The sequence below is a fragment of the Paralichthys olivaceus genome, chromosome 15 (genome assembly GCF_024713975.1).
Source record: "Paralichthys olivaceus isolate ysfri-2021 chromosome 15, ASM2471397v2, whole genome shotgun sequence".
NCBI lineage: Eukaryota > Metazoa > Chordata > Actinopteri > Pleuronectiformes > Paralichthyidae > Paralichthys > Paralichthys olivaceus.
The window spans coordinates 16,290,598-16,434,776 of NC_091107.1; the positions used below are offsets into that span (position 1 = coordinate 16,290,598).

Below are 144,179 nucleotides of genomic sequence, written 5' to 3' on the forward strand. Positions count from 1 at the left end.
GAGGTACGACTATAATTTTCATAACTACTCTCACAGAACCATGAGAGACTTTTTGTTACAACAGAGGATGCAGACAGATTAGATGCAACCAGCTCTGCCTCCTCTATTCCTTCACTGCCTCCCCTCCGGCTACTTACCCAACATGCCAGTGCGAGAGAATGGGGAAGGGACCATTATACCTTCAGCCCCCTGACAGAGTCACATGGACTTAGAGTAGAAGATTTCATTATGAAGCTACAAACATCATTCTACTTCAAACTACAGGTGAAAAATATGAAACTACTGTATACAAATCAGTGATGTTAGTTATTTCCCTGTACAGTGTCTTTAATCAGATTAAATGCATTCATGGTATTTATTATCGATGGGTGCAGGTTAGTCATATCGCCTATAATTATACTCTTGTAATGTTAAATAAAGCAGTGGGAGCTGCAGGAGTAGGTGTTACTTTTCCCATTTAAATTGAGCATTTCTTTTATTTCTGTTCTCTTGTTTTATATTGAGCAGTTATTTGGCATCAATATATGTTCTTCAACATTTTAGCGGATATTTTTGTACAATTCAGAGCTGGTCTTTTTTTAAGAGGGCGGCTATTCACTCCCGATGTGAATCTCATTTTGGCAGAGAGGCAGCACAGCTTTGCATGATTGGCTGTTTCACCGTCCTCTCACACTCCCACAGACATGCATTTGATTCACCATCAGTGTCCAAAGTCTCATTTAAACACCGCTAAGGATCTCTGAGTAAATGTTCCCCATTGGCAAACTTAAGCACCGACAGAGAACTAAAATTCTGCAAAAAAGGACTTTCTAAGTACGTTTTATTCTGTTTATTTATTTTTATTTGAGAGGGGGAGACTAGAATGCACCACAAAAATAAAGAGGATAAATGATGTGGGATGACGCGCCTCATAAAAACCATGCAGCCCATTGTGCATTATTACCATATGATTCGAGGACTGTGGGAAGCCCTCATTCAATACTTCCACGTGAGGGAAGAATGAAGGAAAACAGGCAAAACTTAAGTAATTGGCTTCAGGAGTTGTAGCTTTCTTGTCCTTCCTTTCCAGGCTGAGGAGGAGAAACCTGCCATGCTTGTCAAATCTTCCTGACTGTTACTTTGATGGCCTAAGAGGGCGAAAATGTCAGAGCAGTAGGGGGAAATACAGGTTTAGTCAAGTGTGAAAGAACATCTCATTATGAAAGTGAAATATCTTATATTGGCAGCTTCCAAATGGTGAACTCTCTCAATCACTAATTATCCGAGAGGACCTGGGCACTGGAACGTACATTTGTGCATACATTTTTTCAAACTCTCCATCACGTATATTGGCCTTCTAAGTAATGAGAGATTTAACTCAATGTACTAAAGACCCACTGTTGCACATTTCACATAGGAGGTGATGGTAACACTTTATGTTAAGGGTACATTGATTTGTGATGAATACATGCAGTGAGAAAATTAGCATTTGATATAAAAAGATTCCTCTGGCAACGCATCATGTGGCGTGCACACTACGAGATCTGATTTATGCGCCGGCGGCTGCAGAATTAGTGAACATACCAGTTGGAGATAAGACCATAAAGGAGTATGATCTGTGCAGATAAATCACCTGCAGTGGGCCACATTAGTTATTTTTTCTTTTTTACTCTTGAAATTATTTAAATTGGAAAATAATGAGAAGCAATGAGAGAAATATCCTACACAAAAATATAAAAATGTATTCCCTGAGGTGGAAAGTGAGATTAGCTTTTTAAGTGATACTGCAGAGGTGCATTGCAAAAATGCCACCATTACCAAGAATCATTTGTTTTCAATAAATAAATAAAACTAGTGCAGCGGCCATTCTACACCTGCATGTTGTCCTTTGTTAACAGTCGGTACCTACTTCAGTATTATTCCATGTCATTAGTAAATCCTTCTCAAACAGTTCAACTATATACTGTCACTTTTCTATTGTCTGTGAGCTGGATGTTGGATGTTGTTTCTAATTCAGAGGTCCCACTCTTCAGACCCAAGTTCACAACTTTTCAAATAAAAGCTTGGTAATTCTTCTCAATAAAATGTGATTTTACTTTGAAGACAAGTTGCCGAACAGGAATTGATTCTATGATTGTTGTTGCCTTGATGGAAATACATGGGACATTTGTGAATGGCTTTGTCATTCCAATACAGTGAAGTAAAAATAATAAAATCATCAATATGACTGGGCAGTGATTCTGACCTCGGTTCAACCCAGTTGTCGACGGAGCACATGGTGCCAGTTCGACTTTTATTGATATTAAACATATCACGTGTCCAAATCTCACTAAACTCAACACTCCACTTCCCTGGGCCAATTTACAATATACATGCCAAGTGTAACGCTGATCAGATGGACAGTTTGTGATATATGCCTTTCACCTAGACAGACAGAGACGTGGTGTGTGAAGTTACTTTCTAAAAGGGCTGTAATGTGTTCTGGCATGCTCAATATAATATCCACTGAAATACATCCAAACACTGCTGCCAATAAAGAGGCCTGCGAGAAATATGTATGAAAAATACAAAAAATAATAATAATAAAATACAATTTCCAGTGTTTACCTGTGTCTGTATTGCATTAACTTTAAAACCAATGTCTAAATGCAGCACCTCCACATTATTTATCTCAGTGTGGAGAAATATATTTTCTCTCATTTGTGCACAGAGCATGTGTTTGCATTTGATAGAAAATAAACAAAAACATTTTGCTCAGTTCACAAACTTTCAGGCTGGATAAGGAGACAAGTGATTCCAAAAAACTGGTTGTAATCCTGGTAAACAACACCAGGTATTTGGTCCATAATGCTGTGTAATGAGTTATCATCACTTGCCGCACAGTTGCCAAAGACAGACACACACACAGTTTCAAAATTATGGTCTGCATTCCTAGAGATATATCTGTCATCACCAGAGTCCTGATTTTCACTAAACTGATTAGCTGCTGCCATTCAGCATTTGGCAAACAGTGTCCCCCAACTGTTCAAATTTCAAAGCTGTATTTCAAATCACTTTTTTATGTGACTATGTCTTCAGACAATCCATAAATGTTAAATGGTCTGTATTTATGTTGCACTTCTCCAGTCTTGATGGCCACTCAAAGTGCTTTAAAGTACAGTTTTTCCATTCACCCATTCAAACACACATTCATTCAATGCATCTATGTGCAACACTTTCTTTGTGAGAAGGGGCAATTTTGGGGTTCGGTATTTTGCCCAAGGATACATTCATGTGGTATGGGGAAAACTACAGCCGCCCACTGTGCCTCCAACTGTTTTTATACAAACGTTCCATTACACCTGGTTATCCTTGGTGAAATAGGGAGCACAAATACACACTAAGCAGCAACTTAACTTGGGCTCATTAGGCAGCGCAGAATAAAGACGTCCTCAAGGTTTCATAAATCCTGTGGGAGGTAAAGTAAAGTAAAAATAAAATTGCAATGCTGCCAGTTGGACTACATCACCTCTCAGAGACGCTTCTGGCTCAGTAGGAGATAAACAGCCGTGCTAGAGAATGTGAGCAGGTGCTTAACCTTACATCCTCCATCCACTATAGCCACAGCCACCCACTAATATGCCCTCTATGCGTGCACAACATGAAGAACAAACCTCAAGGGATTGATGTCATCTCTCAAATAAACAAGTAAAAGTACAAGACCACTTATGCCCCACCTGCAATAATGTCCTTCCGTCGTTTCCCAGGAGATTTAGCCACATGTTGACGCTCCAAAATGTGACTCCAAAAAGTCAGTAACGAAGTAAGTGACATCAAGGGCCTTGAGGACGACAACCAGGAGGTTAAATACCAGACAGTGTCCTCACCAGACAGTCTGAACAGTAGAGACCTTATCAATTGTCAAATATGAACCAAATATTAAGTCTCTTATAACCTTGGACGAGGAGCATTGCAACAGGGTTGGCAGGGCAGGCAAGTAACAGGGGTTCCAAGGTGAGCTGGGGCGCCCAAGAACGGCTGATTATAATAATCCACAGCAGCAAAACTAGCCCCACACTAGCCTTCTGCCAAAAGCTTCATAACAGCAGGGACTTGATTTCCTGGGATGGTGGTTTGCACATTAAATTTACTGAGTTACTATCATTTTAAATATTTGCACAGTATTAATATTATTGATCATTTTAATAATAAAACCAATATTTGAAGATGGTGATGATGACGTTTATTGTCATATGTTGGTTAGATATAGGGCCCCCCCAGATCACTTCTGCCTGGGCCCCCAAAGGCCCTTGAGACGCCTCTGCCTTGTACTATACATTATGGGTACAATTTCAGAAGGAAGACAACAAGAAAGTGTCGCCTGCAATTGTTCGACAATCGTGTTGCAGTGATAGTAGCACCTAATCTTTGAATATGCAATTCACATATAATGGCAATTTATTGACATTAATAGTTGATACTTATATGGTATTTTCTTATATTTGGCAGCCATGTCTCTTAAATAAGGTTTCTATGCAACTAAACTGCAACACCAAACATTAATATGATTAGATTACATTTATTAATATAAGGATAAGGTGTTCATTAACATATTTGGCAAGTCATAGAATACCTAATGCAATAAAATGTTCGCAGACAACGACTTATGTTCTGCTAAATGATGTGATTTTGCAGTAAGTAGCATAATTATTTTGTTTAGGATGACTACTTTAATATTTTAGTTCCAGGAACACTAAAGGAACTCTCAGTGGTGTGTCAGTTAGGACAGATGGGAATGGACTTTCCCAGTTTCTAATCCATATTGGACATCCAAATAAAAATGGTGGTTAAGTCTGGAGGTAACAAATAGCTTTTCAGCATCCCTTTGAGGAAGAATACCGCCAATGTTCGTGATATTTCCTAATAACTATGGAGACAATATGATGTGATACTTAAGCTTCCCTCACCAGGCAGATTTGTGTCCCATATGTCTCAACCAACTAAAGAGAGGGCTCTTGAGAGGCAACCAGAGCCATCTCCAGCAACAAGGCGACGTTATAGACGAGATGTTGAGATCTTAAACATCTGAAGGAATATATTCTCGATTCCAAATAAGCTCTTCAGAGTCGCAGGAAGGAAGGAAGCAAACAAGTGAGAGAGCCCTATTAGCTGGGAACTGAGGTGAAAGGTGTGCTGCAGGAGCAGAAAGAGCACTGAAAGCCCAGGCACGGAGACAGTGATATTCAATTACTGATTTTCTAATTCAGTAAAGACATGAATGCGGATGGAGAGAAGAGGAGGTGAGTTTATTTAGTTGGGAGCAGATGGAAAAGGGAGAGAGTGAGACCTTTATTTGACGAGTACCAGACACATGAGGTGAGGGGAAGAATGAGAGACTTTAATTAGACAAGATCGACAGTGAGAGGGTGGGAAGTCTAATTAGGTATGTTTGGAAAAAAAGAAGCGGTTTTGAAAGTGAGATCACTCAACTGGATGAGAGACTTCATTAGAGCTGAAAAGAAGCAGAGACAGTGAGAGAGGGATGGTGTGTATATATTATATTTTTGAATCGCTGTGGGCAACATTTTAGATTACAAATGATAAGCTCTTTTGTCTGTTTCATTAGCGAATAAATTTCCTGTCAATCTGACTTCCATGATACTGAGCGCCCTAATTTGGTACCAAAGCAGATCAAGCTCAGTGACCTTGTAAAGTGACAAGTCTCTTTGGACACAAGCAGGTATATTTCCTGCCTGCGCCCTTTTGGTATAATTCCATGGCCTGCTGTGACATTAGCAGTAACAAAATATGCGGGGGAGCACATTAAAAGGAAGTGTCAATACAAATTGGGCAATTTGGCTTTGCACCCCGACGTCTCGGCACAATGGCTTCCATTTTGTGCCGCTTCTTCAGCTGAAGCTGGGGACAGCATAGCATAACACAGTGATGTGGAAATCGACTTTTCAGCCATTTCTGTACAAATTCTCCAAATAGCTGCCATATTCACTCAAACGTCAAATATGCTTTACACTGTTATAATAATGTTATGTTCACCCATCCATCCTTTCATTATCCCTCTAGGGTTGCCGGGGAGCTGGAGCCAATCCCAGGTGATATTTGGCGAGAGGTAGGGTACACCCTGGACAGGTTGCTGGAGTACTGCAGGGCTGACATATAGAGACAAACATCCATTCAGGCATTTAGAGTCTCTTAGTCTCCTGCTTGTATTTTGACTGTGTGAGGAAGTCAGGCTGCGCAGAGAAAACCCATGCAGACACATAAACAACATGGAAACTCCACATAGGAAGCTTGCAGTGGACAGGGTGATAATATTATGTAATCCCCTAAATGGTTAATAATAAAGTTATCCCAACAGATGTGGGCCACTTCATGCAATGATGCAGCACTTCTGGCCTTCTTGTGGCCCAGACAAAAATAAATGTGAGCCTAAAGTTGCCCACTTGTACAATAGCAAATATGGCCCAAATATTCCAAAACAAACATTGGACACTTTTGGCCAACATGTGGCGCTCTGGGGAAGGTGTAATCTGGATGTGAACCTGAGCGTCCACGGGGTAAAAAGTGAAAATGGTCCAAAAAGCACCAATGAAATTTGTGCCACCAAAAAAATTAAGTGGTCTAGTGCTGCATCAGACCCTTTATCATTTTATATTAGCAGTTAACCAACTATTGCCATTTCGTGATTGTTCATGCATTTTATACAAAGTAATGTCATTTATCACTGGTTTATATTTAATGTACATTTTGACATATGTAACATTAATAGGACCCAAAACACAGCTGTCCATGGGAGAGAGGTTTTACAGCATGGACAAGGTCTGCAAAAAGGAATATCACAACAACAGCAAGGACACCATCCTTCTCTCAGATGGTTATAATGGGCTTATATTAAAAAAAAATATACAAAAAAAAGAATTTGTTTTTATTTGCTAAATCATATAATATTTCAAAAATATTAATATTATGTTTTAGTCTCAAAATCAAATAAATACATATTCATACATTTAAGGAAGAAAATAAAACCATATGATAAAAAAACAACACCTTGCAAGAAAGGTTTCTGCAAAAAGTGGAACAAGAAACATCATTTCTTAGAATGGATGTTACCAGCTAAGGGGCATGACTCATCCAAGGCCATGCTATGCACTTGGGTTTATATAGAAGATTGAAACAGGCTGCAACTGATGTTTTAGGCCACTTTGAGGCAGCTGACACAATTTGTGAACTGAAAATCCACATACAGACTGTTCTTTGAATTGACTTTGAAGTGATTTATTTCCCTGCTTAGCAGAAGATTGGGAACAACATTACCTTTTATTTTGAGTAATTTATCTACCTGATGTAATATTGAGCCTCTTTTTTTGCTCTGTTTTGGTCCCTACCAGCTCTCAAGGGAACAACCTGGGTCTTAAGCTGCTAAATGCTCCCATGTGTTCACTAGCTAGTTGGTCTGTCTCCAATTTGGTGTTTTGCACATTGTGTACAATGTTTTTTTAAAGATCGTTCACTGAATCAAGAGAATGAACCAGCAACAGTAAGTTGATCAAAAAATGAAACCAATAAGCTGAGAGACTGTAAAAGAAGCTCCAGAGAGCTGGGGGAAACTGCTGCTGGTGATAATTCCCTGTGGTTCCATAACCACGAGGGACCCCTTTGACATTACAATGGCTTTTGATCTATTGTTATTGATTATAACCACGTTAAACTCACATCCAGCTGATCATAATGACACTCTGACCTGTGCTGTCTCATGTGGAGGTAAAGCATTGACAGGATGGATTTCCTCACACAGACACTGTGTATGGATATTTTTCACCTATACTGTCCTCGCAAATCTTGAATTCAAGCCCACACCAGCGAACAGAGATTCCACCAGAGTGCCCTCCTCACTTTGGATCCTCTCTGAAATTGAGTCTAAATAGTTTTGAAGGAGTCTAACAGAAGTGGCTAATGATTTCAAAGTGACTGAGAGCAGTCTTTATCTCCCTTGAAACCATTTTGGAATTCTTATAAGTTGAAGCAATTATTATCTGTAATTGAAACAGTAAAATCTTTCCCCCGTAGGGATTCTAAAGCAATTTGTTAAATAAAATTGGTCCAAAAAAAAAGAGTAATATCAAGCTGATCAATATATTTTTTTTTTTTTCTCACACCGGAGCAACATTTACCCAATTTCAAAATAAGGAAATTTCAAATAAGGAAATCTGGAGATACGGCCATTGTAGATTAACCAGCATTTTGTATTCTTGACAGACTTTCTCCAAGGGCGTCAAGGTATTGCTTCCATATAGATCTCATATGTTTTCCACCAGAGACGTCAACCCTATCTCCAATCAATATGTAAGCAACTGTTTACTTCTCTCTCTGCATTTACAGAGCTGACTCATCCTGCTATGATCCCACTCCACTCCCATGGCTCCATTCAATAATTGCTAAGGGTGTCCTACTCAACCTCATTTTACAACCACAGCTCACTCTCTGCAGCAGAACTTCTCTCTACTTTTCTATTTACATTTCACAGGCTCAACCGAAGGCACTTGAAGGGCCTCACACATTTATGGGACGACACAGACACAGTTTCTGGCATGAGATGACACACAGATGTTCATTTACACACTAGGATGACGCCCAAATATTTAGCACAAACACTGTTTTGCGCTCTGTTTGGTATTTATGACCAAGACTGGATGTTCCCCTCGCAATAAAAGAGCCCAAAGCCAATTAATAAAATCGGGCAGAAAATGGCTGCGGTGCCGCAAATCCACCACAGTGTCCTTGAAACCAGTCGTAAACCACTGACTGCAGCACCAGAAAAACATTTCTGATCACAGGACCAGAAGTAAACAGCTGACTACACGGCTCGAAACAAACAGGCAGCAATGAGACCAGAAATAAATGACCGACCCACGGAGGTGGAACTAAACTGGTGATCACAGGAGAGTAGATGAATGACCAATTATCAAGCGGTGAGCACGCAAAGCTCTGAGGGGTTTGACATCCGTGTCTCTGTGTGCATGCGCCTCCCCCACCCTGCAAAAGCCAGTGCCCTTTCAGCTGCCTCTTAAAAGACTTGGTCGCCATGAATTTGCTGTCTGCATCGACTGTCCCCGAGGAGACGGGTCGGTTCCTGCTAAAGGTTACGCTCTGTCACTTCAGGGAAGAGGGTCAGACGTTCACAAGGACTACAACCAGCTAGTGATTACCGTATAGTATATGTGTGTGTGTGTGTGTGTGTGTACGTGTGTGTGTGTGTGTCTGTGTAGAGAGAGAGAAAGTGAAATGGGCAAATAAAAAGTTTGCACTGGGAACTTTGTAAGAGTGGAAATACTTCAAATATATGCAACAGAGTAATATGCTGATGCAGGATAGAAACAGCATCAATGTTTTTCTTTAGGGTGAAATTTTTCTGCATTAAGTATGCTAATAGGATCTGAATCACTCTGAATAAACTGATAATCTACACTTTACCAGTGTCTTATATTGATCCATGATGAAAGAGCTGCTCAGCACAGAAAGTAACAGTCAATAACTGTAAGTCTAAACATGTTCAGAAAGTGTAAAACCCGGAGCCTCCAGGACTTACACAGCTTCAACCATTGCTTGATGTTCAAGGTCGGACCTATGTTGAAGAAATTCAGCCCTATTTAAACATTGCAGTCAGCGTGATATTTATGAGATTGGTGAGCACTCACAAATTAATTCAGCAATAAAACCCCCGGTGAAATAATAGGCAGATCCAACCAAACAACGTCAAGTGTTACACAGAGAAAATATGCCGTTTGGATAATGAGCCAATCAATTATTTGGAGCTGCTAAAGTGACAGTTGGCACTCACTGCTTGGTGAAGTTAAGGCTGCCTGCGTAATGTCTCTGCAGGTGCCTCTATCTTGCATGAGATTCCGCCGCCGCTTAAGACCTAAATACCCCCCGAGAAAAAGAGGAAGCATAAAACAGAGAGAGAACTACAACATCTCCCTCCCGGAAGAAAGTGAACCACAACCAATTATTCTATCACCCAGAGGCCTCTATAAAAGGTTGACGAATTGTATGAGGCAGGTGATTAGTTTTAAGTGTCAGATGATTGGGCTGTGAACTCTGCACTTTAAGAATTGTTACACACGCTAATTGAAGGAAGGCTAATATTCCTCAAAAACTCCCCTAACAAGTAAATGCTTACTTTTTTTTTTGTTTAATATAATGAACCACTTCAAATGTTGGAACAGCATCCTCTGTCAAACACTGGGAAGTCATTTTACACAGCACCAGGCATTGTGAGAGAACAGAATAAGTTATAAGTGAGACCTACTGCTCAACCTTTATTTTGACAGTAAAACGTACTTTTTTCCCCTTTACAATTAAAGACATCCGAGCATACCAGGCTTTACTCAGAGACGCAGCAACTTCTTCACCAAGAAAAATTCCGCTAATTAGACTTAATATTTAATTACGAATCGCGGCCTGTAAAAGATAATAAGCCAGGACTATCTCCCAACAACAGACTGTAATGTCCTCAGGCATTACAGTGTTCTACACATGGCGTTTGTTTAACATTTCATTTGCTGTGAGATTTCCTCTGTTCTTACAGATGGTTGTGGATGTGTCATGTGATTTCGCTCGCCCGTGAATGTTGAATCATAATGAATAATTACAGTGTGATACCGTGACCTATATGTGTTTTTTCTTCCTCTGTTTTTTGAGCAATAAGAAGCCTGCTTAAGACTCTTGATTCAAATCATATGGATAATAAATACTTATTTACCAAATTTTGTGTCTTAATTGGTATTTTGTTTTTTTTTATTTTTCTGAGGACTCCATTCATCCTCTGCTTTTGTGATTCTTTGCAGCAGCTCATTCAAATCACTACCTGCATTGAACTGGCTTGTAACATCACTCTCAAAACATTTTTTTTTGGTAATTGCACTTGACAAACAAACCATTGGCCCAAGTAAGTGTTTATTGACTCGTCTTCCTGTGGAGCGGCGCTGCTCCTCGTGTTGCAGTGCCACCGTCGTTGCTCAAGTGGCACGAGGTTCTGGCTCACACCCATCCCCACCCAGGTAGCAGAGTGTGTAAACCCCATGATCGATTTCAAATTTGGTGAGAGCTGCGAAGTATGCTGGTGGTGATTCCCCAAAGCTTTCCCATATAGCCACTGAATTTAAACTCCTCTCCCTGCAGCATCGCACCAGGCAAGATACTTTTCACTCTGCATTGCTCACATATTCTCAGTCCCTCGGCAACAGCAGCTACAAAAGGCAAAGAAAAAAGATGAAGAAAATGTGTATTTGTTTGTAAGTGTGTACAGTGTGTGGTCTTGTGAGCCTACCTACTGCAGGTGAGGTAAGTTTTGCTTGTCTATGTCAACATTTTTTCTCAAATTTGAACAAAACACCATGAATTTATAATCATGTATGTTTATTTGTAACATGATTACTTTCATCTGAGTAATTATCTAACATCTTACTGAAAAATGTAAAATGCACGACTCACTAACAACGCAGTTCATGAAATAGTGACCAAATTGAATGTATTGATTTTGTTTATACACATGGGAATTTACCTGCTTTCTTTTCAAGAGAGATAAATATCGATTTTTTGTTTTCACCCCTGTCCATTTGTTGGTTGGTCGTTTTTTGTTTGTTTGTATGCAGGATGATAGTTTACTGTAAATATTGGGTGAATGTGGTATGGATCAAGGAAGTACTCATCAAAATTTGGACTGGATCCAGGGAACTTTTCTTTAACATTTTAAGATTATTTGTCATTTTCAGTGATTTCCCAGGAAATAATTCCTGGATCTTGATGAAAAATGAAGCCATATTTAGGACGCTAATGGGAACTGTTGGGACTCGATGGTGGAATTTGCTTTCCTGAAAACCATTGTAGTTTGTTGGTTGGTTGGTTTGTTTGTTTGTAAGCAAGATAACACAAAACAACAAAACAGATTACCACCAAACGTGGTGGAAGGAAATAACTACATCTTGGTGTGGATCCGGATCTGGTGGCAGATCCAAGAGAGTTTAGGGTGAGGTGGGGCTTTTTTTATTACATTCTCACTGATTTCCAAGGGAATTTGATGAAAAAATCTGATACAATTATAAAACTGATGGAGTGTGAGAACTTTCATGCAGCTTGATTGAATTTAAGGGACTGTTGGGCCTTCACGGAGTTATGCACTCTACTGGGTGCCATTCTATTTTATGGCTATGTGTTTAAACTCTTAGAGCACTTGGTTAAAGGGATAGTTCACCAAAAAATGAAAATTCACTCATTATCCACTCATCACTATGCCGATGGAGAAGTGGGTGAAGTGTTTGATGCCACAAAACATTTCTGGAGTCTCAGGGGTAAACAGTGTTTCAGCAGAATCCAATACAGTTGAAGTCAATGGCGACGGCTGCTTCAGACGTAATACAAAAAAACAGAAAATGCCTCTATACTGCTCGTGTGGTGTCATCCAAGTGTCCACAACCCCCAACATTCATTATCAACTCGAAACGAGGTCATTTACATCCTTTAACAAGCATGCATGTTACAGTGACCTCAGACACCGTTCACAAGATTAAACCAAAACAATATCATGTTCTTTCTATGCCCACCATCGATCAGACAACCGCTGTATGACTCAACTAAATGTGGAACTTTTTAGTTGAAACACATATTTGTAAGTTGTGCCTGCTGTCTTGGAAAAATGGAAACTTTTTGTCTGTGTCTCTGAACAAATTCATTACATTTCTGCGACTACTTCTGCCATGAAGAGTTGGTTGAAATGCCACCATGACCTCTGAAGTGAGGAGCCTTTATTAGTTGTCGCAGAGAGCAGCAGATATCGTAAATGTGCAGCTTAGGAGTCTAATGGAAACGAGAGAAGGGGAGAAAGTGTGAATGCAGCGCAGACATCTGAAGACATCTATGTATACGTTGAACATATCTTATGCAAATGCACACTGTTAATCCATTTGGACCTTGTAGTGGCTTCTTATTAGATTACAGCTTAAACGTCATGTTTATCAGGTTTAGACATGTAAATGGAGAGCATTAAACGTATCCTTTAAGGATACAAAGAGGTAGAAAGCGAGCGCTCCCTGCCTAACAGAGAGCTTGTGCAGAGTCCTGGAACAGAATTTGTGGCTGATTTAATCTAATACAGATCGTTACTTGCCCACAAGCTTTGAGGATGTGGGTGGTTTACATTAAACTAAATGAATATTTGGTGCTCCACTCAGCCCAGAAAGTATTTGGACAATGAAATACTGTTTGATTTTTTGGCACTACTCCCTGCCTACTTCAGCAGCTCAACCAGATAATTCTAATGAGGTTAGTTGGTTTAAATTTCAAAGTGTCTTCACACTCAAATTAATACTGAATGAAGCACACGTTCCTTTCCTTTTATTTTACAGTTAGACTCGAGTGGCCCTCCGTGAACAAGGGGCTTGATGTGAATGGGGGCCAGCGAGCACCGACGCGCCCGCTCACCTGTTCGGTCCTGATGGCCAACTCCGCTCTGCTCTGCCCCTGCCAAGCTACACCGCGACCAGCTGGTGGCAATCTTCAGTTACAACAATCCCCCCCCCCCCCCCGACCCTGGAGGACAGCAGGTGCGTGAGAGAGAGGGGCAAAGGCTCGCTGGTACTCGAGGACAAGGCCAGGCTCATGTCAAAGGGAAAAGGAGATTTGTTTTATTGTCGACTATGGCACAGACTTTTGTTGTGGAAATGAGAGATTTGTTACTGAACAATGGAGCTACCTGCTTTAAAAAGGTGTGCAGGTGCAGATGGATTTGCAGAAAAGACTGTTAATGTTTTACATTTCACATTAAAATCATAAACCGTGCATGAAATAGGACTTTACAGCTTATGGTGTAATAATAATCATAATTGCAGCATAACACAGTTCCCATTAACGTAATAGGTGCCTTCCAATGATGTGGTGAGTTTCATCCTGTCACTGTAACAAATACCACATTATTAGATGTTATTGCCCAATTATGTATTTTCCGTATTTAAAAAACTGAGGCTTTTATGTGCATAAACAGAAGTGACGCTGTAAAAGGACAACGTGCAGCCTTTATACTGTTGCACATTTGAATTTGAACAAAGAAAGGGAAGGTTTTGTGTTATCAGAAATATAAATGAGTTTGCTGTATGGTTTTGAGTATTGATGGGATTGTTTTGTAGGGAGAAAACTTCAGGATGAGCGGTCTGTTCTCTTTATATTACAAACCCCTTTCAACTAACATGGAGCGAGAGTCAAAGAGCAATTCCCACCGGAGTCCTCGGAGAGAGCAACATGCCTGGGAAGAAAATAAGACATTCAGTTTCACTGCTGAGAACTTGCACAGGAGGATTTCAGACCTGTTATCTGACGAGTTATTTTTTGACATGATTCAAAAAGTAGCCACCATGCACTAAAGAGATATATTTTTAATAGTGATTTCCTTGATTGATCTAAACCATCTCTTCTTTAACCTCGCAAATAATTACAACCCTGAAATCCAGTCTCACTTTGGTGGCATCAAGTCCTCGATCTTGATGGCAACGCACCTCGTCACTTGAATACATTTCAAAACACTCCAGTCAGTGGCTCTACTTAGACAAAGATTTACTGAAGTGAAGATATGAACAGGGGACTGTGTTTTCTAATATTTTTTGTAGCGGAGCTGAGAGTGACAGCCAAATTTGGCACTGTGGACGTTGAACAGGGTTTATATTTGTAAGGTAGATTTGGCGGCGAGCGAGCGCGTCTGCTGTTATCTGATGGATTGATTTCGTTTATCTATAGCTACAGCTCCTCAAAGTGTTCAAATCACAGAAATAACCCAAAAAGATGGGTTTGGGTAAATCGTCTTTGATGTGGAGTGTGTTTGCAGAGCTTGTTGCTCGATTACTGAAGGTCTGTCAATGCAAATGGATAGCTTGTAGGTAATGCAGTAATGACTGAGCGGGTGCTCAGGTGGGAGGTAATAGAGTGTTAAATGAGTGATGCAAAGATTCACTGGCACAGCTGAGTGGGGAGAGGTTGCACTGGCTGCTTTAAGTGCCGCCTGATACACATACGGTACGATTTTTTTTCCCTTTTGTTTATGTAAGAGAGGCACCGTCTGACGAGATCGAATTAGCGATGACGCTGTACGTGAAATATGCAGAGTGCATTCCTCGAGAGTACTTATTCACTTAAAGCAAATGTCCTGTGATGATGATTCACTTATATTGACTTCATCAGTTTTAATGTGGCAATAATATCCTCAGTTAATCAAAGTCAAAAACCTGGGGTTATATATGTTGCTGAGTGTGATCAGATTTAAAGGCTTGTGACTGCCATTCATTTCACTTACCCTCTTGTTATCACTCATTTATATAGGAATGGCCTTGAATGAATGGATGAGCACAACAAACACTCTGTGTCTCTCTCCCCCTCTCACGAGTACTTGAAACAGTGGTGCACACACAAGGATGCAGATTTGAATTGATCACTTGGACCCCCCCTCCTGAGAATGAACCGCGACAATGTCTGGAATACAGTTGTTTTTGCTCATTTGAGTGCAAAGACTTGAAAAAGCATCATGAGCGACAAGGCGATGTTCTGATCCATGTTAGATTCGTATTCAAATTGCTAAAAGACATGGATTTTTGAAGTCATTCATCGGTATAGCAGCGTACAGTGCAGGCTTTTAGTAGCATAGCTCCCAGGTGCATGCTTTAGAGCAGATGTAGCTCGAAGAAGCATTGCTATTTGAAAGTATTTAATTGGAGACTGCATTTCAAGACAGCCAGCCCCGCCGCTGGTTTTATTCTAATTGCCGGCAGCAATGCACTTAATGAAGCGAGCTGTGAAGAGTGTGGGTAAAAGAGTGAGAGTGACCAGGTTTCCAAGGCAACAGCAGCGGTAGCCGAGTAGTGTTTTCATCTTGAGGAAAAGGCTACAAGAGAGCAGTGTTTCCCCGCAGTGCTTCCTGCAGCTCTACAATGAATAGCTATACACTAATAGATATATATACACTCTGGGAAACGCACGCAAGCCTGTAGAGTAAGGTCAGTGCAATTCAACCGGATGAGCAGTTTTCCTCCACACCTCAGGATCGGACATGTGTACTTCTTACGTGCACCAGTGAGAGAGCTATGAAGCCTTCTGTCGCTAGGTTTGAACAAAGAAATCGGAAAATATATAAATATATATTTTGCCTGGCTTATCTGAAAGCATCTTACATATGCCAGTGCCACTTCTTTGAATCCAGAAGGGGTCCATTTGCACTGTTTCCAGCACAGATGCCCATGATGGATCATCATTACTGGGCAGTACACAATAAACCAAGCCTGATGGCCCCAGAAAAGTATCACATATAACAGGTCTGTGGGTTTTCAGCCTGGGGTTGTGTTCAGGTTTCGTTTTTTTTTTGTCATAACATTATATAGAAATTGCTCCTTTCTTTTTGCCAATGGTCTGAATCCAAATGTGGTGTGTGTTTCAAGTAAGACACACTACACCCAGCAGGAGAGGAGAAAGCCAGGCAGAGCGTAGCTAATAGGTTGTATTTGCCTAACACTTAGTAATGGATACAATACAGCAAAAACTAATAAAACTTGGTACGGTAAAAAGAGAAAGTCTCAAAATCCCCAATGATTCATGATGGATTCTTTACCAGGTACAATCTTGTGTGATCCAAGATTATGTGAGTAAATAGATGTGTCAAGTTCAGCTGGGAAAAAACGTGCAGACTTTAAACAAGCTGGAATCCACAGCAAGTATCGGGAAAATTCAACAGCAAGGATTTCTTAAGGCCGAACAAGGTCACAGACCTCCCAGACGAACATTTAACAAATGATCTAATTTGTGTTTGATAAAAAATAAATTTTAGATACATTTGTTAGTTTAAGACATGACTTCTACAGCCTCTGATAAACAGCAGCGTTAAACAACCGGGTGGTTTAAACACTTCCAGGCAGTTTCTCTTCAAAGTAAAAGCACACTGTTAGTTCAGTTGCTGCAATGCTTTATACTGAGCAGACACTGAGCCGACATGCACTGTATGAAAATATTAATATTAGTAATTAGGAAAATTCACTTTTATTTGATGAAAAACATTGACAATAAACTCTTCACTGCAGATAAAACGTTTTCTACCTTCCCTCTGCACCATAGATTGTTTATGAAAAGCTCTGCACACAACGTCCAGCACACAAACAATAAATGTGACAGTAAATGGTAGAACTATTTGAGAAGGACTCTGACTATTTGTCAAACAAAAATTATTTCTTTTATCCAATTATAATTAGTCTATTTTGTACATTGATAAAAAAGGTAACATTTTAATTTCATCATTGCTCTCATATTAAGTCACTGCAATAGTTCTTGTGTGACCATATATGCATGAAATAAAATGATCCATTCAGTGATAACAGTAATAGGAGGCCTAAAGGCAGAAAACAATACAGGAGGGATGGGGCAGATTGCACAAAACCAAATCTAATGATATACTGAATGAGCAAATTAAACAGTGTAGGGCCACACTTCACCATCAGGAAGGCTGTAGTAGAGTAGAGAAAAAGGTGAAAGAGTCAAAAAAGGTAGGCTACACACAAATCTTGAACAGAACAATGTAAAAAAAAATTAAAACTATTCTTCAACACTAATATTTACTTATTTTAGGTGATTAAAAGCACACACTAGAATATACCTGCAAGATGGTTTGTCTAGACTGATAAAAAAAACCTCAGTAAAAGAAAACAGGGCTCATTCAATAGATTAACTGAAGGAACAATAGAATATGGAAAAACAAAACAGCGGCAGGCTCCTCAAATGGTGTATTTGTATAAAAAAAGAATAGAAACAGTAGCACATTAACACACAAAAGAAAAGTTAACAAGCATTTTGCACAAAAAAAACATCTGTGAATATACTTTGCTTAACTTGAACAAAGTTCTGTTCCCAAGGTGACTATAAAAATCTATATCTATATAAATTGCCATGCTATTAGGGACTACAGTCTATTAAAAAGCATTTCCATACTGCTGAAGCACACCGTGTTACTTGGTTGATAGGCTTGAGCAAGTCTTAATTTTCTTATTAAACAAATCATTAGCTTGATGCAACAACCGATAATATATATTCTGTGTTCTACAGTTTCACTTTAACTATCATGGTTTTAAACAAATATTTAAAAAGAGGGATCCTACCAAATGCAACAAACACATGCTGACCTCATGCTCTTTCTCTCAGGTGTCTCAAAGCAGGAATTAAGGCCCAAGTGAGGTCCCCACCCCTTTTTTATAGATCCCGCCCCTTTACCTGGGTCACTGAACTTCCTGTCCACTTCCACGTTTTTTTTCATGAAACAGGTTGTCAACAGATGTTTTGTCATATTTTCAGAGGAAATTGATGCCACAGGTAGGTTAGGCAGTTTATAAGGTATGATTATTCACAGGAAATTATTGATAAGATAAGATAATTGACTATAATATTAAAGTTTGGAGAATTAACGCAGAATCCCTCAGGACAGCTTAACCTTAAAGTGAAAAATAATGCCAGCCAAAATATATTTCAACTGACAAGCATTTTGCATAAATCAGTGTTTGCTATTGATCAAAAGCTTTGCCATGGGAGCAATGTGACCGTGCAGGGGCTGAGGGTGTGGGAACTCAGTGATGGATAGATTAATAAAGAATATTTTGATTTATATATTTAACCCGTCATTTTATATTTGGTATTTACCATTTGAAGTATAGTGGAACCAGGGCTTGAATTTTGAATTATTAGTATGTTTGGTTTTTCTCTCTCTCTATCTTGGTTCATCTTTCTCTTTCCTCTGCCTTCTCCTCCGCCTCTCTCCTCCTCTGCCCTCCCTGAGCTTTATCGTCCATCCCTAATCCGTGTTTTGTCTCTGTCTATGGAGGTAAACAAACACTTAATAATACATGAATTAATATAGACTGGTTACTTTTCAGAGACAGTTTGCCCGTCTCCAGCACCAGAGTCTGTGACAGAGAGGAAGAGAAAAGTTTATGGCATAAGCAGCGGTCACGTCACTTGAGTCAGGGTTAGGGTTGAAGTGAGGTGTATACTGAAAGGGAAGAGAGGAGAACTTGGTTATGTCTTTGCTACATTATTCACATCTGGTGATGTGTCTACCTGACTTCGATTTGTTTGAAGATTTGCATGCTTCTGACATTTGTGTGTTGTCAAACCAGGTGTTGTATTTGCAAACTTTTTGGAATAAAGTGAAATAGTAAAGAAGTCGTTCAGTTTGAATGCAGAAAATTAAAGAACCAGTTGTTGTTAATTACATTGCCACTGTAAAATCATTATGGTTTTACTGCCAGCAAAATGAACATCTTTGATGTATAGTCCAAGAGTGCAAGCAATCTTGCAAGCTGCTTCCACTCGTTTTTCTTCTTTTTTTGTTTATGCTGTTTCAACCTTCTGCATTTGGTCCGAAAATTCTAATGTTGTCACAATGCAAACAAACCATATCATGGTTCAGTGTGATCCAGGCAGAGACCAATGTCCATTGTCCCAAAGCACCTTTCACACCTGTTATTTTGGTTTCGGACTAAACTGAAAAGTTTGAGGGTCAGGACTAAACAAGGAGTGTGTGAGAGCCCCTAAGAATAACAGAGATTTGTCATCTTATGTTCAATTATGACGAGTGTCTTACATTTCAATCTATAATTATGATGTGTATTTATATCTATAGTAATTTAGAACAGCTTTTTTGTAATCTTGTAAAGTGTCATTGTTAAAAACACTATGCAGATAAAACATACATTATTATCATGATTATTATTATAATTAGTAGCAGTAGTAGCAGTATTGTTATTATTATTATTGTCATCAGTCACCGTGGTGCAAAATGTAACCAGCGTTAACAGTGATAAGATGCCTACAACATGCCTCCATATAGTTGCAGACTCTTAGCAGTTCAGCGCTCATTGCTAGGTTTAGCTCTACAGTGTCCCCAGCAACGAAAATAACATCATCAACATCATTATGCCTCTTCCGTCAAACTATAGCAGCGGTGGCCTGCAACGTTTAATCACAGAGCTGCAAAATGAAGCCAATCAACTTAACTGATGTGTTGCAGTGATGAAAGTTTGTAATGAAGGGGGACTATTTCAGCCAACGGTGTCTGAGCTATTGTTTTTATTTGCCAATGTATATTTTAACTCTCATTTGGTTTATAGTAGGTGCTTTGTATGGTCATCTCTGTCTGCGAGGAATTGTATGCAATCAATTTATATAATTTATTAACAATCAAGATGTTTACTGTGCACATTCAGTGCATGAGTCTCTACAGCATCTTTTTGCCATTCAGTGCAAATAAATGTAGCTTTAAGCACTGATATGTATTGCAGTCTCCTCTACCACCTCACAATGTGTTTGTGTGTATCCTTAAAATACATTTTCAGTGCAAATAACTGAACATCCAAAGAGATACAACCTCTAATGTGAAAGTGTTGCAGCATTCTCTGCACCTTTGTTATTCACAGTATAACTTTCTAAGGACACCATCTTCGTCCCTGTGCATGAGTGTAACATTAATGACTGCCTGAGCAGTGCGATGGTCTCTGAAGCACTAGATCAAATTGAAAAATTTAATTGTACACTCCCATCCCTGGAAAATTCATTTGAATGTGTTTAATATTTAGCGATCCTACCTGCCCACTCATGACTGACATTTGGTTCTGCCTCCTCCGCCAGCGGCAAAGTGGTCAACTGGCTGCTGTAGCTCAGAAATGATACAGTAATGACAACAATTATTTAGCACTTATTTAAATCATAGATGTTATGTAAGACTGTAAGTAGCATACATATCTATCCGGTCACATTCATTTTCTGGTGATGCGTTCAACATCACCACGCTTCAGAGTTCAGATGTCACAGTGTGTGTGTGTCCGACGCAAAGTTAGTTATGGTTTAGCACTGGCCCTTGTACTCAAACAACACGCCTAGCATTTCTCATCAGTTTGTCACTGAACATATGCTCTGGCCTTAAAAGTGGTTTGAACAAACAAAAAGCAATTTGTTTATCTGCGAGGGAGATGATGGAAAGATGGTTTATTATCATCAGATAATATTGTTTAATGTCCTGTCATGTGTCACGTCTTTAAACATGGATAAACCTGATGATAAAAAAAAGGAATTGACTCCTTTGCCATTGCCATTAGAGGATTTCAGCCACGGTCATGTTTCCCTCACTGCCTTTCGGAGCTGGAGCTAATAAAAACTAAAATGTCATAAACTTTCTACTGCAGTCATTTGAGTGAATGCTGAGTGTATCCATTCTCATTGCAGACAATAGCCAGATGTTAATGGATTTTTTGACCGCTGGAAAAGTGGTTTGATTTTAGTTCAAACCCTTGATGCCACTTTTATTTTTGGTAATATTGAAATGCCTCAGTTTGATAGTTTTTAAACTTTAAACAAGCTTAAATGAGAACACAGTTGATGGCAGCCTGCTATAGAGTAAAATAATATTATCTCTAAAACTGAATTATAAGTCAGGCTGCTCATGAGATATGTATGGAGTTATTGACTCAATTTAACATCTTCAATTCATCATCCTCCTGGCCTCATCTTTATTGCGTTGTCAATTACCAAATGGTCTTGGGTCTCTCTCGCCCAACTGTGGGCGACTCCCCTGAATAGAGAAACACTTCCATGAGTCAAAAGGCAGATAATAACCATAATACTGAGACAGCACATCCCTCAAGTAAGAGGGTATCCGGCAGAACATAGACAAATTAATAATTGATAGACAGAAAGCCAGCACTACGTGGCAATCTTGAGAAGGCCAGTGGCTGCCACAGGAGAAATTTCCAGCAGCAAATAGGTCTTGAAGGTGCCAGTTATGTCATCTTTCACTACAACAGTGAAGTGAAATGCCGAGTGGATCTAATGGACTAATAAATTACAAAATGGAGCCCCCTTGCCCTGAGTTAAAATTCTGTGGCGACTAGAAATAATGTTAAATCTCAGTTACAATTTTGCCAGTGTTAAAAACAAATCACAAATAACAAAACAACTCCCTTCAGACAAAGGCTTCAAGAACTTAGTTAAAGTAACAGGTTAGTATTCAGGCAAATAGTTAGTAATACATGCTGTAGTACCTCGTTATTTCAGTACTGATTACACTAGGTCTGTGGAAGATATGGGACAGCTTCAACACTGATGCTCTGTGCACAGCAAGCTGGCTGCTTCGCATCTGGCTTAAAGGTTTCATGTTATTGATAATATTGGCTTTGTCTCACTCACCATGAAGCAGGGCAGGCTAAAATTAGCAGCAAGTTAAGCATGGCATCAGAGCTGATAAAGTCAGTAAAGTTACTCATGCAAGTACCAAGGGGAGTATTGAACCCTGAGGCAGACAGCTGTGTCTCTTTAGCTCTTGCACCTTAATACTAATGCCTGTAGTTGTGTTGGCGCTGCAAAATTAGAGGCGCAATTGTGTGAGTAATACAACAGATGAATGAGGAATCAGTTTATTACACCTGTGCAGTTTCTGAAGATTTTTGTCTGCATTTATTTCTATGCCTTCCGCGGGATTATGCAAAATAGTACAGGGTGGATTACCACAAGACTTGGTGGACAGATGTGGTATGGGTCAGGGAAGAAACCATTAATTTTTTTAATGGATTCGGATCAGTGAGCGAATCCAGGAAAAAAAAAATTCTGTTTCTTCATGGGTGTTCTTTGACATTGTGGGCTGCTTGATACACATTTTTGTTAAAACAGGCATGTTTAGAGGACTGATATTTATGAGTGTGTGCAATTTGGTGCAGAGCCACAAAAAATCAGGATGTGACACTTGAGGGCAGGCACACACAGTCAGAGGAGCAGGAAACAGGACAAAAAACAGGAAGTTAAAATTAATCAAATTATACAAATTCAAGGAGATTACAAAAGCCAAAAACTAAAGACAGATAGCAAAAAGGCCACTAAGTCATCAAATTCAAAGCAGGGGCAGAATCGTGACAGTGATTTAACAGATGCACTACATTGCAGCAGCTCTCTGCTATGCTGTCAGAGAAGCTGGTAGAGGGGCTGGGCGTTTGCATTTCACAGGCTTGTGTAGGGGCTCTTTGCTTTCAAATGTCAGGTGTCTCTGGATCTCTCTTAAGGTCTAGTTTGAACTCTATTAAATTAATCTGCCTCAGCCTGTGCTAAGAACTACCAGTAAGGCCGGCAGGAGCAAGAGGCCGAGCACAATACCCATATCCGTGAGATAATGTGTGAAAAACAAGCATGATATTACTGACTGCACAAACGTCTTTATATAACACTGTCATACATTGACTGAAGTCTAAACCATAATGCTCACTTCCAGCTATGACAGAGGACGATGTGACTAATGAGTGTAGATTAACTGGCTTATACAAGGGAGATTGTTGCCTTTATCCATTTCCAGACGAGTTAATACCTCCAGTTCTGTTGCTCAGCAGTCTCAGGGTGCCCATAGCACGTTTGATCTCTGCAGCAAATGTAATATAGGTACAGTAAGCTGGTCCTCTGTTACTAGGCAAAAGGCAATTCTAAACGTCAAAATGCTGGCTATACTATACACTGTTGTATTATCTGGTTTTAGACTTGCTAGGAGAGATGGCAATGTAATCCAGTTGGGCCAACACCTTGGTCCACCCTGAAATATCTCAACAGAGTTAAGATGGCCACGGACTGCCATGGTGCCATTCATAGTGTCCAGAGAATGAACCCTAACAAAGATATACACAATTTCAGGATTTCAAGATTTGCTAGTTGCTTGGAGGAAGAGATGGTAATGTCAGTCGATCGGTCTGCCACTTTGAAAGGCCTCAACAAGCTACTATGGATTAATTGTGTCCAGAGGATGTATCCAAATTAATTTTTGAAGTCAATAGTAAACCATAGGGTTTGGTAAAGGTGAATGAAGAGAATATTAAGTTTATAAGCAATTACCTTCAAGGGTTTTGACATTTCCATCAGACTAAGTTCTATTTTGTGCTTTGTACTACTGAGCTCTGATACTGAGCTCTAATATGCTAAACTAATATGATTGATAAACATTGTTGAAAGCAATAATGTATGAACAATCAGTGTCATATATATATACATATATATATATATAAAATAACCATTTAGTTCATTTTGCATCTTTGCTTACCGTCCAAATGACAGTGTAATAAGATCTCACATGTGACTGAACATGACGACCTTTCTGCTTACAGCATTTTCAAATTTACTCATACCACAATGCGCATTTAATTCACACTTGTATGACCAAAACATGATAAACCTCTCTCAAGTAGATACCAAAGACTTTTATTCTGACACATCACCCAGGCCAGTTACTACTTTTATTTCATCACCTTGCTAAAAGAAGACATTTTGCTTGCCATATTTTTCTTCCCCTTTGAAATTCTTTGGAATGTCTTTAGTTTGGAACAAAGGCGTTCAAAGCATATTAGCATGTAGTCTTGTATTCTCTCTCATCATGTGAGATAATATCTGGTAGGGCTATGATACTAATGAGTGACTTGGATAATGTTTATGAAATAGGCTGAAAATTCATCACTCGTTATATAACTGCAGTTCACAGATTATTAAATAATATCGTATCAGTGCAACAATGATTAAGTCAATTAAGTCCACAGTTTATGTGCTAATGATGAAACACAGTAAATATGCACGGAGCGTGAACATGGAGACATAGAAAGACTTCCCCTCTTTCACTGAATGCTTTCAAGCGAAGCTCATTGTCCATTGCACAATTTCTGTTCTCTAACCTTGAGCTGAGGCACTTAGACGTCTCAAAATTAACATCACAACCCAACATTCTTGTAAGCTACACGCTAAATGTGTAGCAACGGGCAGTTCATCAATGCTTTAAAGAAGTTTTCAGAATTAAGCTTAAGTGCATGATGGGGACTGTGTACTTCTGGGACATTGTTTTTCTGAGTTGAAGTAGTGAACACAGGTCCTGGGACTCTCCTACTTCAAGTCCTGGAATGCTTCCGTCTCACTATTCTGGAGCTCCCTGACTTAGAAATGAAGCACTGCTCCCCCATGACAAGAATCCTAGATCCTCTTAATGAGTCTGGGTCCTAGAGTGAGACACATTTTACATCGTGTAGCTCCAAGGCTGCAAAGCCTCTTATGAAAATGTAACAACCAAAACCTTGTTTAACGCTGAAAAGTGATGAATAGTAATAGACAGAAAAGAAAACACAGACAGCCTTCGTTTTTTTTTCCCTGAAGTGATTTTTATTACAAAGTTCATGAGGACTTACAGTATTACAAGAGAATTGTCAACATGCGAAAACAGAACGAAGCAGAACACAGGAGTTTAACAAACTGGTAAGATAAGACGATCCACTGTTCACGATAAACATAAAAACTGATTAAGTCCTCAGGAGGTGGGAGCCGGTGAATGACTACAGTGCAGGCATAGAACGGCCACATTCACACTGACTCAGCAAAGGTCAATCCAACCAAGGCAAGATGTGCACATCTCAAGAAAAACATGTTACAATTTTTATATGCCATCGGCTTTTCTCAGAACTTTTAGAAAGCTTCACTTGTATGTACATAAAACTGTACAAAAACATGGCATCACAAGCATTTTTATCCTATATAAATATACCAACAATTAGGATAACAACTAGATTTCTCTCTTGCAAAGACATATTTTCAAGGCAATTGTCTTTGTTCTAGATGAACAGTGAAAAAAGATGAAATGTTCAGTTAATTTTCAGTTGGTTTGGGAGAGGGCTTTTTGAATATGAACCAGCACTGACATTTCAGAGAGTGAAATTAAAAACGGGAAGAAAAAAAACAGAAGAGTAAACAGTTTCTACCAATTATCTTTGGAATTCATGCTAAAATCATAGCCTGCCTGACAGCAGACACATGGTTGTGGAGATCTATGTACACGACACCACCAACGCATTTCTTTATTTTTTCACACAACCAGTTTGCTAAGAGTCTTTGATAGGTACGGAAAATCAATAAGAAAAATCCCTTGCCAATTTCAGTACAGTAATTTGTCCATCTGTCCACAGAAATGATCACCATACAATACACACCACAGAGAGGGAAAATATACTCAAGTGAATTCAACATTAGATCAATGTTAAGTACAAATTAAACATTATTCAACATACTTTTTGAGTGTGTTTAGGTGCTTCATGACGTCCTCCTGGTTTTGGTCAAGAAGAACCGATCTGTGTTTGAGAGAGAGAAGTAAACACAGTTCATTCAGCATGAGTTCAAAAGAAAGGTCAGACCTGGTGATATATTGTTCCAGGGGTGAGTAGCGGGAGGTCGTTATTGGCCGGAGTGAAAGAGTCCGACTCATCAAGAGAGAGTGAGGAAGGGAGGGAGAGAGGGAGGGGATGGTGGGGAATAGGCTCAGGCTTGTTTTTGTTTTAATTCAGACTCCCGTCATTCCGTTTGGTGCAACAACCAACGATTAGGACTTATCTGCTGAAGAGCGAGCTCGTTTTAATTAATGATTAGATAATTGTGATCAAAAAGACAAATCTGAAGATACATTCCAGATTCACTAACACGATAAAGCGCACACAGGCTGGAATCAGGTTAAGACTTAGCGCCGGAGATAAACCCCGGATACGAGAGCGGTTGTGAATCTGAATGGAGTCAAAAGCCTTTAAATAGATAAAGTTATGATTGAGGCTACGTGACATTGGTTTTATCACTTGGTGCTATCTTTCTCACTTGTCATTAATTCCAGGTCAGCGGTCCTACCCGGTGCTCTCAGCTTGTGAAGCGGCTATTCTCAGCACTGAGAGGGGTGCTCGGGGGAGCCGTGGGGGGTTTAATCACAGTGTATCATGGCTGTTGTTTGAATTTTATTTCAGTCACTAAATGGCTTTGAAAACGGCATAATGTGCTTTCTCCCCCTCAAGGCAGGATAATCGCCCACCTTATTTAATCATGGCCGTGTCTAGTAATTTCCATATGTTTTCAGTTTAATTATTCTAAATGCAGTTTTCAATGGTGGCGTGATGAGGTAAGTGCTGATAAAAATACCCCTTTTAACTGATTGTAGCTCTGTGGGTGGATTTGCATTATCCGGTGGGTGCCTTGTCCTGGGGGTGCGCTCACACATGCCCCAGCTCAGGACTCATTACTCACCCTAATTAGGAAAATGTCCATTTTGGGCACTTCCAGCCTCACTCAGAGACGCAATCTCACTATGGAAACACTCTGCAGAGGTGTAAGGTATCTACAAATCTAATCAAATCAATGTTTAAATCAAAGACGGTGGCTGGCTCTGCGATGTTGTACGGCAGCCTAGTGTAGTCATCATTAACATCCAATTACTGACTAATATATAGTGTCCTTCAGACATATCCTTCATTTTGCTGGGAAAATCTTTGTAAAGGTAAAGGAAGCCCACGGGCGTGCCCTATTTTTTATTCTGTGTTCAGTAGCCAGGAGGAAAAATGCCTGATAACTTATCAGGCATGTTGTCCTCAATACGAGGATATTCACTATTAACTAGAGTTGAGGTAAATCTTGCCTCAGGCCTGCTATCCAAAGCTAAGTTTGGACTCAAAGATTTCTTGCGGATATTAATAACTGACACTAAACAAATATTTATTTAAAAATCCTTCATCTTATTAACAATAATTAAAAACACTTTTAAAACCTATTGATAAAAAGAAATCGGCTAATTCAATTGTTCCTGTGAGTGCATTGTGTATTGAATTCACCTCTGAAGAAGTATATAGATTATATTTATTTATATATATATATTTATATATATATATATATATAGTGAGAAATGACACTTTGAAAAACAAAGACATACTCTGAATGCAGACTACTCGACTAGCTTACACCAGCATGATATTAACTTTCAGCAGTACTCCATCTCTCCAGTGGCTCTCAACACTCAAGTGCCCTTTCATGTAAATAACTCATGCATTCATCAGATCTACTGATGCACTTATAGATCACGAGGGGAGAGGACTTTTGAGCTCGAGAGGAAAGGGCCGCGAGTCGGCATATGGAGCCCGTCTGATTGTCACAGTAGAGAAAAGCGCTCCGGAACTGACACACTGGTATGATTTAATCGACGGGGTGAGTCACAAGCTTTTATAAGAAACACCAATCAGAACGTGTCTGGTAAGCACCCTGCGTTTGGTCATTGTGACTCCGGGGGTACTGTGGCCAAGTCAACCGTTTTCATGACGAATGATAGGTCACAGTGCTGAGAGTCAGTGGAAACACAATGTCAGCTTGAATGTTTCCACACAGCTTTCTCCACCAGTGGCAGAGCTCTACAGGGAGCAGAGGTAAAGGCCATTCTGCTATGATTAGGGGTCGAAGGTGTGTGTGATTGCGGGGAGCAGGTAAATGCCTTCGAGCTTCCCCTCAAGAGATGGTTTCGATCAAGTTTCCACATTAGCAGCAAAGAAAAGCTTAAATATGCTAAAATTCTGAGGCAAATTTTTTTTTAATGCCGGACAAAAATATATGTAGAACACACCATTCAAATGTATTTACAGCACTGTACATTAAGAGAGACCGTTTCATTTGATTGTTAAGTCTTGCCTTTTGTAAGGGCCTGACTGGCTGTCTATGAAATAATAGCTAATAATGGCACAATAGCACTGATCACAACTTTCAGATTTAAGAGATCACTTCACAGAATGGGAATTGGCTAACTACAACAATAACCACTTAGTACTAAAGTAGCAATTACCATCTGCACTTCCTGTAGATCTATTTGAATTGTATCCTTCAAGATTTTGTATAAATAAATGAGTGAGTGAGTGAGTGAGTGCATCAATTAACTTTGTGGATTTCTTAATAAATATGCTAATAAATTAATAATTTAAGGAGGAAAATGACAAAAACAAGTGTTCATGCCAGTGATTGAATGAGTCACAGACTATAGTTTCCTACAAAAACGGGCATTGGCTTTAGTGGACAGCCTGTTTCTCCTTCTGATAGTGGGTGTATCTTTCCTCATTTGTGCACCAATCAGACGATGATAATTCTCACAGGTAAATTTCTCTTTTCGGAGTGTGGGCAGATGGGGGGGTGGGTGGGAACTCAGAGGCTGCACTCAGGGGCATCTCCTCTAAGGGGCAGTCCTGACTGGCGTCGTGACCACTGTTGGAATAGGCACTGCGGGAGGGCGGAAGGCGCGACCGGTGCTGCTCCTCGCCACCCATCCTGGCGCTCCCGTTCGCCAGGCGACCCAGGCTCCCTCTCTCTTGGTAAGGCACGAAGGTGGAGAGTTTCGGGGGGTTCCTGGTCTTGCGTACGGGGGAGGGATGCCCGGGCATCCAGCAGGCGTCTGAGTGGCCCAGCTCGCTGCACTCAGGCGTGCAGTTTCCGGTCATCGCCACGTCGGGTAGGGAGCGAATATCTGTGTGAGAAAACAGCACTGTCAGGGCAAGCTTGATAGTGGTAAAAATCTGAGCAACATTCATAAAAGAAGAATTCATAAAAAAGGCATTTGTGAACAGAAATGGTGTCATCTAAAACACCCCATGAAACCCACCCCCCTCCTTGAGGTCTTTGCAGCTGTTGCTAAGCAGTCAGCAGCAGTTGCTATGTAGCTGTTGCTATGCACTGTGTAATGAGCACTACTGTGTGTGGTGTGTGTGTGTGTGTGAAGTCCACTAGCTGATGTGATACATTCAGGAGATAGCATGCTGTGTCTATGTCATGTATAAGTATCTAACAGCACTTTGTCTGCTGTTTTTATAAAGTATACCTCTGTATTGTTAATATGTTCAGCAGCAAAATATCGATCTCTATAATATGTGATTTGTAAGCAGTGAACGGTGCAAGGAACATGTGTCAGCGTGAAATAATGACTGCAGGAATAGACCAAACACCACACACAAAAACACATGCACACACACACACACATACACACACTGTAGACATGCAGAATTTGGTTACAAAGAGAATGGCTTAGTCCCTTTGGGCAAAACCATTGCTGAATGAGTTATTGATTGACAGAGCTGAAATGAGTTCCCTGCCCTTGATTATCATCCATTTTTTATTCAGCGGCTCCTAATTAAATAAATGGGTCCATGACCCAGTGACCTCATTTTAATGTACAATCTGGTAAAGCTCCAAAATAAGTTTGCTGTAACCATCACTCAAGTACATCACATGGTGTCTGAAAGTAAAATTGCACCAGAGGAACCCGGCATATTTGTTTACCAGAAACATACAGCTGGCAAACAAAGGACTTGTTAAGCAGCCCACCTGTTGACTATCTAAACATAAAGATTAAATGGGAATACTCGTCATTTCGTCTTTCTTATGCCTTCAGTCTCTGGGGCAGCCAAATCAATGTCTGTGGAGAGAGGAACAGACGACTGAGATCTGTGATGTGCCCGACATGTAAAGTTTTGATTCCTGTGATAAACTGTAGAGTCACAATGAAAGAACGTGTCCATCACAGAATTCTCTGCATCTTGTTTTCCAGCTGCAGAACGAGAGCAAATGTATTCACTGCTGCACATGAGACAGCCACAAAGACATTGTTGCATGTGAATGATGCAACAGCAAGAGATGACGTATCAGAGGTGGTGGCAGCGGGAGTTTGCAGCTAATAGAGAAATGCCAGCTTGACAGTAAGCCTATGAGACTTACCATCAGTATTGTGCTCATGACCACTGGCAAGATAATTATCCCACAAAATGTCAGACCTCTGAGGCTGGAGAAAGAAAAAAAAAAACCTGCATCTGGCCCACCAAGGCTTCAGTCTATCAAAAGGCAAAGTGAGACGGCTCGTGTGTGTTCGGCGTGACTCAAGATATTAAACTACTTAATGAAAATGAATGGTGGTTTCATTATTCTTATTCATGTCTAAAATATTCATTTCTCATGGATAATCCTGACACAATTGTCCCATTGTTTATATAAATAATAATAATTGGACAAGAAGAATGCACTGCGTGATCTATTGTTGCAGTTAATCTCATTGTTCCTGTAATCCTAAATAGCAAGATGTTTAGGCTATTTAATACATTTACTTCACAATTGAGCAATGCTGTGCCTTATTCATGCTTAATTATTTCATTATGCTTAAGTGGCAAAATCTTCTCTCTGTTTACGAGGTCGATGAATGAACTACATTTTTATGCCTGATTAAGGGAGAAGAAACTGAATTTTGAGCTCTAAGAAAAGACGGGCAACCGAGTCAAGTGTGTGTGTATTTGTGTGTGTGTGTGTGAGAGAGTGCACTGCCTGATGCACAATAACTGGAGTTTCATTTTCTCAGCTCCGCTAAGAGCATTGTCTGTATGCATCACTGCAATGAAATGGACTCTCACTACCAAACATGTTCACGGGGGAAGAGTCAGGGAGAGCAGTTTGAGGAGTGCGCTCCTCAGCACAAGCACAGTCGTGGAGGCATCTACTCCGACAGGATTTCACACTTGATTAAAACCTCTCCACAGCTTCCAGGAGGTTTACGCCACACCAAGTGGCCCCGTGTAAAAAATTTGGCGTAACTTCACAAATAAAAACCAGTGTGTCGGAAAAAAAGGATGCTTACACAGGTTTTCTAAAACGCTTCACATGTCACGATAGGGAATATCTCTCTCTTTATGAATTAGAAATTGCCATTGTGTGTGTGCATGTCAAACGGTTGGGTGTGAACACATGCATAGAAAACTCCCAGTTATCCACATAAATTCACAAATGTTCATATTTGCCTATTTAACGTGTAATGCATGTGTAAACTCATTCAGGCTCGCAGACAGGAGATAAAAAGACATAAAGGTTAACACTGATTGCCACATCTTCGCTGTCAGTTAGGTTGGTTATTTACTTCGGGGTGACAGTGTTTTTTAGAAATCATAATTTGGACTTATTTAATGGAATGCCAAGTGAAAGAAAACATGTAATGTAACATGATACCAAGCATTATCATCGCTCATTATCATCAAGGGCCAGAAAATCAGCAATGACAGCTAAATGCACCGTCTGGCCTGCCAAAGTCTGCCATTTTCTTCCAGTGCCACCAACGCACATATCACGCGTCATTGAGAGAAAGAACATAGACGCTCAAATGCCAGCTATTTTAGTAGCCCATTACCTTGTCTGTTAATGTTTCATCTACATTTTAGGAGCTTTTATTTATGAACTACCTTTGGCATTTTATCTATTCGTACCAGAATATTTTTTCATACGAGAGACCAAGATTCAACTGTTACCTGTCACATCAGAGTAATTGTTGCTACACGCTGTTATAAGCATAATAGTGCATATCATTTCAATCCCCAGTTTTTCTACATGTAATTATAATAAAGTTTATGACGGCATGCTATGATAAGTGTCCAGTTTGTTCATTTGCATGCACTGACCTTCCTGTCACACTCAAATCCATCTCTACAAAGAAATACTCAATACTGATTATTATACCTTTGTGTCTGCCTCTTGCTGTGGCCTTTAGCCATCTTTAGCTGCAGTGCCCATGTACAGTGTAGCAGAATACTGTACTGTCTGAGAAAAACACGCTCACGCCTCGCTGCAACAATCACTGCTTGAATATTTGATGGACACAGCAAAGCAAATGACTCAACCGTGAGGTGAAGGTGGAGCCAAAGGCACAGTGGGAAAATTGGTATTTTCTCGCCCTCTCAAAGCTGTTTTCTGCTGTACCTAGGAACTGAAATAAATCTGCTCACACTCTGGAAAAAAACTCCTTTAGAGTTTATAGTCTTGCATGTCATGGATGGAGAGCTAAGGTGGACAGTGGAGAACAGATGGGCAAACCACAGCACTATTATGCCAGTGGCTGGAACAGGTTGACTGGATTTAGAGAGCTTGTGATTTGGTTTTGAAGAGCAATGACTCAATGACATGTCCACTTCCTCTCTGCACACCACATTATTTTCCTCCAGTCTCGGAGGAAAGATTGAACCTGCAGCTTTCTCCTTATATATTGAGTCGGTTCCATCTGCTTGCTTAAAGCAATATCGTGGGAAAAAAAAAAAAAAAAGCAAAATAGTAATTTCCACCTTCTACCACCTTCGGTACCACATCAGTAGCTCTCAGTGAAGCTTAGAGAAGCTTCTAAAAGCACCTCCAATAGCAGTAGCATAGCATGCACTCCACAGTGCACTTACAGAGTGGAGGTACACATAGAGCTTAACCCCCCGGCTGGCAGATACATGCGAGGGGTAGGTTTGCATGCAGCTTGCATCAGGGTGCCAATGGGAGGTGCTGAGTGTCTGAGGCAGGCTTCCTCATCGTCTGATCCCCTGCCCACGGGCATGGGGGAAGCTGCCTCTTCCTGAGATTTCACACTGCTCCTCTCTGTTTGATTGCAGCCTCTCCCCACCGGCTGCTTTCCAGTGTGCGCGCCACACTGCTATGATCGATGGCGAACAAATATGAGAGACCCACAGCTCGTGGAGGGATAACAGGGCAAAGCAGAGACTATCGTTTGAGAGTGCGTGAGCGATATTAATGGTGTATTTGTGGTCCCTGCAAACAGTTTATGTAGTAGATGACTTGAAAGTTTTGAGAAACTAAAGGAAATAGAAGAAATACCCCACATCCCTGCACACATTAGTGTCTAGTGTTGGCTATCAGTATTATAATTGTGCGAATGCATTCTGTGGTTGTCATCCTCCATGAGGAAAAACAACAAGAAGCCAGGGTTTTGTATTTCTTTAGCTATGATATGTCAAGTCTTGTTATTCAAGAGCTCAGAGCTCTTTCTCACAGTAAGCAGAAGCCACCAAAAAACAATCCTTTTTTTATCCGGAGGTGCTTTTTTTTTAAGGGTAAAACTTGCCACGAGCACACAAACACGGTGTTGACATGCACATTTTCCTTGCTCGTAGTAATGGAATACAAACCTTAGACATGCACTTTCACATCTCACCAGCAAAATTACAATGTGTATAGGCTTGAAGGCTTTGTCACTTTCCCTTTACAGAAAGTGAGATGTGAGACAAAGCTGCATTTAACTGCATAGGTACAATAGTGTGGAGTTATTCTGCAAGTAATTGATATGCATTTATTCCAAAGCATGTTCTGTGCACCACAGTTCACGTGCCTTCTTAGACAACCTTGTTGGATGAGGTTATCTATAAGCCAATCATAAATGCATTGCTAATGAATATTGTCATGTTTTTCGTTTTGTGCCAAAATTAAAATGCGTCACTTTACACCACGTTGATAATTCTTAACTTTTTAATTGTGTGGCGGAAACAAGTTAATCACAGAGTTAATCTGTCAACAGAGTGTGAGAGTGCGAATTTGATGTTGAACTCTGAGACATGCATCAACGTCTCCTTCACAGATTTGGTAAGGCCTGAATTCTTGGCTTCTTCTCCAGCAGGCTGACAAAGGCTGATGAGTGGACATGTCGGCCAGAGGCCCGTCAGTAGAAGCCGCTGTAGATGGTTCAGTGGGTGATGGTACACCTCCTGTCAGTTATCTCACCATTTTGTCTCGGAGTTCCTTTATTTGAAGACTGCCTTTTGCATCACTGCATTTGACAAAGCCTTAGCACCTGCTGACAGATCACACCATGCACCAGCTCCTCCAATTGAGAAGTTGATATGTGGTGTGATATGTCAACCAATTCTAAGGCTTTGTCAAACTGTGACACACGCGAGGCGTTATAGGATAAAATATATTCAAAAAACTGGCGGAGGAATGGAAGGAAACAGGGCTAAATGATAACATAGTAACTTTTGTAAGTAATATAATTGTTTCTCTTCTGGTGCGCAGAGGTGTTTGTTAGAAGCTTGTGTGGAGAACGGCTTCATGCCCCTGCCCACAGCAATATGTCAGGGTTGCTGGCCAATTACTGACTGGAAATTGCATTTTGAACTTTAACAACAGAATATTGATCTGCTGCAAGTACAATAATACAAAAACATGAATCATGAACATAAGAGACTGAGGTTTATGATTATCATGTAAACAAACTTTTTTTTTGCAATTAACAAAAAGGGGCTGCAGGGAACACCAGATTCACTAGATGTGTTAATAATACTAATAATGCTTTAATAAGAAATTAACAACCTGTCTAACCAGCCTGCAGTGTCATTTACCTTGTCTATAGGTCTATTGTTAACTTTAACTCTCCCTTGAGAAGAAAAGAGGGCCACATCATTTTGCCTAAATCTTTAATCAGAAGAGTCAGCTTGGATAACAAACAGCATTTCTCTATATGCTGTGTTCAATCTCATATTCATGCAGAGAGGGCTTCAGGGACTCGTTCAGTAGAATGTGCATGTTGAGTTTAAAATGCATTAGTCAGACATCGGTATCTAAATTTAGAAATTAGCATTTGTTCCTTGGGCCAGTACAGGTATTTTATTAATGCTGCTCATTTAAATCTTTATTTTGGGCCAGGCCACATTTGATCCAGAATGTAGTCTACCAAGCTGAATTAAAATGTGGTATTGGTACAGTACTTGGTGTATATGTATGTGCGTCTATTAAGATGTATATGGACATATTGCACAGTGTAATATTAATAATGTATTATATGCCATGAAAACATTTTCCTACTATAGCAACATGTAATTGATCTAATTAATTGAATCAAGGGGAACATTACTCCATTAACATTTCAGAATCAGACGTTTCTTTCTTCTACTTCTGAAATTAGAAACCATGTATTTCCTATTTCCAGAAGAGAACCTATTAATCGTTTTGTGGAGGTAAAGACCCAGGTGTGGAAACTGCCATAGTGAAGTTTAGACAGCATTAAGTTTGAACGCTGCTTGTGTCCATTCACCTGGCCAATCTCTGTCCTCTAGTCAACAAACTGGAGGAACTGCTCATCAGGACAAACTCGTACTTTTCACGCTCGGCTGCCTTGTGCTGCACTGAAAGCTGCTTCGGCCAGTCCAGCCCAGACAGCTCATTACAGCTGCCTGGTTCTCATCTCCTCTGAGCGGACTGTGTAACGGAGCAATCGGTGGAAACGAGCATAGGTGGATCAGCTTTTAAATTAATAAAGGTTGGTGTAGAGATGTCACTATGTTGAGAAAATAAAACAGGGGGTCCAAAGTTAGAAACTCTCATCATAAAGTGTAAACAGTCTTATTCTCCATAGTTCCTGTAAGTGTTCACATCAAACCTTGGGCCTGTGTGAGTGAAGCTGTGCAACGCTTGGCTGACCTGATAACTAGCATGGAACATAAACATGTTGACTCCCCCCAATTATTTCAGGTGACTTCATTACACCACAGGGGGAAAAAAACCTGGTCCAGTACTATACCATATTAAAGGACTCTGTTCTTCTTCGGGACTAATTTTTTATTCATCTTCTCCTGACACACAGAGAATCAAATCAACAAATTCCACAGAAGAGACTGTGAGAAGATGGATCAACAAGGCGAAGCTGGAACTACAGGCCTACGTTGACTGCACTGATGTGGAATGTTTCTGAGGTTGCAACAAAAGATGTGGATGAACTCACTCACACTGACAATGTACATTTGTGACAACACAAACTCCAGCTTACAGCTAAACGCAGGCAGGTTAGTCACTAAGTAGGCCTACAGGATGGGGACAGGATCCAGTTCAACTAGTAATAACAATAATAATTACTACTTTTTTTATACTGCACTTTTCAAAACAAAGTTAAAAAGTGCTTTTCACTGTTAAAACAAGATAAAATATGAAAGGACATATACAAATAAAATCTGTGAAAAATACAAAATAACAATAAAATAAGACCCTCAACAATAATTTATAGTCAAATGAAACAAATAGGATGTATTAAAAGAACAACGGTGAACTGGAATTAATAAAAAGCTTTCCTGAAAAGATGCGTTTTGAGAAGTGATTTAAAAGTAGGCCAGAAACACAGAGACCCTGTTCACACCAGGCATTAAAATGCTCCTTGGGTCCCAGCGTCCAATCACAAGTGGACAGGTCATCCTACACCAGTTCACATGTGGCATTAGAATGCATCTCCACATGTGTCTTGACTGACAACTTGTGATCTGATCTTGGATTCCCCCCACTCTATATGCAAATAAACACATCATTTCCATTTGCAAAGACCAATTGCATTGCTGTTTTTAACCAGTGGAGTCAGGAATTCACTCACTGTGCCTAGTAGAAATTAAAAGACGAAGAAGAAGAAATTAAAACAAAACAGACCCAGGTCTATTCTTTGGTATGTTCCAGACAAACTAGGTTGCCCGAATGTTTGACGAACTCAATGTTTTTTTTTTCTAAATGTTTCAGGCAGATCCTGTTAGTGGACTTCCGCTCAGTGTTCAAAACCATCATTACAGAAATCCTCCTCTCCAAACTCACCCAGCTCACTATGCCAGCCTCTGCCTGTCAGTGGATCCCCAGCTTGCTGACAGGACGCAGCAGGTGAGACTGGGGAAAAATCACATCCCGGAGCTGGACAGTCTGCACTGGTGCCCCCTGGGATCACTGCCCTTCCCACTGCACCTAAGCAAACCTGTCTGTTAACCCTCTGAAATTTGCAGATGACAAAACAGTCATCAGGCCTCTCCTTGTGACGAGTCTGCATACAGGCAGGAAATGAGAGAACTGGCCCTCTGACATGGTCACAACAACATGCCGTGGCACACGCTGGTTAGAAATGGTTAGATGACTATGGAGCACTTTGTCATCTGTGGAATCCTTCAGGTTTCTGGGATCCAAAATCTCCTGAAATTATTATGAGGATGTATTTGCACCAGTACTGCAGTCACTTAATAGGTTCTCTGTGCTTCCATTACTGTCTGGTTTGGTGGGGCCACTTAACAAGACAAGTAAAGGCTACAATGGACAGTTAGAGCTGCAGAAAATGCCATTAGTGCTGACCTGCCCACCATCTAGTCCTTGTGCACCTCCAGCATCAGATGTGTCCAAGAAGCACCACTGCAGAATTCTCACACCTTGAATACAACCCGTTCTGACTCCTACTGTGTGGTAGGTGCTGCAGATCAGTGAACGACAATATGGCCTGACAAAAGAACAGTCACTCAGCTAAACAGTTATTCACAAATTATATCAGAAACATTAAACTGTATTACTAAAACATTCACTTATGTAATTAACTTTGAACTCACATTGTGCAATGTGTTCAATATAAATACTGTCTCCTTATTGTACATATACATGCACATAACCACCTATATAGTAACTTATTACACTTCTGACTTTATTTCAGCACTTCCTCACACCTTATATCACTGTTTCCTACTGCTTGATTTGTTGATTTGATGTTGTGTCCACGGTTGGTTGTACTGGATTCTAGATAATTGCCATGTGTTTGTGTTTATTTACCTTTGCTCAGCTTTGTTGTTCTTGTTTTGGCTGTATGTCAAGTGTATCTCACTTTACATTATTATCGGTGTAATGTACTGTGTAATTACATTGAGAGCCACTGGAAACAGATCCCTTCTATTCACAAACATACTCAGCCAACAAAGCATTCAGGTTAGTGTGTAGAAAAGCTCCAAAAATTATAAACTTAAATCCTGTGGTGTTGAGTTGTGTGTGGTGGCTCAATAATCTTTTTTTTGGACTCCATTGTTACTCCATAATAAATTCCGTACATCTAAAGGAAGAACGCTTAACAACTGGTGACAGCTCTGATGTTGGAAATGAGGAAGGAGCTGAGAATACAAAATAAACAGCAAATGTATTTTTTATCAAGTCTGTGACCGATTTATTGGTAAATGTTGTCGTGATAATTAAACAGACTGTTTTATCAGCCAGCCCTTGATTACTGCATGACATTTACTTGAGGAGTCACCAGTCTATTCTTGTCTCACTACTACATGAGCACAAAAGAGATGTTTCCTTTTGTAACATGTTCCTTGTATTTTAAGCTGTATAATTTCTTACACTTCCTAGAACTAAGAAATATTTACTTTTCTACTCAGGTCTCACAATGTTACAAGTTTCATCTTTGTTAGTTGGCCACATACTGCCTCCATTCAAGCCATTGCCGAATTCTTGTTTCAAGTATAAAATGCATTTTCTTTGTTTTTCACACCGTAGAAGGCTGAATGAATTTAAATGAAACTGACATTTGGACTGGACATTAATGAATCTTAGCGAAAGTTCAGTCAAGAATAATGTCTCTTTCCGTGTGCCTCTTTAAGTCATGCACAGTTCCCGGAAACTCTTAGTTCTACAAACTCATCCTCTCTTTTCATCCAATCACAACCTGGCACACGCCCCGGGTTAGTCACTTGTAAGCTGTCAAACTTTAAAACGTTCAGCCCTCTCTCCTGTCATTCAGCTGTCAGTTCGGTACAATGATCAATGAGCGACCCACCTTTACCCCTGCACCACCTCAACTCTGAATACCCAGGCATCTCCTTTTAAACCGTCCAACCAGAAACCTTCATGAGACTTCCCAACTTCCTGCTCCATTCCTCATTATCACCATCAGGGTTTCAGCTCTGGTGGGAAGTCTCCTTTCTATCTGAAACACCTAATTCAAAGCATTGCTGGTGTTCTACTTCGTGCTTGGGCCTCAGCACCAGAGTCTATTCCTCTTGCTCATGATGAATAAGATGTTAGTCTTATTTACTCTTTCTCATTTGAAAGTCTCACCTGATTGATCTGGATTTCTTTTTTAGAAACACCAAATAATTGTATGGACATAGTAAAAAAAAAAGGTGTCTTTCAATCTGAATATGAAGAAGGACTTATTTTCCTCTCTGTATTTTCCTGATTGGACTCAATTCCAATGCACCACTTTCATGCTCACTATCGCATTGATCTTATTGACATGTAGAACAAATGATCCATGATCCATTTGTTGTTCTTCCTCCCCTTTCAATCCAGATGTAGCTCTTCGCTAATTCTGCCTTTGATCTTCACAGGCCGCAGTGTGAGGCATGGTTAACGAGCATTAGCTGCTAATTGTCTTATACCTGCGTAGACGTCCAAACAAAACATTGAAATGATCAACACAGCTTCAGAGACTTCTCTATTCTGTATTGACAACATTCTTTGTGTCGTGTGGGCTACACAGCCTTGCCTACGGCCATGGTTGTTCCAGAATAATTTATCATATGATCAAACATCATATCTTTAAACAGAGCTGTGCAGTATGGATGCATCCCAGGCAAAATACATGCTCGTATATATAACCACAAGTGATATGAAGAGATAACTGATGCAAAAGGTAATACACAGAGATTTAAATAATAAAGTCACAGGAGGTGCATGATTTTCATGCCAAGTGTGGACAAACACCAATGTAATCTCACAAAATCCGATCTTTAGAATCATGTAAGCAGTCCATGCAGCGGCTAAATCATGACCCTGCAGAGGCAGAGCTTTATTTGACCGTCGTCTGTAGATAGAGTTGCTGCATGACTGACAATTCCCTGGGAGAGTCAGCATACTAACGCAGTCAGATGGAAAAAAGCTCTCTTCCCACAATGCTCCGAACAATACAGCGATGCATTCGGAGCAGGACAATTCAAACATACAACATGATGAATTATGAACATTGCCATTTGTGTAGCAGAGAGGCAACTGTGGCAATCTGCACATGCCACTCTACCCATATATATCCTGAGCCAGGCGATAGCTGTTCTGAAAAGACTTTGATTAAGGGAAAGGCATAAAATATCACATGGAATCAAGAGTACGATTTAATGTACGGTATAATTATTAAGGGAAATTGCAAATTTCTGTCTTTAAATATTGACTTAAAGAGGAATGCAAAGCACAGAAGGCAGCAGGGGGTCATCATGTCAGCTTCTGAGGCCAGCGTGATTCCACCGTCCCCTGTTGTTCTTCACTGATTTATTGCTTTAAGACGCGTGTATCTGATTGACTTTTAGAGGCTTTGGCATGATGTAAAAAGAGTCAACGTTTTCGTTCTTTGAAGTTGTCGAACCCACCGTCAGGAATAATCATCCAGCACAATAACACCTTTGACCTGATAGTTGCTAAGATGTGGGAGTATGTGTGGGGGAGGGGGCACTTTGGCATATCTGGGAGGGCCGCCTATTTTCGTTGATTGAATGAAGACCACACCTGCACTTAAGTGCTGTCTAGTTTATTAGGGGCATAAAATGGCAATATAAATGTTTTATCACTTTAAAATAACATCAATGGACAGGACATACACAGCATTATCAGATAATAAAATGAAAATTTAATGAACTGATGGCTAAATGAGGTCATGCACACAGTGGAGTAGTCTGGGCATGTCTGCAACCCTGGATGTGCATGTTTGGCAGAAACAGACTTTTCAGAGATTTTATTTTTTAACAAATTGGGTATGTTCACTGTGCTTTTGTGCCATGTAAATGTGGCTGTTGATGAGCTACATCGGGGCAATCAAGTGCAAGGGAGCCATAGCAATAACAACAACAAAGTGGGGAAACAGTAAGAGATGGAGAGAAAAAAAAATGCACATCAAGAGTAAACATTGCTGTCACTTTTCTTTTTTATATGAGAGTGGCTGCTCGCGCCATCTGTTTTTTCAGTGCCTTCAGTGGCTGCATGTTTGGAACAGTATCTAGCCTGAAGATGAGGTACACATCAAAGTGGACACTTCATCAAGATGAGTGACAAGTGCTGGGGCCTTGCAACATGACCATCTGAGACAGAGTCACCCAAAGGTGAAGGAAAAAAAAAACAACATATGATTGCTTTAAGTAAAATGGTGACCAAGGAATTGCTCGATGATTGATGTGTCTGTGTTACAGCTCTGTACTTTTAAACTGACAAAAAATCTCTGAAATGAAAGTTACATTTTCACAATGGAGTCAAGCCTGCTCTCTAATTAGAGCAGAAATGCAGAAACAAGCCACATCATCATGCAGTATTCTGTCAGAATTAGTCTCCTTTTGGCTTGAGAACAAGGGCTCTTTGGAGATGTCTCGCACCAGAAAGTATGTTTAAAAGTGAGTGTGGAAAGCCAGACATTTTCAGAAGTTGGGAAATAATCACTGAGATGTGGTTCTAAAGAAAGAAACCTGTCATGTCCTTGTAAAATTGTATTGATGTATTTGTGTAATAGCAAAGAAAAATCCTGTTGTGTCACGTAAAATGAGTAACACTTGGCCGTGAGGTTAAGCATGACAAATTCCAGTGATTTTCTCTTGGCTAAAGGCATGCAGGATATTGACTGCATGATATACCATGTTAACACAAAACTGCAAATTAACAATTGATCCTCTCACCAGGAAGATATTTCCATTTCTAAACAAATGAGAAAAGAGAAAAATGCAAACACAAGCAAACAGACATAAAAGTATTGCCGCACTCTATTTGGTGTAGGAAGGTAATTTCCACTTTAACAGAATGTATTCCTCACTGAGTTTGTAAAGTCCTATAACGGCAACAAATTCTAAGATATCCTCAACTGACTGTGAGAAAGCCTTAAAGCTAGAGCGGCTCCATTCCTCTGTGACTCACTGGAAATAAGGAAATGCATGTCAGACCCATACAGTACAATTCCAGTCCCCCAAGTGCCATCCATCATTGAAGGGCAGAACACTAGTTAGAGGGAGGTTCAGCGGCTCTCGGTCCCCATCACACTATGATGGAGAGATGACCCCCGGGGCCTTTCTCTGATGCTGGCTTCAGCTGCCTGACCAACTGAGGCTGAAGTGGATCTGGCCCCCAGCCAGCATCCCCTGCCCAATGCACATCGTTCTACCTGCTCTACGAATCACATCTGGGGTGATACTGGGTAAGACCCACTGAGAGCAACAGAGCTCCAACGCCACTTTCTATTTCTACCTCCATTAAAGTTTCAGCTCGGGATCATGTGGACCTTTACGAGTGGACACTGTTAAAAGAAGTGTCTTTTATGGCTGCGAGTGACACCGGGCTAATTAAGAAATTTTTCTTCCCCGTTGTCTTTATCAACTTGTACTTTCAAGCCGGCGTTTCTCACATTACCACCTCCAAACCTGCTGCTTCAGCATGCTGTTGCCCAGACTCATTGGCGTGAAAGAGAAGGCTGCGTACTATCCAATTTTTGCCTAAGTACAGAGAGCCATCCACTTTTGTTAGAGTAATACATGAGCACATCTAAAGCTTAGGGATACTGGCTTAGGCACACTGGCTCGCTCATTCATTTTACAAGCTTAGTGCTAAAACTGGAGATTGTGGCAGCAATGGCGTTAAAAGCACTATTTATGGAACCTAATGTGCGCTTATATGTGTGTACTTTACTTTTGGGCAGAATTCAGAACACTCATCTGGGTTTTTGTACATGCAGATTGAGCTGAGTGGCTTGTGTAGACCTCAATTAGAGGGAAGAGGATAAGGGAATCTGTTCCGAGGAAGCGTTAAAGAAATCTTCAACCAAATCTCTTATGATTTTGTGTTTCTCTTTCCTTTAATTATTTAGACATTTGAATTTCAGTTGTATTATTTAACTTTGGAACCTTTTTCTACAACCAAATATAAAACATATATTCACACTGCAGGTACCCCAGCCCAAATACATTGCAGGTTCTAATAAAATCGTGCTATTATCAGTGCAGATTTCCAGTCAGATGGATATAATGATGAAAGTACAGAGAAATCACCTTTATGTGTAAAAGACTGTGATATGAAATTGAATGTAAGAGGTAGATTCATGGAGATAATGGGACTTCTGCTGTGGTTCCATCCAGATTTCACATGTAGCTGCACAATAAGAGACGATAAGCAAACTCCATTATTTGCTGTAGTTAATGGTCTGAGCTGTGATACCATGTCTTTTCTTTCATTTATCTCTGTTCAAAGGTCTGGCCCAGCTGAAATACTTTCACACAAGCTGTATAGAGTGCACCCAACGTTTTTGGATGTTGGTCATATTGTTAGTGATCACACGAGCGAAAGCACATTTTTAGATTCAAATTGGGTGATGGGAGATCCATGCACGTTGAAAACTGTGACAAGTTGACACATCATCAGTTCCATTTTGGATTCAGCTGCATTGTCCTATAAAGCCGCTACTGCTATAGTAAACCATTGTTCATGGTGTGAAAGCCTAATTCAGGTTAGAGAGTTTAATTCTGCTCCAGTAAGGCTCGTCCATTGACCTATTTGCTCCAAAATAAAATTACAAACAATCTCTGTGATGGGGAGGCAAACAACAGCAGCTGATGTTAGCGGAGCATAATGCGTGTGCTACAATGAACTCGGGATATAGGCGGATTATTCATGACAACTTGCCTCGGGGGACCACTTGTAGGGACTCTTTCCCACAGAAGCGTCCACAAAACTGCCAGTCCCTTGACCTTTCACTTTTCGGGCGGCGGCGGTTCCAGCAGAAGCTGGCATATAGGCCGCTCTGCTGGTACGGGACTGGCATGGTCTGCTCCGCTCAAAAGTACAAACAGACAGGGACTCTGACAGGGCACATTGACATCTGCTTGAGGAAACCCACACCCTAGCATCAGCACACTGTATTGGCGCCCGGGCAGGGGCCCAAGCCGCCACTCATGGGACAAACAAGCCCCATTAGGCTGATGCCATGACTCTCAGTTTCTAAAACGGCTTTCCTCACATCTTTTTCTTTCTTTGAAATATTTCTCTCACTGGAATGTCATTATATTATAGCAGTGATGGCTAAAATGGTGGTGCCATGTTGGATAGCGATGTGGCACACACTGAAAGCAGAGGAAAACCCTTCATCTCCAAAGAATAAATACACAACACTACATGCATCATCTAAAAGGTCTAAGGCCGGAAATACAAGCATTGCTAAAGAACTTCATTATAATGTAAATGCATATTTATTCAATTTTATCACTCCCTTCTCTATAGCCCATATGGCAGCGAGTCCGTGCAGAGGGAGACGCAGGGAGACCTCACACTGGGCAACTGGCCACATCAAAATTCCTCCATCTGTGGGCAGTTGAGTGTGTGTGTGTGTGTGTGTGTGTGTGTGTTTGCAGGCCGGTACCTGTCTTCAATCCACCTGTGTCCTATCAGAGCTGGCCCTCATATCACAGCCAAGATGCCTAACCACTGATCCCCAGAAGAGTGATTATTATCTGGGTTGGACTGGACATGACAGGATTGCCGGTCAAACTTGTGTCCCAACAAAAGGGAGGAGGCCTATCATAGGTCCCGGATGAATCATACCCAGGGGCCTGGGGCAGCTGGAGGTTAAACCGTTTGTGAGTGCTGGGGCTCAAAATACACACAGTGGCTCTGGCTAATATAGATTAAAAACGTGTGAAATATATTATTTGATCAGTTGTTTTTATAGATGTTGTGAAATATTGATTGATAGTATCAATTGAATAATTATAGTTTTGTTTACTTAATAAGTTTCATACTTATGTTTCACCATTCATGCAACATCCCTTCGTCCCTACCCTCTGATTGCTAGAAATATACCTGCAGCCTGAGATGAAACCCTGTTAACACTGCAACGCTACTTTCTGTAGGCAAAAAAAAAAAAAGTCACACTTTCTAGTATCAGTCACAGATAAGACAATCTCTGAGCCTATCGGCTATCGCATGACGGTAAATTAGCCTCCCGGGGCAACAGCCAATATTTTAGGGCTTCTGGTGCAGACAGCAAATATCCAGACTAGTTCTGTTTATCACACTGGTCAAACGTTTCTCCACACAAAACAAAAGTATCGATACTTGCTGTAGGTGTTTTTGGTCCAGACAACATTTTGGTTAATCTCTATTAACTGTCCTTCATGAATAGATTTTATATATTCATATGCAAAAATGTTTATAGAGATTACAGATTAAAGGTGAGTGCACTGTGGTTAGTACCACAATTAACATTGTTTTATTTTATTAAACAACAATTAATTGGGACAGCACAATAGCCGGTGCAATAATAAGTTATTTGCTCAATAAATATAAATGCAGGATACAGCATCTATATAGCATTTTTTTTTGTTAATTCAATAGAAAAGATTGTGATGAACAAACACTGAATTACTTTGATATGACCACTATTTGCAATGTGATCAGCAAAGTCTGAGACACAGAGGATGGACAGATGGGACAAACCAGCCTCCTTCTGATTTCACTGTGGACGACAAATCATGCATCTTGACGGCGAGCAGACATACAAGATAAGCAGTTTTCATGCTGTCTACAGCAATCAATTTAAAGAGAATTACAGAGCTCAGTGATTATGATGAGAGTCTATTAAAGTAAAATAGCACTGTAATCAAAATGATTTAGCGATTCAGGGTGCGGTGCAACACCAACCAATAGGAAGAAATACATGCACACATTGACGCACGCATTAACACGCGCCTAAATGTACACACACACACACACACACACACACACACAGACACACAGACTCATGTACGTGTTTCTAAAGGACATTATTGACTTACATTCATTTCTTAGGGTTAAATCTAACCTTAACCTTAACTACTACTTGCTTAACCACAATTAACCTAAACCTGTTTTCATTAAGGACACACACACAAGTCCCAATAACGTGGCTGTAAAAACAGATTTAGGTCCCCACAATATTAGTAATACATAGACCACCCACACAATCACAGAAGCACATATTGTAAGCACACACACATAAATGCACATAAACACATGCACGTGCCCCAATGAATAAACATTGCTGATGAGATGAACCAACAGTTGAGCAATGCTACACGCGTGAACATAAGAGTGAAAAATACACATGGGGATACTGAAATGGAGTGCACTCTAACACAGCCTGAAGAATAGAATAAAAAAAAGAAAGAAAAAAAAGCAGAGGGCGGGGGGAGCAGCCGCTCAGGCATACGGAAAAAAGAAGGAAGTCCAGATATTAATTGCTGCAAATCAGGCAGCATACATGTCATATATTAAAAATTTCATTACAATAGTTTGAAACTACTCTTAATTCCAAAGCCAAGAACCATAAGGGAACAACGCAGATGTCTACTCCAGTAGACCAGAAAGTCTGATAGAGACTGCACACACTCTTTCTTTCAGCTAATATACATGAAGGAATATATACTGTATGTAAATTAATCAATCCCTCCATTATCTATACTGGTTAAACTGTAAGATTCACAGGGGTTGCAGGAGCAAATCTCAGCCGTCGTTGGACGAGAAGCAGGGTTCACATTGGACAGATCAACAACATATCGCAGGGCCAACATTCAATTAACCTAAGTCTAATCAGAATCTTTCTTTGGACTGTGGTTGGGAATTTGAGCCAAGAACCTTTCATATATGACATTTCATAACTTTAGCATTGTAATATCTTGAATAAAGACATTGCAAAGAATGGGATGCCACCTTCGGACTTATGCCCAGCAGTTGACCTTATTGGAGACAATGAAGGTCTGACTGATGCCACATTTTCACAGCGAAACTAAATGGATCACAAGCTATACATCCCGCTCTGCTGTAGGTCATTGACGCTCGCTCAAAATGTATATTTAGCGCTGTCAACCTACAACAAAACCCACGTCCACGTCAATATTTCTCTCTGCGGTTCATATATTGAGTTTTATTCAACTTAAACTGAACGACACATCATGCTCACCTCCCCATTTTTCACCTGTCATTCATCTGCAACTGCAATGAATAAAGCTCCGCACCAGTACATCCTGTCATCCTGTCACTCAAACCCTTAAAAAAAAAGACGTCACGTCACCATTCAGGAGGAGCCGGAAAGGGATTCCTCTGTTGGGTTTGATTTTTCTGTCTAATCCTTCATTTTATGCGGGCTCCCTGTTATCTCCCTGACGTCGGAATACAATTTTAATTAGGTTTACCTCCAGTTTGTGGTTCATCTTTTGCATCTCCCTGCCCAACGTGCTCATCCTATGGGCTTTGCCTCCTTGTCAGAGTCTCTTAGTCCCCGCTCACTCTCGCAATCTAACATCTACCCCCATCTTGTGCCATCTTTTCATTCTCTAACTGCTCCATCTTCACTCACAATCTTGCTCTCGTGCTGCTGACAACAAAGATCACCTCGTCTGACAGAAACCTGTGTTCTGCAGATGGCAAAAAAAAAACCCACAATAAACACTTACAACAATAGAAACGGGGGGAAGAAGAAAACGCATACTTGACACACGTTGTAGTGAAGAAATGCAGACGACAGCTGGCTTCTGGGCTATAAACATAAAACTATTCATTAAATGGGATGTTAAGGAATCTCTGACCTCTGCAGAGCCGGAGGGAACATTGACAGAACCTACACACCCACCATCCCCGCCTGCTTTTGAAATATGGTGTCACTAATTGACATCAGCAAATAAACAGTACACATTTGCAATAGAGATGAATAAGCCAGCTAATGAGACCCAACACAATTGTCGAGAAAAGAGGCAGTGCATCACAATGCAAGACACAACTAATAATAGAACTTTGTCGTCTGCTGTTTTGGCGTGACAATGACACATTTTAGCCTTTGATACTGCAACTCTTTGCTACTGGGAGTTCTTGAGACTGAAATAGGATTTTTTTCCTTCTCTCTTCACTTAGAAAAAAAAGGCAAGAAATCTCTCCGCACTTGGAACGCACAGTCCCATTGACAAAAGATAAATCTGTGTCTTTTTCACTCGGACAGTGACAAAGTAACTGTCAGTGTTGATCAACAGCTCTATCAAGTCCATGCTGATACATGCCCTGTTTTGTACAGGGCAGTAAGCGCAATGTTACGCACCTCTAAAATCCATACTGTATGCCGGAAAAAAGCAAGAGTACGCGTTGAGAGAGCAAACTAACACACTAGACAAATATAGGAATAAAGATGAGACGTTCAAGGTGAGCAGCGAAACATCACCATGTAAAAGTGTCTAATCCAGAGAGCGGGGCAATGTAAAAATACTATAATAACTGGAAATGCACCATGTGAATCACTTATCATAGTGTGTTACAAGGCAGGTAATGAATTATGTTTGGCAGCTTAAGGCAGCAGAAATTGCTGGCAGTTGCCTGGCAGCTAGTGTTGGCTATGACTTTTTTTTCTCTCTCCCCCTAATATGGACCTGTGCTGAGACCATCAGTGGTCACCCTGTGGATTGATGCCTCCTGCACACCTAAGCTGCAGAACAACTCGGGTCCAACTGGAGGCGAGGCGATGGTTTGAGTAAACACAGCGTTGTCTGCACAGATGTCATGGTTCAGATTTATTTAGAGGGCAAATGCTCCATTAGTTGGGCTTTTAATTAGCACACTTGTGAGGGAGGGTCATTAAGGATGTCTGACAGAGGACCTGCTGATGAGGAGGGTGAAGGCACTGCTAATTCTTGCTAGCCATGATACCACGCACACAAACACATGCACACACACACATGCACCTACACACATGCCCACACAAAACACCGAGCCAAGCACAGGTCTGCTTAAAAACCAGTAGCACTTCACACAGTCATCAACAAACACAACGAGTCAACGTCACAGGCTTCCACTCCAAAAAACAGAGCACAAACAAACCTCACAGAGGCATCGCACAACACCACCACAGACACACAACACGACAACAGCCAATTAAAAGCCATTTACATTTAAATACATATTCATGGAGAACACGGCAGAACAGAGGGAATTGTCATCGTACCATTTTCTGGGTGTTCGGTCTCTCCGATGCTGCCATCTGGAGTGGTCCTCTCGTAGTGGTCCTCGGGCAGGGTCAGGGGTCCGATGCGGGGACCAGACGACGACTTGCTGCTGGGAGTCTCAGATTCCTCCAAGCCGCTGTCATAGTAGCTGTGCTGGGAGGCATCCTGCAGGTCCTGCACAGGGTTGGCGGTGGAGAAGGTCACTCGCCGATGGGGATGCTGAAGAAAAGAAAGAAATGTGACAACAAATTAATTTCTTCAGAACGAGGAAATTATGTGAATGGAAAACTGCCCTTTGAGTGGTCATCAAGACTAGAAAAGTGCTATTTACCATTTCTTAATTGTATTGATTGATGGTATCACTGCGGTTGTGTTACACCTCAGAAACCCACAATTTGAAACTACCATCTGAAATTTTTCTGGCCTCCAAAAGTTCACTCTTTAAAGTTAGAAAACAGTATTAAATATTCAACACTCTTAAATATTAAATAGCCCTTTTGCACTATCATTATTCTGAAGATTATATAAGGTGGAGCTATATGAACAGAGCGAGGTTATGGACTTCAATAATAGGAGTGCGCAAATTAGCTGCAGCAGAAATCGAATAAATTGAGACAAAACACATACACGCACACAATTAAAAGTTACTATACCACAATGTTTAAATATCTCAAAATGGGGCATGTGTTTGAATATTCAGTATGGTACTGTCCTGCATGTGTAAAGAATGATTAAAATTTGTATTTTATCATTTGCATGCATTGTGCAAAAAATAAACATTGTGTACTGTAAGTTTATAGATTGATGGCGTCATTTATCTGAATCCGGGCATGACGATACAGTATCTAAGGTTCTAAATAAGCAGGTGTTGATCCACAGCAGAGAATGCAAAGACGTGTATTTATGTCATTTTCCATCTTATCATGAGCTCCAGATGGAAGTGGCGTCAATTATGTATTGGAAAAAATAACACCACTATTTTCAGTAATTTCCTCAATGACATTTGTTTGGATAGCGGCAGACTCTGTATATAGATGTATAAAAAGATTTCTATCTCCAGAGGCAATGCATAAATACTTGTGTGCAGACGTGTAAGTAAACACATAGGTTGTTATTGAAGGGGGTCGCACAGACTGAAAATGTGAAAAACCACTTTTCCTGCTGTTATTACCATGATTAGTCAGACAAAAGTTTCATTTCCTAAATCCGCCACTGCCAAATGAATTCTGATGACAATGATTGGTACACTAATCAGTAGCCCCACTGAGCTACTTCCTATCTCCATATTTTAATATTTCCCTTTTCCACAGCTTTTGATGTTTAACCGAGCAGAAAGCTAGACAATATTTATGCAATTTAACTATGAATGAATCCCAAGGAGATCTAAATAAGGGTAACTGAAAGAAGAGAGGAGGAAGAATAAAAAAACAGAGCACTGGAATTATGGTTTGTGACAGTCACTGTTTTGCAAACATTAGAATATATCATTAGATCTGCTTTTGCTGTTACAAACTGATGAGATCTGATGAAAGAATGAAAGGGCAAATGAATGAATAAAAACACTGATGAAATCCAGAATCTGATAGCTTGAAGACGCAGAAACAGAGCGGCATTATAATAAATCATTCAAGATCGCACCCTTTATCAAATTGAATGGCTTGTAAATACAGTTAGGAGACCATTAAATTTCCTCTTCCGAAGATCAGTTTACTAATGGCTACTTATCACCGATCCACAACAGAAAGATGACTCCTCGCGGTGCACATGCTATTGCACTCTTCCCCCAGCCACCCCCGCACGTGAGCAACCTCTTGTAAAAGTCAGGAAAGCACTGATACAGCAGAACGGGGGTCTGCCTCTGCTGCACGAGCCCACCCAGATCAATACCACGGGTCTGTGCTTTCTACCGTTCAACCACTTTTCTGGCAAACAAATCCATGCTAGAAATCATTGGAACCATCAGCCTTTTAGTACAGACACACCAGATATTGAGAAATGCTTTTAGAGCTCAAGTTAGAGCTCAATGGATAAGAGCTATCAACACTGTGGTCTTAATACTATTAATGGGCTTCAAGATGGCTCCAGGAACCCATTCATCTCTCCATCAGTTCCGTCGTGTTTTGTTTTCTCACGGGAAAGATGCATCTCTGGGACTTTCATCTGCCTCATATGTTTTTTTTTTTCTCCCCGCTGGTGTTACTCATTATAAAATACTGTCTTTAAGATTTACTGAAGCTCTTATCCAAAGTTCGACAAGCGCATCCCGCTCAGGCCCTGTTGGACACGGGAATTGCCGCAAATTGCTCGAATAACAGCTCAAGTCCAATACAGGTAAGAAGTTGTATCTTGTTATTACTTCACCACAGCTGTTGGCAAAGACAACAGTGTCATGAACGCTTCAATAGATTATCCATGTCGCGTTCTACACTGGTAGCTAAGAGTTATTGCGGCTGTTTTCTATCGGAAGGGAATCAAATTGGCAAAGGACAAGTTTTCAAATAGTATATTAGATTTGTATGCTTATAGGAGCCAACTGCTGTTTCTAGCCTGATATCTTCTGGGTAAGGGGGAAAGGGTGTGGTTTCTGTTTTCTTTTTCACCTGTTATGTTTGCGTGCCAGGTGATGGTCACATTTTACTTTGAAGGTTCAGTGTGTAAGATTTAGGTAAACAGTATCTTGAATATAGAATTATACTAGTGATGTTTTCACTAGTGTATAATCATCTAAATGATACAAATGTTTTATTTACAATAGAATGGGTACTATCTATATAAAACATCTTTATATTAACATCAGGAGCGGGTCCTCTCTACAGAGGCCGCCATGTGTCCAAACAGGACAAACTAAATATCTTTTATGACAACTAAAGATTTCCACAGGTTCTCTTTCATGTTCCGAAGTGGAGGGTGAAGTGAGACCATTATTCAGCTGCAACATGACACTTCACCACTGGATTTCACTAAATTCTACATACTGAACCTTTAAGTTTAAGTATTTCAGTCTAAGCTTAGGTAAAATAAGCAGCGCTCACAACATGGGACAATGGGATTCTCTTTTAGTTTAATTTGAATCTTTGAACTGTTTCCACTCTTCGGATTGGATCGGATTTAAGGACGTTGACTTGGAAAAAGAAACCACATCCCTTCTGACCTTACCCATAAGTCAAAAAAAGAAAACCACTATCTGCTGCCTGAAATTAACAATTACAAACACGGGCTGAACGAGGGAGATAAAAATAATACCTTCGTTTTTCATTATGAAATATGCTCTTTGATTGATGCATCTATACTCAGTTACTGTGGAAATGTGTTTCTCAGCTACATGCTAAGCTGAAAATACTAAATAATGGTTAAAACATTCACAGTGATTGATCTATTTCAAACTGCAGTACAAAGTATGACAATAGAACGTGTTTAACTGTCTAAATGAAAAACGGGAAATAAAACAGATTATGAGTTGTTGCACAGTCGCTTTGGCATTATTTCAATAAAGTTGCTGTTGACTCATGCGGCTGGATATTTCAATGGTGCATTCTTAAATACATGATCACAGGCTTCTGAGACTACACCACTATTTCAATGTGAGGGGGGGATTTAGTTGTTTAAATATGGATTCTTGCTTAAACTTCTCCTCAAGGCATCACTCCAGAGAGTCAGCATGTTTCCTGGGTATGATAACTAGCTGGGGCTGCAGAGATGGGAAATAGATTCTCCTTTTAGTCAGAGCACAAATCCTTTGCCAGGCCTTGGGGGGCTGCAGAGATGCTGCAAGACGGAGGGATGGAAAAGGGGAAGCTGAACGAGGAGTGGGGAGTTGGTCAGGCAGACACGGACGACGCTTTGGCTGGAGGGGACAAGCAGAAGGATTAGATTCTGGGAGACTGGAGGCGGGGACAGCGGGATTGTTTGGGCATTGTGGGTAGGAGTACGAAGCTACGGGGCGAGGAATGAAAGAGGGGACAATTATGGTGACATCTGAATTCATAACCCCATTTAGATCAGGCAAAAGTGGCCTAATTTATACGTCTAATATTGCAATGCTAATGTAGATACAGCAGGATTCTGTCTTCACAATGGGGCCGAGACACATTTTAACATAGTAAAAAAAAAAGCAATCATCCACTGCCCACCTAAAATTCCTGCAGCACTTTGGAATCCTGAGTTTCTCTTGGACTCCCAGAGAAATAAGACTTGAGCTCCACATGCTGAGAGCTGAATATTTCAATCGATTGTGGCAAAAAAGCGAGAAAGAGCAGCTACCAATTTTAAATTGATGTCCTTTTTTGTGCAATTAATAACTCTATCCACTGTATGAAGATCATCTCATGGTCAAGTGTAATAAGAAATGTAATCAAGTTCACTGTAATTCAAATTGGGTTGATTGTGTCCCCTTTTATACAACAGCAAAGCATCTATCCTCCACTGCATTAGTTATTAAAAATAGCTGCGTCCCCTCAGAGCTCGGATTGTGCTGCTTTTACTCCCTTGAACATAATGCACTTGAAAAAATAGCACATGTACTGTACACCTACACTGAACGTGAAATCTCTGCCTTTATTCCCCGTCTGTGGACTCGCAATTGTGATTCTTCAAAAACCCTGGGTCAGTATCTGAACTTGTCAACATAGTAATTACATGAGCCGTCTGCACAAAGGCATGTTCATATCTTTTCCTGTATTTGTACTTTACAATAAAAGGGTGTGAAAGATTTTTTTCTCTTCATGGATGAAATAAAATTGTCTCCGTGTCACCACCATTAAATCTTCCTTTGAAACCATTAAAGCCTCAGTAACTTTCGCAGCAAACTTCACACGCAGAAGCCAAAGTGTTGATTATGATAGATATTTCCTTCTTCCTGTGGATACAGCGACTTGCATGTATAACCTTAAATATTGCCTATTAGTGCTGTCGCCTCTTCTGCATTTTTAGGTGACAAAACATGAAATTAAAAAGCCGTCACGGAAAACAAATATTCTTTAGGCACTCTTAGGCACAGCGAGGAGGAAAGAAAATACCGGCGCTTAAAAGGCCTTTTGATGTGCTCGCATTTGAGGTTGTTATGTAAGATGAGGGTAGTCTTTGTTAATTAACAGAGCTATTGATGTAATATAAAAATAAAAGACATTTGACTTCATAAGAACTGGACCTTCTCACCCTCTCATCATTCAATTGATTTCCACAAGTCAACATAAAATATAGGCGCACACTTACAGTGCACATGCAGTGGAGCGGATTATAAAACGCACTGCAGTTAATAGTGACTATTCCTCCTTGAGAGTCACCACGTCAGATATAGGAACAGCAGAGTCTGGCACGACTGAACTTCAAACAACTGGTTATGGTTAAAGTGATGAAGAGATAATCATAAGTGATGATCTGAGTGAATTAAATTATGGGTTTGAGGTGTAAGGGGGGAAAAAGAGAGAGATGCTTGCTGGTGTGAACTTAAGAGTGCATTTTAGGTTATGTAGAGACTGACGGCCCCTATCAGATGTTTGGCATACTGAGACATCAGAGTGAATATTTCATTTATCAAATCAGATTAAAAAGAAAAGAAAAGAAAAAAAACATTCATGGGTGGGTTTTATATCTGATTTGAAAAAAATTGGCTTCCGCAGTGCCCTTTACATCAATTGGAAGCTGACATATTTCGTTTAAGTCATGTCCAGAGAGCTGTTGGCCCCGTTAGCTGGCTGCTGCTGCTGCTGCAGAAAAACATGTTTCAACCACCTCTGTCACTAATGTTGTCTGCTGTGATGGAGGACTTCTGCACCCAGACTAGATATTGCTATGGTGTGAAGAGTACGAGGATACATCTCCATTATTCACCCAGCCTGCAACTCGCCGTTTTGTGTCTGTATTGGAAAATATGTGAATTTGTCGTTTCCACAGCAACTGACACAGATGGGTTATTGTTAACAGTTATATCTAATCACTTCCAGATAACGGTGTGGACAGTCTGTCCTAAAGATTGGATTTGAAATCAGAAAATAATGTATTTGCCTGAAGCTTGTATGAAGGAATAAAGAGGGGTTCCTGGGGCCAATAGCTGTGGAGAAGCAACAAGGAGAGAGTGTTTTGGTGACTGTGGAGCATCTCTGTTGCCTCTGCTGATTTGCACCGCTGATTCCTGATGGGACAGCGGACCCCATGCTATGCCTCCCACAGTATACAGACTTCCCCGCCGGTCCATTGTGAATGCCCCGGAGCTACCTGACACCACTCTGCTGTCAGGTGCCCTGTCATCAAGCCAAGCCTCACTGATTGCCAGTGCACACCGCTGCTAGTACTTATGCAGATGGGAAAGCTTTTCCATCTTCTCTGCCACTTTCTGAGCAGACTTCTAGAAGAGTCGCAGCTGAGTTAGATTTGGTGTTTGAATTTCTGCCTCCTGCTTCCAAGCACATTTATAAATATAACTCAGAGGACTTTTTTATTAATATAACTAATCGTCATAGAAGTAGTGGTAGCACTAGTTGTAGTATAGCAGTAGTATAACTAATACTACAAGTAATAATATATATATATATATATATATATATATATATATACTACTAATAATAATAATAATATAGCACATTCTACAAATCTAACTCAGATTATTATTATCATACTAATTATTACAATAATATCATTACAACTACCAGCAACTGCAGGTTACTACTACTGATAATAATAATTATCATAATGGTTCTTCTACAAAGCCCCCTCTATTTTTTATGAATTTTAAAGAACATTACATTATTTATTACCTCTGAACTTCAAACTTAAGCGAGTGGTTCCAGATTTCTGCCAATCTGTTTGCGTCTCCAGTTATGCTACCCTGACAGCTTGCTAAAATATATCTGGGTCAAAGTCATACTGCATTGTTTTTATGAATTAATCACTAAATAATCAATTTTAATCAATCCACTTATCCATTTTCTTCTGATGACAAATACCGACATGTGCTAGATCAGTGCAGAGTGGTGAAAAATAGATGATGTGCTACTTCTAAAACTAATCTAAAACTAATCTCCACTCTATTTCATTGTTATATGTTAAAATGTAATTTTTCCCAAAGCTGAAATAATCAGCAAGTACCCTCACGCTGCATCTAAGTAAAATTTTATTTTGTTTTCCTGTGGGTAACAAGCAATTTGTCACAGTTAGTTTGTAGCCAAATGGTTTTACTTAAATCTTTTATTACACAGAGGCATTGTTTAAGCTGAGTCACTGTGGCCGGCGAAACCTGCTGAATATTCCAAAAAATTCTGTTGGGTTAGCAAAGCACAACGGCTAGGTGTCACAACTTTGAAGAAGACACATGAATGGGGGATAAAATAGAATGAGATAGGGTGCAGGCAGGGTGGCCTATCTTTTCTTCTAATGACAATAAAGTGGTGAAATGTGAGGCTGCAGAAAGTGAAGGATAAAGTGTGTATGTTTGACACAGACAAGTGGAGACAAAGGAATCTTGAAGGAATCAAACCCGAGCTGCCTTTTATTGAGTTTACGATGGAGTGTTTTTAACCGGTTGGGAAGCCAAACTACTCTGTGGGCGTGCCCTCAACTTTTAAAGCAGCAGGAATCCTATGTGGCCCTGTTTATCAATCTTTGAGCTGAGGTATATCGTATGTGTACTGGAGCTGGAAGCCAGACTTTTTCCTATTGAATCACAGTTACGTGTCTCTCAGATATTATGAAATGGGTTTTCTGCCCATGTTAAAGGAAACGGCTGATGTCTCAGTGCCCCTGTGATATGAAAAATTCAATTTAAAAGGATGAGAGAAAGAATGGTGCACGGCCTATTTTCATTCCCCCACACTGAGAGATATGAGAATGATGTTCTATTGTGTGGAGGAAATGATGCCAATCGTACTGCAGAGAAATTCCTTCATAATTCAATTCAATTTCTTCTAAATCCCAGTGGCAAGCTCCTCTGCCAAAGAGCGGCGGAGTGACGGAGACAAGGAGGGAGGGCTCGAGACCAAGATGGAAGGAGAGCGACTAAAGATTGAGACTGGAACACTGGGGGGGAAATAGAGAGAGTCGACCAGACTTGCTGAAAGGTAAAAGGAGGATACGGTGATACAAAGCAGAGGGGAAGCAGATGGAAGAAAAATGTTTTAGTAATGATTATTTTGATCACGGTGGCATTTTAACTACAGCCAACTAATTTTCTCTAATTACCTCACCGCAGTGTCTGACAGAAGCAGAGAGAAAAATCTTTTTTTCATTGAAATCTAACAGGACAAAGTGCCAATTTTTTTCGATCAGTGTTCAACCTGCTCCACCGGCGTATAGTAAATGGTAAATCTATAGTATACACATCTTCTGTTATTCAAATCGCAGCGTTAGTTACAAAATGAGCATCTTTGACAGCCCTGAGAATTCCCCCAGTGTGGGACCTAGAATTTCCATTTAGTTACAGTGCTTGCAAGTACATCCTGTCTCTGGCATTTTGGGCGTGTATGCAGGAATCAATGAACTGCTGCCTCTGAAGGCACAGAAAAAATGAGCTGCACCAACAAATATGACAATGAAGAAGTGCACCTCTCAGTGTATGCAGCAAGCATAAAACCATACAGACTAAGGCAGTTGCATAGGAAATGCATATGGAACTGATTTTTATTTTCCATTCCTCTATTATGTCCTCCATTCTTATCCCATCTACTGCTCTCTTGCTCTCTCTCAGTGTCTCTCTACACGCACGCACACACACACACACACACACACACACCCACACCCACACAGTTGTTTTTGTAGGTGCAATAGCTCCAAGGCAAGCAGCGTGGAATTGGAGTCTTCAAAGAGTCTTGGATTATCAAAGAGACACAGCTACCAGAAAACTAGGGGACACGCTGGAGAGGGGGAGGGAAGAACATAAGCGAGAGGCGGGGAGGGGGAGAGAGTGCAGAGGAGTCAGCATGGGTTTGGGTGGAGGATGAAGTGATCAGACAGGGGAGGGGTGGTGGGGGGTGAGAGGGGTGGATAAAGACCAGGAGTCCCTTTTGTTCACGTCCTGTAAATGGAGAGAGAGAGAGAGAAAGAGGAAAAGAGAGGCTGGAGCAAATGCATGAAAAAAGAAACAATCACATAGACCTTAATGGTCTTGATGGGCGAGAATGAATTTGCATTGTTCACCGTCTGCGTTGCCGCCCATTGTGGAGTTTCCTGTGCGGAGAATTTCATTTCAGTGGGAGCACCGGCCCTTGAATACCATAACGTTGTCACAGTAAAACCAAGCATTACTGCAGCAGGACCCGCCATGTGTGAATATAGCTGCCACATCTAATGACAAATCTGACGGTTCACGCCATTCCATATGACAGGATGTGGGAGTGCTGGTGTGAATGCATCACCCTCCAACAAAAAGCTCTCCGTCAGCCACTCTGTCCCACAGTGAGCTATAGTCTCCTTTTTTTTTCGTTTTCCATTACAAGAGAGTATATGAAACTGCTCCTGGTCCGTTGTTAGCTGTGGGGCATCATCCAGCTGTCCCACTCCCACAGGTGCCACACATACACCTCCCACCCTCATACAACTGGTTCGTCCTAAGCTAGACTCATTAAGGGTCTGATGAGAGAGGGAAGCACTGCTAACACACAACATCAAAAAAAATATGCACAGCCTGAAAAGCAATCTTGGATTTGTGCAACTCTTATTATGAAAGGTGGGTATTTGCGTGGACTAAAGTGTCCCCGCTGTCTGCACCAGTTTGGTAATACTGGGGAATGCCAAGACTTCATTTGTTCTGACACAGGCAGCGGAGAGTTGTGTCTATGCTGCATAAATTGTTGAACTCTTTTCTGTGTTATTTTAATGGCATCGGTTAGTGAAAGCACACAAGGACAGGAAAACAGACAAAAGCCAAAACCACAAAAAAAGACTTGACTTCTGTTCCAAAGCCACAGTTAGCTGATTTAAAGAACTGACACAATAATAAAGGTTGTAAGTACAAGTAAAGGTTTGCTCAATATCTAAAGATCAAATAATTGTTGTGTGCATGTTCCTCTGTTTAATAACGATTCATTAATGAGTTACAAAAAATACTTGACTTTGAAAGGATGTCAAGAAGATATATCAAGTCAGAGATGATTGAGCAGATTGATAGGATCAGATGATAATCGGTGATACGATGATGTTTGGTTAATTGTAGGGTATAAGGGTGCACGGAAGTCCAAGTTTACAGTTTGGTACATCAGGTTAAAGCAAAGGCATAAGGCTCGGTTTCTTCTTTTCTTTTTTTTCTTCTATTTCGAGCAGACACGAGTAGAAGTTACTGTTTGTTCCATCTACCATCATAAATGTTTTGCTCTCTCTCCTGTCGTAAATCATGTTGAAAAAACTTCAGAGATTATGAGAATAAAGTCGTAATTTATAGGGGGAACATCAGGAGATCAGCCTGTCGCCTGCGTTAAAATGAGGAATGAGCATCTTATTATTCTTTAGTATTGGTTTCAATATGCAAAAACTGTTTGCACATCAGCACCACATTAGACTATCGCAAGTATCAGGACTGAAAGATTGTGATGATAGAAAATGTCTATTCTGAAGAAAGAACCACACAACTCGAAGATGTCTCTTTTGTGGTGGAGGAAAGGTTTGGCTGTGGTTGAGAAACAATGAGCAAAGGTTCTCCTTGCTGCTTATTTCCTAAAGAAATGTTTTTATTTCTTTCTTTATTCTCGTAATATTAGGACTTTATTCTTGTAAAAATAAGACTTAATTCTTAAACAAATTCTGACTTTATTACTGTAATATTTCAACTTATTTCTTATAATATTAGGGCTGTTATTGTAATTTTAAAACTTTTTTTTTCTCAACATGGTATTGAGAATCTTTTATAGTCTATGTTTACTAGGAACCCCAAATTATCCAAAAGAGTTGATTTGAAAGAAGAAGGTTCATCTCATTGCGCCTATGCATCCTTTGCACTCACTACAGCTTGAGCTAGGATAGATCACCGAAAAAATAAATATCCACTCAATATCTACTTACCACTATGCCGATGGAGGGGTAGGTGAAGTGTATGAGTCCATAAAAGACTTTTGGAGTTTCAGGGGTAAACAGCGTTGCAGCCAAATCCAACAAAATTGAAGTAACTGGGGATCAATTCTTCAAACGTTAAAAAAACTATGCCTCTTGTGGTGTCGCTCAAGTGTCTGTAAGCCCTGACATTCAAATTCCATTGGACCATTCCAATGGAGGGGGTGTGTGAAGTGATTCAAATGGGCGTCATTTACATCCATTTACATCATGTTTTTAGTCTAAACGTCCACTGAAATTCTCCTCTAGTGCCACGTACACGTTGGTAGTATCGCTAATTCAGGTGGCAACAATACTTCTGGTAGCAGACATTTAGATGCAAAGCATGATGTAAATGACGCCATTTCAAGTCGATTTTGAATCGCTTCACCCACCCCTCAATCGGCAGTGAAGTGGTGGTAAAAACTAACCCTTTAAGGCGTTGCTTCAGGATATACTGCATATTCTCTGAAAGACTTTCAGCAAACCAGTATACCAGCAATGTCAGTATACCACGGCGGTTTACCTTGACGTATCGCTACACTGGTAGCTAATTAAAGCATTTTTCTGAAATAATGAAACAAGATGATGGAACGGTGGAAACTCAAATGTAATATTCTTTGGTGTCATGAGAAATTTGGAGAGGGGGGATGAGCTTTAGAGAAGCCAGAGAAAGGATCAGTGGTAAAATTTAATTGGGAAGAGCACAGGATTAAAACTTTGATTGGTTTAGGGTTTAGATAGTTGTGTCTCTACAGACACTCTCATTGTCTTAAGCTGAGGGGACTAAATATGTTAATATAAATGAGCTCACAGGACCAAAAGAAACCTTAAAGGATGAACACGATCTTTAGAATTTGGGGATTGCAAGCATAGTGGCACTCTAGGAAGTACCGTACAAGAGAGAAACAAGAAGCAAACAAGAGCAATGGAGGATACAATATAGAGGGAAAAAATATAGAAATAATAATGTAGAAAATATGAAGATTCCCAAATAAATATTTGATAACTGCAGTTGTTGTTGTTGTTACAGTTGGTTTAATGCCTGTTTAATTCTGTCATTTCATCCATTATTTGAGTTTTAAATATCTCCTTGGCTGTAGATACTTACTGTTGCTTTTAATCTTTTTGTTTTATACGTTTCATTTTCCCCACAGTACAAGGGTCCAAGTTCAGGCTGACCCGCTCCCGTTCAAAGTTTCATCTTTTTCTCTTTGAGTGATTAAACTCTGAAAACTCTGCTTTCTTTTGCTTAATCCTCTGACCTAACATTAACACTCCCTCGAAGGGCAAATAACATTTGCAGCCGGATTTTCCAAGCAACCACAACAACAGTTACATCTAGAAGAGAAGTGTTGTGAATTAGAGCGACTACATTGCATCTTGGATGTGCGCCAGGAGGATGCAGGGTGAGTGAGAAGCAGCTCAAAGAAGTATCTTTCATTTTTAATATCGTTTCACTTTTATATATACTGCATACAATATTGTATTCATGATCACTTATTATATACAAAAACATGCAAAGTGCTTGCACAATGGAACCTTTGCAGTAATGTTATGTTTTAAGACCCATTGGCTCCCACTGTAACTCTAGATCACATCACAAAACATAAAAAAGGTATTCTAATACTTTTTTAATTTGGCTTCAGTTTAAAAACTGATACATCTGACCTCAGCAGTATATTTTAGGTGGCATATATTTGCACTTTGTGACTTGACACCTCTGAAACGAGAACATCCTACAAACACTCCCTCGTTAGTGAAACTCATCTGGTGAGAGACAGTTAGTGCTTCACTGGTGGGTGAAGAAAATCTACTGGTTACAGCCGGAGGAGCTGCTTTTGTTTGCTATGATAGCGGGGAACCTTAACCACAACTATGACATATCATTCACATTAATCAGACCTCTATTACTGTGCTGCAGAAAAAAAATTATACACATACATTTTTTTTTTTTTGCACAAACCCCAATGATCCAACACTCTCAACTCGAGCCATAATCCATGCTTGAAGTTGAGAGGCCCTAATGTTCTATGCCAAAAGCAAGGGAAACCAAATTTTTACATAAATGTCTGGAATGGGCCCCAAAGCTAGTCAGATCACATCTGCTGAGCAGACGCTTTGGCAGCCTTGCAAATTGCGATATCTGTGTATGTTTGGCATATGGGTTCAAAGCCCACTAATGGTCAACTGCAGCTATGTATTTTTTTTATATCTCAATAAAGTCCCAGGGGCAAGTTTCCAATTCAATCACAGAGAGCTGTGGTGCTAAACAAAACTGAATTAAATGCGAGCACAGTTTAAAGGCAGAACAAATTTAAAGGAAATGCATGAAAAAGAATAAAGTCAATGGTGCGATTTCAGACAATGCTGATGGTGAGGCGAGAGAAGTCCCATAACACACTTGTCTCTGAAATAAATATTATGTTTTTACTCTAAAAAGACTTTTCTGGTATCAATTCAGCCTTGTCTCACATGGATAAGGCTGCAGTTTACAATATTGTTTCTACTTGTTCTTGCTTGCAAGATGCAGTTGCTTTGAGATCTGTGAAAACCAATCAATATTGAGTGTTTTTAAGCCCAGAGCAGAAGTTGCACAGTCACCACACCTTAATAGCTGTCTGTGGGCCAGTATACACTTTGTCAGTGAAGTCATGTCAGCAAAGAACGGTAAGCTCAATTGAACAAGGTTTATGTCAAGTACACACTCAGATGCTCTGATGCTCTGAAGTGTATATTCATTGCAGATTGTCGGTTCGCGTCCTCAATGCATTTTCACTCTCCGTTTCTTATGATATACTATAACATAAGCGTCTTCCAAAAGTCTCCCTGAAAGACATATCAGGAGTTAATAACACCAGAAGGGAAAGATAGACAGAGTGGAAGATGGGTGGATGGGGGAAGTAAAGAATCAGACATGAGAGAAATTAATCCTCAATATCCACTCCCTGCTGGGTACCTTATTGCCTCTCAAACTTCCCATCTTCAGAGTTAATATCTCTATTGCTGCAGCATCTGGCTGAGAAGCATGCATATACTTCCATTTGTTTGAACTGGAGCATAATTGGATTGGGGAGAGGGATGAAAAAGCCTTCAACCCTACTTAAAACTTTTTTTCCCTGGCCGTCCTCTAGTGTGTGCATGAGAGCGTGCAATCCTGTGTTTCAGTGTGCATGCTCGCGTGTGCTTGCTATTAATAGCATCTTTCACGGTCTTGCTTGTCTCGATTTGTTACCCGCGTCCGAGATGTACCGATTGCCAATAGATTCCCAAGAGCTAAGCAATTTCAGAAATGTGTTTGCATCTCATTGTTGCGCTCAAAGTAATCCAGTGGATGCAAGGGGATGGGGAGCTCTCATGCTCCTCCATCTTATCAAGGAACTGAAAAATCATGCTTAATTAGATTCACAGTGACCTTTTTCATCTCTGGCTACAAGTGCCCAGTCACTGCCGAGGCAAGATGTGTTCTCCACATTGATCTTTCTGCAGACCCGGGGACTGAGGAGAGCCTGGCGCAGTGAAACGAGGCAGAAAAACAACATATCAAAAATCATCAGATGAAGAGATTACTCCGTTTGAGTGAGCTGCTCTGTGTTGAGGCCTTTACGATTTAGCGTGATTTTTGCAAGGAGAGCTCTATAATCCACCTACTGCATCTCAATCATAGTGCAAACAAACTCACACACAAGTATCAAGTCCTGCCCTCTGTGCCATCGCCCATTTGCCAAACATGAGCGCGTAATCCTACTGCATCTCTCGTTCCTACCTCCGGTTGTATCTCCCATTTGCATCCTAGTACCCTGCTCCCTCTCTTTTGCAACAGCAGTCTGCAACTGAGCAATGATCTTCCTGCAGGCTTCAAACAAAAGATGACTTACAACTCCCATCCAGAGAAAAAAAAAAAAAAAAAGATTCCCTGCTGATAAAGCCAGAACATACTGATATGCCATTTCCAGGCAAAGGGGAGTGCATGGTTGTTTCCAAAAATGTTAAGGTACATGATGCACATGCATCTGCAGCATCACATTGTAAATTCAATCTCTCTAAAAAGAAAGTTATTCAGAAAAACTAAACTGCAGCGACTGTAAAAACATAAGGAACTCTAATTTTAAAATCCTGAGGAATATGAGCAGATATGTGTTTGTCACAGTCTCCAGGCGGCATTGGCTATAATGTGGGGGAACACACTAGACACAGTTGATACAGATATGCTATGATATTGATGACAGATTTGATTAGTCCAATGATGAAATTTTGGTGGAGCGCTCCACAATGGGCTTTAGACAGAGCCCCAAAGCAGAATATCTAGGATGAAAACTCTATTGCCATATCCTTTCAGAGCTCATTTGAGTCATATCTGACATATTTATGGCTCATCATGTCATATCGTAGCCATCAGAGTACAAGCACCATGAACCATTTAAATACTGTGGGCCATGCTGTCATCTCCTGTTAGTAACATATGTCTGATGGATGCATAAGAAGAGGCACTCAGCTTGATTCTTTCATAGTGCCACAGAGAGGCTTGAGCCCAGAGTCGATGAATTTACTGGCAGGAGTGATTTTTTTTGCAAGGCGGCCTATTTATTTGAATAAAAAAATAGACTGCTTTATATTATAGGGAAAGCATGAGGGGGAGAGATACTGGAGCCATTGGAAAACACAACAAATAGGGGCCTTATCTGGATACAGAGTGGCACAATATCTTTTTTAAAGAAGTTAAAAGTTGCACCCAAGAAATCTATAATGATCCTTTGTGTGCACCTTAACAGAGTTGCCTGGCAACAGAACGAGAGCTTGGCAGTGAATTAAAGTGTCAAATGAAATACATTTGTAATCCACGGGCAACGCAAATTAAATTTTAGACAGTAGGAGTGCCTCTTGGACAAGATTTCAATAGCAAAGGTGGGCAAAGTGAATTGGAAGAAAGGCAAACAATTTTCTATGCTTTGGTAACTTTCAGAGTGGCGGCTCATACCTGAATATGGATGGTTGAATGAGCATAGAATAAGCGCAACTAATTAACTGTGCACATTTATAAATGGGCTGTCTAAATGGATGCAGTTATTCATCTGCCCCCAGATGATATCTATGAAATATCACGAGGGTGGACAAGAGGATGATAAATCATCATAGCACACGGAGGATCAGTGTCATACCTTTGTCCTCTGAATTATTGATGAACACACACGCAGCGATGCCGTTTGATAACACAACCCCTCTTCGCATTTCGACCCAAAAATTGCAAAAACGATGCTTCTCATATGCTTTATGTGAACGAGATGCAAGTACTCCTCCCTTCTGTCTCAGATGCCTCACACAGTCACTAATAAATAAACAGTTTTATGAGTTGACTTCTTAGTTTCTGCTAAACAATGTTAAGCATTTACACAAAGGGACTCAAATGAGCCTCTGATTGGAGATAGAATCAGTGCCCAAGCAACCCATCATAGCTCCACTCAATCCCACATATGCATGATTAATACATCAAACAACATCAATTCTCCTTGCTCGTCTATGAGCGCACACACACACACAAACACACATACACACATACAGTTGTGTCTCCCTGACTTCAGAGGACATTACATGGATTTGCATTAATTCCTGGAGAATAAATCTAATGTTAATTGCGAATACTACTTGCATAATCATAAACCTTTCACTAACCTTAAAACAAGTCTCCTTAAAATTATACGATTTGCCACAAGGAAGTCCCCATAATGTGCCTGTACCCACACACACACACGCACACAAAATGTACCCAAATCCTTGCAGGACTTGCTCATGAACACACAGAACACGCTGCCCCCTCCATCATGGTTAATACATCAAACAGCATTAGCTTCCTGGATTCCTGAAGCTTAGACAGACACGGTTCTGACAGCCCATGATTCCTTGCCGTCTGCCTCCCCCTCCAGCTTCCCCACTTTTCTTTATTCCCTATGAAGTCTGTTTGGGTGGTTACAGAACATGCTGCCAAAATAGATTCACTTACGTATTACCTTTGCTTTTTGTACGCTTGTATAATGTCATGTTAGAAAGCCATCTCTACAATAAGATGACACTGCCGGGGCTTTGGAGGCTCGGGGGGGATGCAACAATAGTAACTGCAAGCCCTGATCAACAATCTCTTTATTTTATGAGATTTCCATATTCTTCTGACATCAGCTGATATTTATAACAACACATTTCCAGCCATCGCTTTTTGTAGTAGGGGGCAGTCATACTACAACATCAATGAATCCTCCATGCACGAAGAGAGAAGGTGGCTTACTGGATCACAGTCTAATAAAGTGATTATTCATTAGTAGATGTTTGGCATAAAGTGATTTGCAAATTACCATGAGAGGCCTGTAACCTTATAACGCAATCCTGCATATGATCTTCACTGATCTCCATTTGATTGTACAGTGCTATCAGTGGGATATTGATTTGAACTGGACTTTAGAGATCCAAGCTTTAGACTTCACATAAATTAGCAGGCAAGAATCTCTGACTTTCCTGTAATTATACTCAATCACAAAGGAAGTATTAGTTGTTAGTATCCGTCCCCTAATGATACCAACAAACTGTAAGTTTTATTGATGCTTTCAGCATCAAATTAATAAACATACTGTTCCCTCTAGTCTCCATCTGTTTTCATAAAACCGTGTATTATTACAAGCACCACAGCTCTAAAATATCTGAGAAGGATATGCAATTTGATGCCCAATACTTGTTCTTCCCATACAATCCACACCATGCTGTTATCTGCAACATGGTGTGGTTTCTTTGGTGATCTAATCTTATATTATAGCGAGCAAGTGATTTACGAATGAGCTTCTTTGGCACCAAAGACAGATGAAGCACTCTTCCACAATACTTCCCCTGGCTTAAAGTAGTAACGTAAAGGCACTTAGCAGATTGTTTCATGATTTTGAATGATATGGCAAAAAACTGAAGAGGTTTGGTGTGTGTGTGTGTGTGTGTGTGTGTGTGTGTGTGTGTGTGTGTGTGCATGTGTGTGTGTTATGGATAGCCTACTGGGCTGCTGATAGTGTAGCTTAAGTGCACAGAGACCCACATGTGATCTGCAATACTGCAAATCCTCGAAAAGAGGATAAAGAAGCTTTAAAATCACATTTACAGCACAAGAGCAGCATCCCGCTGATAAATACAGATCATGGTATTTGACCCTGTCCATCAGTGCATTGAAAGCCTTGTGGCTGCTGCACTATAGAGTCACAAACCAACCTTTGTCGCTAACAGATAGAAGGCTACACTCCAATAACCCTAAATAATAGCACCGGTTTGTGAGGCCCAGGGAGCAACTGGGGGGCAAGTCAACTATGACTTCTCAATTTTCCAGATTTCTGCTCAGTTATTTGACCTTTTATTTGATCTATAAATGAAAACATGCTCTCAGTCTTTGAAAAAGCCACAATGCAGAGTTTGTTGTCAAATGTTTTGTATGTCACACTGATCGATAGGCTTCCTAAAACCCAGCGCGCCATATTTGTTCCCTCATAAGATTTGACAACAACCTTAAATGTCAATGCTGATCACCATCTGCTAGACATTTTCAGTACTACCTTAGAGGTATTAACTTCCCAGGATTACAGGAATCCGATGGCAGCAGAGGCACAGATCTTGCTCCTCTAGCCATGGGCATATTGTTGCTGCAGAAGCCAATAACTCATAGTATGTTTTCGAGGCATTCCTAAGGTAATATGAAACCTGTGACCTTTATTCGATCAATGTGTCACGACAGGCTTCTAAGTTAATAATACAAACAAGAGAACAACTGGGTAGATTTTCAGAGTCTTTACACAGAATAACATAATACCTGGCAGAAGGTGATCAATTAAATGTATTGATATTCGTCCCTACAAAGGGTTTTCTCAAAGTGAACAGCTGTTTTACAATTCATAGTTCTGCTTTCTTGGGGAGATAATGGTCTCTCGTCTTAATGAATGTAATTAATGGATATGGAAGTGATTGTTAAGGGTGAATTTGTGTTTTATCAGCCTTGAAGTGCCATTAATTGGGCATATTATTGTCCCAATGCAATGAAGGACTGTGCATTGTTGCCTTACTGTTTATATGTTCATTGTGCACATTAATTTATCTAATTTATATCTCGAAGCCTTTTCAAAATCAGTGGTCGAAGGACAGGACAGGAAATACTTTTGAGTTCTTTTCCATATGAGGAAAAAGCTCCTTATCACAGAGACCGACATTAGCTTTTCAGGTGGGAATTAAATAATTTAAGTGGATAGGAAAACATCATACATGAGTTGACGTCTCATGTTTATTTATCTCTTTTATGTGACAGATACACAGAATGGAAAATTCACTGAACAGAATAGTGTCATGCACTGTAGCGTTTACAAACTACAGTTTGCAACTCCTGTCCGTAGATGGACTGAAGAAAAATATTGTAGCTAACTGTTACAGAACCAAATGCATGCTATTAACAAATTCAAATCACAGTACCAAAAAGTTAGCTACATTAAATTCTAAGAGGAGCTGTGTGATTATGCTTCAGTTCTAAATAAGCTTTTAACTGGTCTGAGGAGGGAGACTTTTGTGAACTCTGTAGTAGAGAGTTCCACATATCGATCCCCCGAATTGAGAAAATTCCTTGAGTAACTGAGCCAGAAAACCCTGAGAGGTTTCACCATGTCAATGAGCACAAGCAGTGGCTGGAAAAACATTTATAGATACAGTAGGTTTAGCATTGTGGAGTCGATGAAAGTTGTTGCGCTTAATGTCTTGAGAACGTATGAATAATGAGGTCGTATCGACTTGCCATCCAAAATCTTTGTAGCATGTAGAGACCTGCTGACTGCTGATTCCGCAGGAGTCTTAATCGTTTTGACTGTTGTAGAGGCGACTTTCACAACAATTTAAATGCTAAAAAGATCCAAAAAATTAATACAATTGCTTTCCTGAATAATTAATCAAGACTTGATAGTTTTTGATGTAATTCTTTTGCAATCTTGCTTTAAATTTTTGTGTTTTTCTCATTGAACAGTGTCAACCAATATATTTTATTTTATGACTCCTTTCTCATTGCCAGTATTCTGTTTACTGTTTTTTCCCTGTTGCATCATGTTTGTAACGAAAGCACTGAAACCTTAAACGCTCCCTCATCTTGTTGTCTTGCCAAATAAGCACGTTCACCGAGTGTTTTTTCTTTTCCAACACTGCCAATTTAAAACCTGTGTCTACTGTAGAATCATTTGACCTGGAGTGAATGCAGATTGCTTCCATTCCCATTGCAGCCAAAAGCCAGATCTTAGTGGGTGTTAGTGTGTTTTAGTGTGCCTTTACAAATGGTTCCGCAGCTTGTCCTTTAAAATTCAAGTTTGATTCCTTCACCTCTAGATGATGAGCCTATTATCATAAACTCCTGATGTTAAGTATTAGTAATGAGGTTCTGACTTGCTGCTATTGATTGCAAAAGCTGCTACAGTGGGACACAACTACATAGCTGCTTTGGCTTAAATAAATCTTCCATTACACTGACAGTAAAGCTTCAGGTATCCTTAGGTAAATATATATATATATATATATATATACACATTTATTTTCTTTGAAATTAAAGACTGTGGATCATGATGTAGACTCAGCTTGATAACCGTGTTATTTGATGGAGATAATGAACAACCACTCTAGGAATGCAGCTGTGTTTTTTTCCAGCAGACATTAGAGGCATATGAGGAAAAAAAAAAGCTCTATTTCCCTGTTGGCATTTTAGTGACATTTTGATGTGAAGCGTCTCCGGTGAGTTAGGCAGAAATCTAGTCTATATATGTTCAAATGAAAAAATATTCCGTGCCTTATAACCACCTTGTGTAATCTGTCTCTGATCGATTTCTAAATCTAAAGTCCAGATGGCCGTGTTGAATCAATATGAGGAAATTAAATGTGTGTTCTTTATCTAATTTTCATGAGGTTTCTTTCATAACCAAAGCTTTCACGCTGGCTCCTGGGACTGCTGGAGGCAGGGAGTGGCAGGCAAGTTTTACAGTAAATACACCCACGGCAGATTTTTCACCAGTGGAAGTGGTTTGTCATGGTTTTTCCACCCCTTTCCAAAACTGAATGAGAACAGACCAGGATGACTCATTGGCACTACAGTAGTAGGTTCTTGCTTTATTTATGAGCTTTAGTGGTTTTCTCCTGCGTGTCTCGTACTCCCAGTGATTCATGAATGGACTAGACAGACGGAGCCCGCAATTGTAGAGGTGCATTGGGAGCAGTGGATATTGAGGATTAATTTCTTTCGTGTCAGACCGTTATTCCCAGCCCCCATCAAATCCATCTCTCTTGCTCTCTATCTACAATGACTTTCCCATTTCTTAGTTTAATAGTGTGAAGCACAATTATTTGTCTACTGGCTGACAAATGGTCTGAATATTACGATAGAGCAACCCTCTGATATACTGTAGTATATATTATGTTGTTGTTGGTGGTAATGATTTAGACACCACCAGTCAAATCCGGGCTTGTTCTCTAAGCACAAACAGGGATTCATTACTTGTATATTGGACCCAAGCAGAATGTAAAATGGGTCTATTAGCCAGGGAGGTGACGCAATTGAAAGTTCGAGGAGGGAGCAAAACATTTCTTCTTCAGCTAAGCTCAATTACATCCTGGTCATGGCAGGATCTCACTATTTTCTTGCATATTGATTAAACTTTATTTCCCTGATGATCGAATTGGGATTGCCAACCTGGCTGACATGACGAAAATCATGCCACATCCCGTCACAGTCGGAGCTGTTAACTTGAAATGTAGCCCGGGTCTCCAGTTTCAGTGACACAGTAGGTGTCCAGAGGAATCTTTGAAATAGATGAATATGTCCTGGTTTCAACAGTATGCGTCCCCAGATGTGGAGTTTTTTGGCAGATTGTTAAATATTCCTTTCTAAGTAATGTGCCTTCTGCATCCTGACCCACAAAAATCAAACCATAGAACAAACAGCTTTAACCCCATGCGGGGTTACTTCTGCAGCTGTTGATGGTTGCTTGGCTGCTGACGTGCCAGTCAATCACATCAGAAATAGTTTCAGCCGTCCTCACGACATTGAGTCTGAACTCCTACTGTCTGGCAGGAGGAATTGCTGACATTTTGCATTTCACCTCACCAAAGACAAATTGTCCAACAAAGACTTCTAGCTAGAATTCCTTTATCATACTAATGATATTCAACGCATCAAATTCCGAAACAAAAAGACAAAGGTTGTGTTTGTATAGCTCTGTTAAAAATAGAAGGAATCTTGACCTATTTAGAAAGTACGGTGGGTCTGTGCAATACCACTTGTTTGTTTGAAACTTAACCTGTTAAACATAATAGTACAACATTGCTCTAACTTTACCCTACAGGTATCTGATGTGGAATATATGCTGGAATCAACCAAATATCTCTACCAGTACAATTATTTCTAAAGGTCCAAAAATATATTTGAATTAACCACTGTAATAAAGAAGCAGATTTCCAAAGACTTATGGAGCTATTTTCTACTAGCTCTCTGTGTTGTTATTAGATAGCTTTTGATCAATGTGTTAATTTGATTTATAAAGAACAAGATGTATTGAACTTAGCAATTACTAAGGATTGCAAAGAATAGCTGCAGAGAAGCTCTGTGAGCACCCACAGAAACCCATTTAGTGCCTCAGTGTAGCTTTGATCCTTGAGAAAACAGATGCAGATCTGTACACATCCTTTGCTTTCTAATCCTATTTCTGAGTATAATCTGTTCTCTCTTAGTTCGGCAGTCATTGTCGAAAATCTCTATTTCGACTCATGAGCATGACATATCGTGAGACTATCACAAAATTTCAGCAGATCACAGCTGTTCAGCTCAGCTTCACGTTATCATTTCAAACAATGTGGAAATTTCCCTGAAAATTTCCTGAAAATGTTGTGATACACATCTCTGACACTTTCAATGTTACAAGATACACTCCTGGTGGAGAGGAAGTTGGAGCTAACAAAAAACACATAAAGGTGCTATCAGTGTGAAAATAAAAAGCCTGGTGGCAAATCTAGGATTTTTTAAATATGGGCCAATAAAGGTGCCATTATTTACACAGAGGGGCCAATCATGTGTACATGCAATTCCTCAGTAAGATGAATATTTAAGCCATTCCTTGTTAAGCCACGCACCATTGGTATATTTTGAAAATCGGTCTTTGTTAAAGCATATTGTGTGCTTCAAAATGTCTTAATATTGTCTTTTTTATTGATTGTATTGTTAATATAGTGAATAGTTTATTTTAAAAAAAGACTTTTGACAGGACAGGGGCACTTCAGGGGCCAATCAGATTTCTTCTGGGTCCATTGCCCCTCCTGGCTCCATCCCTGGATACGCCCCTGCCTTTTTCACCAGCAACAGCCCTTTGTCTTGACCACTTGTCTGGACAACTTCAATAGACAATATAATGCTAACAGTGACCAAGATACTTTTAAGAAAGAAATCTGATATGTAGTTGCCAAATGTTTCTATCTTTGATTAGATGTAATTATTGTGACTGGTGATTATTGGTTATAATGCAGCAGACAAAGATATGTCAAACCATCATTGAAAATTGTCATGATTACCTCTTAATATGATTTTAACCTTGATTTTACTTTATAATTTATCTTGTTATATAAGTTGTATTGATAGGTGTTTAAGTCTCACATTTAGTTGTACTTTATTAATTCATTCATTAAGTATATATCTAAATATGTGTCCTTGGATGTCTATAAAGCAACAGTGACATAATAATGTATTTTTTTTATCATTACAAAAAAATTTTTTTTAACATAAATTCACAGCTTTAGCCCTGAGCACATTTATTACATAAGAAATGTCGTCATGACCATGAACTGGGTTAATTTGTTTTCATTTTATTAAAGTGCATTTTATATATTGTCTTAGTTTCCTCAGATATTGAATGACATGTAATGATTGCAGCTCTGCTAAAATGAATGTCAGATTAACCGCAAATCTCCAAAAATCGTCTTTATTTTTGAAAGATTACTCCCACCGGAAAGAATAGAACAGTTTCCCTCAGTCTGCAGTCAGACCCAACTAAATAGCCAGGAGGCTTATGATGAGAACAAACCCAACAGGACTATGATAGCCCTGGAGGTAACAGTGGGTTTATCATAAAATAAATATTAGAAGAAAGGGATGGAATAATTCCAAGTAGCTTGACGGCAGCAGAACAACATAACCCAACCACTCTTTCTCATCATGACATCTTCTTCTCTACAGCCAAACAAATAATAAGACAGAATTTCCTTTCTTTTTCTTTCCATGTCTCACTCTGTTGCCCTGGTGCTCCGTCACTCACTGTCTGTGGTCTGCTGGGTGTAAGAGCATGTCTGACACATTTCCATTAGTGGGGAGACTATTCAATTACCATAGCTCAAGATATTTAAACCTTGCCAATTACTGAACATCTCCCCTTTAAATTATGCATACACAGAGCTGATAAGGTTGTGTGTAGTGATTTCTCCTTTTGACATGATGCAGCATGGTCTGCTGTGTCAGATTTGCCTCTACAAAGAGGACACTACATGTTTGTTTCATTTTTATATCTATTCTGACTGTGGATTTCAAAGTCATGTTTGACATCTTCAGCCTTTATCCACAAGTGTTGTAGCTTCAAAGTTGTAGGCAACAATTGAAAGGGCTTGTTTTAAGTGTGAGGAGAGTCAAATTTGTAAGGCTTGGTAATTTACGGTACATGTTTTTAGGTGGTTAACTGCTGATTTTGCAATGGTCCTTGCAATCACAAAATTGCTAATGCTTGTTAGTTTTCTTGAACAAGTAATAATCATTGGCTCTAATTTCCGTGTGGCCCAATCCAGTCGACAAATTGTGTGTGTGCTCTCCGCGAGCATCTGATCTCTTCCCTTGTATCCTAGCAACCCCCCTCCATTTCAAACGATACAGGAGCATTCACACATCCTCCTACTCGCTGAGCCCACATACTTCTCCCTTGCCCTCTATCTCTCCTATCTGCACCTGACCCAATCCCCAGGTGAGCAGCCACCACCTATCTCCTACTGGAATTTTACTTCACCTTCACCCCAACCCACTCATTGCTCTGCCTTTTTTTTTCCTGTAGCAACATAAATGAAATAAACACAAACATCGACGCTCCTCTGTTTGACTCTCTCTTGCTTCAACTGTGTTCGATAAGTAAACTGCAGGGTCTGTATTTAGATGTTGTTTCCACTTTGACACATACAATGCGGTGTAGAATAGAGGGCTTCACCACACAGTGATTTCACTTAAATACATGTCCACTTTTACTGGTTTAACATTGCAATCCTTTCTTTGACTAGTATTCATCTTATCCTTAAATGAGACGGTGCAAAAATACTGGTTTATAGGAGATTCTTCATATTGATTGGACAAGAGTTCAAGAGAGAGTATACTTTATGTTCTGTGGAAAAGAAAGACAAAGTGAAAATAGTAATGTATAAAGGTCTGTCAGTATATGGCCTAATTAAAAAAATATGTTTGCACATCCAGATCTACATGTTTGATTCTATTATGATATGATATTGATATGTTTATATATATTTGTGCTCAACAGCCAACAGAAATGGAGGGAGATGCTTTTTCAGGTGATTATTTCTTGACCCATATGCTTCTCTGAGATCCCTATACTCCTGGAGTTCTGGGTATAAGCTTTGACCTAACTGCTGAAAACATTACACAAACCCTTAATTATCAAAGAAAAAGCCCAAGGAAGTACTTGAATCAGACCTGAAAGCTCATGGCAGCAGGACAATCAAGACTTTGCAGAGTTATTCCGCTTTAAGGAAACGCTTATTACCATAACTGTGAAAGGTGCGAGGGCACTGCACTGATATCATCTAACCTCTTATCTCCTCCTGGAGAAAATAACATACCAAAGGGCCATTTGATCACAAAAGTAACAGATTTCAAGGAGGTGAGAGACTGCGCCAATGGAATTTTTTGCATTCCATCAAAGCGCTGCTCCTTAAAAATATTCTGTTGGTACGGGATTCTTGACATAACAGCAAATGTCATCAAGATGTAGATTAGAGGTGTCAAGTTGTCGAGTGGGGTTGTGCCACTTATTGAATACATGTCAAATCTGAACTAAATGTGTGAGGCACCTTCTCTTTCATAAACCCATTCAATCACCACTATTGTGACTGGCAGAAGAAAAACACAGATGAACACATGCAAGCGTTTGGAGCGTGATTATTTTTCCGCCCCGCTGTCCACTGGACAATTTGATGAACAACGTGAGGTCTCACTACAAACTCATAAATCATCCCAAATGAGTGGAGAAGATTAAGGACTTTCATGGAACAGCGTCTCCAAGAAAGCAGAGAAAATAGAAGCCAACAGCAATGGCGTTCTCTAGTGAAAACCTTAGGTCTTTCATAGGAATTAGGAAAAAAGGAACTCTGTTCTGCATTATTACTTGTGAAATGAAGGAAATTAATTGAATTATATTCAAGTCATAAGGGTAATTGTTTCTGAGTCAATGAATGTTTCCGAAAGGGACGCCGACAAGCTGAAAGACACAAACAAGTTTCTAACTGGAGAGATATATTCACAAATTGCAAATAATCTAATACAAACGGTATTCTGACAGTAATGAAAACATGCTGAGCACAATTTTCTCTTTGTTTTTAACAGATATTATAGATATTTACTAAGACTATGGTCAAAATAAAATAATCCATCATATCAATTTATTCTGTTGTACCACAAATCAAATCATTACTGCCATCTATTTGTTCTTTGGACTTTGCTTGTGTTCATCCTCTCCGGACAGAAACAGTTAATATTATAACCCCTAGCTCTTTCTGTCAGGGAATAACATGTACAGTTTTCAAAGCTAAGCTAACGGTGGGGCTCAAATGCAAAACCTTTTTAAAATACTGATGGCTGACAAGTCACATATTATACATACAGGTATCACTTGCTTGCTTCCAAAATATTCTTTGCTCAGGTACAATGTGGTAAAGGGAATACAAATGATATTGCGTCCAAAACCACAATCCTACTTTTTTGACACCAAGTTCCTGCTCAGCACAAATAGAAGTCTTGCAATGAGATTCTCGCTTGTTCTCTCGGAACAATCCATAAGCTTAAAACATTGACAAAGAGTGCGGATCAAGAAGTGTAAGCTTTCCGGTTAAATTCACTGAGACCACCAGATCAAAGACATGGGCTTTGTGGAGGGCTACAGTCAAACGTAAGGCTTATCACATATTTGCAGCATATTGATTTAAGACATATGCTTATCAAGTACATACAGAAACATGCATAGACTCCTTCTAACATATTCGTGGGTCAGGGCTTTCACAAACAGTTCAGGTTTGCAATATTTTGTATTTGAGCTTATCCATCTCTGCCGACTGTCTGCTACTCAGTCAACCACGTGGAAATAGTCAAAGGAAGCACATAACTGAGAGAGAGGATATAAGCTTCTTTTAGATTACCATTATACTGTGGTGGGGGTGTTTTCTTGACAAGGGCATATCACCTCTGCGAATCAAGTAATCAGTTTTCTTGTTTTTTTGTTCAGTACCTCAAAAGTAGATTACTTACTTCATATCCTAGGTAAGCATTTCTGGTTTCAACAAGCCACAGGGGGAAAAGGGCAATAGCTGCTTATGTTTTCTCCTCCAGATAGTGGAACCTTATAATAACTTTTTGTAATCATCAAAATCCTGAAACTGCCCCTGGTGGGGCACTGTAACCTAACAGCTGGAGATACCTGCAAAATGAGTAATTGGCTTCCAGTGTTATATGTTAGTTTTTTTAACACTTGGTCAATTGTGATGGTCATGTTCTGTTGTGAATTTTCAATGAATATACTCCCTGAAACTCCACAACACAAGTTTGGTTGTTTTAACTGTGTCGGTGAAATTTAAATAATGTGTCCCTGGAAACAGTTAATAAAGGGAAATATCCGTTTTTACAAATATGCAAAGGTTAGTTGAAACTTTTTTGGACAAGGCACAATGTGAGTCTTGCGTGAGAGATCATTATTGTAGTATTTTACCAAAAAAGGAAAATAATTGACATAATAAACAAGTTTTAAAATGTGATGTTTTCAACCACAAATTAGATTTAAAGACAAAATATACAACACACAAATCTTTTCATAATAATTGGAGTGTATTTTTATATATGTTGTATTCAATGTCAATGTGTTGCTTTTAACCAGAGAATGGTACATAGCGATTTGTTCCACATTACACTCATACATACATATCCATTTATACAATGCTGATGGAGCTGCCATGTAAGGTGTTGACCCTGCTCTACCAACCAAGTTACCGTCAGCCCACACGCAGTGAATCATAGCACATGAAATCCATGGTGACTGCGAGCATTCAGCATATATCCACAAGTGTGAATCCATTAAAAAGATACATCATCTGACTTTAAGAATTGTATTCTCTCAGCAGGATGGGAGAATTTGGAACTGCACAGAACAATAAATGAAGGTACTTATCGCTCTCCACTCCATTACAAAACTGTCAATGTCTTTTAAGTGCATAAAGGAGCCAATATTATTGGCCACAGACCTATTATTATTTCTCAAAATTGATTACAAAATTGACCAAATAAAACACATGCGCTCCAAGTCACAAAAACACCTTCATGGTGTCACCTCTCTGTGTATACAAAACATTGTTCATCATGACAAGGTGTTACTGGAAGTAAGGGTAAGCAAAGATTTGAATTTGTAACCTATTTTGCAATCAATGCTGGTAGTTATGACTGATGAGACCCAATCAGGAAGTGGGTTTCTGTCTAATAGTTTCCAAAAGTGCCTCTGCCTGTCCAGCCTAAAACACAACCCTAAAAAACCGAAACAAGACCAGCAGTGTCTCTAAACATCTCAGTTTTAGGGGCTTGAAACCCAAGGGTACTTTGGATGGCAAGCAAAAGTGCAGCATTAAAACTAAAACGTGATTGGACAGCAAAATACGCTTGTTCTAAAAGAAGTCGGGCAAATGTATTTCAAAACTGTGGAATATTGAACATTCAGTTCCAAAGGTAATGTTATAATGTTAACACATCTATCCATAAGTGTAGGAGATGTTTTTCCTCTGCTGTTTCTCCATACTAAAATGTGGTAAGTGTTTCTGGCTTTTTTCTTCACTTTATGAACAACGTGGGTTAAAAGCAACTTTCTATTGCAGCATGTTAAGAAAAAAGCAGAAAACTGCTGCTGGAGAGAAATGTTTTGTGGTTAAAATGTATTTTCCTTCCCTCCTGTTTCCATTCAACTCAAGTGTCTGGAATGTAGGAGGCTCTGTGATCGCGAATACATCCAGCTTGTCTTCTGAAGTTAAAAACAGTAACAGTAAGCTTACCATGTTAGACACTTGATACACACTCATACTCAAACACATAGGCCTGAAATGTGAGGGGGAATCTCAGTCATTGACAATATGAGATGCATATTTCACTGATTATATTGGAATTATTCACGAGTGCTCGACTACGCAGCAGTGGATGCAGCTGCAGTGGATGCATATTGTTTGAACTGAAGTGGAAGCCGGACAATTGTCCTACTATAGGATGCCCTGGAGCTCAAACTGTGCAGCCGTGGAAATATCAACGTGCCGAGGAAAATAGATGCCTTAGTTGGAAACACACCCCAGCTGTGCCGCCGAACCTCTCGGCAGCTGGAACACAAAACATGGACTTTTGGCAGACATGTGTCATGGCAAACCCACTGCTGTATCAGAACAGGGTTTTCTTCAGAAGAGCCAGAATAATTTGAGTCTTGAACTATAAATTTTGGATGAAAAAACAAACAAACAAGAAAGAAAGAAGGAAAAACTAGATCTTCAGTTGATCTGCATGAGCTGACATGCATTTAGAATATAGCGCATGTTATTATTAACTGATAAGTGCATTGTGATCAGGCCACTTTTTTCATACCCATTTGTAAAGAGCAAGAAGTGTTTTAACTTTAAGATTGCGAGCAAACTAATTAATTTGAACTGCGACAGTGAACAAGCAGTTACAAAGAGGCTAATAAACACAGAAATACAAATGAACATGCAAAAGATACTAATCTTTTTTCTCTTGTAAAGAGGTTGACAGTGGAAGTTAGTGGAACAAGGAAACTGCAGATGTTTTTTTTTTATTAATGTTATTATTATTATTTATTTTTTTATACATCCCCATTAAAAACATTATAAAATGAGTTTACTCAATTGCTATTTTGGTAAAATGTTATTAAAGTCATGTTAATTATTTGTTGGCAGTGTACATTAATCATCACACCAGAGGGGAAATACACAAATACACATTAAAATGGTGGTTAATATCTTTGCATGACAATGTAGAGCTTAACAAATAACAATAATGGCATCTGCTTGGCTAAGTGATATCAATCCATTTTTAACAGTGTGCAAATTCTTGGCCAGTGACACAGCATAATCAGTTTAATAGTATATAAAGGCTGCCAGTTATTCTGACCTCGAGACAGCCAAGCTCGCAATAATTCTTGTGGCAAATAATTAGTTTTATCGCACAATGACATGGGTCATCCGCGAGGGCTTGATTATAACAAGAGAACAATATAAGAAAATGTGCGGTTCAGTGGAGCTCTCAGAGGGGATTGCTTCTTCATATCTTGTCAAATTCCAGATGACATTTCGTATGACTGCGAACCAGAAACAATCCCTCCCCATATGAGCTGCTGCAGCCTCCGAGAGTCATTATGTTGAGAGCTGAAATTCCACACTGCAAAGCTTTAGTCTTCACTCTAAGTGCTTTGTTTGCACTGACACTCGACGGAGAGGAAGAAGAGATGGATATCAATTTTTTAAATCAACGTCGTATGCAGGATTTTTTGTTTTGTAAAATATGCAAATATTAAATAAATATGTAATAATACATATTGAAATTGTATGGAGGCAATTAGGACCGCCTTGATTACTATTCATCTTTACCTCTTACTGATTAACAGTATTTATTTGAGCTTCTATTATTCATCACACTTTCCATTACCCGTGGTGAGCTGCTCTCTTAATGGCACTGCACATTGCGCCTACCCAAAGGAAATGGTGTGGCAAACATGCACATTTTGCTTTTTTTTACCCTCACTCCAATCTGTATGGTATTGACCATATGTTGAATAATATAGCCCACTATTTGTTATTCCAATTACATTCGGTACACATTTTTTTTCTGCGCTGCCTGATGGATTTGCACTCATCTAATGTGTGCAGTGTACTGCTGCTTAACAGACTCAGAATTTGCATTATAATGATTTAGAACACCAATGCATTTTTAATGCTCATAAACAAGAGTGTGTGCTGTGGCTTTTCTTCACAGAATTTGTTTACTCCGCCATTTAACTGTGTATATGGTCGCGACATTTCCAGCAACTCCTTGGTATGAATTTGCGTCTGCTGTAATCATGATGAAAATGTGTCTTAGCAGATACACAGATGGATACTTAACCAGTATTTGAGCCTCAGTGGTCAGCTGCATCATGAAAATCATCCTGACTTACTGTCACAGACATGGGGCAGCTGTGTTCTGGGTGTAGTATCAGCTCGCCTGTGGGAGAAATTCCTAATTGATAGTGCGAGTCTTATCGTAGAGTAGAAGACCTGCTGCTTTAATGCTGATCAGCTATTGACAAAACCTTAGGGAATTATGCAGGTCTCTACTGGCTTTTCGTGTTTTTAAAAATTACACTGATTAGCTTAAGGGGGAGCGCTGCACTTTTCATTCATTCATTCCTCTAAGCATCACAAGCGATTTCTCAGACATCACTGACTGAATTTTTACTGAATGATGCATGTCAATATGACATTTTTTAGATGTGTACAAATTGGCCTGTTTGCCTTTTGATTAACCACAAATAAATAATCTGTCACTGAAGGCTGCACAAGAACAGAGCATATATCATACATTTATCCTGCTATTATTTTGCTTGCTCCTTCCTACATCAACATACATAAAATCAAATTTATGCTGGCCGCTGAGAAGAAAAGCAGAAAAAACCCACCAGTCATATTATAATTGTATTGTTATAGCACTGTGCACACGCACATAGTCCTGCTATTTGCATTTAGTGTCTGCTGTTTTCTCGGTCATTCGATTTCTGTCTGAAATAAACAGCAAGTGGCACTGTAGCTTCTTTCTCTATTTCTGTGATTGTCACACTATTATGTATTATGATATAAGATTATTATAACTCATGCTTAAGAGTTCACTGCTAACACTGCTTGAGAATTAAAGTCTTCAGTATCCTACTGCAGCTAATAGTTATTATTATTATGGATTAGTTTGGAGATTATTTCCTCTATTCATTGATTGTTGGTCTGGTTTGCATTCATTCTGAAAATAGTGAAAAATGGACCCTGGCTGAACCTTTAAACTGACAAACACTCTCATTTATGTCAACCCCCTGAGTCCACGAAGTTTCTGGTGTTTCTTTATGAGGTCAGATCGGGCTCAGTGTGTGTGTCTGTGCGTCAGAGGTGACCAATTGGACACACACTGTATATGGCGCCAGGAAATGTAGCGTGGAAAATAATTCAATAGTGCATTAAGTGACTGACATTTAAATGTTAAGATGTTTTTTTTTTCCCAGAGATGAAAGTTATATGTAATGCTTGTCCTCCTTTGGCAGTCACTGCACATCCGTCATGCAGGGACAACCTGTTTGTTGCGGATATCCAAAATAATTGCTGGTTATAATTTCTTTTGTATATTTTTTTAATTTCTTATTTCATGGAATAAAGATTTTATTCCTCTCTCTGCGATGTCCTCTGCTGCATGTGTGTGAGCGCAGTGCTGACAGGAAGGTGAGGAGGAAATGTCATGAACACGCCAAAATATTCTGTAGCATTTTCGACCCACTTATACTAGACCCACACTAATAACCTTACATTTTGACACCATATACAGTGAAATCATTATACCCTCACACATCTACCTGCAGGGCATTAGAAGTTTCCTCGCGCATGGCAAATACCAACACAGGGAAACTAAACGCAAACAAAGCACCCATAATAAATGCAACATAGTCATAGACATGTCTCTTAAGGTATTAGGGTGGCCCTAAGCCTTTATCTTATCAGGTTTCAGTCAAATACACAGGGGGATGGGGCGGGGACAAAAGCAAGCCAAGCAATTAATTGTGTTCTCTACTTGGCATCTCATTTCAGCACCCCAGAAGGTCTTTTACAGGAGCAAGGCAGTCATTAAGCCTCAACAATAATCACTGCTGAGCTATGCCTTCATCCTCTGTGCTACTTCAGTGTCTTCTGCTTAATGGCACCCGGTTATGACAAGTCCACTCAAAAGCAATAAAGTTTTGATACATGCAAGGGAATTTAAAGCATTTAAATGCTATGTTAGTCGCATCAGTGACATGAAACAGAGGCAGAGAAGTAATTATTGTCCACAAGAATCAGAAATGGACTAAATAATCTACTGTGGTAACCGTATTTGAAAATGCGGCAGGACCTCTTCAGATGCCAAACACCCCCAATACTTCTAAAGCAACAGAGGAAAAAAGAGAAAAGGGAAGGTAATGGTGGGAGGAACAGAAGTAAAGGGCATTGCAGGAAGAACAAAAGGGAAAGCAAAAAATGTAGGACAAGGGAAAGTGAGACTGTAGAAGAGATTGCTAGGTGAGAATGAAGGAGATAGGGGTGGAGGGCACTCAGAAAGAAAATGGTGGAGAATGGGGAAGAGAGAGAGGATGAGGAAGGAGTGAGGAAGGAGTTTGAGAGGCAGAACACTGGCAGTTGGGGAAGCGGAGATGGTTCATTTGTCACTGTCAGATCAGTTTGTTTCTCCTTCATAACTGCGAGGACGAGATTTGGCCCACAACCCAGCCCCCGATCCTCCCCATTCTTAAGCCAACCACCCATCACGATCTATCCTCCAACCTCTGCTAGCACCTGCCCCCTCCCCTATCACCGGAGATGAGGATGAAACCCGAGCCACGGCGCACTCTCCACACACAATTGTGTCTGCCTGCATGGACATGCTCACTGAACTTAATCGAATGTATGGCCCAGTAACAGTAGCAGCTTATAGCCTGCAGTAAAATCATCTCCTTTGGATAGATGTCAGAATGATATTAGCATTTTGTCCTGAAGCTAAATTAATAAGCAGGAAAGTGTATCCATGCAACTGTAGCATTTACAAAGCTTGGGTTCAAACTAGAAGATGAATGTTTGACTTATACTCACTATAAAAACACATAATAGTTGCCTATAGCTCAGTTGGACCATGGCCCCTCTGTCTTCTCTATATGTACCTCCTGCAAAGAAGCAGAGGCAGCATGCTGATACAGCACTCCTGGATGCATCACAGGCAGAATTCAACAAACTTTTATTGGCTCAGTGTCTACCCAAACGTGGGCTCTGTAATGACTACTGTGAGGTGCTTCCTCACTAAAAATCTATCAGTTGGAGGTTAAAAGACACTTTCTTTGGCTCAGGAAGTGTGGTGTAGTTGGCAATCGTGTTGCATGTTGAGTCCCTTGTGGGTAATGTGTCTGCGCATCCTTCAGCGGGCGTAATAAACCTGAATTGTCTGTGTGCTGTGCGTAGGTAAGTCTGCAATTACTGCACCGAACTACGAGATGTTTCTGCTGCTTTTGCAGTTATCTGACAAGCAAGTTTCCGAATGTTAAGAATGGTTTCCGTGAGGATGCTACTTCTTACTTTCAAGTCTTTCCTCTCATTGACTGCAACTATTTTCCTGCCAAGCCAGTTCGCCTCGCGACAGCTGGATTGTTAAGTATTTTCTTTCCTTCAGCATATTATTTCCCCATTTCCTTTATTTGTTGGGTTGACTTCTTTTCACTGTTCATCCACATAGTTGATGGATGATTCATTCATCTCTCATTATCTTTTATTTTCTACCCAAACCAAAAGTATAGAATAGACTGAGATTGTTACAGCCACAGTATAACAAACACGCAGTGGTTTACTCAAATGTGAGCAGTGCATTGACATTTTGCATCACAACTGCAGAATAACTTTGCATCTGCAAATTGCATTGTGGTATTATTAGCAGAGAGCAGTATTTTGAAAGCAATATATTTATTACTATTGTGTATTGTGCTATGCATAAGTGTTTTTGTTGAGGCCCTGTATGCTGAATCAAGGCAGAGAGGGTAAAAACAATGGTGAAAGTTCTTTGTGCTGGAGAAAATAAATGGAGAGGTGGATAGGTGACTTGATTTAGAACAGAAAAGGAAAGCTGGCAACAGGAATAGAGTGCTAATCAACAATCATTGGACAAGTGCTTGTGTGACAGATGCTCATCGCCAAGCTAATCAAACAGCTGATTGGACATTTCTCTGTTTTGTCATCTCGAGATGGTAGTTACAACCATTGACTCGGATGAGCAATTTGTAAGCTCTCAAGAAACTAACGCCCAACAAACAATAAATCAAGTCCAAACTTTTATTCAGGAATAATTCTCGGCAGTTGGCAGAGAGAGAAAACAGCTGACGTAGCCTATGTTATAAGTAAAAGATAACTTATCCAACTTCTAAATGCATTGAGAGTATCCTTTGGTACTCTCACATATAGTGACCAACAGGTACTGTTAGGTAACAGGCTAGTTTTGCTACCGACAAAAATAAATCCAAACACCAACCCAAACCTTTTTGGACCTGTCCAGTTTTTACTCCACAAATTAAAATATGTCATGTCATGTATTTCACTGTGTTCTGATTCAAACATTATTCATTAATTTTCCCCTTCCTATCCAATTTCAATTTTGCTATAGGACATGACAGGTGTTGTTGCTCCTCTTGTGATTAGTCTGCTGTCAAAGAAACTGCTTGTCAGTTTTTCCTGAGAAGTTGAACTTCTATCAACAGAGAATAATTACATTCTGTGTGTATTCCAACGTGTTGAAGGTCCAGTGAGTAAGATTTAGGTGAAAGGGATCTATTGGCCGAAACTGAATGTAAAATAATCCTTGTGATGTTTTCACTAGTGTGTTTCATGTAAATTGTATGAATGTGTTGTTGGGGCCTTTATATTTAAATACTTTATATTTACATCGAGGGGGTCCTCTGTATGGAGGCCGCCATGTTTTTTACTCTACAAACTAAACACCTTTTGAGTTTTTATGACAACTGAAGGCTACCACAGGTTCTCTTTCATGTTTGGAGGGGGGGGGGGGGGGGGGGAAATTCAGCTGCAACATGCAATTTCACCACTAGATTTCACTAAATTCTACACACTGTACCTTTAATTCTTTATGTGTGGACATAAAGTACAAAAATAACCTAAACCTCAACCCTTCAACCACCACTAACCCCCTGGAACCCAGACAACACCTAAGCCCTCCAAAAACCAAGCAAAAAACCCTTCTTGTTATTAGATACTGATGCAACACATCTAGGAGATGCCAGCGGGGTAATAGTGGAGGTGTTCAGCTGTCATGCCAAGGAAATCCCACAAGGAAGGGAACCTGAAGAGCCAACATCAAAGGAGAAACCAGCAGCCCAGACAGAGTAGTCCTATAAGCCAGTGGAATACTCCCCCCCCCCGCCTCACAAGACGACTCTGGGTCGTGTGGAGCCACAGTACTCTTTGTCTATCGCCCTCAGGCATCTAAAACAAAACACACTTAAAAGAGACAAATACAAATATTATCACGTTTATAATTGCAAACACACCCGGTTCTAAGGTTGCAGGCAAATTAGGTGGAAGGTGGACTGTGTTGTGTCAATTTGGCTTAATGGCCTAATGTTTAGCTAAGTAAAAATAAATCTTTGTGAGAGCCCATGGCTTAGCTGGAGCTATAGGGGAAAGAGCTAAACATAAGTCTACCTACAGACTAAACTATCTAATGTTTTGTATCTGGTCAGGTGCATGCAAGCCAGTTTCCAATACAAAAAATTGTCAACAAGGTTTTTTTTTCTGACGGATTAACTCTTAGCTCAAAAAAACATCCTAAAATAACTACCTGATCCTTTGTTTTTTTACAGGTGAGTAGTCTGTTATCATGTTAACAGAAACAGCTCTGGCACTCTTTTACAAGTTTAAGAGTACTAAAATGTGTTCAAGGATATTTCAGTTGTATCTAAATGTAAAATGAACTGAGCCTAATTGCTGAATAGTTGTTGAAAGAGCTGGTCATCATTCTGCAGCTAAATGAAAAATTGAAATAACAGTAATAGTCTTACAATGTCACGGCTGCTCATAAAATCTCGGCAGTGCCATTAATAAGGTAAGAGATTCTATTGAAACTACTCTGATGCATCATTTAAAATGTTCAGAACATCAAAATTAATGAAATGATCTCTTTCTGACAATTTTCTTATTCTTCCTCTATCTTTTCTTCATTTTTGTTAAGACGTGCAAAAAGTGAGGTCTCTACTCAGAAACTTAAATGACACAGTCACATTACCATGGTCCTGCACCTTCATTTGGTTTTCACTGGCTTACAATGCATTTCAACATCTGATTGACGGCAATAAAGTACTTGTCTGTTATGGTTGGATATTGGTGCAAAGTCAAGTTTATTTTCTGCCTACTAGTTGATTGATTCTTTTTTGCTGTTAACTGACTGATGTACTTCCAGTTACAAGATGCATAAAAATGCCTTTTGTGAATTCCCAGAAATGCAATTTCAATGACATAATTTGTGTCTTGACTGAGATATTCAAACAATTAAAGGTTTGACAAGTGACGATATCTGTCTGCAAATGTCACTGTAAGAGACATTACTGGTGTAAAGAGGAGACAGAGATAAAATGACTAAAAAAAAAACAGAGGAATGAAGAGAGCACAACCACTCTTAATGTGAAAGCCTGAATTGTACTGTGGAACACTTCAGGCAATATGTTTCAAGTGGTTACCATTCTTCCAAAGTTCATCTAATTTTTTTTTTTATTTGAAAACTGAATACATTCCATTTCTCACACTTAGACGATTTTTTTTTTCTGTAACAGGATTATGAATGGGTCTTTGTGTCGTGCAACCCTTTAGGGGCAAACATTAGAAAATATTAAATATCTTTGTCCCTCCAGCACATAGAGCATAGTCCTACAGGACACGTTCAGAGCTCTCTTAAGAGATGCAGTCATGCAAAGGGAAACTGAAACACTTGAAGTGAATTGCATTTCTATTGCTGAAGAATACATTGCATAGTGTTATAATGTGTATATAAAGTAGAATTTAAAGAATATATTCCATTTGCATCTATTCTTTCATAATCAGTCCTTTTGAAAGAATTGTGTTTCAACGTGCAATTAATCATAGCCGCACAACAGTTTGTCACAAAGAGAAATGTTTCCTCAACGCTAATTAAATGCCATTCATTCGGCAGGGCTCCAAAACAGAGCGAGGCAAACTTTTGGTTTAATAAGAGAATGTGACACATCATACAGCTTCAAACTCACTTTACACATATACTGGTAGCCGTTTTAAGAGTATTTATTAAATGTCACGAAAATCCTCCAAAAGACTAAAGTTGTGGATGTTCCCTACTGAAACGCATCAGAAATAGCGATGTATGGCCAAGTCAGGGATTCACCTTTGACTTGATCTAGGATTTAGAATTTCAAACTCGCTATGAAAAATGTGTCTGCCTCGGAAAGATTTGGGTCAGGCTCATCAAGCGTAATAAGCGGCGCTCTAATCACATGAGGAGCAGTATGCTGAAGCCGCACAGCTGTATGCAATTGTTCCGATCGAGGGAGGGCGAAAGAGCCTGTTCAGGCAGACTGACTACAATCTCAGCAGGGACCTGTTTTAGCTCAATAATGCTTATGCTAATTTATATTTATTTGGGATAATGTGCATTATGTGTTGGTCTGTTGAGCAGAAAAATAATGGAATGACTGTACTGTATTGGTAAAACAGCTGTCAGGGATGAATAAGACTTACTAACCTGTGACTTATCGAGATTCCATGTCTGAAAATATGTAGCAGAAACGCTTGAACAACTGCTTGTGGTGTAATATTATCCGACAAAGAGCTCTGAACGAACATCCTCAGGGAAAAAATGGCAATTCAGTGACCAATCAAATAAGTTTTACACCATTTGTAACTGTGCACCTTTGTTGCTTGCTGATTTTAAAGGTGTTTGTAGGCCAGAGCACTTCCCTAATGGACCTTAATGGGTTTTATGGTGCACTGCCGGATTCTAATGGGGTAGCATGTCTGATGGGGATAGTGCTCCCTGGTCCTCCTGGGCCGTGTCTAGGTTCCTGAATTGACCCGTGGAGGAGAATGCATAACGTATTACTGTTTCTCCAAGTCAGGGGTTAATATAATTAAACATAGTGGAGAATTTCAGCGAGTGGAAATAGGGAAATGTGAGGTTATGGGAATGTGTAAGAGCAAAAGACAGGAAGGGAGAAGCCCAGGAGTTAAAGCAGCAGCAGGAAAAAAAATACCATGGCATATTATTGAGGGACACTTTGGTGCTAAGCTGCTTATTGATAAAAGCACTAATCTGCCTGGCAGAAGGTAAGAAGGCTGGGATGTGTGGAGATATAATATCTCAGCTAAAGGCAATGCCATCATGGAGCTGAGCCTCGACACAGCTTTACTTTAAGGAGTTACTCATTTTATTTTATTTTTTATATAAAAGACGGAATCTGACCATGTGCCAAACGCATACATATGAGCCCTAGGGAAAAAAAAAATGAGAGCGGATCACTGTGGACCGCGGGCTTTTCATCAGACATTTCATCAGACTTGATCGATAGGCAGAGACCATCACTTTTTAATACGTATATAGATCACTAGCAACACTTTAATTATTTTCCCACTACATCAAAGAGCCAGTCAGCATTGCTGGGCATTTTGATGACATCAAGAGGACTAGTGGCTGGCAGTCAGGGCGAGCCGCACAGAAACTTCTCGCCATTCATCAGGAAGACTTTCGGCATGGGTCCTTTTTTGCGATTAGATCAATACATGACCACATTATTAAAATATGTTTCATGTATAACTTTTAAATTAAAAGTGAATATGATGAATCGGGCGGTATTCATAAAAAGTGATCATTATCTGTTAAAAATCTTGGAGACTGACACTATCAGCCTGCTGCTGGAATTGTTGGCATACTAATGGCGTACAATGCCAAAATAAAGTGTTTTAAATAACAGGCACATTTTTCACACTATGTTAATGTCCCTATGCGCCAACATCAACAGCAAGGTGTCCCACTTTGTTGGTACATTTACTAACTTAATGCCTTGCTAAAATCAAAGAAAGACAAATTTCCCTGGTCTCTGCAGAAGCCACATTTTAAGCCTTTTACTGGGCAAAAACCTGAGATCACATTGGTCAAATATATTCATTTTACATTAGATACTGAAAAGTTCACTACTCCTTCCTACACATGGTCTTATCCCACTATCTACACACGTCAGCCCTGCCACACCAAGACATGAGATTGGACAAACCAGTCTCAGAGGGCCAACTCTGATCGTTCAGTCTGAGAGTGAGGTGCAAATAAAATCAATCCCTGTGTCCTAGTTCAAAGAACGGTTCTCTCATTAGGCCAAGTCTGCTAATTGAAGTCATTTGCCTCTGTGCTGTCTCTGTTGGCCTCACCATGTTGATCATTCCTCTAGTTTAAGGCTCATTTATTGGGACATTTTGAATCAATCCCTCTCTGGTACCCTGGTACCATAGTAGGTAGCATTTTAATATTAACTGTGCACTAAAGTGATAGTAATAGCTTAACTTCAACACACATTCCAACCAATTTATGTAAGTTTAGTAAATTTATATACAGTACATATTATAGTTTCTCAAATAAATCAGACAAAATAGAAGAAATAAGTATGGGAGCAGAGCAAGTTAGACCTATTATTACTGTATATATATATATATATATATATCAGTGACATTTGTTATCCCCATGGTAATTTGAATCTATTATTCATAAGTTATGTAGTAATTGGATAACTTTTGCATGAAAGACCATTTAAAATATTTTACTTTAGCCCTGTGTCAAGCAGCCTCCTGCCAGATGTGCACTTGAGGTGCTGAATATGCAAAAAACCAAGCATGTCCAACTTCATGACTTGATCCATGGATTCTGACTTTTGGCTCAGTCAATTTTTAATCCTCTGCTCCTCAGCTACCTGGAGCCCGCCAATAAGTCTGGTACATCCATTGGTCTGCTGTTCTAGAGCCAGAAAACTTCATACTAATGAGCACCGCATGCATCAAATGGGATTTCACTTAAAGAATCCGTGCCGACTGCTTTCAGAATAATTAGGATGTTTCCTGATATGTCTGCGGTCCAGTGAACATGAAACAAGACACCATCAGAGGAGTTACGTGGAAGGTGCCAGGACATTGTAAATGTGCTGAGCATAGACGTGTGCATCCAGCGTTTCTGCATAAGCCTTGATTATTGAGCTGTGCCATCTTTTATATCATGCGGAGCCAGATTGTGTGGCTGACATCCGTCTCAGTCTACTGTAACTCAAGGTAACACACATCCTCTCCACCCTGGCAAGATACTTCAAAGGATGTCTAGGGATGTCATGCGAATATTTTTGGCCTCTTTATCTCCACCTGCCTAGTTCAGTTTTTTAATGGGCAATGAGCAGACACACCGCAGAAGATATGGAGGAGTGGAGTTTATAGAATTTTAGGACTACCTTACTAGACATCTACAGTGAAATGAATAGATCAGTAAAAAATAAAATTAATTATAAAAAAAGTGTGATCAGTATGTAACGATTTTCTAAATTTCATTAGCTTGAATTAAAAGGTTTAGATGCCATCCACTGTGTGTCTGTTGCATTATCTCAGGTTTTATGCAGAAATATTAAAACATTTTACATCCAGTGTCCCTAAGGCAAAGAAATGGTTCCTTTGGAAAAAAAAAAGTTTGGGTGAAATGCACTCATACATTTTTTTTGTTATTATAATGGTTAGTGGCTGTAAATATAAAATTAATATTAACAACTATATATATCACCACTCTAACAATTATGCCCGTTCGTGAGTTACTGAGAGCAGAGCGGCCATAATAATACCTTGAGTAATTGTCCCCATTGTCTGAGCACAAACTGTACTTCTGTCTGAGAAAACCAGACTGACCAGATGTCTCAAAGAAACTCAGGTAGCTTAAAGGAAACTGGATTTGTTGCAATGTCCTTCTGTGGAAATGTCAAGAGTAAACCAAGATCAACACTTTAGGAGTCGCCGTGATGAACTATTCAGGAACCTTCTCGTTTGTCTCACACCTCTGTGAGGATAACTCACACTTACCTTTTTCACAGACAACAGAACTACTTGTTGTTATAAAAACATACATTATCATAGTAACCCTGCAGCTCCTTAAGGAGCAGGTAACAGTGCAAAACACATAACATCAAAATAGTCCACCAACCAAACCCTATATGAAATCCACACCAAACGTAAAGTGTCCACTACACCTGTCTGTTCAGCTTCTGGAGCTCTAAAACAAGTTCCAACACAAGGGTCAGGGACAAGGACTTATTTTTTGGGGTGAAGAAACTAAATCAAAAATATTAAAGACAGAGGATTTATTTGAAATCCTTAATACATGTTACACATTAGTGTTTGTTGCTCAACTGACTGGTCGAATGAGCGAAACAAAACTCACTGCAGGTAACACCCAAAACAAACACAAAACTTAAAAATAATACATGTATTACAATCAATATCTCTTATTAAGACTTTAATACCCACCTGATCTTGATTTTGAGATTTCAAAAATATCCGAACACATCTCAGCTGTCTTCCTGGGTGATATGATAAAGCTGACAATGAAAGAAAATAGACCTGACATTGTTCTATTACTGTGTTCACTTCCAGGGTCTCTTTGTCTTTCCTGTTAGGCTTCTTCTTGTAGCCAACACTGCGGTGGATTAGTTGCTATTGACAGGTTGACACCTAATCCAAACAGGTATCCAGCGTAGTTGCATGTCAAAAGATTTTCTCCCTTTTTGCTCTTGATATCAACAAGACCTGAGATTTCTGAATAAATGACAGAGACATCATTTTGAAAGCCTCGCAAATAACGTAGGAGTCGTCAACGCCGGCATGTGGCCATTGTATTTTAGTAAATACTTCCTCCCTGTCTGATTACCGTTAATTACAAATTGTTTGTAGTCTGTCGATTATGCCCAAATTTAGTATCAGTCAGTTGTCATAATGAACAACAAGAGGGAGTCGCTTGTCAGAGGACAGCAGCTGCTTTTAGTATCTCATCTTTTGATACATTGTTCAACTTTTTCAGATTCTTTTTGGATCTTCCTGTTAAAAGAATCATTTCAGGATGTGAACAAATACTTCATTATGGTTTATTTCATTTATTGTCCCAAGTAAGAGAAGGGAAATTGCCAGTTCAGTATTGCTGTTCAGCCATCCTAAACCAAATTAAATTAGAAGCACTCAGTATTTAAAGGTAGGAGAGTAGGAGAGTCCCACTGCCTTCCTCACAGCCTCCTTTCCTTTCCCCTTCACACAGACATATTCAGACACCGGCTCTGCTTTGTCTTGTCTCCTGTTTTCAAGAATATTACTGCCTCTCTCCTTTCTCCTCTGTCTGCTGTTTGCCTCACCTCATCCTGTCACCTGTCGACTGAGCTAATCAGCTATTAGTCAGAGTATTTGTTGGACTGCTCACTGCGGGGTTCTCTTTCTGCTTCTGCATTTCAACTGTTCATCTTGTTACATATCTGTCGGATGTAGTACCTTCCTAAAATCTCCATGATTTGCCCTTTACTCCTGCAACTTGCCTGGCTACCAGTTATTGATATCCTGCCTGTCTGCCAGTTCTGCTATGTTTGACTAAACCACTCTCCCTGTTGCAGGGAATTAAATTACTTCACTCATTGTTGTGTGTGTTTGAACTTTCGATTACTTGAACGTGACAGCATGATCAGGCCACACTGCACTCCTATAGGGAGATGACGTAGAAGCGCTATAATGTCCACTGTGCACATTATTTCTACCCGCTGTGCTATAGTGCATGAATTCAAATGAATATTTATTCAAACCGAAGACAGCTTTCCTGCTCTTCCGATCCGACCATGGCGCTTGGCTCAATCAGGTCTGGATCAAAGTACCATACATTCATCCCTTGCTTCTGCTCTTTCGGGCTTCAGCAGCCTTTCGGTGCTTGCTTCTGGGTCAGAACGGTCACCTGATCAAAGCCAAAACATTATCTTTTGATCTACTTTTACATAAAACTGTGTTTTTTTGAGAGAAATTGATATATGAACTAATAAAATATACTAGATAAACTAACAAGAGACTTGAATGCTAACCAATCCACTCCTCCACGCCATTTGGGGCTCAAAAATACACACAATGTTTTAAATATATAAATAAATTGAGTACTAGGTGTATCATAGGATGAACAAAAGTTAAAATCATGCTTTGATTCGATAAAATAGTGATAAAACATGTGGTACAAGCAAAACACATTATTCCTGCATCTACAATACCTTTCACCTCACTCTCCTCCCAGCCTTCTTTATTCTGGGTAATCAACCAGGGCAAATATGTGGTGCACAAAGAGTTGTGTATGTGTGTATGTCTGGGTGCGTCGTGCCTGTTTGTAAAAATACTAGAAGGCAGATTGGAAACTGAGATAGGAAAAGATATGGGGAATAAGTCGATTGCACTCCTTACTTCCTCAACTACCCGCTGAAATGCAGATGCTATATTTTTGAGGATTTGCCGGTTGTGAGTACAAGTAACAGGAAATAATGTGTCACAGTCTTGTAGAACAAATGCAAATTACGCCTTCGGCCTCGTCTGTATTACCCCTCTACTGAGTTCAAACAGCAGCATTGGGCTAAATTGGGTTAATCCCAGCTCAAAGGGATGCCTAAAGTTCACAAAGTGTGGGCCTTGCTTAACAAAGAAGCAGGTTAATTAAGTCTAGCACTGACTCACTATTCCCACTTTCCTGCTCGAAGAATCCACCGGACTCCCTTTAGGTAACCGTGCACAGGAAGGGCGATAAACAGACAGCCCAAGGAGGGCAACGTTTTGGATAAAAAAGGAATATTACAAGTGCGGAAGCACAAGTCTTTCAAGTCGTAAACTCTGTGTGGCACTGGAGTGTTCCTCACCGCTCGCTCTTTGTTTCCTTCTAACATAAGATTCTCATGAAGTAAGGTGTGAAAGAAAGGTGCCAGCTTTTAGACCCAACAGGGCTAATTAACAGCTCTAATGGCTAATCTGAGTCACTGGTTTCTCCAGCAACCATCATGAAAATATCACACATTCAAAGGTGACAAGGGAGGGGAAGTAAAGAAAAAAAACAAAACTGCAAAGATAATGATGGAAAATGGCACAGACCTCCACTTCTCAGGTTTGAGATTTGCAATTATTGCCATGTAACTTCTAAATAAAACTGTGCAGCAGCAGCAGCAGCAGACGCATGACAATGTGGTAAGACATGCATCTTCAATGAGGATTAGGACTGTATCTATGATTTAACTAAACAACAAACGAGTTTAAATTAACAAATCACCCGTGTAATTCTACAACGTCTCCATCGCACTTTTGAATGAGTAAATGTGTGCATGTTTTTTAAGTTTATATAAATATATTATAGTATAGAGTTATTTTTCAATCATAATTCAGGAACAACATCTGCAGTGTCAACTCAGATTCTTCACACTGCACATGACATGCTGTGCTTCATGCATTTTAACTGTGCAGGCTATTGCCACATTGACAATAATTCCTTTGAAATATGCACATTTTGCTGCTTGTAATTGCCTACCCAGGCTCAACAACAAATTTGTGACATACACCAGAGGATAGTATAACTTGCCAAGACCCTGAGGAAAATTCCCAATGTCCCCACTTTAATTACAATACTACCCAAACAGGTGCAAGCAGTGTGAAAGCAATTGTAAGGACTTCAATTCAGCACAGGGATGCTAAAACACTATTATCAACAGTGAGCTCATCGTGTTTGTTTAAATCTATAAAATAAATATTTTGGCTTCGTTTGATGATAAATTTGCACTTGTTAAGCCTTATTTTTTCTTGCCAAAAATGATCTTATCGGAAATAGAAGAAAACTAATCACAAACTACCAGTAAATATGGCTCTTTTTGAACCTAATTGAATCAAATTAAATTTAATCTAAAAAGCATTCCACCAATTTGTGTGTGGTATCATTTTAAAGCATGTTGAGACAGGACCAGAGAGAAAAGGAGTCCATTCATATCAGCCTCACTCGGGCCTATCATCTTTCTCCATCTGCACAAAGGCTGTGGAACAGCTGGCAGCAAAAAGCTCTGTCCATGGTTCTGAATTTCATTGGTTCAAGACACATACAATATATGACAAGCCTTGGTTACAACTGTGGTAAAGGATTTCGATGTCCACGTCTGTTTCTGGCATTTGCTGGTTCAATTCTATGTTATATTACAAAAAAAAACATTAAACATAGTATTATTTGGAATTTGCTGTGAAGCAATGGATATTTTTTGCCCAACTTCCTCCAGCTGTGTTCAGACGCCATGATATGCAATATCCCAGAAACTGCATTTCAGGAATTCTGTGCCAAAATGGGTTAATCTAAAGCAATAAGAGGGCTGCAAATTTCTCTTCTGAGTCTTGGGAGAAGATGAAAATATCTCTGAATTGATAACGGTGCTATATCCTTGTGTAGAAAACAAACCAAATATGGCTTCACACATATAGCTGGCAAGTGCTTAGATAATACTGCAATCTAATTAGGACATCTAAAACATCTGTTGGGGTTTGGCACCCTCAACAAGCCATTCTTCAGTGTTGAGCATTTAAATCTCCCACTATCCAGCCTCGGGCTGTTCTCAAGGCTAACATTAATAAATGGAGACTTTTGCCTGTAAAGAAAGTCTAAAGTCAAGGTGGTGCAGCTAACAAGGCTAAATCCAAATAAATATCAGAGCTCTGTGCGTCACCCATAATGATGCATGAGTAATATTGCTCTCTTGTTTGTATTGAAATAGCATCTATATACAACCCTGACTGATAACAAAATCTACTGCCGACATTTCTTAATGCATGGCCTCTTTATGGATTGTGTGAACCCTGACATGATCCTTTCACTAGACCCGGGGCGCTACCTGAGCCCTCATGACAAGACATCAAACTCCAACCATAACCTAAAACTAACCTTAAGTTCGTTTTCCACTGGTCAAAGAAACCACTGAAACCCACTGACATTGGGCTTTTGTCTGCAGTGGGAATGGATTCAATCGGTATTCACTCCTGGGTCAAATGACTCTGAGATACAGAGGTTTTTATCAGTTCCTGCTCCAATTGGCAGTGATGGAAATGAGACACCCGGGCGAACGTGTGACTTTGGCAAGGCAGTGAGGTGAGAGAGCGCCTCAGTTTTTGCTGCATTTGTGACGGCGAACATGATGCACCAGGGGAAAAGACAGGGAAGCAATCTCCTCTTCTGGCAATGGGAAAAAAGTTGTTTTTTACTGGCATATACCCAGTAGTGTAAAATAAAGACTTCAAAAAATATCATTATTTTAATAATTTCATCAGTTTTAAACCAGCCCTAGCTATAAATATCTAAAACTCAAAGTGGTCCAGTTACAGTTTCTGGATCAGCCTGCTTTAGTTTATTGAACAGTGACACAGACTTCCCTCAACAATAGATTGGTGTTCATGAGTGAACTGTGTGTTTAATTAAAGCCCAAGATCTTTACAGAGCTAAATTCTGTTTGTGGTATGACACTTCAATTCCTTTTTTAAACATCGTTGTAATATCAGTCTAACTAAGTGAAGCTCATTACCATTCATAGGCTCCCAATCTGTTTGGAAGCAGAAGTGAATATCAGACATAATATACATAAGTTTTGCACAAATCCAGACACCTGACCACATTCCCACTGAAAAGCCATTGTTGTGAGTGACAGAGTTAATTAAAGCAAGGGCACCACTCTACATCTGTCACATCACTTGGCAATTACTTTAATTATATATTTTGGTCAATCTGTTCGTCCTGATGTGAGAGGGGATGCCATACATGAGACAACATCTGCTGAGGTATGTCACATGAGCTTCAACATCTGTCCATGTTTTTACAAGGCCTGTCAATCATTTGAGTCAGGTCTCATACGCATTTATGTTTTCATATTGAGGAGCTGAAAACACTGTCAAGCGCTGAGAGCCTACATCTGTACCGCAGTTACAATTAACACTCTTATAATAAGCAGCAAATCCACACTTGTGTACAGAGATTGGCACAACACACACAAATACCCAGACACACCCTGTGGCTTGTAGTCATTTCGGTCCCTTATGTTGTCCATCAAGGAGACAGTGGTGACTGTTCTCCAAACTGACTCCACCCACAAAGGCTTGTGATCACCTCAGCTGTCAGCGAGCATCTGTTGAAACTACCAACCAGCCAACTGTGTGACTGGCTCTGAAGTTGTCTCCACAGAAAATGTGTCACCTACTCTTGTTCAGAATTCAGTGGCATATTTTTCCACGTTTACTTTTTGCTAATTTGTATGTGGCAAAATGTATCTGCAAAGACACTGTCAAAATCTTTTGTTTTGATGGCACTGCAATGTAAATTATGGAAGCATCTTGAAAGCCCACGTCAACTTGTTTTATGTTAAATTTTATGCATCAGTGTTATATTTTCAGTATAAACTATCTATGATATATACTGTATTTTGAATACCACTGTAGCAACATGAATATTGCATTTATAGAGCTGGTTCTTATTTGTGTGATTCACAAATATCTGTGGTAGTTTAGGTCAGTGTTCAGTGAAGTTATGCTGCTGATCATGGGTGTACTGTGTTTGTTTGAGAGGGAATTTCCCTGTAGTAGACAGTCTTTGGATTTGGGGATGGTCTGAAATTGTGTTATATTGTTTTTACTTCCTACCGATACTGGGCCTTATTTCTTTCACCTTCAATGAGTAGATTCATCACTTGGAAAAGAGACATGCAGGATATCTGTACATTTTTTAGTACTATACCGAATGCTACACTATTTCAGGATTATAGTAGTCTGCTTTATCCTCCTGCTCACACAAAAATACACATGGACACTTGTTTAGTCCAAGACACACATTCACACACTTGCAGATGACACAGAAACCTAGAGACACACTACTTCCCTGTCCCTAGACGTTACAATTTTTCTGTTCATAATCCCCTGTGTGTCTATTAATGTTTCTGTTTCCATGGCGATTCAAACCTTGCCAAATGTTCTCAAGATAACAGGAGATAAGAGCATAAGGAGTGGGGAGATAAGACCAAGTGACCCGCAGAGATCAGAGCTCTAGAGGTCAGGCAGAAGAGCTGAAATAAGTCACTGAGAAATGGACTTTGCTCAACTCTACTACCAACCCGACAAAAAAAAGGGCCATCTGGGTCTGAATAATCACCTGGAGCAACTTTTTGTGTATCTAATTTCACCCTCCAGAGTGGAACTAAGAAAGCAAGTCACTTCATTAAAGAGGAATAATTGATAGCATAATATATCTAAGAATCCTTACGTTATTCCCGGAGCATATTATTGTTGTCCATGTGACAATAGCAACAATAAATTAAGGGAATGCAATTTTTCTTAACTTAAAATAACTTGGGAAATGAAATAAATGTTGTCTTTTCTTATTGCATCATCTCACCACATATTGTATATAAGTAGAATTTCATGTTTTTACAAACTAGACTGATGGCACAACAATAAATAAAGCCATTCACATTTTTCAAATGTGGTATTAAACTACTCTCTTTTATTATGACATAATATTGTAGCTGAAAACACAGTACTTCATGAGAGCTCAATAAGAATATTATCTATTAGGGGTTCTAAAATGAATCTGTCCCTGTTCAATGCCCTCAAAATGGTGACATATCAACCATCCACTCATATGACAGACCATTTAGGCTGTAGTTAGATTACGGAAGGCTTGACTCTACCTGTTTGTTGTTGTACTTCGGTTGGCTGGTCTTGTAGCTGTAATCTGAGTACTGGTCTGATCCGGTAGAGTTGTCATCTCCTCCCGTTCCTACAAAGGTGTTGGCAGCAGGAAGGTCCTGGACAGCCTGGTGCTTCTGTGAGGCAGAGGGCGATTGGGCCTGCAGCTGGATGGAAGGTAAGGGGGAGTTGGAGCGGTAGTGCCTGCCTATATCTGGGCTTCCTGGCGAATATGTTAAGGGAAGGTGTATCCTGGGGCTATCATTGACTCCATCAAGGTTGAACTTGAGACTCTTTTGAAGGCTGACTTCCTCGTCTTCTCCAAGTGGTTTGGGGGACTTTTGGGGTTTTCCTTTCCTCCCTCGTTTACCTTTGGTGTTCTTTGGCACCTGTTTGGGTGCATATAAGTCCTTTGTTTCTTTTTTGCCAGCCTGATACCCACTTTTAGTTTCTCTCTGGATGCGGTGTCGAATAAATACCACCACCAAGATCAACATGACAACACCTGCCACACCGGCAAGGCTTCCAAATAAAATGTTACTGCGCTGTGCTGCAAAACCACTGTCAGGATCACCTGCAATGTCCCTGTCCAGTGGAGTGTAAAGACTATGTCCTACTAGGGCCTCCACTAAGCTGACATTTGAAATGGTTTCATTGACATAGATGTGGACCAGGGCAGTTGCGTGACGAGCAGGCTTACCCCTATCACTCACTCGCACCACTAGGCGATGCAGTCCACCATGTTTGCTGGTCATCTCCTTTGCTAGAGTGATCTCCCCACTGGAAGGGGAAATGCGGAATAACTGGTAAGGGTTTCCACCAGCAATGCTAAAAACCAGTTCTGCGTTGGGCCCACTGTCCAGATCTTCAGCTTCCACTACCTCCACATGGCTGTCTGGGGAAGCTAGAGGAGACAAAAGCCTGAAGGAGGAATTGGAGGGCTTAGTGACCACAGGGTCATTGTCATTTTCATCCAATACGTTGATAGTAACACCCACATATGAAGACCTGGGTGGCTCTCCTCTGTCCACTGCTTTTAGACGGAAAGTGTAGCTGCTTTCTTTCTCCCTGTCAAATGAGATGCTTGAGAGAATAGTGCCCGTTCCATTTTGAACAACAAACTTCCCTCCATCGGGCTCTACAGAGAGGTGAACATGAGCATTCTCACCTTTGTCCACATCCAAGACTGTCACCATTCCAACTGGACTGAGGGGAGGCATGTTTTCCAGAACTGAAAAGCTGTAGCCACTAAGCATGAACTTGGGGTCATTGTCATTGCGGTCAAGGACTTTTATTACAACAGTTGCTGTTCCTTTATGAACAGGTGAACCTTTATCTGCTGCTGTGACACGGAACTCATATCTTTCTTTATGTTCCCGATCAAGTGGGCTTCGGGCTCTGACTTCACCTGTATTTGGGTCAATCTCAAAGAGACCTTTTATGGATGAGTCTCCCACTATATTATAGAGGAGTTCAGCATTTGTGCCACTGTCAGCATCTGACGCTAAAACATCCAATACCTTTTCCCCTGGTTGGTTTTCTTCTGCAAAATCTACCTCAAACAAAGTTGGGGAGAATATTGGAGAGTTATCATTCACGTCAGTCACCTGCACCTTCAATGAATTTGTACTAGAGAGTGCTGGATTTCCAGAGTCCACAGCCACAATCTCTACTCGGTAATCCCTAACCCTTTCGTAGTCAAGAGGAGTGGTGGTCTGTAGAAAATACTTCCTCTTGTTGTCGCTGGATGAGTCACTGGCAGGGCGAAGCTGGAAGGGCACATCTCCTGCCACGACACAAGTTACCACAGCATTCTCTCCTTCATCCTTGTCAGACACTTGAACCAAAGCTACAGCTGTTCCCACTGGCATGTCTTCGGAAATGTTAGCCACTCCTTCACTGTGTGTCACAAGACCAATCCCACGAATCTCCACAGCTGGTGCGTTGTCATTTTGGTCTGTCACCTCAATGGTTACAAATGTCTTTGAGCTTTTAGGTTGAGGACCCTTATCCTTTGCCATCACATAGAAGGACAGGCTGCTGATTTCCTCCCTGTCCAGTGGTCCTTTGACATAGATAATACCAGTGGACCGATCAATTCGCAAGAGTTTCGGCACTGGGTCTACTGCTTGATGAAGGGTGTACTCAATTTCTCCATTAGGGCCCATGTCAGAGTCATTTGCTTTGACCTGCAATTAAATTAATTCCATGGTTAAAGGCATGAATAATGTGCAACAATTTAGTGTTATAATTAAAAGTAGGCCAGTGAAGGAATTTCTCTACTAATGATTGACCAGTGAATGAATACAGAAATCAATGAAAGTCTGATCACTTAATTGCACTGCATGTTAACAGCTTTATTTAGGTATATTTCATTATTTATTTCCACATATGTCACTGAGCTTGTTTCTCTTTTTCTTGTTTCTTTTTTGGCCTAGAGAAAATGTGCAAATGAAAACATGATGAAATATTAGAGCTGTTTTTTCTTTCATGACAGTCAGTGCAATGTCACAGCAGTAGGCAGAGCAAATCCTACACAGAGCATCTTACTCCTACACTCCGGCATTGTCTGTCTCTAGCTCTATTTCTGCACATAAGGTAGCAAAACAAATGCAATAAGCAGCTTAATTACCTGTACATGCATAATGTCCTAATGCACATATTCAAAATGCATATTACCGCAATTGGAGGGGATCAAATTAACACGTAAGAAGATTCAACAATAACTAACTAGGGCCTTGTTTTTTCCAGAATCCTGCATTAGTGGTTATATTTTAAATAAAGAGTTGTTTTAAAAAAACAACACAAGAGTAAAATGTATTTGGTTGGTTTTATGCTTTAAAACCATATCTACGGAATAAACACAGTGCAAAATGATGTGCAAGAAATTTCTTTTCTACATCATCTTAATAAATTGGCACAGATTTGCTGTGTCTCTCAGCAGCTGAACATACAAATTCCAAACAGTACACCAAGCATTTTGAAGTTATTTAACAGATCTTACCTGCAATACCGAGTGCCCCACTGGACTATTTTCAGACACCTCAGCCTCATATGTGGACTTCTCAAACTTGGGAGCGTTATCATTGGCATCGGTGACCACGACCCTAAGCAAAGCACTGCTGTAGCGCTGAGGGTTGCCTCCATCCACTGCCTTGATGGTGAGGTCATACGAATCCTTTAACTCACGATCTAGGTTGCCCAGGACAATCAGCTGTGGGAGCTTCCCCCCCCTGTCATCAGCCACTTGTAAACCAAACAGGGTGGCTGCATCTGGCCCGGCAGTCAGCGCATAGTCAGCTACCCCATTCCTGTCTGAGTCCCTGTCTGTGGCTAAGGGTATGGAGAACAGCGCCCCCATGATCGTGTTCTCTGGGACAGAGATGGTGAGCACAGAAGAGGGGAACTGTGGGGTATTGTCATTGATGTCCTGGACCTCAATACGTCCTTCAATAAGTCGGGGGCTTTGATTTTGTATCAGATCTGTGACTGATACTTCAAATTCCAGGTAGCAGGGTTTACCCTTAGCCAGCGTTCGACAGTCCCTCAGGGTCTCTCTGTCAATGGGAATCTCTGTGGTAAATATGTCTCCCGTCTTTCCATCGACACGGAGGTAAGGGGCACCCACCTCTAGCTTGTAGAGGTGACCAGAGTCAGGCAGTCCCTGGTCGGCTGCCAGGCTACCAATCAGGGTGTTGGGAGGCTGCTCCTCCTGAACACGGTACAGGATACTGCCTTTAGCAGAGCTACAGCACAGCACCAGGACCCAAAAAAGCACTACGTGTGAATTCAGTTCCATTAGGTCATCAGAAGAAGTGCCTGTAAATGACAAAGAGAGCATGTGTCAAAATGTTATCTCGGTTTTGGAAGTTTGGAAATACATTTAGACCAACATATGCAACCTTTAAAAAAGCTCTATAGGCAGTAACTTAACTTCAATTTGAAAGAAAAATCACAGAACCCACATTAACAAAACAGAACAGAAAAAAAACATCATTGTTTTGTTCTTTCTATTATATTGTCATTATATTGAACTGAAACAACAAGCCTGCAAGCACAATATAATTATAAGACTACAGCAAAGAGAAAATAAGGATTTTCTTATGCAATCATAACTATATTACAACAAGTTTCCTTCAATGTCTTCAATAAATTACACAACTTTAAGAATTTCATGAAGAAGTTATTGTAGAGAAAAAAGAACATATGTATTTTGTGAGCTACACACAAAACCAATTTGAGGGACAGGGTGGATTATTTAAGATTTATAATCAAATAAAAAAGAAATACACACTCAGAGATTCAAGAGAATCATTATTTCAGTATTACACTACATGACATTGAGTGTTGAAGCAATGTAGCCTAAACAAAACATCCTACGGTATAAAACCACCCTCAGAAATAGATCCTCATCAACTTGCCAAGATGTTTTCTATTGACAGAGCTAAACTGCTCCATCTATTTCATTACCAGTCAGGCCTCTAACAACAAGGGTTTGCATACCAAGGGTCACAGAGGCAGTGAAATCAATTCTCCTCATGCAGATTATGCAACTTGGCTATTAGCTTCACATGCGGCTTGCAACAATGCACAATGCAAGAAATGTTCATCCATGCTCCTTTGCTACTGACGAGCTCAAACACTGCAATCATTGTTTGATTTTGAACTTTTCAACTATGTAATTACGACCCATTATTTTAGTGTCTTCTTTGATCTGTATTCCCTCCAGCTAAAGAATTCTGGCTTTTTTTCATGCTGTAGTGATTTTAGACTATAATTATTTCCCTATGTGTGTGTGTGTGTGTGTGGTGTTCTTTTTGGTAATTGAAATGGGATCAGTCATGAGGTTAAGTATCAAGGTCCAGTGCTCTGAAAAACTTAGTGGTGGCAACATTTTACCAGTTTAGTGTGTGTGCCGCATCTGTGAGTGCCGGCTCACTAATCATGTAGGGTTCATTCCTGTGCGGGTGTTCACTGCTACCCAGACTAGACCAGTTCCTTTCTCACAGTCGCAAATCGTAAGATTTCCATTAGCCTTCAAAGAACATTAGTGTACTAACACCTTAGCTTTTCTTTTAGCAAGTAACATTTAGTTGGAGCGTTATGTTACACAGAGGAATGATTGAATCACTTTCCCAAAGAAAACTGAAAAATAAAAGAATGCACTGGCACTGGATATAGAACTGGCCAATACCGTAAGTGTAGGGATTGGAGAGTAAGACGTGGGATCAGTGTATTCTTACTTAGTGTGGGTTTGAGAGAGATAGAAATATACATGAGTATGAGCAGCTATTGCTATTCAGAGTTCAAATCAGAATTCTACATTCTGCATGTCCTCACATGAAAAAATAATCCAGAGAGGGGCAAAGTAAATGTGTATCAAGCCAGACAGCAAAACACAAACATACAGAAATCCGATGAGAAATTCAATTCCCTTTGAATACATTAAAATTGGAAGTGCAGGTTATTGATGTACTAACTGCGCAGATATTGATGTGTCCCTCTTTTCATTTTCAGGGGAGCCTCTAGTCAATGTGGCGTGAACAGTTAGTGTGTTATCTGTTCCTACACGTGTGCAAACGGAGGAAAAAAAGGGAGCAAAAACGAGATCAGAGGGTTCATATGAAGACACATTCCTTTTACCTAACTGATGTTTAACAGTCAAACATCATCAGTCGTGATGTCAGTAAAGAAGTGCGTAAAAGGGATGTCTACATGAAACTGTAAAATCTTTCATACTGCTGTCCCGGCTTAAAGATCAGCATGCAAACATGTCTATTAAATAAAGACATTTAGATTTAGAGTCTTTCAAATTGACACAGGTTGCATTGACATCTGAATAATTTAATTGAAAATGATTTATTGTGATGATATGGTCACATTTTTACATCAATATTCCCTGTGTATTTTAGGTTTAAAGTAAAAAGACAGTTGGGCAGTTGGACTGTAATTCATTTGTTGAGATATAAGTATTCCTCTGCCATTACAGCCGCCTCTAGAATGAATAGGCATGCTTTGATAGTGACATGATTGTTATGGTTGATGACACTCATGACTTAATGTCTTCCAGTTGGCCTAATGCCTGTCTTCCAGATGGCACTGTGCCTGGCAGCCACAGCGAATTGGTGTTCTTTTTTCTTTGTTTACATTTACATTAAAATTCATGTTGTTCATGAAATATGGGTTTTGCCATCACTCAGTGCAAATCTCTTATCACTTGAATATTATTGACACCATACCTTTATCTCACATTTCTCAGCTTTCTCACATTTTTTGAATCAAAAGCCTAAAAGGATAATGTTTCTTTTTTTTTTTTTATCACCTCTAAGGGGATTTTTTTCACCGCTGGAGGAGGTGAGACTCCTTGTGCAGCTGCGCTTCTCACCAGAGTTCACTACCTGAGCAGCAAAAATGGGTAAATTAGAACTGCTGAACACAAGTAGGAGTGACATTTCCTGCATCTCAGCACTTTTTCTCTGAAAAACTTGGTTATCATCTGCCATCCCAGATGGTGTGGTAGACCCACAAGACTACACGCTGATGCAGGGAGATCGTGATACATAACTCAGCATAAAATCAAAGGGAGGAACAAGAGGTTAGTTTTACACTATATTAATATGTGTCATATTAAAGTCCTGGCCAACCAGTCTTAATAAACAATGTTTTTGTTGTTTCCAGGATGAAGGACTCTTTCAGGACTGGATACTACAATAAGAGTGCCAACAAATGAAGCATGTATTACAAACGGCATGGATACGGCATTGCAACACAAATCTTCAGGATGTGTGAGGCTGAGAAATTGAAATCCTTTGGCTAATAAACTCGCCCTGATAACTCCTGAACAGTGTAGCTCACTTTAAGCAGTGATTACAGATTAGACCTAGAAAATCGCAAGCTACAGTACTTTGTGGTAGCACCTCAGGACAACTTGGACCCGACTAATTCTTGGGTGACCCCAACTGTACTACAATTTTTATGAGAGTAGCCTACACCTCCTTCATGCAGAGCTATTAGGGCACAGTTCTATAGGGCCTGAAGAGCTCATGGTGTAATTCCCCTATGCGCTATATGCTGCAAGAAACATCCTGCTTAAATAGACAAGCACACATTGTCAGACACTTACGGAGGTGCTCTGGAGCAACAAATAACATTCTGAAGAAATATCTTTCCAAATAGAATCAAAGCGTTCACTGTCTGAGTGAAGCAAGAACTTAAATTCCACCAGTGAAGTAGAATGCGGCACATAGGCTCATGCTGTGATCATGCAATGGTCCAGATGGTTCCAGCACAGAGAAAAAAACTGAAGGCAGCCTGTACCACAGTATGGTAGTGGACCTTCAAAGACAGTCTAAAACTGCCTGATGGGTCCACTGTTATCTACATCTCCTGCAAGTGTGTTTAACTTTGCAGTGAAGGAATGCAGTCAAGGCAAAATTGTTCAGCAGTGGAATTTGAGGCTTTAAAAAAAACTTCACAGAGTGCGCTCGCCACTGCGGGACCAAACCCCAGCTGATTAAGACCATCAGGGGTGCCAAGTGTAGGAGCAACAACACTGAACTGGAGAGTCTGTGTTTCATGACTCATACTCAGGGTGGCCGTCAGTCTTTAGACTCACAAGCGGCAGGAGAAGCTCACCCAAGCATAGCCCTTCACCTGCCAATGACCTCTTCAGATAAGAGTGCCTCTAAGAGACAGTGGGTCTCACTCCTGCCCACTCCTGTCTCACTCCTGCCCAGTGTGTGATTTGATTGATGAAGGACCGCATGAGTGTTCTACTCTCTAAATACAGACTCACAAATAGACAACAGCCATAGAGAGATAGATAGATATTATCATAGAATATAAAAACTACAAAAGTGCATTTTATATTTATAGAAATCAACATATATATATATATATATATATATATATATATATGCAACAACTTCAAAAATAAAAGGTAGATGTCCTGCACTAAAACAATGGGTTGGGTGATGTTTTCTTACATTAGGCCTCATTTCCTGTTCCGTCTGATCTCTTCCTTATCTCATGGGTCTGCCCATTTCCTCCAGTGCCATTTTGAATGACAGTGGACACCCAAATTCTTCCTAGCAACTGCCGACAATCCTTTAGCCTTCCATCTCCCCTGAAGGCTCCAAACCCAGTGCCAGTGCTGAAGGTGGAAGTCTCCAGTGGCAGCTAAGCATCAGTCAAACTGCAAGGTCTGATTGAGTCTTGCCTGGAGCTCACACAGTGCACCACCCGGCTGACCCCATTGTTCAAGAGAACATTTCAACTTATACATGTCCACAATTAGCATCCCTTCGTGTGTCAAACTGTGCACAGTTGGCCTCAATCCCGAGAGGGATACAATCCCCTGCTTTAATGATGGCAGGGGTCCTCAACCCCATGGTACAACCCTGTTCATTCAGCCTGTCTCCTAAAACGGTAACTGCCGCGTGTAACTACCTTGTGTGTCTTTTGCACCACGGGCACTGGTGAAACTGTCTGCAGGAATGTCGACATCTAATAGACTGCGGAATGAAAAATAAAAGGTTAATTGGTGCATTGTAATCTAAGTGTTGGGCACATAGCATGTATAGTAATTGATTCTTAATGCAGTTTTGTTCCTTTAAAAAAAATTATATATATATATATATATATATATAAATTGGTAAATATAGATGAAAATCTGATTTATATAGAAATATATTATACATACATACACTCATAGAGGCAGTATGACAAGTGCATTTTGCAAGATATTTGAAAAAGAAAATAATTTTCAGTATTTCCTTACGAGGCATTGAAAGGGATTTGCTTTTTTAGATGTAAATTGTCAGTTTCTACCTTAAAGTAGAAGAAGTATTAAAACATATGGAAGTTTGAGGCTGCGTATGTGCCTTTATAACATGAAAAAAAAACTGTCAGGGGTTTTAAAAAGTCAGGTATTTATATACACTATAATGGTGTTGCTGAGCATGTGCCCCTGTCCTGGTTACCATAGAGACAGACTATCTACTGAGTCAACTCAGGGACTGACTGGGTGACACTTGCTCTTTAAGTTGGCCGCAGAAGAAATGACGCAAGCACAGAATTATCCGGGGCATAATTGTGAAATTACAGATGTGTCAAAGGGTTGTGGCTCTAAGAGAAACAATTTCAAGTGAATGAAATAAATGGCTTATTTTCTACAAATTGCTTGTTTTTGTTAGGCAGTGACAGCAGGGGAGCCTCTGATTCAGGAGCTCGAACAGTCAGCTTCCTCCTCTGCAGGACCAGAGTTCTCACCTGTTACCTGGTACAAATCAAGCCCGAGAATTTCTGCTGAGGGATGCGCTCTCCTCGGCTCCGCCACAGTGTGGAAAGATAACGGATAATTTAATGATTTTCTCAACTGATGTGATTTGATGTATTGGCTGACTCTGCGCCTATAGCTAGTATAACAGGTGAAATCCATTTCCCTCCCACAAGCTTGATTTATGATGGGAGGTATCACAGCTCTGGATCGTCTTACAGCTAATCCACCAATAGAATTTACTGCAAAATGTTACCCTGCACACTTCTAGTGGCTGTAAACCCTGGCTATTGGTAATGAGAAAGTAATGGCCTTTGGTATGAAACACTTGTTATGGGTATGGGTAGTTGATTTAGTTATTCATGTAGGTTTCTCCAAACACAAAAACCCTGATTGAGGGTCAATAGTACAACATATAAACACCCACTGAATACACTGATATCAAAAAGGCTGCATTGCCAGTGTGTTTAAAGGGAGCGATGAACTCACTAACAGGTCATACACTTGATGTTTTTGTGGCTTTGTGTGTGACTAAAAAGCAGAGATTTGGTTAGATTTACTCACAGGCTTATTTTGCTGCTTTGGTGTTATTTTGTAAAGCCTGGTGCCCTCAAATAGCAGTTGGGGCAGACATGTCAGAAAAATGATTCAAGCCCTTTCTTTGATAAGATGTTTACAAAATGGCAAACAGTTAGCCCATTACATGACACTAGATGGATAGATAGATAGATTCAGCCACTAGTACAGATAGATGGATAGATGGATAGATAGATAGTCATCCCATTCATCGGGTCTATGTCTTGCAGACAGTGTGTCATATATGGGCTACTAGTGGGTCACAGGCCGGTTTTGATAGGCTGTGTTGTGACGGCCTACAGTGTGTGTGGTAACTTCCGACATCTCTATGTAGAGCAGACTATTATACTGTGCCTGGTGGTCGGTGGAGTGGCAAGAAACAACACCCCAGACCCTCAGTGGAGAAGAGAGGAGATTACCCGTTGCGCTGATCAAAGATTTCTTCTTCTCTTTTTTAAAGTATATTCATTCTCCCATTATATGCACCAATCCCCTCCATAGGAAAACTGTCGATTAGTTATTAACGCGGCAGACTATACTTCAAAATGAGGGCTATTTGCGCATAAATCGTTACTCGTGAATAAACAGGGCTTCAAATAAAGATCCACTGATTCAGGCAATTAGTATGATGGTGTTTGCAGTAAGTATAAAAAGAGATGGGGGCGAGATGGAGGGGGGTTGGATGCAAATGGATCACATTATCTGCTCCACTGGATCACAGTGGTTAAAAAAACAAATACAATGCAATTACGCGATCGCCAGCACAGATCACATTGAAGTGCATTCATACTGTAGCTGAAGTGCAACGGCACGCAGACTTAATGACATTACGCACAGTGGCTCGACCTCCAGTCCAGTCGGATGCGTTTTAATTGCGCCGGATCGTTTTTTTTAACAATCCTGCCGCGCGTCATTATCACGGATGACACATCTGGACTGTTGCCTCCTGCATCAACCTGTAACACCGAGCAGCTGCTGCATGTGTCGGCTTCTCTATCGTAAAGTCCACCACGGACAACTTGTTGTAATAACAGTCTCTCAGGACCATGCATGACATGCGCAATCACTCAATTCAAGTCACATATGTTTTCTAAAGAAACTTCATTGATATGGCAACACAAATCTCCACAGAATAGAACCAACTTTCTCTGTGCATTCTGCGGTATCGTTTCTGTACCTGATCCAGAGAGTTCTCGTTGTGCGCTTGTCGCGTAACCGTCCGCAGCTGATGCGTCCACCACCGGTGCTCCCAGAGGCAGGTGTCCACAACCCTCAAACCTCCATCACAGCGCTGGCACCAACAATTACTTCAAAAATCCATCAACTTTACGCGTCAAAAATGTAAGGATCCCGTGGAAACGTCTGTATCTTTCTGTCCGTAAGTTCTAAGCGGTTTTGCGTGGCTATTTTAAGATAGGGCTGGGAAACGAGCAGTCTTCTTCCATAAGGAAAGCCCACCGTGTGTCATCCTTCATTCAATCCTCCAATTGATCCCTGCCAAGATAATAATAACGCACGCGTTGGCGCATCCCTTTGGTCCCAAGTTTCTCCAAGCGCTTTCCCCCCCTGACGCCTCAGAGCGCACTCCTCGGACGCACCGGGTGTCTGAGCGATGGCAACGTAAATGGCATTTTTATTTTGCAAACAGCTGAGCGGTCCTAAAGAAGAAGCCCATCTGAAGCTTTTTCCAGAGAGCAAGTGGTGAGATGCTGTTAGTTACTCTCCCTCTCTCTCTCCCTCCCTCCCCCTCTCTCTCTCTCTCTCTGTACTCATCAGAGCGTGGGAGGAGGTGGGGCTCCCATCCACCGCAGCACACACCAACTTCTCCCTCCAACACCGCTGCTTACCAGGGAAATGCTGTGATTCCTACAGCTTTACGTAGATCTCATCAAACTGGGTCAGCACAGACATGAGGGGAGGACGATGCTTCTTCTTTTTTTTTTTTTTTAAATGAGCGTCTCGTGTAATCACAGTGCGCATCCTTTACTCCTTTCACCCCTGCTCCAAATAACCACCCGCTGATGTAAAATGGTCAACTTGTCTAAATGTGATGTAACAGGTAGCCAGCACTGACAGTTTACTTGTTGATATGCATTCCATGTAGCCACACGAGAGGCCTAAAATGGAAGCAGCCCTGGCCACTATTTATTCATTTGGCGCCACCCTCAGGCGGTTATAATAAAGAGAGGGGAAGTATCACAGTCTTGTGCATTAGCTGGGGGGAAATTAGGGGAATGGAATCTTAATACTGCTCGATGTTGGAGTGATGCACATGTAAATGTTAAGTGGAGACAGCACCTATCAATTGCACAGGGAAGAAAGAGGCAATGCTGTTGGTGTGTGGAATAATCTCGTTATGTCTGGCATCATCTATTAAAACTGCGGCAGGGTAATTACCAACCAAAAAAAAAAAAGGTTTTGCTCAGGGTTATGAATCAGTGTGGCTCAGCAAGGGGTGAAATCCATCCCACCCCACGCTTGCTCTCTCCCCTTTCTTCCCAAACACTGATGCCATGTGAGCATAACTGCTTTAAGCACTGAACCGGCAACAATGAGTCAAACACGGGTTTTGTCACAAAGGAAAGCCTTAAGCAATGTCCTCTGGAGAAAACTTGATTTCCTATCTTCCCCAGCCATTCCCAAGCAAGGAGTTTATCAGAGTGTTTCCAGTCTGTGATCCTTTACTCCTCCCCCATCTCTCATTAGCTGCAAACACACAGCTGTTGGGTTACCTCTCCAGGGCTCCCATTAAGAGCTGCCACTCATGCTCGCAGCGTCCCTGAGCCAATCATGTGAGAGCTCCCGCCCACGCACTGCTATGCCATGCCGCTCTTCACCAGCCATACTAATAACATTTAAGTATTTTCACAGGTGGCCCATGAGTTGTCAGAGGGCCGATAGAAATGGAGGTGGTGGTGGTGATGAGGAAACACAGGAGCAAAAGAAATACGATTTAGAAGAATAAAATAATTCAGAAACAGAGCGTCAAATAATTATGAGTGTTAAATAATTACATTTCACATCAAAATGTTTAAAAGCCTCATTTAGAATGAGGGGTTATGGGATTGCAAACAATTTGAATCAACAGTCCTGTCACTTAGCAGAAATTGAGTTTGACGATCTTTAGCTTAGCTGTGTGTTTTTAGCAACTAATCACATTAAAGAAAATGGGAATCCAAGGCAATGTTTTAATATAATTGCACTTTAGGTCTTTGCACAACAAATCCCTTTGTGTTTTACAATCCGTCATCCAATAAACTTTTCACACTGTCTCAAATGAGTATCATTATTCTATTTTTTTCCCAAAAAGTCAAGGAGATAAAATGAGCAAGGAGGATGATTTTGTGATCCTCTCACTTCTTGAAAAAGAAAAATAATACACTGAGAGTAGAAGCCGTCAGGAACAAGAAGAATTTCATATTCTGATCAAAAGCTGCAACATTTTTCCTGATCTCTTCCAAGTCTATTTCAGACCTACATGTCAGTAGTCCAGTTTGATTCACTACCAGCACCAAGACCCCAAGAAAAAAAAGAAAAAAATTCTGTGATCCAATTGATCTCAAACAGTTTAAACCACTTCCTGAGACTCCTCTGACAGATGCAGAAATCACAGCAAATTAAAACATGTGTTTGTCATTAAAGATTTTGTACAAGTTTCAGAATCTGTGTGAAAATTGATCAACACAATGTGAGAATGAAAAAATTGAGAGAGAGAGATACTGCGTCATGATGCCTTTATTTGTCATCTTGAAGAAAGTCTATTTGTTTCCCTCTCACCTTTTCTTGGTGGCCATATTTGAGTATGAGAGAGGCAAAACAAGGACAAGGCAAGGGGAATCTGTGCATCATGAACAAAGGGAGAAAATGGCTCCAAACTCTCGATGAAACTCCACTGTGCGAGACGCTGGCCAGTACATCGTCCACAGCAAGCTCTGCCCTTTTTACAAATCTGACAAGATTTGAATTTCCGGGATCCATCTGCATTTTTGTCGAGGGAGGCCGGGAAACTTTGAAGCTCGGTGCTCTCGAGGAGGCAGAACGGCAGAATTCCAAGTTCATGGTTTGTATGCTATTGCGGTGCACAGTAACACAGTGTGTGAATGTGATCTGTATACATTTACATCTATTCTCTTATCACCTACCACACCTGGAGGAGGAACACCCCCCCCCCCACACACACACACACCCGGACACACACACACACCCATCACCCCACAGACACACACACACACACGTTTTTGCAGGGTTTGATACAGAGAAAAGACAAATAGACCCTACACCAGACTGATGCACAGATACTCCCACAGACATATATATGAGTATATAATCCAAATATATAACAGAGAAAAATTAGGTAAATTAAAAGCTGCAGCAGAATTTGAAGACTAAATCTATGCTGAATGAGAATGGGCAAATATCTGCTGCTGCTGAACTGCTCTCTTTAGATTTAAATAGTCAAGGATGCTGTACCCTCCGGTCACATCAGTCAGCGATCCCCGATGCAGATGTTGTGCCTCTGACAGGTGATTGAAAACATCATGGGGAAGCAAGGCTAGACATTTTAAGCCCACAGGCACCGGCACAGCAGCAGTTTTCCACCATAATGTGATTCGGTGTGGATTTACTCTTTAAATGTCACCACAAAAAAAAAGAACCCAGTCATAGGGGATATTTCATCCTCAGCTATGGAGAGAAACATCCTTTACCTGCCTCACATTTTCTTTTCTCTACTCAGGCAGACAGCGGGTAAAAGGACGTGTTGGATTCGGATTTGTAGCACATCCACTTGTGGAGCAGGAGCAGTCACAGATGGGTTGACCGAGGGATTGAAGGAGCAGTGATGCGAAGAGGAACTTTATGATTCTTGAACAGTTCAGCAGCGACTGAAAGCCCAGCAATACAGAGTCATCATTTTAAGGAAAAAAGAAAATCAATAAAGTTCTGTAAATCTGATTTACAAAATGTGTTCATCTGAAGCAAATTTTTCAGTGATTTGTGAATTTATGCAACTTTAAAAAAAATATATTTATATCTTGTTATGGAATATCTCCAAACCTAGGTCTTTCATTCCGTAATGGGGTATGCACATCCATTCATCGTCTTCAGTTTTAATTCCTTGTTTAATTAGTACTCCTTCAGCTGTAACAGTTAGATCATAAAAGCAAGTCTCAGCCCAATTCCAGTAAAATTCCCTCCATGACTAATTTCTGCTTTGGTTTTATATTCTTCTGCACAAATGATGTAATAACATAATCATGCACGGTCCAATCAGCAGAGCAAATGTTTCTTTTTGTGATACCACAATTGGGCATATTATATTTTGGTATCACCGATTCATTATGCACCTTCACACCTTAAACTTTATGAGACAAATATAAAGTGAGTTACTTCATTATAATTGGAGTTGCAGTTTGTACTGAACATGCTGATATATCACTGTACAAATCGTAATGACACTGTAAAGATACAATGCTGCAGTTCCATTCAGTCTCAGACAGGGTGTGTCACAACTTGACCAGACACCCAGTTCTACTCAATTGCATGTTTCTGTTCTCACATATACAGAGGCCGAGACATCTCACGCAAGTGTATTAGTCTTATTAGGTTTTCAAAAGGGAAAAAAAAAGAAACAAAAATTACAGCAGAAAGTCACTCTGCTTGTTCAATTGTCAACATTGTGGTTGCGTTTCTGTTGTATTGCTTTTGTGGCTTTTGGAATTATGCTGTCACTTTTGTTGTGGATGTTGCATTCATGTTTTCCACTGATTCTCGTGTATGAGAGGTTCTTGACCACATTTTTGTAGATTATATCACAAATCTCTTGTCAAAAGAAAGAAAGAATCATTTTTCTGAGGGCAGGGGGTAATCTAAGAATTGAAATGTGTTGCACACTGGCATTTTTCAAGGAGATTTAAAAGAGGTGTTTACAAAGCTGTCAGCACCACATTAACAACTCACTGTCCGTCCTGTCATGATTTAGCCCTTTTACTGTGTGACTGAGTGTAAGACCTGTACAAGGCAGGTACTTGTGTTCAGATTAAATAAATAAAGATGAAGGGTTAGGGTTAGGGGTTGTGCTGAACCCAGTATAAGTAGAAAGATAAGGCTGGTGACGGTCATGGGTTAATACCGTACTAACACCCATTCCCTTTCTTCTTCTTGTGTGAGATCTTCCCTTATAGCATCAAACATGCCGGTGTCAGTTCACAGAAATTTCATGCGCAGCCTCTGTCCCGTAGCTATTATTTACTGGGAGAATATACAGTGAACTTAAATCAAAACAAGCAAGAGCATTTGGACTTATGTTTGGCCCCGTGTGGTTTGGTTAATTAACAGAATGGGCTCTCTATCAAGCGGAGAGTATTAAGAGGTGGGAGGATCTGCATCACTCCCCTCTCTCCTGTAGAAAATGCAAGATCTGAGTTGGAGAAAAAACGAGGGGCTTTTGGAAACAGCTCTCTCAATTGTTCACAAATCACGGACTTCAAACTAGAAACCTATGACATGAGTTCAAATTAATTTTCTACAACAATGTGTGCAATGAGTTTAGTGCACTACAGGGATGAGTAATCCTGTTACTGTCATGTAAATATGTCTCTGTCTTAGACTCTCCTTATCTCGTTCCGTGCATATATTCCAGGTTCCATGTAGCAGGGTTGGATGTCAGTTTTTGTCTCATAGGGGGCTGGGGGGGGGTCGGGGATGGGTGCTGCTGCAGCAGTGTGTCTAACCACGCCAGGAGCTACACTACTTTGCATTTGCTTCCCCTCGCTCATTGTTTATGTTTGCCACTGGGCTGGGATTATAACCCCACGATTCTGACAGTCAGGCATGCAATGGCAGCAACAATAACATTTCAGATAGGCGAACAGAGGGCTTTAAGCACTCCTGCAGTCATTTGCTGCACAGCTCGACCGCTAACCCTCAAGAAACAAAGGGAGAGAGAGAGAAAGGGAGCAAATTAAGATACATACTGTTTTGGTCTTTTGCTTTTTAAAAAGATTAATTTATGTATAAATCCGTGCATAAATAATGCAAATTGGAATAAGTTAGCCAATAGCATTCATCTAGTTTAGCAGGCTGAATTAGGGGATCAACTAATTGGGTGGTGGATGGAATTATTTTGCTGCATTTTCCAAACTTCTCTTTTTGAATTTTTTTGTATTATTATTATTATTATTATTATTTACTGTGTGTTGTGCCAAACCATTCAGCTGATTACACCCTCGCTCTAATGGGGCTAGGAGGGTTTCAGGATTGTTATGCTCGAGTTGAAGTAACTGCAAGAAAATAGCACAGTTCTGTAAGCTTTAGCCACGAGCTTTAATATGGGTACAGTATCATCCACTTGGCTAAACTCTCACTGGGTTACATCTGCAGAGACTAAAAACATGATGGAATGTAAAACAAAAAGCTTGGAGATCAACAGCACAGATAACAGGCTGGGGTCATTTTAACATTCTCCTTATTCAATGATACATTTTGGACTACATATTGTAAAAACGTGATAGCGATGCCCTTCCATTATGGTGAAGACAAAGTTGCATGAGATGAGTACTTGTGTTTGGTTGAAGCTGAGCTACAGAGCTAATGAAAAGACCTGCTTGGTATTTTCTATGATGCCCATGACCTTCTGTGTTATTTACTTTTGTCAAATTAAAAACTGTTTGGTGGCAAATCAGGTTCTGAACAGCTCCAATGTTTGAAGCAACTGAGCAAACTAAACTAAAAAACCCTTTTGACCACATTTTCAGATACAAAAGTCTGTTAATTTAAAATTCATTATCATGACTGATATGGTTTTAATACTAAAGCTTTTGTCTCGACCTGGCACCAAATCCAATATAAGACTTAAAGCTTGGGTAATAAAAGTTCAATGTCCTGTCATATATCATTCCATATAAAAATTAGACATGTTTGAGGAAATATATGGGTTTGCCAGGGGAATGACTTCAGACAGATGTAGCTTCCTCTGTATTAACTGCATTGTTATGTTCATGATTAGATGTTAGCAACATCTCATGACTTTAATAGTGTTCAAAATCAGATTCAGGCCTATGACGAAATCACGGGGAGGGCTAAAGCAGGATATCACTTTTGTTTATCATTTTTAAACAATTAAATACAATTTAATGAACACCATATTTATAACACACGTTTTGTAGATGCATAACAATAACGTGATGACAGTGAATGTATATCTGTGTGAATTGCCTTTTCAGTCTATTTTACACTACAGTTTATATTGAGTCAAGTTGAATTAAAGATGTAGGTATGGCATAGATGTATAATGTAGGCAACAGCCTAAACATCATCTCCTCTAACACCTCCTCACTTTTCTACATAATTTCAGTAAAAGTTGTTTAACATTCACAGACTCCGACTCCAAACTAGCATTTTAGCGATAAGGACACAAATAAAATCAGGCTTTGATATGATATTGACTGAAATGAGAATAAATGTCTGATGATTCATATTGCTACCTCTGCAAAGGAAACTATGATGGCAAAGCTGCTTGTTTGTTTTTCAGCAGGGTGACTCAAAAACCAGTAAACCTCTAAATTTCTATTAAATCTTGAAGCTGATCCTGGTAAATGGGCTGATTCAGAATTCTGAATATGGTGAGATATGGCTTTAGTCTTTGAGGTATGCACTCTCAGAGCGACCTTCTAGTTACCTCTGCTAAAGATGTTACATTTTTCCATTAGATAGCAGGATTACTCCAAAACTACCGGACAGATTTCTGCAAAATTCAGTGGAAGATTTTGGTGTGGATCCAGATCAGGTGGTGGAAGTATTTTTTATTTATTTTCCACTCTCCTTAACATCGCAAAGTGGGTTTGTTTTTTTCAATTTTTGCTGATTCTCAAAAGATAATTCACAAATCTTGCATGGTGCTGATATTTATAAGTGTGTGCAATTTTGTGTAGATCCGCAAAAAATGGTGGGTTTAAATGTGGTGCCCTTATCTTTGCTAACACACACTATATGAACTGCCACAGCACTAAGACATACACTGAGTTTAAAGATCATTTGGTTTAGTTTAGATCTAGATCTTTTTCAGCTCTACTTAAAATATAAAACTAAATCCATTGTAGAGATGAAAACAATTCAAGTCACTCATTTGAAGCACACTTTCTGCAGAGACAATGACATCCAACACATTCAATCAGCCTGTTCCTAATTAACCATACAAAGAACAGTGCAATCAGAGAACATCATTCCCACAGACAGTGTGCCTACACAATGTGAAATATTTAATTTCCTCCTAATTCCTTTACCCACAATTTGAGATTTGCATTAACATCTAAAAGGTTGCTTGCCAAGGCAGAGTATGTGTGTGTAGATGTAGCAGCCTCTCACGGACCACATATTTCAGTGGTTTTGTCATTTTACAGGTCTTCAACTCTCAAGAGTACCTTTTTTATGCAGCACAACTCAGCTACAGCTGCCAAGATCTTCTGGAGATTGGCAGAGGGAGTTCGATGGACTACTCGGCATAAAACGAAGAACTACAGCATCTTTGTTTTCATTGAAATGTGCCTACACAGCGACAGTCCAGGCAGGGCCGTCGAGTTGGATGGGCTTACTCGCTACTGAGATGCAAGGGAATCATCGCTGTCTGGTGTAACATTGGACTGTGTTCATATATATATAAGGAAATGAGTGAGAGTGCTGTGGTTATAGTCGAGGCAGACCCCTGAGAAGCAACACACTTCTGCATATTTTTCATCTCTGCTGGTGATTTCAGTTCAACTGTTCAACCAAAATTGTGCCAATATATCAGGTGTGCTGAAAGAGGTTTGCTTTACCACTCTTACCCTTAAACGTAGGGTGAGCCATGTTAATTCAATACACTTTTTTGTCAGATTGCGCTAATAACTCCTAATGGTCCGCTGGCTGAGTGTTTTGTGTGTATGCTGGAAAAAAATCTATTATAAATACACAGCCCTGGCTCTGTATTTGGGGAAGAAAGATTGCTGGACTACCTGAACACCACAACACTGTCCAAGATATAAAGTCATAAACAGAATATCCTAAAGGTACACTGACTTAAAAAAAGATAATGTAATCATTCCTCTGGCTTCCGCTAATGAGGGCCTCAGATAACGTACACCACCAATACTGTCAGAACACAACAACTACTGGAAAGGCTAACACTGCTACTACATTAATATTACATTTCATTTGGCAAATGCTTGTATCCATAGCGACTTAAAATAAGTGGATTCAACTATGAGGGTACAAACCCAGAACAGCAAGAATCAAGTTAGTACAATTTGCTTAAAAAAAAAAAGCCAAACTGCAACTGCTACATGTAAGGACAACTTTTTTTAATTTGTTTCTAATTTTTTATTGAAAAAAAATAAACACCAGAGTTGACGGTGATTATAAGACATCAGCAAGAGATGTCTTTAGTCTTTACAGTCTCAGAGGAGGCATCAGCCAGTCACTAACACAGATGGTGCAGCAGTTAACAGTATTATTATTATTTTATATGAATAATATATTGAATATTATTGTTATTATTGCCCATTTTCACAAATTCCACCTTTAAGACTTCTGACCCATTCTATATCAATCTGTTCTAAGTTAAAAATCCATGTCTTTGATAATACAAATTCAGTTTTATTTACGACTTATTTTTCCATTCAATACCCATTCTGCTTGGGTTGGTTCCAGACAAAGCACCGTGCATGTAATCATAATCCGCATCTTATTGTGAATATACAGACACGAGTTCAAGAGGTGCATGCCCTACAGCTTTTCATGTGTCAGACCTGGAGAGACTTCTGAAGAGTCTTCGGAAACCATTTGAGTAAGGTCCACAGTAATGTGCAGTGTTATTCAAGCATCTGAGTCTTGTGTTACATTCCAATGAGTTGGTTTTCTTTTATTAAATCATTTTTGGAGATCAAATTAAATTTGAATGGAACTCCTTGCAGAGGAAAAAACACCATTGTGGTCTAATGTGCAATTCTGCTTCTTCCCTGTTACAACCTGGTGCAAACTGTGAGGGGCTGATTCATAGCACAAACATCAAAACAGACATGATTTAAGGTGTTTCACAACATATGCACATCACCTCATCATCACCTACATGGGCTGAATCTAACTCTACCTGACAGTGATTGGTTTGTAAATGCTGCAGAGTTTTTTGGGCAGGTAGCAGTCTTATGTTTTGAATGGGGAAAAAAATGATGAACCGATTCATCTTATTGCTATTATAATGTCATTATGATATCACCACCAGCATCACCAACCTTCGGCTCTGTATTCGATAATGAATTTGCCAAATAAACACAAGAAATCCTGAAGAGCAGTTTTCTGAAAGTAGCAAATTTGAAAAGTCCAAAAGTCTAGAATAAACAAGGTAGGTGTGGACGTTCTCTTAAAATTGACCTTGCAACAAACCCTATTTTGTTTGAGCTTATACTCTGAGGCTGTTGTTTGTAAGTATGCTGTATTTTATATTATGTTTTATAAGGCATTTCTATTATTCTGTCTGTAACCTGTACATAAAATGTTTTCAGGGTGGTAAGAAAAACCTATGGTAGAAGCAATGAGAGAAGCAATATAGATTTTGACTTTGGCAAAAGGGGGGAAGTTTTTGTATCAACAGCTACAGCTATTGAAACTGATTCGAGGCTGGTAAGTATACTGTGGGTGGTTTTCCTGCTCAAACATCATGTGATGAGCATTGTCATGGGTTTTTAAAAGCTAAAAAGTAATTAATAATAGCTCCAGCTACTAAATCTCACTGCTCAGTGAACAAAAGCCTTGGTGTGCAGTCTAGTGTCAGTAATAATCATATACCATTGAAATAAATGATTGTTTTCCTCTTCTCAGTCGGAGCCAATATGGCAGTTATCCAAAGGAAGAGGCACAAATCAAGTGTTTCCACTGGTGTTGACCATATTGGTCAAAAGGAAAGTAACACAAGAGCAGGCCTTTAACGGCGCACACCCTTGTGGTCTCATAAGGCATTCTGGATGAAAAACATTCAGCAAATGACATATATATAGAATATCCACTGGCTGAAAATGAAAGAAGTTTTTTCTTGCTTTATTGTGCATCCAAATAGCTTCTTGAAAAATACAGAGGCTGGAGGCTGCCAATAGAATACTTTGGGGAAAAGAGAGAAGGCAAAACATCTGGCCTCAAATTTCTAATTAGATTTACCATTGGGATTTCTTTCATTTTACATACTGTTTTTTTTTTCTCTTCCTTGAGGAATTGTTGACAACATGATGCGGAAAAAAATAATATATATATATATATATATATATATAAAATAGTCACTTAAAGTAGAGTGCCATTTATTTTGGGAATTCGTGTTCATTTATAATTTGACTGTCAAAAGAGCCTAAAATAGCAATTCATAACATCTCAGCATGCTATAATAAATGATGCTGCAAGGACTTGAGTGTGTCTTTGTACCAAAACCACAGACTAAGACTTGGATTTAGGGCATGGTCGCAATGTCTGAAGCTACACTGTAAACAAGCAAAGTTATTTTGTCAGTTTGTTTGTTTGATTTAAGGTTTTATATGCTCAAATTAGACTGGTTCAATTGATGTGCAACTGGCACTGAAGCAGAAAATGCTCTCTTATCTATTGAGTACCCTGGAGAGAGTTTACATCACACAGGGAGGGAAACTGCTGCCTCGCTGCTCTAAATGGGTTCAAAGTTTGGGGCATTAATCTTTCCTCAAGCATTCTTTGAGCAGTCACAATTTTACTTTGTATTTCAGGACTGGTCATCCGTGCCTTTGCATAAGCTTGAGTAGCTCATACCTTTATTTATTGAAAGGGGGAGTATTTGATAAGCCTTTCCATTATTTAGGCTAGATATGCAGCTCTGTAATGCAAAGTCCTGTGAGCTTTTTTTCTGCTGACTTGAGCTTTGACACGGCGTAAAAAAAACATCTTAATTCTCTCTGTTCCCTATGGGTGCTAAAAGACTTAAAACTTTAGTAACTGGCCATATATGTTTGTCTGAAGGTCTATTTTACACTTATTTTACAAAACGTGAAATTTTTTAAAATCAAGTTTTGATATTCAAAAGAAGATAGATGAGGAGGCTGTAGTACAAAAACACCTTTTCAATGTACTTCTCAGTATCCTCTATCAGTTCTCTCAATTACTTTAGCAAGAACATAGTATTTTGTGTTAGTATCTGTGCCTCTTGTCTTATTGTCTGTTTTGTGAGTTATGCTTAAATGGTACTAATTTGTTAATTCTGAAATGAGCCGAACAAGCAACGTTTTGAACTAAAATGCACCGACATTTTAGAAAACGCAATTTGGTCTCAAATATTTTTCAATGGGGAGACTGTGCAGGACAAGGTGTCACCATTAAATTGGCCATTGACCACCAAAATCGAACCAGATCATCCTTGAGCTCAACTTAATATTTGTACAAAATTTGAGGATATTCCCTCAAAGCATTCTTGACATATGGCGTTCACGAGAACAGGATGGACAGATGGACAGACAACCAGAAAATATGATGCCTCAGGCCACTGGCTTTCACTAGCGTGGATCCATAAATACAGGTTGGATGATGGATCCATAGACTATATATACAGTTATAACACAATTGTTCTTTTTGTTTTGGTAAGCTTGGTTTTAATTACATAATAATGCTTTAAAAAATCTGGTGAAACATCATGATTGACCTCTGATGGCTCATCTTAAGAAGAGTCTCTTCATACAAAAACACATCTCACTTTCTTCAATATAGAACCTTTAAAGCACTTCATAGGACTGTGAATCATGAATGTTTCAGAGATGCTTGAATTTAACTTTTGAAGTTGCATAAAAAAATATCAACTTAAGTAGGACAGGGACTCAAATACTTTGGAATATCCCTTCAATTCAACACAATCAATTATAATCAGCTGGAGGTGGAAACGTGTTTAGCCTAATTGCTAATTGCCTAATCGCCTAATGGCATCTGTAATTTAAGCACTCCATACATTACTACATGTCATGATTTCAATCACAGGGTAATGAAGTCAAACGATTACTCACTGCTCCGAGTTCTTACAGTCTGGATACTTTCCAGCACCTGGCTGCAGCCGCTCCATATGTGGGCCGAACACAGAATCCCATTGAGAGTACAGGGACTGCCAAAGATTTAGCAGTTGTTTAAGTAGCATGAATGAAAAGGATGATATGACATTTTGTGGTAGGAATCAGTGCTAATACTTGCAAGCTAGGATAAGAAGCTTCCACTTTCAGGATGGGTGCTAAAAAACAGCTTCTTCTAATGTTGTAAATATTGTAGTTGATGATGTATTCAGTTACACGTGGCATCTATTGCACTTGTGTCCGTCCTGGGAGAGGGATCCCTCACATGTGGCTCTTTCTGAGGCTTCTGCGTTTTTTTCCCCCAGTTAATAGGGTTTTATTATTAAGGGTTAAGGACAGGGGACGTCACACCTTGTTAAGCTCTAAGAGACACATTTAGATTGCTGAATATGGGCTATGCAAATAAAATTTGATTGGTTGATGATGAGTCAATTTTACGAAACAAAATTTCTGTCTTATAATAATAGGTCAAAACATGATCCTGTCAGCAGGCAACAACTAAAGTCGACAAATACATTTCCTTTCAAATGACAGTTCAGCTGCCGTAGGACCGGGACCTAGGATATTAAGACCAACTTTATATCCAAAACTGTTCTACACACTTCTGAAATAAATTCAAGACCTGTAACATAAGTAAAGCTCGTATTTGTCGACAAAATTGAATTACAGTCTGCTCCCTTTAATTCTAACATTTTATGAAATGAATTCTGGTTGAAAGGTGTTTGTATCTGCTCTGCCATTGATCTCGCAGAACATTAACAAAAGATTCTTTGTTGGATTTGACAGATTCAAATATAGCTCTATGAATAAAACAAAAACTGTACACACAGTGGAGTTGCATTAATCATTAAAGCTGATTGGATACTTTCCTCAATTAAAAACATTTTTAAATCAAATTGTTTTATTATATGGATTTTATTTTCTTCTATGTTATATGTTTTAATATTTGTGTCTGTAAGCAAGATTACACCAAAATAACTGAACGGATTTCTTTGAAACTTGGTGGAAGGATGCAATATGGGTCAGAGGGGGAACCCATTACATTTGGTGCAGATCCAGGAATTTATTTTCAATTTCTCTAACTGCAAGACGGCATTTTTCACCATTTACCCAGTGAATAATTCATGGATCTTGATGAAAAAAATCTGGCATATTTTTGGACATATGTAAACTTCTGAGTGCTATTCTGTGCAGTAATTTGTAATTTGAATTCAATATTCAGAAATTAATTTCCAGCTGTGACATATTTAACCATGGATTACATGATAATAATTAAATGAGATGAGAAGACATCCAATGATGAAATCAGAAGTGCACTGACTCCACCAATCTCCCCAGGTAGGATGTTCACGAAGCCTAAGGGCCAGGGAAGCAGAGACTGAGCTGCCTTTGGTCTTCAGTGTAGACTGCATAATGGCCGGGGGGGGTTCTGAGCTTGTCAAGTTACATACTTTCTTAGGTTAAAAGATCAGAGGTAGCTTCATTCAGACATGCTGGAGTGTTACAAGTAATCAGTACAACATACAATCCCAAACTCCAACAGAGACAACCAGGCCTGAGAAGCTCTACGGTCTGACACGTGTGTTGTCTTCTTCAATAGTCTGGCAGCAGGTTCGGTCACAATCTGGATCCTCGCCACACTCAATTGTGTTGCAGCTGTCAGAGTGAGCTGGAGGTATTTCCACCCGATACAGTCTCGCCGCACATTGATGTTTGATTAATTTAGAAACCCTTTTTTTTTTTAATTAGTTAATTTAGGACACGGTAGTCACACGCCCGAGCTGTAATCAGCTGACTCCTCCTCACTGATCCCTCCTGCAGTATCCCTGCCTAACGCTGCTGCTGAAAGGTTTTGCCTCCACCACAGCCGACCCCCAACTTTATAGGTCTCAAGTGTTTAAAATACCAAAACATGGATTTCTTTGGACTCACACTTGTACAGCGCCATGCCTAACAGTATCTACAAACGTTTCAATAAGTGGTTTAATCGCGATTAGAGTGTTCCTGACTGAAGCTAAACAACAATTTGTTTGGTATGTCATGTTTTTTGTGATTTTTTGGTCATTTTTAACCCATTATGATGTCCGTGTTTTACAGTATATGGTTTAAGTCCCAAAAGTTGAGGTGAACTTAAATGAAAATACTACTTGCAAACAACAAGCCCGGGATTCTACATCCCATGGAAGTCAAGTCATTTCAGATTAGATTGAGGCTCGAACAGAGATGTCTTTAAAACTTTGACATTTTGACTAAAGAATAAAAACAAATTTAAAAAGTGGAATCCCATTATCATTGTTTGCTCAGGTCTCAAGTCTCCAAAGGGCCAGCATCAGAACGTTGGACATCCAGAACAGAATGGACTCACTGGAATGGGGATCTTAAAGATAAAGATAAAATGTACTTTTGTAGATGGAGTCTGGTCTGAGAGGCAGCACAAAGGCCCAGTATGAGATGAGCTTTAAGAAAGGCTAGATGCTTAATAACCCAGCGAAGCTCCACATTAAATGAAAAAGCATAGCCGAAAAAGTGCACGTCCCCTTTAGGTCTCCCAAATTAAACAAAATAATTGCATGACTACCTCTTATGCAAACTGTGAGTTTACTTTATACACTGGAACAGTGAATGGTGTATTCATTTTCACTAATCCATAACTGTTCCTGTCAGCTTACTTATAATGATAAATCAGTCATGGCTTTTATTCGTCCCTTTGTGAATGCAGATGAGGCATTTCATTTTATACTCTGGATGTTTGTATAATTACCGTATCTGTGCAAAATGGACCTGAGGAAATATATCTGAATACAGTGCGATAGATTAATGGATGATGATATATGGAGCAAAGTACAACACAATGTATAAGTTACACTTATTGAGGCATTTGTGCAGATCTACATTGTGAAATTGATGGATTTTGGTCAAAAAGAAAACAAAACATTCATATGTGAAAGATTTTCTTTTGTTCTGTGACAAGCAACATGACAAGTTTATCACTGTAGTTACTTGGTTGACAAAAGTACTATTGTTTCCTGCTTCTAAACCATGTTGAGAGCTTCCTGAAAGCTGTGACAATATAAAACAAACCTTAAGCTGTGACAATATGTCATCACAAGAAGAATTCAAAGTTAAATTTAAAACTGTGCACCAAGTTAGGAAAGTGCACGAATCGCAAGACACAATATTTTCCCATAAGAATCAAGACGCGTGGTCATTTGTTATTTGTTCTGTGCATTTTTGTTAAAGAAAATGCCAACATTATTCCTTCATTAGAAAAAAACACGATGCCAGTTCACTGGATCCTATCCCTTCGTTCATTCAACTGTTATTTTTATTGGATGTTACTTTTTATCTTCTTTAATTCTATTATTTTATTGTACAGCACTTTCGTCAACTCTGGTTGTTTTTAAATGTGCTTCATAAATAAACTTGATTTGATTTGATATGACTTCTTTACTTGTTGTTAGTCATTTTCATTCTTGTATATTGTTCACTTTTTTCTTAAAATCAATGCAGGCCCCATCACATCTCTGTTGTACTGTCAGTTTTATACCTTTTATTTGTTTCTTGCCATATTTCAGAAATGCAAATGCCGTCCAAAGGATTTTTGTTGTGTGCTGTCAAGTATCACAATGGACACACCTACAATAAATCTGTTGTATTCTTCACATGCAGCCTGCAACACTGTTGGTGTGAAGAGAAACTAAGGCTTGTGATGTACTTCGTGCCTCACAAGACGATTTCAAAAGGGTTTTTTCCACAGTGAAAAACTGGTCTAATATTAATGTTAAGCCAGAAGTGCCGACCCAAGCCAATTTTCGCCCATCTCTGCAATCCCTCTCAGATCATTATTTCTTTATTCTCACCCTGCAAATTCACAGTTTAATTTATTCTTACACATTCTTATCCACATATTGTTTCAGCAAGTGGTTGTTCAGAGCAAAAGAAGCTTTGATAAATACATAATACACTCCCTGTGTACACTTTTTAATAGACAACACTATCTGTACAGAACCATTATATGTGACGTATGTCACATTATAAACTTGTTATTGTTCTACACCAAAAAAAAACTGTTTAATAGTAGCTCATAAATAAGCTGCAAGTTGAGGACAAAAATTTGCCTCTTGTTTAGCTTTTTCCCCATAAAGGGTTGTTTAAAATTTTATAACATCCTTCGAGTGCCAAAGGCCTATAAAGTTACTGAACACATTGGATGTATCACTCATTCCTCTCCAATGCCATGGCTGGAACGTCATCACTTTGTTGAAGCTGCTTTCCAAAGGTTTGGGTTTTGGTCAGACTTGATCAGAGCCTGAGTCTTTGTAAGAGCCCATTTTGAAAAAGAATTGCTCACGGCAGAAGGTTGCCCCAAACACGAGCAAACTTTAGTATCTGAACAGAATGAGGAAAATCCCCAAATACAGCTCACAGAGCTCGAGCAGAGGGCGGTTGTTGAGTCTAGCTCTGAGCTTGTTGTTTCTTTGCAGCTCAATGATTTCGTGCTGTAGGTTGTCAGGCACATCAGCTGGCTCCACATTAAACAGCATGCAAATATGTTCAGTTCCTTTTGTTTACTTTCCGTGTCCTGAAACCTCTCGCCAAAAGCCTGAAGTCATTTTTAACACTCACCACGTTATTCAGATTTTTGAGCTCGTGGAGTAGGAGTATGCAAAGTGTTTTGCACATAATGCTAAATTTGACGTTGTCCGGCAGCGCTGCAGCAGCAGCAGCAACGCTCGTTCACAAATTCTTCATCTGAGTGAGGTTTCTCAGTTATTAGCTCGCTCACTATAAAACTTGTGCAACCAAATTCCTCGAGGAGCATTAACTTTTCACCTTGTTACCAGCGGCGGTGAAAGAACGCAAACATTTAACTTAAGTAAAAGTATAAATAAATTGACAAAATGTACAATTAAAATAAAGTAAAATGACCACATTGCTAAACTTACTTATAGAAATCAAAATATAAGAACTTGCCGAGTGTAGCCTATTCCGTAAAACAAGACATTATACATCATTACGGCTGTGTCTCGGCTGTGGCCTCTTCAGAATCCATTTTACGTGTCTTTCACTTCAACAAAAATATAATCCTTTTTATATCTCTCTCTGAAAGTGCAACACTCCATATCCACTTTTCTTTTCTTCCACCTGTCAGAGAGCCAAAAGAGACCACTCCAAAGATTAGTCCAATATTCTATGTTATTTCCTTTTATTTCATAAAAAAATATGGCTGCCATAATATAATGATTTTTTTTTTTGTTGCATTTTTCAGTTGCCTTTTTTGAAACGTTGTCGAGGCCAGATCAAATTGACTCATTTACAGCCCAGAGGATGGAGGTTCCCCACCCCTGTGCTGGAAATGAATCAAGAAAAGAAAAATGTGCCTTTGATAACCCAAAATGGAAACTGCCCACACCATGAACAGGAGCTGGAAAATTGGGTTTGTGATAGATGATATGAGAGATGAAAATGAAAGTCAAATTTGGTTCCAATGGTTACACCAGAGCAAGAGTCATTGATGTCAACAGAATATCTGTGTGTACAAATATACTATGATTTTGATTATAATAAGAAGGGGCACCACAGAGAAACATGTCACATTTTAATTCTTATGTGGTTTATGAGTTTGACAGTTTTCATATCACATAAGATGAGCTGTGCTGACAAGCTATAATAACAGGCTTTACAGAGATGTATTAGATTAATTCAAAAATACATTTTTCAAAGCTGATTTTGAGGAGAGGATGGCAAAATTGAAAACGCTGGTTTGCATATAAATTCTGAGTATAGTCATGTGGAAATGAGTCATATTTAATGCGGCAAATTAAAAAAAAAGTGTGCTCGCTGAATCCGAGACCATCTTTTGCCAGTATGCCAGATGGGCTCTACAACTGTAACTCTACGTGATTTACGTGCAACACAGAAACAGAAGTGGGATGGTTTCAAGAGGCTCATCTTTGAAAGGATGCTGGTGCTTCGGCTTTTGACTCAGAATGAATAATTGTGACTTTCAGAGCAATCTTGGGTGCACCGAGGGGATCCAGATCAGCAGTTTTGTGAGCAGCAGGCCTTTGTAATCCACTGCTGGAGTCCTCAGCCACCCATTGTGTGGCTGCGTACCACAGTTTAAAGAACCAGGCGGTACCGCAGGGTCAGAACGGGCAAGGGTTCACAGACAGTTATTTTCAAAAATATCCTGAAAAGCGAAAAGAGGATTTTTCGAGTATTCAGGAGTTGGACAACATCGGGTTTTGAGGCACAACACATCATGATGAAAATTTCCATCACCGTGAGAAGTGTCATTCTGCGCTGTTTTGAAGTAGACGCCATGATACTGAGGAAATGAGAAGCTTTTCATGTTTAATTAATAATGCTAATGAAACTTAATTAGAGCAGCTTATGAAAAATGCATTCAAATGAGAGATGAGCTTTATCCTTAAATAACAAGCCTCCTGTGCTGGATTTGGTTTCCTATTACATGATAATTAGACTCCACTGGGGACTGTTAATGAGCATAGATCATTTCAATCTTTGGCACAGTGGGAAGCACACCCACCTCTTATGACCATATATTTGGAAATCTCCCTCCATATTTTTGCATATGGTATGACTGGTTCATTGTATGCAATGTTAGTTGGACCAATATCTGGGCTAGCGTTTTCATTAGCAGGATCGTTAAGAAAACATTTAAGATTAAGACTAAAATACAACATGCATATAAACGCATATAGGGTTTTCCAGCATGTACATCAGATTTAGTGTTTATTTAAATTTCAAATCCAAACTCTAATTCCATTCACTAGCTGTGTCCAAACATATGTGATCACCAATGATTAAGAAAACAATATTTGTTTACATATTGTTTAATCAGACTGAATTGCAATTATCTTTTTTTTTTCTTTTTCTAAAGAAAACTTTTGAAAAATGTAAAATAACTTTACTCCCTTTTGTATTTCTTAAACAATCTTTTGTAATCTATAACACTGTAGTTGTAACTGTTTACATTTGCTGCACTGGAAACAAGTCGAGACTGTCAAGTGCATCATGCATTGCCTCGGAGTATCTTGGCATTCTACAATCCTTTGGGAGTGTCTATTAAAAAGACCTTGCTGACTGCAGGCAATCAGTTCAAATATATATATATATATATATATATCTTCAAACAAGCTCCCACAGTTCATTTGCTGTGCTCTGAATAACATCCAAAAGTACATTTTCAGATGCACACCTGTTTTTTTTCCATGCTATTTTTTCATTGTCGTATATTGGGGTTGCGATGATGTGAAGATGATGAAGGAATCTCCGATGACACCGTCTTGATTGTATATAAAAGTTTAATACAAAAAGTTCAGCATCAATACAAGCAAAGCAATCTGCCTGGAGAGAGATTCGGGGCCAATGTGAATCTTCTCTGCTGCCTGGAGAGAGATTCGGAGCCAATATGAATCTCTTCTGTCGAGGCAACTTCATCTCCTCGTTTATATAGGAGGGTTGTTTGCGTAAACCTAAAGAAAATGCATCTGGCTTTCCTCCAGATTGTCCGGTGCCAGGAAGGGAGTAGCACCAGCTCTTCACGTTTATACCGTCACAGGAAGGGAGACGACACTAGCCCAAATTTAATGTTGCACTTAGAGCTGTGACCTATCACCCTACCATTTCTTCAGGCTTTCTCCACATTCCTCAAGACCTGTGGACCTCAAACCTAAAGATAAATTTCTTTTATGGGGAAGACTACACATAGCATTTCAGACACCACATATTTCCCCCCTTCGAGACTGCGCAGAGTCTCGAAAAACAAAAATAATAACATATATGTTTAAATTTGTGATTTAGCAACATTAAGTAACTTTATGGAGTGCGAGAGTGAAAAACCTGTCAGGCAGCTATCTTTCCTGAAACATCCCTCAATCAATCAAGACAGGAAAATTCTCCCACGGCCCCTCTGCCTTAGGCGGCCACACGTAGTACTCCAGACCAATCAAAAAATAAAGAATTTAATAATCTGTATATGAATATTACTTAAACAAATACATATGGAAACCTCAGAAAAATAAAATCAAAAAATGTCCAAATTCAGGCTGGTCGACCCATCGCACCTTCCAATGGACCTGTCCTTGCCTAGCCCCAATATCCCTAAACATCAAAACAATCAAAAAAATCTGAGGTCCCAATATATTCACCCAGTAACAACATCATTCTTCAAAAATTATCGTAAAAGAAAATGTTATAGAAGTTAAGTATTACTCATACAATAATAAAAAAACTAAAAGCTAAGTCAAACATTTATATTTTACTAAGATTATCATAAGCATTATCAAAGATTACAACAAAAAAATATATAAGAAAAGACAAGAATATATCACACTGCAGCTCCTTCGCAGCGTCGACTCTCAGTGTAGTGTCGATGGTGTGGTGACTCCTAGACATGTTATCACAGTGTCCTTGCTCAGAGTCCTTCAGTCCATTCTTATTGTCCATGTTTGAGTGTCTTAATCCCTTCAGCATATCCCCCAATATTGTTCTAGGAGGAAAGAAAAGAAAACACCAAACAGTATCTTTTGCAGAAACAATCAAATGCATAGAAATGTATAATTCATGACATCACATTATTTCCAATTATGAGTCACTATTTCCATTTCCCCCCTTTTATAATAACATTCTATATATATAAAAAATAACAAAAACATAGGGCGGATGATAGACTGCACCGAGACGTTGTTTAAGTCCTAGTTTTTGCAGTATTAGTTTTATCGTCTTATCCACGAACTCTTTGCCATTGTCTGAAGAAATTCGATCTGGAAGTCCCCATCTACTGATGACTTCTCTACACAAAAATTTAGCTACAGACTGAGCATCCTTCCGCTTGGTTGGACAAGCTTCAGGCCATCGTGAAAATCTGTCCACAACAACCAGCATATATCTTTTTCCTTCAACTGGTTTTATCATGTCAACATAATCCACTACTAACTCACGCATTGGACCTCTCGGAGTTGGAATGTAACCAGGAGGTACTGGTACACCCCTCCGAATATTATTTTTCAAACAGATGGTACATCTGCCAATAACATAGTCAATTTGTTCAAGCAAGTATGGTGCCCAAAAACCATACTCCTTTGTGATCTTTCTCCTAACTTCCCCCCTTGCAACATGAGCTAACCCATGAGCTTCCTGAATCATCAGACCTAACAGGTCTGGAGGTGCTACTATCAGCCCCTCATGATTTCTCCAAAGTCCAGTAGAATCTCGGGTTGCACCTCGATCTAGCCAAAGCTGTTTATCAGCTGCAACAGCAGTTTCTTGCATTAAAATCACATCTCTGAGTGTAATTTTTTCTTCTAAGTCCACTTCATGAGTGACTAGAAAGATCTTTCCCAATTTATCTGCACATGTGACTGCCTTTGCAGCTTCGTCAGCCGCTTTATTTCCTTGTGTGACTTTTGATACATCGTTTTTATGTGCTGCACATTTAGCTATCGCTATCTCTTTAGGTTTCATCATGGCATGCAACAGTTTCATTATTTGATCGTGATGTTGTATTGGAGAACCATCTGTTTTCTTAAACCCTCGGTTCTTCCACACTGATCCAAACAAATGACACACATTATGTGCATACGCAGAATCTGTAAATATTGTCACTCGCTTACCTTCCGCCAACAAACATGCTTCAGTTAGCCCCACTAGTTCAGCAAGTTGCGCTGATGCAGGCTGTGGCACTACTTCAGCCTTCTCAACAACAAATCCCGTTCCTTGGGCTTTTACCACTGCATAGCCAGCACTCAATTTATCACCCACACGATAACAAGATCCATCAGTCCAATACTCAAGATCTGCCTCACGCAAAGGGAGGGCTTGCAAATCTGATCTAAGTCTAGAGTATTTTTCTGCTTCATGCAAACAGTCATGTGGTTCACCATCCTCTGGGGTTGGCAAACTCTCAGCTGGATTCACCGTGACACACCTGGCTAGGGTGACATCTTCCTGCTCTAAAAGCCTATGATAGTCTCTTAACCTAGACATAGTCAATGTGTATTTACCATAGTTCAAGAGATTTCTGAGACTATGATGTGTAAGAATTGTTACCGGATAACCCATTGTGACAGATGACGCCTTATCATACATTAAAGAAACTCCCACCATTGCTCTGTAGCACAGTGGTAGTCCCAGTTCAACTTCTGAATAAGCAGTGGAATAGTAAGAAATAGGTTGTGGACTTGTCCCCGTTCCTGTTGGTTGACAAAGAACTGCACACGCATATTTACCCCCAGAAGAAGTGGACACATACAACAAGAAGTTCTTAGTGTAATCTGGAAGTGCTAATGCTGGAGCCTCCTGTAATCTCTGTTTGATAGTCTCAAATGCCAAAAGGCCTTCCTGTGTCCAGGAAAGATTACCATGAAGTTGATTATTGCCAGTATCTTTAATCATAGCTCTCAACGGCCCTGTTAAACTAGCATAATCCTCTATCCATGCTGAGGAATAGCCAGCAATACCAAGAAACGTCATCATTTCTCTAACTGTTCTAGGCTTTGGAGCCTTTCGAATAGCTTCTAACTGACTATCAGAAATACTTCTATGTCCCTTTGTTATCGTCTGACCCAAATAAACCACTTTCTCCTGACAGTACTGCAGCTTCTTCTGAGAGGCCTTGTGCCCCTTCTCTGCCAGTATCTGTAGTAGTTTAATCGAATCCTTATGACATGTCTCTTTATCTGGTGAACAGATGATAATATCATCCACATATTGAACAACAGTGCTTTTTAGTTCCTGATTTATCCCTGCCAAATCATCTTTCAATACTTTATTGAAAATATGTGGACTATGTTTGAACCCTTGTGGCAATCTCTTATACTCATAAAATTGTCCTTTGTATGTGAACCCAAATAGACCCTGGCTTTCTAAACTAAGTGGAACACTGAAAAAGGCACCACATAGATCTAATACTGTGAAATGTGTTGAATCCGGAGGAATTTGAGTTAGCAAAGTATGCGGATCCGGCACTTCTGCTGGAGAATCAGCTACTACTTCATTTACTGCTCTCAAATCATGTACCAGGCGATAAGAATCATCTGGCTTCTTCACAGGTAACAAAGGCGTGTTACTTTGAGGATTCTGTGTTATCTTAAGAACATCTGCTTTCAGAAGTCCTTCAATTTGTGGTTCAATCCCTTGGATTGCCTCTTCTTTTAGTGGATACTGGTTCTTCCAAGGAGGTCTGACTCCTGGTCGGAGTTCAACTTTCGTCGGTTGGGCTGACTTCACAAGTCCAATATCAGTACTATGTCGTGACCATAAGCATTCTGGAACTTGTTGCAGCATTTCCTCTCTCATAGTGTCTAAGCTCTCCTTAACACTGCAGATTGACTCATGTGTCATCCGCACTATTTGTGGCTGTCCCTGTCCTTGAGCAGAGATCATAATCTTAATGAATCGTTGATCTTCACTTTTCCAGTCTCATTGGAGCTAGCCTCTCCCAAGTCCTTTGTCCTCCAAGTTATATCACCTCTCTTTTCCGCTCTAGCCAGCATCCGTCTGATTTCAGAGTCATATCCACCCATCATCTTCTCCGAGTCACTCTGATCATCATCACTTTCAGTTTCCATCTTTCTCATCCTCAAACCACCTTTAGCTTCCATACTTGTTGTTTTCCTCTTACTTTTTTTGAACTTTTGGATACATTCTTATGTTTGTTTCCGCTTTTCCCATCTCTATCGTTCGGTCATCATCATCTCTGACACGATAGTTTCCTTCCTGACTGATCACTGGGAGCTGAGGATAGACATCCTTGAACTTCAACTCCTTCTCATAAGGTGGGGGTCTCTTTACTGGATCCTTATGTGAGAAAGGTGCACTGATTTCTATCATCAGTTTTTCTGTTTCTTTAGCATTTTGTCCTATTTCTTCTGCTCCTCTGTCTCTGCTATCCTTTGCGACTTTTATCAGTTTCTGTCCCTCATTTTCAAACAACTGGAGAATGCCGAGCTCCACTTGTCTCTTTTCTTTACGTTTTGCCCCTTTTTTTCCTTTCTTTTGGTTTGCCTTATATGTAGACACAAGAACCTGCATTATTTTAATTACATCAGGGTTAAGAGTCCCCTGAACTGGCCATGGTTGGTCAATATCAGGCCAACGCTTATGCCATTTCTCTGATAACTTTACGATGCCTATGCCTTTAATTAAAGGGTTATTTTTCTGTACTATATCAACCGGAGTGAGTGCTTTTGAAGTTTTAATGTCCTTTTTAAACATTTTAATGGTGCCTTTATATCCCCTTATTGTATTTTAAACTAATTATTGAGACTAGGACAATTTAAAGCTAATTGGATCACTTTTTTATTTTATTTGTTTCTTTTAATTTAATTTAATTCATTAATTAATTGATTTTTAATAAGCCATTATGTTATAACAATCAGTGAGAGAAAATCAAATTAATTTTGCCAACTCTAAAGAAATCAAGCACTTATTAATATAATAGCAAGATCACCACAATAAGTCCACATAAAATGTCGACTCAGCACACAAACAATCTATCAAATTGTAAACACACTTTTCTCAACGTCTTGCAAACAAAGAAAAGCCAATCAGAATTAAAGCTCAAAGAATCTAGTGTTCCCACAAGGGACAAACTATCACCAAATGTGCTCCCACTCACAGCCAGACAACCACCTAATTGTCATCAAACTCACACATGTTCACCTCAAATCACCAAACAATCACAAAATTGAATTATCAATGCAGCTCAAATCAGAATGAACCATACACAGACAACAAATTCACTTTTGTAACTTTCAGCATTGAGTTTAAATCAAATCATCATACTCCATGAATTAATTAAATTCATCAACTGGTCAGAGTTTTGCCAAGCGTCTCTGTTAAAAAACTACAGCATGTGAGATGTCATATATAAGCAGACAGATGGATGTACTTATGCACTAAAAATAGAAATGTACAAGTACAAAAACTGATAGCTCAGGTTAGTCCAAGTATAGACAATGGTAGTTTTCTGCTAAAAAGGAAACAACTCAGAGTCTCAAGTTGCTTACTGGATATCAGGCAATACTGAAATGTTTATCTAAGTCAATTTAGTGTAAGAGAAACACATGATGTAGGAGAAGTGGCAGGAGTTCATAAACAAACCATACAAAACCAGATGTTCTACCACTAAGTGTTTTAAAAGGTCAAGCAAACACCAGAAGTGTCACACAAACATCAATCACAACCAACTCAGAGCTATAAAAGTAACACTTTAACGATCTCCCAACTCGCTCAATTTATCTTCTCACTTTACTGAGGTATTTCTCCAACACCCCCCAAATTGAGAAATATCTTTATAACAGCATTTAAATCAAAGAAAACTAATATCTATCAATAATAATGACTATAAATGAGTGGGCATACATATGTTTAAATGCAGATATAGGTTAAAGAGTTTGTGGATAAAACTGCACTGGCCTTAATCAGATTGGAATCAGGAGGCGCACACAGCAAGTATCGCTCCTTGGGACACACTGGTCAGCGTCTCCGCTTATCGTCTGTGTCTCTCTTCTCTCCTCTCCCTTACACACCATAGGTGGATAAGGGAAAAAACAGACAGAAACTTAATATCTTATCCCACTAAGTCCTTATAACAGCAAAATAACTATTCAATACCATTTATGCACATCTGCCAACACATTAGATCTGTTTTATCTAAGACAGAAGTCATCCACTTTTCAAACATCAGCGCACAGTCACATACCAGACATCATCAATATAAAATTTAATTCACCCTAATAGCATCTCAAATTTTAATAGTATTTTATTATCCCCAAGCAGTGTTTCCCAATACTCTCTTGTTTTATCCATGCTTATGCACACAAAACATCCTCACTGATTTCTTTATTTCTCTTAATAGTTATAAACGTCCTTTTTGGGGCTCATGTTTAACCAATCATTATGTCCCCCTTTCAGAGGCTCATTAGGTTTATTAAAATATTTGAAGCGTCCCCAAAAAAGGCTCATGTATTTAATCAAATCATAAAGTCCCTTTATCATCAATAGGGCTCATGAATGTTCTTTAACAGATTAAAAACAAAATATCTTATATTATAAAATAGTAAGTCTCTTTATTACTCAACCACATGTATTTATTCAATTTAAACCAACACAGCAACACAAACCACTCAGATCAAGCGCTCTCAACTGATCTCACACACATACACACACAGAGCTCCAACAGCTGATCTTACGCACACACACAGAGAACTTCGGCAGCTGATTTTACACACACACACAGAACTTTGGCATCACTCCAAAGACACAGACAGCATCCAGTCCTAAAATTTTAAGTCGACTCATTCATACTTTTCCTATAGCATGCTTTTAGCCGCTCCTTCCTTATCCTTTTAAATCTAAATTTATGCTACCTTTTGAGGTGTAGTTATTCAATGAGAGGTTAATTCGAGCATCTGTTCGTCAACTATTACTGAAAACTTACAATTGAATTTTATTTCTACATCTCCAGTTCCTTGAACTGACCTGAAATTCACTTAGTGACTTTCTAGGATTTAGGCCGATTTAGAATCGCCTCCCTGAGGGCTTGGTCAAATCCGCGGCTTTTTCTTTTAATCCTTACCTTTATTCCTATTTGCTTTACAAGCATTTACTCTTATTTCATCCTTTTACTTTATTCCTTTATCTTTATCCTTTTACTTTATTCCTTATCTTTATCCTTTTACCTTATTCCTTATCTTTATCCTTTTACCTTATCCGTTTTTACATCTTTTACCTTATCCCTTTTTACATCTTTTTACACATTACCAATTACTCCTGGGCCCAGGATTGTTACTTACTTTTTTTTAAACCAAATCTGACTATTCCTTAAAGTCTATTTTCACGCAGCGTCTAATCTACACATGTCTTACCGTTAAGAAGATGAGGGCCCTTTCTTCATTAATCTCGCATGATGTTATTTAGCTCACCTTATCGTTACTAATCAGACTATTCTACACCTTTACTTTAACTCTGTACTATCTTCAGTACTTTACATTTTCTTTTACTCCCCTTATATTTTCTCTATTCTACTCCCCCCTGTTGCGTTGTGCACTACGCAACAAAATCAAATTTAGAACGGAGCTCCACTCAACAGCAACACATCATGACATGCCCACACAGATGAATCATTTACGGTGTGACCAAACAGCAGCACACAACAGCAGCAACGAACGTACCAGCGCCCAATAATGTGAGAAATGCTCACCCTTTTCTTCTGCCGGCTTGGTGCGGGAGCAGGTCCGCTGAAGTTGTCGGCGACGCTGCAGGACACAGCACGTCCGAAGTTCGTGACGCCAAGTCTTGTCGTATATTGGGGTTGCGATGATGTGAAGATGATGAAGGAATCTCCGATGACACCGTCTTGATTGTATATAAAAGTTTAATACAAAAAGTTCAGCATCAATACAAGCAAAGCAATCTGCCTGGAGAGAGATTCGGGGCCAATGTGAATCTTCTCTGCTGCCTGGAGAGAGATTCGGAGCCAATATGAATCTCTTCTGTCGAGGCAACTTCATCTCCTCGTTTATATAGGAGGGTTGTTTGCGTAAACCTAAAGAAAATGCATCTGGCTTTCCTCCAGATTGTCCGGTGCCAGGAAGGGAGTAGCACCAGCTCTTCACGTTTATACCGTCACAGGAAGGGAGACGACACTAGCCCAAATTTAATGTTGCACTTAGAGCTGTGACCTATCACCCTACCATTTCTTCAGGCTTTCTCCACATTCCTCAAGACCTGTGGACCTCAAACCTAAAGATAAATTTCTTTTATGGGGAAGACTACACATAGCATTTCAGACACCACATCATGTTAGTCATATCAATTATCCAAATTTGGTTCTTTGCTCTTTCATCTCAATGCGAAATGTCAAAAATAATAGATTTCTAATTTTACACAGCAAATGTGTCGATGCATGCTGTGTGCTGAGCGTACAGAGCTGGTCTTTATGTGGAGAGACAGTGGTGAACTGTCACAGTGTGTGTCATCTCCAGCCTTCTAACAGCTTACTAACAGCACAGTTCACTTGCTGAAAATGCCTGTGTACCCTGCAGGTAAGGGTCTATTAAATCCTCCTACACTGTGATCCTGCTTCTTCGCCCGATTCTATCTCAACCGGTAAGGCTTTCGGTCAGCAGCACCTATTGCAATTTAATTCTCCAGAGTTTTAACAATTTAACCCTTAAAAAAGGAACAAAGAAACCATTGATTTTATTGCCAATGCGGGACAATTCCTAGCAGATGATAAATGATGACAATGAGGCGTATGTATAAACTAATTAACTATATAACTGGAGTCTCTGTGCTGGAGAGAGAGAGAGGGGGGTTGGATGAATGGGTGGATGTGTGCACTCTGTTTTACACTGTCAATTTGGCAGACGCCTGCAGGGGCTGGTGTGTTGCCATGGTGATATGAGCACGGCATGAAAGAGCAGCAAGGTTTTCCTAACAGGACCAGTCTCATAAGGACTGATAAAATGAGAACCTTTCTTTAAGACTCTCACAAACACTATAAACCTATTCAACACAACCCAAAGTGTCCATCTTAAGCAAAACACTATTTATAATATGATTCAATCACACAAGTTGTATTTAAATGCTTTTTTGAACAACTTAAAACATGTTAATATTCACAGTTATTATAGTTCTTGTCTTTAGGTCAAGCATTTCAACACTGGTTGTTATATTTGTTCCATGTATTAAATATTTCTATAAGGCCTCTATCTGGTGCAAGGTAACCACCCACTATTCATCAATAAACACACATAAATTGCCGTCCACAAAACATGCCAGATTTATTTTATCAAGATCCATGAATTATTTACTGGAGAAATCAGTGAAAATGAAAAAAAACCCTGCCAAGGCTGATGTCCTATCTCACAATGTTCAATAAAGTGAAAACCCCCCCCCAAAAAACAATCCTGGATCCATCCCCTGATCCAGATCTGCACCACGGTTCTTTCTTGGGTCATGCCCAACCCCTTTCATGGAAATTGGTTGAGTGTTTTTTGCATAATCTTGTTAACTAACAAATGCAGACAGAAATCTTACTGATGTTTAGCAGGCACAATAATCAGATGACATGCTGATATGAGCAAATTATCATTAAGCACAAAGTGAAGCTGAGGCTGATGGGAATGTCATTAGTTTTCAGGTATATGGCCGTAAATCGAATTGTGACATGAATGACAATCGATCCAATAGGAGTCGTGACATTTCCCTCAGAACTTCATATGTGCGGCTCACAGTGGAGAGGAAAAGGCTGGGGGGGGGGGATGACTGAGTCAGCAGTACATACAATAATAACTACTGTGTCTTGTAACTAAAGCTAAAATCGAGAATGGGACTCAGTAGAGTGTAGAGGCCCAACAGACCTCTTATTAAACCACGTTTCAAATTCACTAAAACCAGATTTTTGTATCTGGATCTGCAACAAACTGCACATTCTCAAATATATATAAAATACATTTTAATCAAGATCAATGAATTATTCTCTGATGCCCTTTTTTTACAAAATTAAAGACAATTATTAAGAAATCTTGCACCAAAATTTAATTCTATTTAATGGTTACACATGCTTCCACCAAGTTTTGACCTAATCCATCCGGTAGCTTAGAAACAGGGATGAAAACGTGATCTCTTTGGTTGGGGTATCAGTGTAAAAATGTTTTACTCAATTACAGGCGCAGATTCTCTGATGAAGACTCCAGTGCGATAACCTCTGACCTGGCAGAGGGCCGGGTATAACAGGAGGGAAGCCAGTGAGAGGTCACATTTTCTCTCCCACTCTTGTGACTCCCACTGGCCGAACCGAGTGGCGTCGTCGGGGTTGAACGTCTTTGCAGTGACGCTCCATGTGGATCGCGCCCTCCTAGTCGAGCGCGTCACAGTCTGATGAAAGGAAGCAGCTGATGTGACCCCAGGCCTACATGGCTGCCCTAATCCTCCACAGGCCAACAGTGAGCGCGCACAGGGTCAAGGAACAGATGGCGCAGTAAATAAGTTACTCCTCTCTGGGAGGGAAAATGGGAAACATTTTTTTATTAAATGACACACAGGGACAAAACATGGTAATGCAAACATAAATGCTAGTAAAAATGATGGTCTTTAAACTGGATTAACGGTTATAATGTGGTTGTAACTGATCAACGCAATTTTGTGCTTTGAAAAGATCAAGTAAATATCGATGCGCAATTAGTTTCTCTTTCTCTGTCTCTCTCATAAGACCGAAAAGTATTGGACCATGTAAACATGTTGGGACTGGATAATTTTAGCATTTTCCTTTATTTTTATTTTCAAAGATTTTCCATCTCTCTGTTTGTATTCCTGTTTGTTTCTAATTATATGACTTTTCAAACACCAACCTTCAGTACTTGATTAATCCTTCATTAATCCTAATTTCAATATTGTCCTTTGTGTGTGTTTTTTTCTCATGGTGTCAGTCCCTGTTGATTGTTATACTGCTTTTTATAATGTTGGAAAAAAACTGCTTTTCTGGAGTGTGAAGCGTTTTCGACAAGTCGTTAACCATCACTAATTGTCTTGGTGAGGTGGTCTGCTCTTTCATTTCCATTTAGTTTTCTACACGACACAGTTTATTGTCAACTCTGTGCTTTTTCACACTGTAAATTGCTCTGTAATAGTCTTAACCTGATGTTTCTCTCCATTTTCAGACTGTATTACAGTCTAATCAGGCTCCAGCATGACTTCTTTTATCTTGTGGTCATACTATTGGACAATTGACTGTTTACTGTTCTCATTAGTGATCTGCAACGCTCCAGTCATCATTCCAGCTGACAGGTCAGCGTACCCTTTGGGTGAGCCTGACTCGCTTTCATGCGTGAGCCAAATCATTAATTCAACTAGCAGACGTGGCCCACAGCTTTCCAGAGGACGGAGTAGTGGGTACGTTCCGCTGCTTCCCTGCAACCTCACAAAGCCATAATTAAGAACTTCTAAAGCGGAAGAGACACACTAAAGTGGGCTGATAAAGTCAGAGCAGGCCAAAAGGGGGTTTACAGTCTCGTACAGCCTCTCACTGTGTATGAAACATTTAAGTCCACTCACATTATCAGCAAGAAGAAAGAGCTTACGTTGGACACTGGTGTATATATTGATGCACAGGTGCATTTCAAAAATGATGGCTCCATCATCCTCAGCACATAAAGTAACGGATGAACACATCCACCAATCACATGCTCAATCCCTACGAGAGCTGAGGAAGTTTAAGCGGTGAAATAATCTGAGCGTGTTTCAAGCTGCAGACAAAGCACGCTCCGACATCCTCGAACTCAACCGCTTCCTCTGTGTGTGTCGGGCTATTTTCAGCTTCTAACCAAAACAGCTGTCACTAAAGTGGAAGACATTGTGTCATAAAAAGTGACTCACAAAAGTGTTCCACATGATCCATATGTTTTTTTTTCTATTAGGAAAAAGGGAAGGCACACAGTGCAAACGTCTCACCCTTAAGTCGTGTTCACTCGTATTTACAAGGGTTGGGTTCAAAGATCCAGTGGCAATCAGGCCCCGGTTCCCACATGGCCAGTTCCTGTTGGACTAATGAATCACAACCCAGATTCCGATGGCTCATTTCGGTGCCTGAGCTCTGTGCTGAAAAAGCTGCCCTGCTATCAGGCAACATAAACATCACCTCATTTGCCAAGTTAATATTACACTTAACTCTGGTGGCAACACACTCTCTACATGGCTCTGGCAGCACATTAGCCAACAGTTGGCTGGCAGCTAGCCCCCTGACCCAGGCGGTGGAGAAACAATTGATGAAGAGTTTGGAGCTGGAGAATTTCGCTGTGTTCAGGCCTAGTCACACATACGTGCATGTATCTGTAGTGAAACTTCACCTCGCCGTTTACTTCCAATCACCGCGAGAGAGAGCAGTAAGTGTGCAATTTGCTTGGACTTAGACTTTCTACGTGCGATATTCGCTTTTGTATGATATTCTGTATGTGGGACCATGCCTTTAAACACTGAAACTGTCATTTAGAATTAGATTATTGTAGCTGTATTGGAATTTTCTCTATTACACAATTTTATCATTTTAATTTCTGATATGTTTGTTAAATCTGTTTGTTATATTCGTATAATAAGTTAAGTGTACTTTTAACTTAAACATATTCAATTTCAACTTCAACGATCTGGTGCCGTTTAGGCACTTGTGCAGATTTGAAAGTACTGATTTAGCACTGGTATCAAAGAAAATTCAAATGACACTGAACCTTATCGGCAGCACCTCACACTGAGAGATATTTCACTGACAGGTTTTGTTGATATATCATTATCTTATAGAAATACTGACAGCAAAGCAGTAGCTTCACAGGTTTACAGATTTTTCAGTAACACAAGGTTCCATTTCAGAAAATTATTATGTGAGATTATGAAGCATGAGAAGTAATGCAGAAAGAAGACATTATTACTATTATTACTCTGTTATGACATGTAGTCCTATATTACATATATAACACAATATGTGAGCTGACATTTCACCATCTCTCTTCGTAAAGCATTTCAGACTCTAGACTCACAATCTGTGTTTTAAAACTCCCCTGAGTAACTTCCTGCCTCAGAGATGTGCCCTTGTGCTTCTTTTAAATTACATTTGTCGTCGCTTTTTTTGTAACTTTTGCTTTGTCCTTTCTCACCGTTCAATTTTCCTTGAATTTCCGACATGCTTTCACTTTTTTGTCCATCTGTTCCTCTCATTTTTACCTTTTGTTCTTTACATTTGCTTGTTTGTCTCCACTTCCCTCCCACCTGCCTATTATTGTAATATTCTGCTGTTCTGCTAATTTAGCTTTTTTTAATTCCTCCTTTTGTCCC

At 39.8% G+C, this 144,179-nt stretch overlaps 1 protein-coding gene across 1 annotated transcript; it reads right to left on the reverse strand.

Moving 5' to 3' along the window:
• Positions 1 to 28,413: 28,413 nt before the first annotated feature.
• Positions 28,414 to 111,065, reverse strand: pcdh1a (protocadherin 1a). The gene is made up of 5 exons (XM_020085578.2): positions 110,405 to 111,065; positions 102,379 to 103,193; positions 99,377 to 101,563; positions 49,439 to 49,658; positions 28,414 to 29,353 (listed from the first exon to the last, which is right to left on the reverse strand). The coding sequence occupies exons 2-5, from the start codon at positions 103,171 to 103,173 to the stop codon at positions 28,980 to 28,982; spliced, it is 3,576 nt and encodes a 1,191-aa protein (XP_019941137.1). The 5' UTR covers positions 103,174 to 103,193; positions 110,405 to 111,065; the 3' UTR covers positions 28,414 to 28,979.
• Between the last annotated feature and the right edge of the window lie 33,114 nt (positions 111,066 to 144,179).

Bases quoted from the DNA above. Each gene is read 5' to 3' on its own strand.
- pcdh1a (XM_020085578.2), bottom strand. From the start codon at position 103,173: ATGGAACTGAATTCACACGTAGTGCTTTTTTGGGTCCTGGTGCTGTGC. The intron at 101,564-102,378 runs GTAAGATCTGTT...ATTTAATTGCAG, and splicing joins TGGGGCACTCGGTATTGCAG to GTCAAAGCAAATGACTCTGA. The intron at 29,354-49,438 runs GTACGATGACAA...TTTCTCACACAG, and splicing joins GACCGAACACCCAGAAAATG to ATATTCGCTCCCTACCCGAC.